Source organism: Coffea eugenioides, chromosome 8 (genome assembly GCF_003713205.1).
Source record: "Coffea eugenioides isolate CCC68of chromosome 8, Ceug_1.0, whole genome shotgun sequence".
Classification (NCBI taxonomy): Eukaryota; Viridiplantae; Streptophyta; class Magnoliopsida; order Gentianales; family Rubiaceae; genus Coffea; species Coffea eugenioides.
Window position 1 is genome coordinate 38,265,811 of NC_040042.1, and position 133,903 is coordinate 38,399,713.

General features: G+C 37.2%; 2 protein-coding genes and 2 pseudogenes across 2 annotated transcripts; all 4 read right to left on the reverse strand.

Annotated features, from left to right (window-relative positions):
• Window positions 1-52,525: 52,525 nt before the first annotated feature.
• LOC113780709 (LRR receptor-like serine/threonine-protein kinase EFR) lies at window positions 52,526-55,832 on the reverse strand. The gene is made up of 2 exons (XM_027326489.1): window positions 53,366-55,832; window positions 52,526-52,932 (listed from the first exon to the last, which is right to left on the reverse strand). Exons 1-2 carry the CDS (start codon window positions 55,830-55,832, stop codon window positions 52,526-52,528), a joined length of 2,874 nt encoding a protein of 957 aa, XP_027182290.1.
• A 9,041-nt stretch (window positions 55,833-64,873) lies between these two features.
• Window positions 64,874-67,645, reverse strand: LOC113780711 (annotated as a pseudogene).
• A 12,215-nt stretch (window positions 67,646-79,860) lies between these two features.
• On the reverse strand, window positions 79,861-82,700 carry LOC113779057 (putative receptor-like protein kinase At3g47110). Its single transcript, XM_027324474.1, has 3 exons — window positions 80,828-82,700; window positions 80,144-80,558; window positions 79,861-79,944 (listed from the first exon to the last, which is right to left on the reverse strand). Exons 1-2 carry the CDS (start codon window positions 82,437-82,439, stop codon window positions 80,152-80,154), a joined length of 2,019 nt encoding a protein of 672 aa, XP_027180275.1. The 5' UTR covers window positions 82,440-82,700; the 3' UTR covers window positions 79,861-79,944; window positions 80,144-80,151.
• A 9,730-nt stretch (window positions 82,701-92,430) lies between these two features.
• On the reverse strand, window positions 92,431-95,195 carry LOC113780712 (annotated as a pseudogene).
• Between the last annotated feature and the right edge of the window lie 38,708 nt (window positions 95,196-133,903).

Here is a 133,903-nt window from a genome sequence, read left to right on the forward strand (position 1 = left end):
ACTAAGCAGTTAATAAGTATTTTTTTTATTAAAAATTCTATACTTTTTTAATAATTTAACACGACCCAAACGGGCCCTTAATTGTCTTGGTATTTATTTTTGGAGAAAAATGAGCTAAACTTCGTCATCAGAACTTAATTCAGAAATGGTCAGTGAGCTTCCAGCAACTTACAATTTAGTAACCTTTACGTATCAACGTCTATCAATTTGGAAAATGGCCTGGACAGAGAATATATAGAAATCAAATGTGCCTCTATTTCTAAATTCTGGTTGCTCTGCTCTAAGTCTACACAAACATACAAAACTGAGCACAAATATTTTATCTGAGCTGAGGTCGGAGAAAATGTATTCCTCTCTCTTGACCTAAACAACAAACGTATTTTCTTCGTCTTACTTAGTTATATTTTTATTCCTTTTTCCTTATCTTCTAATTAACAACCAACCTAATGTCTTCTCTCAACTTACGCTTCTTTGTGTGTTTTACGAGATGTCAACCACAATTTTTGCGATGACTTGTCAGCGGCGGATTTGTATGTAGGAGCCTTCAAATGCTTTTTACTCTAATCATTTAGTTTCCTTGAAATTCATTTTAATTTACCACTCATTAGTTAAATACTTTCTTTGGACTTTTTCCAATAAAATAAATATAGAATTAAGTAATCGTTTGTGCAATGAAAAATAAAGAGAAAGTAATATTTTCCAATACAGCATACTTAACAATATCACAGGCAAACGAGCAGTTTAAAAATGTTTAGCATGCTTTTAAAAAGAAAATGACTATTTTATTAGTAAGTTTTAGCATGTCATTTTGGGTTATATTAATCATGATATGCATGTATTACATTTACTTGTTATACAAATGCTATTGTTATGGCTTTCAGAAAAAATAAGAAGATATTTAATATTAATTTTGCTTCCACTAGAAATTATTTCTGGCTCTGCGCTGTGACCAGTGTAAAGGTTTGCATTAGCATGTTCGTATCTCAGAAAACCTTTTCTATGAGAAACATTATTTCCAAAAGCTAAACAGTAAAATTAATAGAATGGAAAAATCGTCCAACAGATCAAATTTGGTTCAAAGTTTTATGCATGACTAAGTTTCTTTCTTATTTTGCTTCAGTGTTTTATGCATGATTAAGTTTCTTTCTTATTTATTCTTAGGTAAGTTATACTTTATCATCTTGTATATCAAAGCCTTTCCACATAATCCCTTCGTGATTAAACTAAAGTGTCAAGCGATAGGAGATAACGTTCAAACTATAGAATCTCGCCTCAAACAAAGACCCTAGGACGTAATTGGATCTACCATTGTTTTTGGTATAAAAGTTCCTGTAAAATTCGGAAATGCCTATAATGGATTAATTGAAATATCAAGATTATCCTCATTTCAAAGCTAAAATGACTGGAATGGCAAAAATATATACAAACTAGTTTTGTACCCGTTCGTTGAATGGGAATCGTCGAAAAAAATAAATTATTTAGTTAATTTTATAAAAATGTTGATATAAAATACAAATTTAATGTATAATCTATTATAACTTGTCTTAAGTATATTACTATGTGCGCATTGTAATATAAAGTATTCTTATAATATAAATTTAAACATCTAATTCAGTGAATAATAATTCAAAAATGAAAAAAATAACATTCAACAATACCATAACATTCAAAAACTTGAAAATAAATAAAAAAAAATGTAGTAAATAGTATCAAATAATATTCTATTCTTTAGAAACTTATTTTTGTTTTTCTTCTGTTTGAACATTCTCCTCGATTTGTCCGTGCAACTCAGCATTTATTGATTTTCCATTATCACTGCATGATAGCAAAGTAGGATAACTAAGTATGAAAAAAATAAATGATTTATCGCATTCAAGATTGTATATAACAATACGTAAAGATTATAATTTAAGAAAGTAAAATAGTATATTAAATCTACCTTCTCATGGAAATATTTTTATGAGAATTCCCTTCTTCTATGATTTTTGTTGAACCCTCTGATGAATGATTCATATGAAGTGTATTGAAATGCTGTTGATTAGAATCATCTGTTGTACTAATTGGGATCTAGGAAGAAGATGCTTCAGATTGGTATTGATCGTCGGTTCCACCAATCTGATAATAATTTATCAAAATTAAAGGCAAAAATATTATGTGAGATATAATATGTGAAACATAAGACAAATTTATTGCACATTACCTGTGAAAACATGAAATGCATTTCCCTCCCGAAATCACAGTGGTATCATCTAGTCACTGTAAATCTATTACTACCTTGTTCCAGATTGTAATTGTTCAACTTGATTTGGAACACAAAAGGTTTTCACGTAATCTTATTTATAATTGTTGACACGATTTCATTGCTAAATCCTTCCTGGAAATGAAATGCGTAATAGATTTTTTTTGGTTTGAATATTCAACGGCTGAGATAAGTGTCGGATTGTCTAATATTAGTAAAAATATTTTAAAAAATTAGATATAAATTTACCTTGTTAAATTCTTCAAGAACAAAAGAAAGTTTGTATTCTATTACTTTTTCAGCCTCTTGATCAAATATAACAAATCAAGCACTACTGGTTGCATCACTTGTCAAGACTTTTAACATATACCTGTATAAATACACATATTCTAAAAGTTATGTTTATGTAGATATTGTAACAATTAAAATGATAAAAAGGTTAACACCTACGACAAACCTCAATTTAGGATATTCCACATTTTGATTGCAAGCATTACACAGTTTAGGATACTTCATATTTTTCTTACAATACAGGGCCTTCGATGTCGACTACTGACAACATTTGAGAATACTCATGCTAAGAATTGAGATTTTGCTCATATTCGACATTTGTGTGAATCGTAGGTGGTCGGCGTTAAAAGTAATTTTTTGAAGAAAAATTTCAGAAGACTCGTCATTTCAGGGCGTGTCCACGCCAGAACTGAGGAGGCTCACCCAAAAGTCGGACCCGCGGGCTTGGTAGCAGCAAAAGTGGGCAATTAGAAGGTTGGGTTCACGCGGACCAGACGCATGGGATTAAAACTCAAAAAGGATTAGCCTTTGTGGCATGAATTGGGTCAGACGTTTTTCTTGGCTCCTGGCGGCACTACAAAAGAAAGAAAGAAAAAAGCCAAAGGGGGTCTTATCAATCAGAATTAGTTTTAGCCCTTGCTGGGAGAGTCAGACGTCTCTCTTTTCTTTCTTTTCTCTCGTCGGCAGCAATTGGAAAAAAGCCGGATCACGTGGGCTTAGGAGTTTACTTTTCAATTCTTCCCTGTAGACGCTTCGGACGTTCGTTTTTCATTCTGTACGATTTTTCATCAGCTTTTATCCCTTTTCTTGACTCTGCTCCAGTAGGGACACGATATAAGAAAAGATACTAAGGGACTTTCTCGTTTGTTCCTTCGTTAATTCGTCTTGCCTAATTTCTTGACAATTAATTCTTTGGCAATTATGTGGAAGAAATCAATCAACCCACACGAGATTGATACGATAAGGAGCGGCTATATTTCTCCTCTACCCAAAGGTCGACGCGAAGGCGTGATCCATAATATCTGTGAGATCTAATCGAATTTTCATTATTTCTTCCAACTTGTTGCTATTCGTGCGTTTTCTGAATTTATTGTTAATGGGTATTTAATTAATTGAATATCAACAGCCGAATATTTGATTTAATTTAATAACCTACTGTCACATTAACTAAATTGAATCCGTAATTGTTCATTTAGTTGATATCTAGTGACAACCACCATAATTGGCTTTATGTTGGGGAAACGTAAAATCTAATTTAAATAAACCTTCTTAGTGTGTTTATTGGTTAGGGTTGGGTTATTCTCGTTTTAATGCAATTGGATAATTAAATTCCTACGGTCGTACCTAGAGTTGTTTTTTGGCTAGAGAAACAGTCAATGGTCGTACCTTGACTGTCAAAAAAGAAAGGAAGAACTGGCTGTCAGAGTTTGTTGATAGTTATAACCAACCTAGTGACGGATGAATGAAATATCTTTGCATCGATGATCATTTAATAGGACCGTGCCTGAGCAGTTGATCCTTTGGGTAGAATTTTATTAATTGCTATTTTTAGTAAATTGTACGTGTTTTGGATTTTATTTATTTTATTTTCATTTTCATCCCATCAACCACCCCCCAATTTTATTCTATTGACTTGGAAAGAAATAACTTTCTACCCGTTCCCTGTGGAATCGACGTTACTTGCCATTGTATGCAAAATTAATATTTTTTATAGACAAATCTGGTATATCGGATCAATCAAACTCTTCGAGAACAGGGTGCATCAAGTAACCCATTGCACACCTAGGGTTCCTGCTCCAGTACTTGGATTTGTTTTATAATTAATTGTGGTGGTAATTAGGACTTTTTAGTAATTATTATTGTACAGGTTCGGCACCTGTCAATTTTTGGCGTCGTTGCCAAGGAACGGTGTTTTGGTTAATTTTGTTTCTTTCTAAGTTGTTTTATTTGGATTTGTCTGGCATCTTTCTACTTTATGCCTCGTTCTTCTAGTACAGGTAAATTGATTTTTGACCCAGAAGTAGAGAAGACCGCATGCCGAACTAGAAAAGAGACTAGACAACTCAGAGATGAGCAACCTATGCATGCACCGAATAAGGCTCGAGGACGATGCGAAACTGGTAAGACAGGCCCAAAGAAGGTTGAACCTCCTGATGATGTAAGTTGTGAAAAATGAGATACTTAAACTCCTCGAGGTGGGGATCATCTTTGCTATCTCGGATAATCCCTGGGTGAGCTCTGTCCAAGTAGTCCCGAAAAAGGTGGGGGTGACTGTAGAGAAGAACCAGGAGGGTGACATGGTCCCGGTTCGTAAAGCTACTGGCTGACGTCAGTGCATTGACTACCGGAAGTTAAATTCTGTGACGAAAAAGGACCATTTCCCTCTCCCTTTTATCGATCAGATGATAGAAAGATTGGCTGGTCGTGTTTACTATTACTTTTTGGATGATTTTTCAGGATACTTCCAAATCGCGATAGCACCAGAGGACCAGGAAAAGACCACGTTCACCTGCCCATTTGGTACGTTTGCTTATCGTAGGATGCCTTTCGGTCTTTGCAATGTTCCAGCAACTTTTCAAAGGTACATGGTAAGTATTTTCTCAGAATATGTAGAAAAGATAATCGAGATATTTATGGATGATTTTAGCGTATACGGGGATAGTTTTGATGAATGTCTTGACAATCTAACTTTAACCAAAACACCGTTCCCCGGCAACGGCGCAAAAAATTGACAAGTGCCGAACGTGTACAATAATAATTACTAAAAAGTCCTAATTACCACCACAATTAATTATAGAACAAATCCAAGTACTGGAGCAGTGACCCTAGGTGTGCAATGGGTTATTTGATGTACCCTATTCTCGAAGAGTTTGCTTGATCCGATATACCAGATTTGTCTATAAAAATTATTAATTTTGCATACAATGGCAAATAGGGTCGATTCCATAGGGAACGAGTAGGAAGTTGTTTCTTTCCAAGTCAATAGAATAAAATTGAGGGGTGGTTGATGGGATGAAAATGAAAATAAAATAAATAAAATCCAAAAAGCTAACTCCACACGTTCAATTTATTAAAAATAGCAATTAATAAAATGCTACCCAAAGGATCAACTGCTCAGGCACGGTCCTATTAAATGATCATCGATGCAAAGATATTTCATTCATCCGTCACTAGGTTGGTTATAGCTATCAACAAGTTCTGACAGCCAGTTCTTCCTTTCTTTTTCGACAGTCAAGGTACGACCATTGACTGCTTCTCTAGCCAAAAAATAACCCTAGGTACGACCGTAGGAATTTAATTATCCAATTGCATTAAAACTAGAATAACTCAACCCTAACCAATAAACACACTAAGAGGGTTTATTTAAATTAGATTTTACGTTTCCCCAACATAAAGCCAATTATGGTGGTTGTCACTAGATATCAACTAAATGAACAATTACGGATTCAATTTAGTTAATGTGACAGTAGGCTATTAAATTAAATCAAATACCCGGCTGTTGATATTCAATTAATTAAATACCCATTAACAATAAATTCAGGAAACGCACGAATAGCAATAAGTTGGAAGAAATAATGAAAATTCGGTTAGATCTCACAGATATTATGGATCACGCTTTCGCATCGACCTTTGGATAGAGGAGAAATATAGCCGCTCCTTATCGTATCAATCTCGTGTGGGTTGATTGATTTCTTCCACACAATTGTTAAAGAATTAATTGCCAAGGAATTGGGCAAGACGAATTAACGAAGGAACAAACGAGAAAGTCCCTTAGTATCTTTTCTTATATCGTGTCCCTACTGGAGCAGAGTCAAGAAAAGGGATAAAAGCTGATGGAAAATCGTACAGAATGAAAAACGAACGTCCGAAGCCTCTACAGGGAAGAATTAAAAAGTAAACTCCTAAACCCACGTGATCCGGCTTTTTTCCAATTGCTGCCGACGAGAGAAAAGAAAGAAAAGGGAGACGTCTGACTCTCCCCAGCAAAGGCTAAAACTAATTCTGATTGATAAGACCCCCTTTGGCTTTTTTCTTTCTTTCTTTTGTAGCGCCGCCAGGAGCCAAGAAAAAACGTCTGACCCAATTCATCCTACAAAGGCTAATCCTTTTTTAGTTTTAATCCCATGCGTCTGGTCCGCGTGGACCCAACCTTCTAATTGCCCACTTTCGCTGCTACCAAGCCCGCGAGTCTGGCTTTTGGGTGAGCCTCCTCAGTTCTGGTGTAGGCACGCCTTGAAATGACGAGTCTTCTAAAGTTTTGTTTCAAAAGATTACTTTTAACGCCGACCACCTACGATTCACACAAATATCGAATATGAATAAAATTTCAATTCTTAGCACCGTAAGTAGCCAAAATTAAGACAAAATAACAATGTAAAATGTGCCCAATAATTATTCTATCAACTCATTGGATGTCAACTATTGACAGCATTGATAGTGGTAGCTAATATTCTGAATGTAGATAGAATTTGCTTCTAAACTTCTTGATTATGGGAGTAAGGAATTGATGTATTCTGCAAAGCACTTTGATGGCGCTATTTATGAAGCATAGACTATAAGTGTATATAGCCAATAGTTGCCGGAAGTTCATGTTGTTTAAGTGATCAGGTTCCTGACTTCTCTTCTATTTAAACTATGTTGGTAAGACATAAGGCTGGATACTTTTTTAAAAACCTTGTGAAACCATTCTCAAGTGGATGAATATTCTCAAGTGGATTAATTAAGTAAACGGCCAGAGTCTTTTAATTAACTAATGAATTTGCAGATATATCTAATAGAGATATTTAAGTCTCTTGTATTTATATCGCATTACTTTCCAGTATCTTTTGTTTTTTGTTGTTTTTTCTAAAGGTAAATTAACAAACATCTTAGCATATGATCACAAAAATCAATTAACAAACATGTTAGCAAGAATCCTACAAAAATAACGATGAAAGTACTTGTTTAAATCCTATGTTTTCATATAAAACAAACAGAAAATAAAACAAAAAAAAACAAAATTCAAGATATGTTACTAAACACTTACAATTGAAGATCAACATGCATTTTTTTAAAAAAAATGTATTGAAAGAAGATGTACCTGATAATCAAGAGGAATGGAAACCTAGAATCGATGCTTTAATATGCCAACCGCTTGCACTGAAAATACCTAAACATGAATTTGATGTTTGAAATCAATATATTAGAGGCTATATGTAGTGTAGGCATAAGAAATAAGAATTGATAAAGATATAAAGAGATATTGATAAAAGCATTAAAAGTAGGTTTATCTTGATTTAAGTTGCTTAAAGTACATAACTTTGGATAGAAAATAAGAATCTTATAATATTAAGAATTCTTATAGGAAATAAGAATTGATATAAATCCAAACAAAGAAGGAGCAAGTCACGTAGGAAGCTACTTGACGTCTCGTTAAGCCACATAGGAAAGAGAAAGCATGAAGGGATAAGAATGAGGATACAACTTTATATATATATATATATATATATGATGTAGTACGCATTACACTTTAGCCCCTATAATTTCACATTTTTTCAAATAACCCTCTTACGATTTTCTAATCTATGTGTAACCCTCATCATGTGGTTAATAAATAATTTCCATCTTGACATTAGAATAATTCTAATATTTTAATCAACTTTGCCAAAAGGAAAAATATGAGGAAACCATATTTTTAATCAACTCTTAAAACCATAGGAGAGCTAAGTGATAGCTCAATCCCACACGATTAAGTTAAGACATGTCAAACTGGAATATAAATAGGAATTTAAGAGTTCAAATTAAAATTGAGACATTCATTTTGTCCTAATGAGCACGGCACTTAAATAATTAGATTTGACTGCTAACGCTCGGGGTTAGGTCAACTAATTTTCTAGCTAGGGCCTCTTTTTTGGAATGATAACCAATTATAAGGGTCCATTCGGTTCATGGGATGATATATGATTGGATTAATCATACTGTATCATCCCGTGTTTGGTTGCATTTTACACATAAAATGACACATTCCAATTAACCGAATTAATCCCCTATATATGGGATAAAATAATCCTATGGGAGAGGTGATATTAGTCATCTTGGAATGACTAAGAGATAGGATGATGAAATATTAGACTAGCTTATCCTTACAAATAATATAAATTTATACTATCATAATTATATAACCTTACCCTCACACGATAATATAATATGAATAGACTAATTTGCCCCTACAAATTAATTTATAATTTTTGACTAATTAGCCCCTTCCACCAACATAACAATTTTTGAACTAATTTGCTCTTGCAATGATACAAATTCATACTGAATATTATATAACCATATTCTCACATAATTACGTGATAATAAATGGATTAATTTGCCCCTACTAATTATATTAAATAGATTTACTAATTTGCCCCTATTCATTATTTAAAATTTTTGACAAATTCATCTTTATTAATTAATCTAATTTTTTGACTAATTTGCCCCTATTTCATAATAAAAGGACTATATTAACGGTGGACTACATTGCCCTTACAAACCTTATTTTCTCAACCAAATTCTATAGAAATACATAACCTTATTAATTGAGCTTTGCAAATGAGGGTTTCAATAAGCTCCACCTCGCCCCAAAGAAAAATTTTCTATATTGGCTTGAGTTTGGCTGATTTAAAACTTTTAAATGGGTTGGATTTATTCAATTTAACCCTTGTTTAGCCAAAATTTCGCCCCGTTCTTTTATGAAATTTCAAATTTAAATTCAAAAACTAGGTTAAACCTATTTTTAAAGGTACGAATCGACTGAGTTTGAGCGAATGCAAATTTTTATATATCAAAACTCTTGATTTATTTTATAATTCTAAAGTTTCAAATTATTTTATTTTAATAAAAGCTATAAATTATTAAATTATTTTACTAAAATGATCTACAAATTAAGGGGTAATGTGATTATTAAAATAGTAATCTTATCTCATCCAATATCCAATCAAACACAGGATAGAGTTATTTTTCAATATATTATATTCAACCTAGAACCAACCAAACACTGAATAACTTGGATTATTAATTTGAGAATGACTCAACCCAGGATTAATAATCCAAGGATGAGTCTTTCCATTTCATCCGGTCTGTGAACGAAACGAACCCTAAAGCCACGAAAACAAATAAATTGGGTAATAAAGTAGGAGCCTTTATGCTAACAAATCTAATGATTTGGATGTAAAGTGGCTTATCGTCCTCTCAACTGTATATAAATCTGTCTTTTTTTATTTTGAATATGTAAGTTCCGGTGCAACCCAATGAGTACAAACAATTTCACAATGATGCACAAAGATATATCAAATTTAAGCACAATAAAGAAAACTTAATTAAAGAGAAAAGATAAGAAATGCAAACCAAATATCAAACCAATAGCCTCTTCAATTGATGGCGATGCTAACCAAGATGTACAAGTGAAGGCTCACTCCTTCCTCACCCCAAACACACTTTGGTTGAGCCAAGGAGTTTTACAACTATTCTAGTTAACCCTCAACAACCTACACTTGAAAGATCACTCACCCAAATAAGAACTATTTTATACAAATGAGGCAACCTTCACCAAGGTTTTACCACTCCAAGTGATAGGTTCACCTTCACAAAGGTTTTACTCCACCTAGAGAGTAACCTTCACTTGAGCAACCTCACAACCCAACTTTCCCAACCCCTTATACAACCAACAAAGAATCTTTCTACTCAAAAATCTCACTTGTAAGCTTGTATTTTGTGTTGGCAAAAGTCTTGTGTCTTCTTGTGCTTTGGGGTGTTTATAGAAGGTGAGAAATGGCTCCAAAAGGCTCTCCAACGGTCAAATATTAAATGCTGTCAAAACTAGCCGTTGGCCTGTCGGACGTCCGAACCACCTGTCGAACGTCCGAACCCTGCGTCCAAACCACCTGTCGGACGTTCGAACCCTGCGTCCGAACGTCGTCAGAGAGTCATCAAATCTTTGCGAAATTTCTCGGACGTCCGATGCGATCGATGTGCGTCCGAGGCGTGCGTCCGATCTTTCCGGACGTCCGATGCTTCCTCACGAGCGTCCGACAGAGTTTCCTTCTTGATGTTCTTCATCCTTTCGGACGTCCAATAGCTTCCTTTCGGACGTCCGACATGAGTGCCCTGTTTTTGCTTCTTCTTTTGTGCCACAAGAATCTGTTCTAACAAATTGCTCACATAAAAACATTAGCCCAAATCTACATTTTGGTTTGATAATCATCAAAACCAAGGATTGATCGACCAAGGTCAACAATCTCCCCCTTTTTTATGATGACAAACAAAATGAAGATTTCTTTTATCAAATAAGTTCAAATAAAGCTCCTCCTTAGAAAGTGCCAACATTCAAAGAAATTTCAATAAAACCTACTCCCCCTTTTGGCATCAATCAAAAAGCAAACTCCCCCTTTATTTTACAAATCAAGACCATATAGAATGTCAAAACTTTTCATAGGGTTCTTGGGAGTTAGTACAACATGATCTAGCAATCCACATGGATTTCATACCTTTTCTCATAGTTTTCTTTACATAGCAATCATTTTGCATATGTCCAAATTGGCAACAAAAGTGACACATGATAGAAGTATTTTGCACATAAGTGGATTTAATGCAACTAATTTTCTTATTTCTTAACATAGCAAACTTATTTGTGCCTTGAGAAGATTTGCTTTCTTTTGTTTGAGAAAACTTTTGTTTTTCATTTTGGAGAAACTCGTTCAAATCATTAATTCTTTTCTTTAACAAATTTTGTTCCTCCAACATTTTTTCATAAAACTTTGTTTTCTCTTCCAACTTCCTTTTCAAATTATTTTTGCAATCAAAAACACCTTTTTGATTTTTTAAATCATCATTTTCCATTCTCAAACATTTGTTTTCTTGAAAAAGTTTGGAGTTTTCTTCCAACAAATCATTTATTTTTGTTTTCAAATCTTTATTTTTAGCATAAGATTTTCTCAAACTTTTATGCATTTTAATCATAAGAATTTTCACATCATCATCTTCATTATCTTCATCACAAGAAGAGTGATAAGAACTTACCTCATCTTCTCCAACGGCCATTAGTGCCATTTGTGCCAACTCCTCTTTTTCTCTTTTTGAATTGCATTCATCCCATGTAATTTTGCAATCTCCTCTTGAACTTCTCTTGTTGAAGATCTTCTTGAAACTTTTGATGTGAGGAGTTATATCATTGTCCACTTCCATGTTTTCATTACCCATGAAGGATGGGTTATCCCCCACTTGAGATGCTTTAAAAGCTATGCCTCTCTTATACATTCTTGCATTTTCTTCCTCTTGCACTTTGAATTTCAACTTTAATTCATAAGAGGTTAGGGAATTCACAAGAGATTCAATGGACATAGAATTTAAATCCTTTGCCTCTTCTATAGCATTTATTTTGTTTTCCCATTCTTTTGGCAAGGCATTCAAAATCTTTCTATTTTTCTCACCCAAAGAATATTCTTTTCCAAGCAATTAAGATCTTGAATAATGTCACAAAATCTACTACACATCTTATCAACATTTTCAAGAGGATGCATTTTGAAAGATTCATATTGAGAAACAAGCAAAGATTTCTTTTGTTCTTTAAAATCTTGGTTACCTTCATGAAATTCACACAATTTATCCCAAATATCTTTAGCTGATTTACAACCTTTAATCCTACTAGATTCATTTACATCTAATGCATTGTACAATATATTCATGGTCTTGGCATTCAAAGAAAGATATCTCTTGTCTTTTTCATTCAATTCTTGTCTAGTCTTTAATCTACTCAAATTAGTTGTAGAGTCAACTATTCTAGTTTCATAAGGACCATCTTCTACCACATACCATAATTCAATATAAACGGATTGTAAGAAAATCATCATTCTTTGTTTCCACATGCTAAAATGAGAACCATTAAACATAGGTGGTCTATCAATAGATTGCCCTTTTAAAAAGGAAACTTTTATGGTTTCCATGATCTTTACTCTAAACGGTTAAGTTTAATCTCGAGGAAACCTGGCTCTGATACCAATTGTAAGTTCCGGTGCAACCCAATGAGTACAAACAATTTCACAATGATGCACAAAGATATATCAAATTTAAGCACAATAAAGAAAACTTAATTAAAGAGAAAAGATAAGAAATGCAAACCAAATATCAAACCAATAGCCTCTTCAATTGATGGCGATACTAACCAAGATGTACAAGTGAAGGCTCACTCCTTCCTCACCCCAAACACTCTTTGGTTGAGCCAAGGAGTTTTACAACTATTCTAGTTAACCCTCAACAACCTACACTTGAAAGATCACTCACCCAATTAAGAACTATTTTATACAAATGAGGCAACCTTCACCAAGGTTTTACCACTTCAAGTGATAGGTTCACCTTCACCAAGGTTTTACTCCACCTAGAGAGTAACCTTCACTTGAGCAACCTCACAACCCAACTTTCCCAACCCCTTATACAACCAACAAAGAATCTTTCTACTCAAAAATCTCACTTGTAAGCTTGTATTTTGTGTTGGCAAAAGTCTTGTGTCTTCTTGTGCTTTGGGGTGTTTATAGAAGGTGAGAAATGGCTCCAAAAGGCTCTCCAACGGTCAAATATTAAATGCTGTCAAAACTAGCCGTTGGCCTGTCGGACGTCCGAACCACCTGTCGAACGTCCGAACCCTGCGTCCAAACCACCTGTCGGACGTTCGAACCCTGCGTCCGAACGTCGTCAGAGAGTCATCAAATCTTTGCGAAATTTCTCGGACGTCCGATGCGATCGATGTGCGTCCGAGGCGTGCGTCCGATCTTTCCGGACGTCCGATGCTTCCTCACGAGCGTCCGACAGAGTTTCCTTCTTGATGTTCTTCATCCTTTCGGACGTCCAATAGCTTCCTTTCGGACGTCCGACATGAGTGCCCTGTTTTTGCTTCTTCTTTTGTGCCACAAGAATCTGTTCTAACAAATTGCTCACATAAAAACATTAGCCCAAATCTACATTTTGGTTTGATAATCATCAAAACCAAGGATTGATCGACCAAGGTCAACAGAATAATTACCATTATTTTAGTTCAACAGATGGATGGGCTAAATGTAGACGTCTCAATACTAAATGCACACGTTTATTATTCAATTAAACAAAAAGAACAAATGCTTAAAATCGAGATAACGATCCTTTGCAAACTGAATAAAGACTTGGCGTTTTGGCCAACAAAAAAAAAAAAAAAAGAGTTGGCTTCGATAAATCCCAGCAGACCGTAGTTTTTTTTTTTCTCTTTTTTTGGAGCAAAATAGAAAAGAGTTAGATAAATCACCGTTTGTGCTATCACAAAAATTACAGCAAAATGCCACTGTATGGTAATAAAGTGGTTGCACCTATGATAAAGAGAATTCATGCTAGATATAAAATCTGTTTCAATGGAAAAAAAAAGTTTAGTAAAACTTTTAAGTGTATTTATTTCAAATGAATGCAATTATTGCAACTAATTACACATAATAATCACTACAAATGAATATTCAAAAATAGCTCAATAAAAATATATTTACCTGTATGTTCAAACATGAGGGAAGAGGGCAATAAAGGAACGGGGAACAGGGGAATAAGATGAATTATTTTCCCAGATATTGGTGGCTAAAAAACTTCTTTAACCCAATCTTCAAATGCTCAAGCAGAGTTGAGCCGGTTGACTTCAACTATTAAATCAGCATGACTAACACGACAAAACAGGAAAATAAAATGTTTAAAGCATACATTTATTTTCCAAGTAAAAATCCATAAGTATGTATCTCTTCATGAGTGCAGCACCAGCTAGCAATTTCACCTCGGAGCTTCAGATCTGCATACAGCTGCAAATCCAAAGAAAACCACGCGTCATCCCTTCCCACCAAGAAGATATCCATTTCCATGCTAGGGAGTGAATTAAGACTGTCAAATTAAAAGTGCGCCTTGTCTTGTACCCTTCTGGTGCTATATGCTAATGTACCTGTCAAGCCTCAAGATTTTTCTTGATGTACCTTGATACCAAGAAACACATCCATAATGAGATGTAATTTTTGCACAATATCATCATAATCATCATTATCATTAACATTATCATTATCATTACTTTTATAAAAGTATGGTGAATATTGGTGCTTTGGAGTGTAAGTACGATATTGTCTTAATCTTTGCACTTCCCATCACGCCCTCTTTCTTTTATTGTGTAATTTATTATATTTCATTTATGGTAATTATTAATATAAAACCACATTCCATTATATTTCTATTATAATGGTAATAAATATGAAAAACATTCTAACCAAAACTCTTCACCTACTTATGGTTGTTGAGAAATATTAATATTATTTAAATAGAATTATAATTACATGTACCAAGAAAATACACATCAAAATAAAAGAATAAAAACTACAAATCAAATTAAAAAAAGGAAAAAAAAATATGCTACAGACAAGAATAAAAGAAAGGAATAAAAAAGGGTAAACTCATCGTCTTTGCTAATGATATTTTATTTGCTCTACAAAAATCCACAGCAAACTAGGAATAATTATGGTGGAATATTTACATCTTATAATTAACAAACACAACACTTAAAAGAATGCAGAAAGTTTATATTCAAAGAATTGATACTTAATTAAAGAATATGGTATCTCATTTCGTTTTAAACAATTGACTAACAAATTCAATTCATAAAATATGTGAAATAGGCATAGTAGACCATGTATACAATATGGATTCAAAGACTTAGATTTACTTTGCATGAAAATTCATGTCACTGAAATTTTTGAACAAAGGAAACTGGTCCTACATTCGAGTTATAAATAATAAACCAATTAAAATTGTTATAATTTTACTAATAGGTACTATAGTTGTACTAATAATCAACCTATTATGTTTGTACTAAAAAGAAATTGGTCCTACGTTCAAATTACACAACCTATTATAATTGTACTAATACTAGTTTCAAAAACATTGTACTAATATAATTTTTTTAGACAAAGAAAATAAATATACAAGAAGGAATCAAAATTTATTGAAATTATGTCAAAGTATTGAGTTTCTGTTCAAATCTCATCTTTTCAATTGTTAAAATTAGACGACTTCATTAGGATTTCCGCCGTTGATGTTAATTTAGACAAGACATATCTAAATTTGACTGGTAAATAATTTCATCAAGAGATCAAGACTAGAGATGAAGGCACAACATAAAACATATCCTAGAATATTAGAAATAAAAGAAGCCAATTTATTTACTCTAATGCCCTTTTTGAAATTGAAAGTTTTGTTATTTATTTCATAGATGTTTATTAGTTCTATTGACTGCTCCAACTTTTAATATCTTGAGGTATGATCCTTGCTTAACAATATTGTTTTGTTTATAATAGCTTATAATATTATGATTTTATCTAATGACACCATGGGTATCAATATTATCCAAAAAGCTCAGAAAGCATTTTGACAAATATAAGATTCGTGATTTCAATGTAAATGATATTTTCAAAACAATAACTTTCAAAGAAAAAGAAAAAGTTTATGATGTTAACAATTTGAATTTGCCAAAATATTTTAGTATAAAAAAATATCAAATTTTTGAGACAATATAATCAAATGTAAAGCCCGTGAGTTTTTGCTAGTGACTACTAATAAATTTGACAAAACACATTTGAAACAAGGGAAAATGATTATTGGTCCTTTACGTATCACTGTCTACTAATTTGGAGAATGGCCTGTACACTGACTAAAAGAAAGATTTTACGAATGATGACAGACAAGAATTTGGAATTTAGAGAGCAAATCTAATGTGTTTCTATTTCTAGTATGCATTTTTTAGCCAATCTGCTCAAGGGAGACTGTTTGCTTTCTTTGTTTGTTTCTCTTTTACTTCCTTTTTTTTTTGGGCTTTTCTAGCGGGTGCCCATTACCGTTAACACACCTAAATTCTACCTAATCTACCATATATATTCACATTCTAACAAATATTATATTCCCTTGCATTTACATGCTTTACTTAATTAATTTAAACTTTTCAAAAATCCAACTCCTTAAGTATATCTTAACAACAAGTGCCCATTGGGCACACATACCCTTTTTTTTAAAAAAAAAAAAAAAAGAAAAAGAAAAGGGCAAATTCCACTTTACCCCTCTGTGGTTTAGTATTTTTTTACATAATCCCCCTATGATTTCAAAAATTATATATAACCCCCTCATGATTTGAATTAAAGTGTCAAAGTGACGGGAATGATCATTCGTAACGAAGTCACCTAAAATGTAAAAAATACTCTTATGTAAAGTTGAAAATTATTTATTAACCAAGAGGGGTTATGTATATATTTTGAAAACCATAAGGGGGTTATATAGTAAAGTATTAAACCATAAGGAGGTTATATGGTAAAGTATTAAACCATAAAGGAGTTAGTGTGCCATGTATTTATAAGGGTAATTTCGATACTTTTAGAAGTTCCGTTACGAATTACTATTTCCGTCACTTTGACGCTTTAATCCAAACCATGAGGAGGTTATGTATAGCTTTTGAAACCATGGGGGGTTATATAAAAAAATGTTAAACCACAGAGGGATAAAATGTAATTTGCCCAAAAGAAAAAGAGATCCACCTTGAGATGGTGGAAGTTTTGCATCGAATTTTTCTATTTTATTGAGAAATACATCTATACTATATTAAAAGCACAAGCTCGAATTAGTGGATTAGTGCGTTAGATTTCATATTTGATAACATCCTCAATATGTAAGGTCATGTTATTTTTTATCCTTGCCTTATTTGTGATAATTGAAACCATTTATTTATATAGGGAAATAGTATTTGCACTCCTACCATTTGTTTGTCATATAGTCTATAAATGAAAATTATATGATTAGAATGATAGTGGGAGTGTGAGTAACAAAAATGGGAGTGCAAATAATATTTCCCTTTATATAATGTCAACACTAAAATCGTTACTTTAGAAGTTATTTTGATATTGAAACATATTACCTTAATTTTCTTGAGGAATCAAAGTTCGTACAGGAAACCAATTCAAAGTTCGTATTTGTAACTTCATCAGTTAGTTCAGATTAGGCAGCTAAACTTTACTTCACTTGGAGGAGGAAGTCTATCATTAAGTAGGACTCTAGCATCAATGGTGTTTTAGAACTTCAAAAATAAGTGAAGGTATATTAGGTATCACAAAAAAAAGGAAGAAACACTATTATATTATATAGTAATAGAAATAGATAGACAGATGTATACAAATTAAAGTTTGTGATTGATCAAATTACGAAGAACAATATATTACGTAGTAGTGGCAAGACAAAAGGGTAAAAAATAAGGGAAATAATAATAATAATAATAATAATAATAATAATAATAATAATAATAATAATAATCATAATAATAATAATAATCATAATAATAATAATAATAATCATAATAAAGTGAGAGAGAAAAGAAATAAATGGAAAATGGAAATAAGTAAAAGAATAATGGTAATTTCATCCCTAAACATGAATTCGGAAGGTAAATTGAGTAAATTAACAAGTCTTTAGGAAAGCAAATTGCAATATCTGGGGTAAAGTGACACGTTACGTCAGGGGACAATTTTGAGACCAAACTGTTGAGGGACTTAATGCAATTTGCCTTATTCTTTTTCCGGTTTTGTTTTGTGTAGAACATTGACACTATGATTTGATCAGGTCTTCGTGAGTAGGGCTGCAAACGAATCAAACTGCTCACGAGCGGCTCGAGTCAAACTCGATCAATATCGAGTTCAAAATGTTAAGCTCGTTAGGCTTGCAAGCTCGAGTATATATATATATATATAATATTTTTCATTTTTTTATTTTAAGTATATATATATTTTTTATTTTCTTATTTTAATAGTAAAATTACATATATATCCTTAATATTTTATTATTTATTAAGAAAAATATTATTTTATTTATTTTTAAAAAAAAAATAATTATTTTTTATTTTCTTCGAGCTCGAGCTTTAAATTGCCGGCTCGTCGAGGTTGAGCTCGAGTTCGAGCTTGGTAAAATTTAGTCAAAATTCGGCTCGATTAGCCCAAAACTAGACTCGATTCGGCTTGTTTGCAGCCCTATCCGTGAGTTATAGGTGCAAGTAGTTTGGCATTAGTTAATTATCATTTGACGAAATTGGTGGCTGAATTATTAATTAATCTAATCTTTCAAAATTTAGGAAGCTCGAGTTCGAGCTTGGTAAAATTTAGTCAAAACTCGGCTCGATTAGCCCAAAACTCGACTCGATTCGGCTTGTTTGCAGCCCTATCCGTGAGTTATAGGTGCAAGTAGTTTGGCATTAGTTAATTATCATTTGACGAAATTGGTGGCTGAATTATTAATTAATCTAATCTTTCAAAATTTAGGAAAATTTTATGGTTCCTTTTAGATATCATTTCCTCAACTTGTATTTCTCACTAAAGCTAATAGTTTAAATTTTAAATATTTAATAATGTTTAATCTAAGGGCCAATAGCACTTCTTTCACCATCCAACGGTAAATTTTACTAAGTTATAGGTATGATACCCAAAAGGAATAGTAAAATCTCCCCAAATTTTTAATGCTTCCAAAGAGTTGTCTCGTAATGTTTGTTCTTTGAACTTGTCATATAAAATTCAGTGTTTTGTCTCTATTTTCTCATTCTGGTTGTAATTAAGATAGCACATGATAACTAAACAAAATCAATACTCTTAATAGAAAAGAAATGTTTTTGTCACGAGGGTGTTGACATAGTAATTCAGAAGCAGAGAATTGCATGATTCCCCTTGCAGCTTTTGCATGCTTCCAACTTCCAATTTCCAGCAGAAGTATCCATTTAAATGCCAGAGTTCATAAACTGTTACATAATCCTAGTAGATTCAAGCTTCAATGGTAGAATGGAGTAGACTTTGAAACCAGGAAGCGCCTAACTTCTATAACATATTAGTATTCTAATGTCTTTTCCCGTGAGGAGAGGGGAGGGAGGGAAAAAACTAAGAAAGTAACTATGGGCACTGCATTCCACTCTACCTGTTAAGTGCCAAGATTTTCATTTTCAAAAATCCTGACACCAAGAAAGATATCTTTAACGAGTTGTAATTTTCTCACGACTTCATTCATGTGCATCCGGTCATTTGGTAATCTTGCAAAGCACTTTAGTCCAATTTTCACCAGTGAGGTGACAGGGTGTCGAGCCTGTGCAATAATAAATACCTGCTCAAATAAAATACAAATTCTGTATATAGCGGTAAGCAGGGTCGAATCCACAGGGACTGAGGATAATTTAATTTCTTCTCAAGTTCCAGATATGGGGGGTTTTTGAAAATGAGAGTAACTAAATTACTTGGAATAAATTAAGATAAAATAAAATAACTACAACTCAAATAACTAATTATCACAATAAAAATAAAAATGGACGAACTCTAGCCAAGAGACAACTTCGGAGATGGTTCACTTAATTCGATCACAGATGCAAGGATTATTCCAGTTACTATCTGATAAATTAGTTATAGTTGTCATACACGCGATAACACAACCAACTCTTCCTCAATTTGTCGATAGCCAAGGTACGACCGTTGACTATTTCTCTAATCAGGAAACAACCCTAGATACGACCATAGAAGTTCAATTCCCTAATTGCATGAATAATTAGAAGAGCCTAATTCTAACCAATCAACACGCTACGAGGGTCTCTTTAAGTTAGCCTGTCTATCTCTCTGACACAAACCCAATCATGCCAGTTGTCACCAGTTTAGAATAATTAAACAATTACGGATTTAACTACCCTAATTGGTTTCAGGTTATTGAATTAATCTAGAATCCGGGCCCTGGATAATCGAATAATAAAACAACCATATGAACATAAAGCAGAAGATAGACGAATACCAGTGAATAATGGAAATAAATAAAAACTAATTCGATCTCACAAATTTAGTAGAACCAAGTCCTCCGTTGTTCCTCGACTAGATGAGAAACTTAGCCATGCCTCATGAGAAAATCTCCAAGTAATTTAATTGAGGTCCAAGCCATCAAAGGAACTAAGAAAGAAAAAAACTAAACTATGCTAAAAAAAAACTCCCTAGCTTTTCTTACGATTGTCCCTTTTAAAGCCAAGAGAAAACATGACACAATGCTTTCCTTTTCCCGTGGTCCCCGCATCAATTAGGAGTCCAATTCCATTTCACAAGCCTCTGTACGTTTCTTTTCCAAGAGCCCAAATGACTCATGCTTCTTATCTCCGTGGTCCCCACCGAAAACAAGAGTCCCAAGTCCCAAAAGTAGCTCTGTCGAATTCTCTCCTTTTGTTTTCTATTGCTCATCAAAGACTCCCATTAACAACCGAAATTTTTGTTCTCTTGCAGCACCATGTGGGCCCAACTTGTAAATCCGCTGGAGGCTCTAATGTGTGGAGAATTTTTCTCAGTAAAATCTCCTTATTAGCATTTGTCAATTCAACTTCCTGTAGATAGGTCCAAATACCAAATATAAGTATATATTAACAATTTAAAACAATATTTGGTAGGGACATGGGGAAATTAACAATAAAATTACTAACAATTAACACCCTATCATGAGGCAAGGCATTCCATCTGTCTTCCACCATTGTTTACTTCCTCTCCTGCAGCCATTTCTTTGTTTTCTTCTCCTGTTGCAATGAGCACTGGATCCACAACCTTGGAAAGTTGTTCAGGCATAGCCATATTGACATAGTTGTACAAATCCAAGCCATCAGTAAACATATCATCTGTTGGCCTCCGCCCTGTAATCATCTCCAGTAATAGTATCCCATAGCTATAGACATCACCCTGAGTCGATGCTGCGACACCCATTCCATACTCCGGAATTTTGTTACAGAAGTTTAAGTTGTGCAGTTCCGTATTCTAGAATGAAGAAAAACCTCTGATGAAAAATAAACAAAAATGAACAGTTCTGATCAAACATGATATAGAATAGAAATCTGACTCACAAAGTAAAAACTAAGGGTTGAACAAATTAAAAGGCCTCAGTTCTACCTGCATTGAGCCACAGTAAAATTATTAAAATTGCAGTTGAGCTCGTTGAAATCATGTCGACTTCTCCTTTATATTAACATTGCATAAATCTCACTGAATTCCTTTTTTGTCTCGTTTTTAAGAGGATAACTAAGAGCTAAAACAATCTTGTTCACAGAGAAAACCTTGGCTTTTAAGACAAAAACATAAGAGGATATCGTTGAAATTGATTTAACTCAGAAAAGAAAACAAGAAAACTATGACTTATCCTAAATATTTGAGGTCTTCTAACTCATTCTACCATGTGAAGTGCCAATTTTATTTCACCAACCGTCTTTGGTTGTTGACATTCTAACACGTATTCAGCATCTTGATTGTGCATGAACAACCCATCCCTTTTGTATTTGAAAAATTAACAGTCATACATTGTCAAATCTACTGAAGTTTGAAGTTCTGTTGCTGAAGTTAGGGAGTAGTTAGATAACAGAATATTTCAATAAATATGGTACCTGGAGCAGCATATCCGATAGATCCTTTTAATAAAATAGAACTGCTAGTTCCTTCCTCCACAAAAGTAATAGCGGTTCTTGGAAGAAGCCTTGCTAATCCGAAATCGCCCACATGAGCAACAAGATCATTGTCAACAAGAACGTTACTTGGTTTAGATCACAATGAACAACAGTTGTTTCACTTTGGTTGTGAAGATAATGCAATGCTGAAGCAACATCAGTTGCAATATTTAGCCTCTGAGAAAGATCAAGACTCCTTAGTCTTGTTGTTCGATCAGCTTTCTCTGGATGCAACCACAAATCAAGATCTCCATTTTCCATAAACTCATATATGAAAGCCTTGAATTCGTGGCCCTTGGAATCGATGCTTGAGCAATAACTTAAGACAGAAACTAGATTTCTATGGCGGATGTTTCTTAATGCTTGCACTCAGCCTTGAAGCTTTTGGAACTCCCAATTTTCTGAAGGTCAAGAACTTTAATTGCAACAAGCATACCTCCATGTTTATCAAGTCTGCCATTGTAAACAGCACCAAAACTTCAGGAGCAAATTAAGTTTTCTGGAGAAAATCCAGAAGTTGCATGACGGAGTTCTTCATAAGAAACTCTTAAGAGCTTATCAGCCATTGTGACCATTCTTTTGTTTCTTTTCCCGTATACCACAGAACAGAACAACAATGTAGCAAGAACAATACACGTGAAAGCTGGGATTAAAAAGTGTCAGCTCAGTAATGAAGAACTTATACGATCCATGACAATGAACTTCTAAACGAGTCCAGAGACGAAATAGGTTTATGAATATCTATTGTGATCTTCTGCATTATGGGAAGGCACAATTAGCAGTTAAATTCCTAATGTTTTGCATTATGGACTAATTAATTTTCACCTCCACTTCATTAACCAAAAAATTATAATCAAATTAGAAGTTGTCTTCAGCCAATCTATCATTGATACTTTATTGAGCCAAAGTAAGTGTATCTCTGTAAAATTTTATCGAAGTGGATAGTTGCGATTTATAAAAAAAAAAAAAAGGAATTTTGCGAATTATGCGCATTCCAATGGGATTAATCTGAAATGCCGGTTTAAAGGTCTTCTTACCAAGTCAAAAAAGATGTACCCTGCAATGTCTTAAATCTTAACGACTATGGGCCATTGTTTAGACGTGCTTGTACAAGAAGTGAACTCCGTAGTCATCTTCCAGAGATGATTGACAGGAACCCTTCTTTTGTGTGCAATACTTGATCTTCCCAATTAACACAAACCACAAGAATGGTGATATGCTAGAATCTTTCGGTTGGCTTATGCCAGTTCTGTTCAAACCATGTTTCTGGAAGAAGGGAAAATGGTTATTGGTTCTTCACATATCGCCAATTAAAAAAATTGGGTTTTATGAAGGGTTAGCAATTTCAGACACGATTTGAAAACACAACACCAACCTAACATGAAATTAATGAGTTTGGGTTAAAACTTTGCAGGTTCGGATCAGAATCGAATCGAACTCGATAAATTCGAACAGAAAGTAGGTCGAATTCGGATCAAGCGAACTCCGTACTCATTCTGCTGTTTTAATGTTGATGTACCGGACCTGCTTGTACAAGAAGCAAACTCCGTAGTCGTTCTGCTGTTTAATGTGATCATCTACCAGAGATGATGATTAACAGGAAGCATTCTTTTGTGTGCAATACTTGGATCTTCCCAATTAACTCAGAACACAAGAATGTTGATATGCTAGAATCTGTCGGTTGGCTTAGGTGAGTTCTGTTCAAACCATGGTATAGGTAGTTGGGTTGGGGTGGCCAATAGCCCACAATATGACTACTATAAACCTTGACACAACAAACTTGGAAGAAGGGAAAATAGTTATTGGTTCTTTACGTATCACCATCTATCAATTTGGAAAATGACCTATACGCCTATTAAAAAAAATGGGTTTTACGAATGATGACAGACATGAATTTGTAAATCAGATCATAAATCCAACATGTTTCTTTACGAATGGGTTCATTTTTTTTTTTTTTCAAAAAGTCCATCTTGAGATTTTGCATATAATCCTTCCAGTTTGTTGAGAAATAAATGAAATTAAAATGATTGAGCAAACGTAAAAGCCTAATTTTCCAAATTACATTTCAATCTTCTCCGTGACAAGGGGCCTTGGCTTAGCAACGAGACCAAGTCCTGAATCACTTGTTCACGCTGCTATTTCTTCTGCCTATGCATTTACTTCTCTATTTATGTTTTTTTTTGTTCATTTTTTATTTTTTCCTTTTAATTGAACAATAAAGTCCATGATGTTAGGTCTGGCCCCAGGAAATTGACAAAAGGATTTGTAGCAACCCCAAAAGACAAATAACAAAGCAGAAATAAGTAAAACAAGAACACAAGAATTTACGTGGTTCGGTCAAATTGACCTACGTCCACGGGCGGAGGAGGAGCAATATTTTACTATGAAGAAGAGAGTACAAAGGATGCCTTAGGAAAGTGTTCCTAGGCCCAAAACACCTAATACTAAAACACAAGAGAGCCCAAAAGTATTTAACTAAATAAAAGGTTTAATGACCCAAAGGCCCAAATAGCCCACTAATACTCTCTTGATTTTGGTGCACTTAACTCCATCACAGGCCCACTATATTTATAGGCAACCAAGGGAAAGGTTCCCTTATACAAAAGCCGATGTGGGACAACGCCACACTAACAAATCTCCACCTTGGCGTGTCCCCAACATCAACAGTTGCTCCACCTTCTCCACATAAACCCCAATGGGCTCACCAACAACGAATACCAACCCAATTCAAGCATTGTTTGAACTTGTAAACTGGAAGAGGTTTCGTGAACATGTCAGCAGGATTCTCCTTGGTACTGATTTTCTGAACAAGGACTTTTCCCTCAGCAATAGTATCTCGAATGAAATGAAATTTCACATCAATGTGCTTCGTCCTCTCATGATACATCTGGTCTTTAGTCAAATGAATGGCACTTTGACTATCACAGTAAATAGTGGTAACACCTTGATGCAGACTAAGTTCGCCAAACAGACTCTTCAACCACAAGGCTTCTTTGATTGCCTCAGTCATGGCCATATATTCTGCCTCTGTAGTAGATAAAGCTACAACGGGTTGTAAAGTAGCTTTCCAACTAACTGCACAACCGTCAATGCAAAATACGTAACCTGAAAGTGATCTTCTCCTGTCAAGATCCCCAGCATAGTCAGAGTCTACAAAACCAACCAAAGTGTCATTATTTCTTCCAAACTCCAAACTACAATTTGAAGTCCCTTGCAAGTATCTGAGAATCCACTTCACAGCCTGCCAATGTGCTTTTCCAGGACACGACATATACCTGCTAACTACACTGACCGCTTGTGCAATATCTGAACGAGTACAAACCATTGCATACATAATGCTACCAACTGCGTTGGAATAAGGAACCCGTGCCATATACTCTTCCTCTTCAACTGACTGTGGTGACTGAGCAGCAGATAGTCGAATATGACTAGCAAGAGGAGTAGTCACAGGTTTAGCATCTTTCATGCCAAACTTCTCCAAGACCTTCTCAAGATAATTTTCTTAAGTCAAGAATAATTTTCCAGCTCCTCGGTCTCTTTTGATCTCCATGCCAAGAATTTTCTTAGTTGTTCCCAAATGTTTCATGTCAAATTCACTACTTAACTGCAACTTCAAAGTGTGAATATCTGACAAATTCTTGGCAGCAATGAGCATGTCATCAACATAAAGCAGCAAATAAATAAAAGAACCATCATCTAACTTCCGGAAGTAAACGCAACTATCATACATGCTCCTTGAATAACCATGACTCAGCATAAAAGTGTCAAGTCTCTTATACCACTATCTTGGAGACTGTTTCAATCCATATAAGGATTTTTTTAACAAACAAACATGGTCTTCCTTTCCTTCAATTTCAAATTCCTGAGGTTGTTTCATATAAATTTTTTCTCCAAGTTCACCATGTAAAAAAGCTGTCTTAACATCAAGTTGCTCCAAGTCCAAATCATACATGGCAACTAAAGCAAGCAAAACACGAATAGAGCTATGCTTCACAACAGGTGAAAATATTTCATTAAAATCAACACCTTGTACCTGACTATAACCCTTTGCAACCAAACATGCTTTATACCTTGCATCTTCAACTCTTGGAATACCTTCTTTCTTCTTGAAGACCCATTTGCATCCAACAATTTTCTTACCTGGAGGCGGCTTCACAAGAACCCAAGTTCCATTTCGATGGAGAGACTCAATTTCTTCATTCATCGCAACCAACCACTTAGCAGAATCATCACAAGAAATCGCATCTGAATAAGTAGTAGGTTCATCAACTACATCAGTTTCTTCTGCGATAGACAAAGCATATGCAACCAAATTTGCATATCTTTGTGGTGGTCGAATATCCCTCCTTGGTCTATCTCTGGCAATGGAATATTCTTCCTCTTCTGAATTATTTTCATCAGTAGATTCAGATGCATCTACTGGCACTTGTTGAATAGAAGGACCAGAGCTACCAATCTCAAGTTCCACCTGCTTCTGCATACTATCATCTGTTTGACAAGAACTAGAAGACTCCTTCTTGGAAGATAACATAGAGAATTCATCAAAAGTAACATCTCTACTGATTATAAATTTTGGAGATTTAGGATCAGGACACCATAATCTGTATACTTTCACCCCAGAAGCATACCCAAGGAAAATACACTTTTTAGCTCGAGGTTCCAATTTTCCATCATTTACATGCATGTATGCTGGACACCCAAAAATTTTAAAATCAGAATAATCAGCAGGAGTATCTGACCAAATTTCCTCAGGAGTTTTGAAATTAAGAGTAGCAGAAGGAGCACGGTTGACAATATAACAGGCCATAGAAATTGCTTCAGCCCAAAAATCCTTGGCCAACCCTGCGTTAGAGATCATGCATCTCGCTCTCTCCAAAACTGTTCTGTTCATACGTTCGGCCACACCATTTTGCTGAGGCGTCATCCTGACAGTGTGATGCCGAACAATTCCTTCATTCTTGCAAAATTCATCTAATTCTCTTTCACAAAATTCCATACCATTATCTGTTCTAAGCCGCTTGACCTGTTTACCTGTCTGTTTCTCAATCAAAACTTTCCATCGCTTGAAACTGAGGTAAACATCATTCTTATGTTTAAGAAAATAAACCCAAACTTTCCTTGAATAATCATCAATGAAAGTCAACATATACCTGGCACCACCCTTAGACGGAACACGAGATGGACCCCATAAATCTAAATGAATATAATCAAGAGTACCTTTCGTCTTATGGATTGCTTGAGAACTGAAGCTAACTCTTTTTTGCTTCCCAAAGATACAATGTTCACAGAATTCCAGTGACCCAGTACTCTGACCGCAAAGAAGTCCCCTTTTGCTTAGTATGCCCAGGCCTTTCTCGCTCATGTGTCCCAAACGCATATGCCACAATTTAGTGATGTCAGAATCAGACAAAGATGATGATGACGAAACTGTAACCGAGCCTGTGACAGTAGATCCCTGCAAAACATATAAACTACCAACCCTGCAAGCTTTCATTACAACGAGAGCACCTTTAGAAACCTTCATAATGCCATTTTCACCTGTGTATTTGCACCCAAGAGCCTCTAGAGTGCCCAAAGAGATGAGATTCTTTTTCAAATCAGGAACATGTCTAACATTAGTGAGCGTCCTCACAATACCATCATGCATTTTAATTCGAATTGTACCCTTACCAACAACATTACAAGCAGCATTATTACCCATCAAAACAATTCCACCATTGTAAGATTCATAAGTGGAAAATAAATCCCTATTGGGACACATGTGATAAGAGCACCCCGAATCTAAAATCCATTCATTTTTAGACCTTGTCCTGTCATCAGTCACAAAGAAAATACTTCCTTCATTCTCATCAGCTGCAACACCAGCTTCGGCAGTTTCAAAATTTTTCTCACCAGGTTTCCCCTTTTGTTTCAATTTATTTTTCAATTTGAAACAATCTGCCTTAATGTGCCCCATTTTATGACAATAATTGCACTCCACATTTCTATGTCTGGATTTAGATCTAGATTTAGATCTACTTTTATCAAATTCTCTTCTCTCAGTTCTGCCCCTAACAACCAGACCTTCTGCATGGCCCCCACTAAATTCTCAGTAATATCCCTGTCTATCTGCTCCTTAGATTTTAATGCAGATTTAATTTCCCGATACGAAATTGTTTCTTTTCCATAAATCATAGTATCGCGAAAATGTTTAAAAGATTGGGGAAGGGAACACAAAAGTAACAGGGCCTGATCCTCATCATCAATTTTTGAATCTATATTTCCCAAATCCATAATAATGGAATCAAATTTATCAATATGTGAGAGTATAGATGTACCTTCAGTCATGCGAAGCATATACAAACTTTGCTTTAAATAAAGCCGATTCTCAACTGTCTTTTTCATGTACAAGACCTTAAATTTGTCCCACATGGCCTTTGCCGAAATCTCAGTGGCTACCTCCCGCAAAACCTCATCAGAGAGATTTAAGATAATACTGGATCTTGCCTTCTTATCCATCTCAGCAAAATTTGCTTCTGTCACACTCTCTGGCTTTTTTTCAATTCCGTGTATCGTTAGATCAACTCCGTCTTGAACCAAAATGGCCTCCATCTTGAGCTGCCACATCCCGAAGTTGACATTTCTGTCGAATTTCTCAACGACAGTCTTTGTTATTGTCATTGTTGCCACAAAATCCAAAACCTCCGAAGAAACTCTGATACCAGTTTGTTAGGTCTGGCCCCAGGAAATTGACAAAAGGATTTGTAGCAACCCCAAAAGACAAATAACAAAGCAGAAATAAATAAAACAAGAACACAAGAATTTACGTGATTCGGTCAAATTGACCTACGTCCACGGGCGGAGGAGGAGCAATATTTTACTATGAAAAAGAGAGTACAAAAGATGCCTTAAGAAAGTGTTTCTAGGCTCAAAACACATAATACTAAAACACAAGAGAGCCCAAAAATATTTAACTAAACAAAAGGCTTAATGACCCAAAGGCCCAAATAGCCCACTAATGCTCTCTTGGTTTTGGTGCACTTAACTCCATCACAGGCCTGCTATATTTATAGGCAACCAAGAGAAAGGTTTCCTTATACAAAAGCCGATGTGGGACAACGCCATACTAACACATGAAGCCAGTTAAAACTTGGAATTAATAACAAAGTTCTTTTCATTTTCATTTTCATTTTTTTTCATCAATAAAGAGAGGGTCAGTTTGTAGTCAAAATCCTACTGTTTTATTGAAACATGCATTAATTATCCACTAAATCATAAGATCATTCTCATTTAGCAAACAACTCCGCATTCTGCTGTAAATTCCAAGTAACGTATCACTGCTAGACAAGTTAACGTATCACTCCGCATTCTGTCACTAGTAGTAATTGGTTAATCACAAGCTCTAAATTTTATATTTGTATTTAAATATATTTAATATCTAGTAAACTTTACAGTACAATAACATATACGCTGATTGTGTTACGATGCATATATAATTCAAGAATTAAATTATATAAGCACAAGTACATAAGCTAATGTTTTAGATTGAGCAAATAACTAACAACAATATATCACTTTGTAGTGTCAAGACAAAATGGTAAAAACTAATCCAAACAATAAAAAACGAAAAAGCAAGAGAAAAAAGGCACAAAAGAAAATATGAAAAATGAAGATAAGTAAAATATCTTTAGAGGTTAGTTCCTCCTTAAACATGAATTTAGAGGTAAGTTGAGTAAATAAATCTTTAGGAGGGTTAGGTTGCAACCATAATCATAATTAACGATGATAAACTACAATTGATAAACTTAAAGATACGTGCATTGATTTACCGAACGTTACAATCTATGGGGTAAAATGATACGTCAGGGGACAAAGTGATTTTGGGACCAAATTGTTAGGGTGCTTAATGCAATTAATCCTATTGTTTTCCCACTTTTGTTTTTTCGTAGAACACAGGAAACCAATCAGAGTGTTGCCATTCATGATTTGGTAGCAGGCAGATTACTTCATCTGCTCTAAGTCCTCACAAACACAGGAAACTGAGCTGGAGTCACTCTAATGCTTCATTATCTTTGTCAATTTACACGAATACTATATCTGAGATCGGAGAAAATGTATTCTATTCTCTTGACCTAAAATACAAAGTATTCACTTCGTCTTACTTAGTTTTATTTCTATTTTTTTTTTTACCTCATCTTCAAACTAACAACTAACCTCATGTCTTCCATCAACTCACATTTCTTCTTGTGTTTTACGAGTTGCTAGTCACAATTTTAGCAACTTTAAAATCTTGTCATCGTGTTAGACGGCCACCTGCAAAGCAAGCACAATTTTCAATTCTTGTGTCAATTTTCATAAGAATTTTAGTTGCTTTGTCATCTGTTAGTTTTGTTTTTTTAGTTGGCCAGTGTAAAAGGTGTAAATTTACATGTACGTAGCTCAAGACTTTTTCTATGGCATAATTTTTACAAAAGCTAAAGAATAAAATTGATAGAGCTGACAAATCGTACAACAGATCAAATTTGGTTCAAAGTTTTGTGCACAATTAAGCATCTTCTTTATTCTTGGGTAAATTATGTTTTACGCATTTCCACATAATCCTTCTATAGTTATGAAAGTTATACATAACCCCCTTATGGTTGGACCAAAGTATTAAAGTGGCAAAAATTACTTGTGACACAATGGTCCGCAGCTGCTCGATCATCTTTCTTCCTCATGCAAAAATTAATTCTTTCTCATAGACAATTGAAAATTCAAAATTTCATAGAATATTCATTATGGTTGTGATTAGTGCAAATATTCATTGTATACTGTTTATGAATGATTTTTAGGTACAGAAGATCCTGAACCACTGGTTCATGAAGCTTCAATGTTTGATTTTATATTGATCAGCCATTTAATAGTATAGCAATAAAGGCTTTGGCTTTTGACATTTGTAGGAGCTTCTATTCTCCTTTCTGGCGCACTCCATTTGTAAGAGTTAAAGCTACTCAGCTCTTTAGTTGATATTTCATGCACTCGAGTTGATATTTTTGTGGCTAACCATTTCGCATGTACGTAATTTTCTGAGTCCGTTAACTGACTACTTTTCTACTTAAATCATAGAAAAAGATGTCTTAAAAAAAATAGCATCATCTAAATATACCACAAATTTATTTACAACTTACACTCATTTGCTAAGTTATGCATGAATGGTTGTTGTGTGGCATTCAACGACTTCACTATTCTATGAAGTCTTAGAATCTCGCCTTCGCTCTCCATTAGTTTGAGCTCAAATCTAGTAGATAAATAAATGTGAAATGCGAGAGTTTTTCCTCACATATAGAATTTTTCTCGTGAGAGAGAGAATTTTCTCTGTTTTTAAACTTTTCCTTTTCTCAAGAAAGAAAATGGACAAAAATTCAATTGGACTCTATACATTCCCGAACGATGATCGAGTCAGTCGGTGACTGGGCTCATAAGCATGACCTATTGACCTCATAATGATGGCCGTTGAAACTGAAAATTTTCCTCACAATGACGCGGACGTTACGAACCACTTGGAGCCTTGGGCTCTTGGCCAAGGCCCAATCAGTAGACTCGATTAATTGGGCAACCTACCCACAGAGCCTTTTTAAGCGTCCGATTTTGGTCACACAAAAAAAAAAAATTTTTTTTGGGCATTTCGAATTAATTGTTCAGCTAGCCTAAGTACCTCATTTTTCCCATTCGTCTAATTTCTGCCTTTATCCAGAGATTTTTCATCTATTGTCTTCACCCGTATAGCCATTAACGTATAGAAGTGAGACATAGTGACGATACGTGGGCATTTGAGTAGAGGAAACCAACAAAAATGCCTTCAAGTAGATAATGAACTTAGTTGTGGGGCACTAAGCATTGGATTAATTAATAGATAAAATTGAACAAAATGGGTAAAATGAGATATTTACCATTATTGGATAATCCATTGGAGACCCAAAAAATTGGGGTCAATGACTACGAGATTTTCTAATTGCCGTTATTCGCATGTCTTGCGTTTTCTTTGTCAACCTACGAAGTGATTATGTAGGAGACATCCCGCATCGGAAGCTTGGCCCTTGGCTATCTTGAACTTTGGGTCAGTGAATTTTGATTCAAATATTTGGGCCAGACCTTGGATCGAGTTGTAATAATTAGTATCAGAGCGAACATGGCATGGTCTCTGTGCGAGAGATGAGCCTGTGCCAACGGATTATAATTCCAACTACAAAAGGAAGTCCAAGGAATTAAATGTTGTGCGGGTTTAAATGCCATTTCGGTGGGGATCACTTCTAGAACTTGTATGAGTCACTTCTAGAGTCCGAACACAATCAAATGGGCAGTCTGAAGCTAACGGATTTGGATCGTGATGGTATCAGAGAAAACCTCGCCTGTCTCTATGCGGGGTGAGAGTGGACTAACGAGTTATAGTTCCGACTACACAAGGAAGTGCAAGGAATTAATTGCCGTGCATAATTAAGTGCCACGTCTGGCGGGGGCAGTCACCTTTAGAGGTTGAATATGATTAAATGGACAATCTGAATTCTGACGGGTTTTGGGACGATGCAAAGTTCAAAAGGTGGACAGAATGAGACATCCCACATTGAAAAAAGAAAGGAAACGATTTAAAAGCTTGGCCCCTTGGCTACCTTAAATTTGGGTTAATTATTTTGGGTTAATGAATTTCGGTTCAAAAATTGCTTGGGCAGCTCTTAGATTTGGGTCATGACAGCGTAGGTGATGGTGCATATGATACCATGCACTTAAATTTCGATTGAAGTCGTTTACCTTTTTTGTTTTCCTTTGGGTCAGTTAGCATTCGATTTTTCGTTTCCCTTCGTTTTTGGTTGAGAGTGTTGATGAGTTGTAGGATTAACTTGTGCAGAGAATGATAGGAGAATGCATGAAATCGATCTCGAAGAAGGTTCACATGCTGACTTGACTTAAAGATCGGACCAATAATTGGTTGAGTCTGCTTATCACAATTCTGTCAGGATAGAGGAGTTAATGACAGGTTGTCGAAGCCTGTGCAATAATAAAACCTGCTCAAACTAAAAGTGATTTCTGTAGATAGCGGTGAGCAGGGTCGAATCCACAGGGACTGGGAGTAATATTTCTTTTCAAGTTCACAGTGACAAGGGGGGTGTTTTTGTGCAGAAGGTGACAATCAAAGAAATTCAAATAAAATCTAAGAAACTACTAAAAATTAAATAACAAATTACTAAAATCTAATGAGTGATAATTAAGGATCTAGCCAAAGAATAACTTCAGCAATGGTTCACCTAATTGATCATCGATAAGCAAAGGCAATCCCAATTATTTACTAATAAATAGGTTATAACTGCCAAACAAGCGATGACAGTCAACCCCTCCTTACTGTGTCGATGATTAAGATACGCCCGTTAATCACTGCTCTAATTGAGAAATAATCCTAGGTACGCTCGTAGAATTTAATTCCCCAATTGCCTTACGTATTAGAGGAGCCCTATTCTAATCAAATAACGCACTACCAGGGTTATTTTAGATTAGCCCGCGTATTCCCCTGACACAAGTCTAATTATGCCAGTTGCCACTATTTTAGAGCAATTAAACAATTACGGATTTAATGCCCTAATTGACAATAGATTATCCAATCAACTAATTATCTGGATCCAAGACAATCAATTAATTAAATAACCATAAGCATAGCAACCAAGAAATATGCGGATACCAATAAATGAAAGAAAAAGATAAAATTAAATCGATCTCACAAATTTTAGACGACCCAGAGCCTTCGTTGTTCCTTGACTAGAGTGAGGAAATTAGTTCATAATTGATGAACAAAATCCACACAAAATTGTAACAAGAGTCGCGGCCATCAACTCCGAAATTGGGAAATGCAATTCACTCGAAGGAATAAAGCAAAGTAAAGTAACAATGGATGATTTAGTCTTCAGTGCTCCTGACTCACGTAGAGGTAGCCACAAAATATTCCAAGGAAAAGTCAAAAGCTCTCCACTACAAGACGAAGGAGACCAAACGGTCAAAGGAAAAGCTAAACTATAAAAATGGAAGAAACTAAGAAGGAAGCCAGCTCCCTGCTGTGCGGCGGCTCCCCCAGGGGGAAGAAGCCGCTCCCTTCAGCCCTTCGTTCCTCCTTTTAATGCTGCGCTCTGCGAATTACCAAAAAGGCCTTGTATCTCCTTGTTCCAAAAATGCCCTGGATGCTTGCTACTTGAACTCTTTCCCGATGACTGTCAAATTGGCCTTGATTGTGACATTTTTATTCTACTCCCTGAAATAAATACAAATTACGAAAAGTGAGTAGAATCTAATAATTAATTCACATTGGGTTAAGTAATAGAGGAAATTAATTATAAAATAAATGATAAAATTGTAACCTATCAATTTCCCCCACACCTAAATCATGCTTGTCCTCAAGCATAAGAACAAGAAACAAACACCAATATTTGATAGTGGCTATTGCTCTATCCAACAAATTGCCAAGATACCAAGAAAAATAATATTCAAGCATCAATGGTCAAGTCCAAGAAACATCACTCCGGTTAGCTTCTAAACCATAAATTCTTCCAATTTCATGTTAACTAATCTAAGAAAAAGGAATAACGCAGAACATTTATCAGCAAATGGTCCAACTATTAACCAAAATCTCAACATTAAATCCATAATTCGGCAAGCTGACTTTTATTACACACTAACACAACCTTCACTTTTTTTTTCACAATTTTTTTCTACTTTTCTCCTTTTTTTTTCCCTTTTTTTTTTCCAATAGTAACAAAAAACTTAGTCGCTAGCCATTTGAGCCTTTTGACGCGAACTCCAACATTGGCCAGATGAAGGAGCCCGGTTACTCAGCTTCTATCGCCACGTGACCACGTACTCATAGCAATTACTACTTTTTGACGCGAGAATCGACACTTCTGGTGAAGATCCCCGGTTACTCGGTAGTAGATACTAGCGGAGTACAGTCAGCTCTTATTCACAGCCAAATAATACCAAAAATTCAAAATAACACAAAAATCAAAAGGAACTTTGCAGCTGCTAGCCTCATTTTCAAATATGGAGAACTAAGGTTAATAACGGGACCAATTCACATGAAAATGCCAATAATCATTCCCTATGCCTAGAAAAGTTAACCAAAAATTATAAGAGTAAACCAATCATCGATATTCACCAAAGAGATGTTCTTGGATTCAACCACATTAACTTGACACCCTTTTATTATTAAAACTTGGCAAAAGTAGAACTAGAGGCAATAATCCAACCTCAAACCTTGGCATGCACTTACGTGCTAATCACTAAAAAAAAAAGAAAAAACAAATGAACGAAAGACACTAGCACCATAACTGCTCCCCCCACACCTAAATCCTACATTGTCCTCAATGGAGGGAATAAAGTAATGAAAGCGAAGAGAACAATGAAACTTCCCTGTTGAACAGCTAAGGGATAGAAGGGAACAGTGGAGGGAAGCCGAGTTCTGAAACATCCTTGCCACTTGGCGGGTGACGTTCGTCATTCGCTCATCTACGTTGTGAACCTGTGCTTGTAAGTGGCGCCACTCACCATTGACGCCAATTATCACCTCAAACAACAAAAGACAGAATATCTAACAAAGATAGCAACCAACAAATGCAAATCCATAGTCACTGGTGTTCCCCACTCAATAGTCAAATGCAAAAGCAACCACGGGCACCCAAGCCCAAATATGGTCAACAAAGCAACAGTTGCACTCCAAAATCAGCAACCAGAAACTATTATCAACAACTGAAAACTAGCAAAGTCACGTCCGTAAGCATAGGGACTACCTAATTCAGTCAGTCAACAAGCAAACTTGGCCATTCATGATCTCAACAAATGCACTCTAAAATTGCAACAAATGCCCCAATAATATGCTAAATCTAGCAATAGCAACCCTAAAGTTTATCAAGAGCAACACAGCCACAAGGTCCTGGCAGTTTGATCGAATATCTAACCAGCTAGAGTAAACACATTCGGGGGAAAACACTCCAACTAGTACCACTGGCGGAAAATGGAATGCACAACTCAATCAACTGAAATTGTAGCAACAGCCCCAAGAAATAACAATGCAATCAATAATAACTCATAAATTCGACAGTAGCAGAGTAACTCCAAGTGCCCAACCTCCAACAGTCAGCCAAAAGAGTAGAAGTGACCCAGTGAAGCCAAAATACCCAAACAATGGATGAAACAAGTTCAACGGCTACTAACCCACACTAGTGAGATCCCCCAAATAATGTAGCTCAATTCACACAACAAGCAATGTATCCACAGGATTCTCAGTCAAATCTAATAATGAAACCCAGCATTTCAACTAGATGCACTGAACTGGAATAAGCAATGTAAATGGTATAGAGGCCTCCCAATTTAACAAACAAGTGCAATATTTCAACTCACCCAAAGTCCCAACAAATGGCTCCAGTTGGCCAATTAATTGCACAATTTCACCCAACCCAAAAGAAATAGCAATTCCAAGCGAAAATAGTCCGACCAGTACCACTGGTGGAATTCACCAATTGAGAAAATAAACTTCAATCGTCAACAACATTAACTATTGAGCAACCCAGGCAGCACCAATTAGTTATTAAGAGAATGGGGGACAAGTTCCAATTACCTCCACCTTGGATGACAACCAAATGAAATGGGACAGCAGCGGGTGGCGTGCGGCGAAGAGAGAGGAGGTGCAGCGTTTGGTGTCGTGAACAGCAGCGGTCGGAGGTGGAGCTGCGGGCAGCGGAACTCAGATGAGCTGGGCCTTCGCGAAGTGGCGTGCGGGCCCTGTCCGTGGCCTGCGTCGCGTGGCGGAACTTGGCGCGCGGACAGCGAAGGGGGCGGCTGGCAAGCTTCAGCAGCGGCGGCGCTCGATGGGTCCAATCGAGCGAGAGGAAGAAGCAGCGGACAGAAAAAGGAAGCTGCTGCGAGGGACGGCTTGTGGTGGTGGTCGACGCCGGGTGAGCAACATAGCTCAGAGGAGCTGGAGAGAGATGGAGGAGAGCCGTGCAGTTGGAGCCGGCAGCGTGCAGCGGCGTCACTCTCGCGTCGGCAGTGGCGAGCGGTGGGGGCAGATCTGGTGGGCGGCACTGAGCTGGAGGTGCGCGTGTAGCAGGAGCGACGGACCAGCAGGAGAACAGAGTAGAAGAAAGAAAGAAAGAAAAAAGAAAGAAGAAAGAAAGAAAGAAAGAAAGAAGAAAGAAAAAGAAAGGATTTTTTTTTTTTTTTTGCGTTGACAAGTCAAGAACTAGCTACGGTTAAGGAGAAAGAAAATTTTTTCCTTTTGATTCCGTATTACTTCCTCTTTTTTTCTTTTTTCTTTTTTATTTCTTCAAAAATTTTTTAAATTTTTTTTTTATTTTTTATTTTTTATTTTTTATTTTTTTTTCTTTTGTAACAAAAAAGAAAAGAGGTAGCTACGGTAAAAGAATTTTTTTTTTTTTGAATCCTTACCTTTCCCGCGAACGTGACGCGGGCACGTCAAGAGAGCAAGAGAGCTCCCAGAAGTTTCAGAAATTCCTGATCGTGAGCTTCCTGCACGTTATCACGCCGGCGCGTCATGAGGCCAAGAGAGCTCCCAGAAGTTTCAGAAATTCCTGATCGTGAGCTTCCTGCACGTTATCACGCGGGCGCGTCATGAGTGAAGGTCGCTTACAAATCAGCAAAGACGAAAATCAACACCCAAAATCAGTCAAATTAAAGGGAAAACAGATTTAAACTAACAAATAAAATCAAACAAACAACTAAAAGAAATTGGGTTGCCTCCCAATGAGCGCCTTTCTTTAATGTCTTCGGCTAGACATTATCATGTTTTGCTCATGGAGGATAAAATCTTGTGGCTCGCTTCAATGCTTCATCTTCAACGTGATCCTGGTAACCCTCATAGATGGAGTAATTCTTGGGCACACGAGTTACGGGCTTCCATGGACTAATAAATGGCGCTAAACAAGTCAACAATGATCTGCATTCTCCACTCACTCCTCCATCACACGCATTCATTGGTTCAAGATATTTTGCCATCTCCACTCTTAACTTATTCCTGTCATGAAATTTTAAATTCTCTGGCATAATAAAATCAATTTCAGTAACAGGAGTTGAAGAATAGGAGTCAGGAAAATATTGATTAAGGAGTGGAGAAGATGTCACCGCATTTGGAGATTGTTCACTGGATTCATTCACTTGAACGAGTTGATCTTGGAGTCTCATTTCTTGCACTTCAGCTTCCTTTTCAACTGCATCTTTAAATCCGTTTTCTTGAAACTCTTGCAGTTCCATGTCATTTGGCCGGACAATTGCACTCTCATCTTCCTCAAGATTGATATTGGTTTGTGCGGGCAATTCTTCCATTTGAGGAGCTAATCGCTCTATCCTGGATGTCAATTGACGCAGTTGATCTGCCAGGTCGCGAAGGCTCGCTTGTCTCTTCTGATGAAATCGATCTAGGCTCGCTTGTGTCTCCTGATGAAATCGATTTGTATTAGCAATTAGTAATTCCATCATTTCTTCAAGAGACATACCTGACACGGAGGATGATTGCTGAGACTCTTGCTGTTGAAAATCCATTGGCCCGGTTGCATAATCAAAATTGGAATTATCCCACCATTCTTGATCATACCCGTTTGAATAAGGGTCATACTGCGTTTGATATTGGGGTGGAAAATCTCCAAATTTTTTTTTGAGATAGTCACTCAGGTAGTCTTGATATTCGGGGCACATACCGGTTGAATGATCCCTGGCATAACAAATTTCACAGGTTGCAGCAGCCATTCTTTCTCTAACAGAGTTTAGTGCCTCTGCATATGCAGACCTCACAAAAAAACTAGCCTCATTGCCTTCCCCGGAAATAAAATCCAGTATATCACCAAAATACGGAGTGTAAGAAGCCATAAACTAAATAAAAAAAATGTAAACAAGATGAATTGAAAAAGAAACAAATAACTAGCGCCAGTCCCCGGCAACGGCGCCAAAAATTGACAGGTTGTCGAAGCCTGTGCAATAATAAAACCTGCTCAAACTAAAAGTGATTTCTGTAGATAGCGGTGAGCAGGGTCGAATCCACAGGGACTGGGAGTAATTATTTCTTTTCAAGTTCACAGTGACAAGGGGGTGTTTTTGTGCAGAAGGTGACAATCAAAGAAATTCAAATAAAATCTAAGAAACTACTAAAAATTAAATAACAAATTACTAAAATCTAATGAGTGATAATTAAGGATCTAGCCAAGGAATAACTTCAGCAATGGTTCACCTAATTGATCATCGATAAGCAAAGGCAATCCCAATTATTTACTAATAAATAGGTTATAACTGCCAAACAAGCGATGACAGTCAACCCCTCCTTACTGTGTCGATGATTAAGATACGCCCGTTAATCACTGCTCTAATTGAGAAATAATCCTAGGTACGCTCGTAGAATTTAATTCCCCAATTGCCTTACGTATTAGAGGAGCCCTATTCTAATCAAATAACGCACTACCAGGGTTATTTTAGATTAGCCCGCGTATTCCCCTGACACAAGTCTAATTATGCCAGTTGCCACTATTTTAGAGCAATTAAACAATTACGGATTTAATGCCCTAATTGACAATAGATTATCCAATCAACTAATTATCTGGATCCAAGACAATCAATTAATTAAATAACCATAAGCATAGCAACCAAGAAATATGCGGATACCAATAAATGAAAGAAAAAGATAAAATTAAATCGATCTCACAAATTTTAGACGACCCAGAGCCTTCGTTGTTCCTTGACTAGAGTGAGGAAATTAGTTCATAATTGATGAACAAAATCCACACAAAATTGTAACAAGAGTCGCGGCCATCAACTCCGAAATTGGGAAATGCAATTCACTCGAAGGAATAAAGCAAAGTAAAGTAACAATGGATGATTTAGTCTTCAGTGCTCCTGACTCACGTAGAGGTAGCCACAAAATATTCCAAGGAAAAGTCAAAAGCTCTCCACTACAAGACGAAGGAGACCAAACGGTCAAAGGAAAAGCTAAACTATAAAAATGGAAGAAACTAAGAAGGAAGCCAGCTCCCTGCTGTGCGGCGGCTCCCCCAGGGGGAAGAAGCCGCTCCCTTCAGCCCTTCGTTCCTCCTTTTAATGCTGCGCTCTGCGAATTACCAAAAAGGCCTTGTATCTCCTTGTTCCAAAAATGCCCTGGATGCTTGCTACTTGAACTCTTTCCCGATGACTGTCAAATTGGCCTTGATTGTGACATTTTTATTCTACTCCCTGAAATAAATACAAATTACGAAAAGTGAGTAGAATCTAATAATTAATTCACATTGGGTTAAGTAATAGAGGAAATTAATTATAAAATAAATGATAAAATTGTAACCTATCAATTTCCCCCACACCTAAATCATGCTTGTCCTCAAGCATAAGAACAAGAAACAAACACCAATATTTGATAGTGGCTATTGCTCTATCCAACAAATTGCCAAGATACCAAGAAAAATAATATTCAAGCATCAATGGTCAAGTCCAAGAAACATCACTCCGGTTAGCTTCTAAACCATAAATTCTTCCAATTTCATGTTAACTAATCTAAGAAAAAGGAATAACGCAGAACATTTATCAGCAAATGGTCCAACTATTAACCAAAATCTCAACATTAAATCCATAATTCGGCAAGCTGACTTTTATTACACACTAACACAACCTTCACTTTTTTTTTCACAATTTTTTTCTACTTTTCTCCTTTTTTTTTCCCTTTTTTTTTTCCAATAGTAACAAAAAACTTAGTCGCTAGCCATTTGAGCCTTTTGACGCGAACTCCAACATTGGCCAGATGAAGGAGCCCGGTTACTCAGCTTCTATCGCCACGTGACCACGTACTCATAGCAATTACTACTTTTTGACGCGAGAATCGACACTTCTGGTGAAGATCCCCGGTTACTCGGTAGTAGATACTAGCGGAGTACAGTCAGCTCTTATTCACAGCCAAATAATACCAAAAATTCAAAATAACACAAAAATCAAAAGGAACTTTGCAGCTGCTAGCCTCATTTTCAAATATGGAGAACTAAGGTTAATAACGGGACCAATTCACATGAAAATGCCAATAATCATTCCCTATGCCTAGAAAAGTTAACCAAAAATTATAAGAGTAAACCAATCATCGATATTCACCAAAGAGATGTTCTTGGATTCAACCACATTAACTTGACACCCTTTTATTATTAAAACTTGGCAAAAGTAGAACTAGAGGCAATAATCCAACCTCAAACCTTGGCATGCACTTACGTGCTAATCACTAAAAAAAAAAGAAAAAACAAATGAACGAAAGACACTAGCACCATAACTGCTCCCCCCACACCTAAATCCTACATTGTCCTCAATGGAGGGAATAAAGTAATGAAAGCGAAGAGAACAATGAAACTTCCCTGTTGAACAGCTAAGGGATAGAAGGGAACAGTGGAGGGAAGCCGAGTTCTGAAACATCCTTGCCACTTGGCGGGTGACGTTCGTCATTCGCTCATCTACGTTGTGAACCTGTGCTTGTAAGTGGCGCCACTCACCATTGACGCCAATTATCACCTCAAACAACAAAAGACAGAATATCTAACAAAGATAGCAACCAACAAATGCAAATCCATAGTCACTGGTGTTCCCCACTCAATAGTCAAATGCAAAAGCAACCACGGGCACCCAAGCCCAAATATGGTCAACAAAGCAACAGTTGCACTCCAAAATCAGCAACCAGAAACTATTATCAACAACTGAAAACTAGCAAAGTCACGTCCGTAAGCATAGGGACTACCTAATTCAGTCAGTCAACAAGCAAACTTGGCCATTCATGATCTCAACAAATGCACTCTAAAATTGCAACAAATGCCCCAATAATATGCTAAATCTAGCAATAGCAACCCTAAAGTTTATCAAGAGCAACACAGCCACAAGGTCCTGGCAGTTTGATCGAATATCTAACCAGCTAGAGTAAACACATTCGGGGGAAAACACTCCAACTAGTACCACTGGCGGAAAATGGAATGCACAACTCAATCAACTGAAATTGTAGCAACAGCCCCAAGAAATAACAATGCAATCAATAATAACTCATAAATTCGACAGTAGCAGAGTAACTCCAAGTGCCCAACCTCCAACAGTCAGCCAAAAGAGTAGAAGTGACCCAGTGAAGCCAAAATACCCAAACAATGGATGAAACAAGTTCAACGGCTACTAACCCACACTAGTGAGATCCCCCAAATAATGTAGCTCAATTCACACAACAAGCAATGTATCCACAGGATTCTCAGTCAAATCTAATAATGAAACCCAGCATTTCAACTAGATGCACTGAACTGGAATAAGCAATGTAAATGGTATAGAGGCCTCCCAATTTAACAAACAAGTGCAATATTTCAACTCACCCAAAGTCCCAACAAATGGCTCCAGTTGGCCAATTAATTGCACAATTTCACCCAACCCAAAAGAAATAGCAATTCCAAGCGAAAATAGTCCGACCAGTACCACTGGTGGAATTCACCAATTGAGAAAATAAACTTCAATCGTCAACAACATTAACTATTGAGCAACCCAGGCAGCACCAATTAGTTATTAAGAGAATGGGGGACAAGTTCCAATTACCTCCACCTTGGATGACAACCAAATGAAATGGGACAGCAGCGGGTGGCGTGCGGCGAAGAGAGAGGAGGTGCAGCGTTTGGTGTCGTGAACAGCAGCGGTCGGAGGTGGAGCTGCGGGCAGCGGAACTCAGATGAGCTGGGCCTTCGCGAAGTGGCGTGCGGGCCCTGTCCGTGGCCTGCGTCGCGTGGCGGAACTTGGCGCGCGGACAGCGAAGGGGGCGGCTGGCAAGCTTCAGCAGCGGCGGCGCTCGATGGGTCCAATCGAGCGAGAGGAAGAAGCAGCGGACAGAAAAAGGAAGCTGCTGCGAGGGACGGCTTGTGGTGGTGGTCGACGCCGGGTGAGCAACATAGCTCAGAGGAGCTGGAGAGAGATGGAGGAGAGCCGTGCAGTTGGAGCCGGCAGCGTGCAGCGGCGTCACTCTCGCGTCGGCAGTGGCGAGCGGTGGGGGCAGATCTGGTGGGCGGCACTGAGCTGGAGGTGCGCGTGTAGCAGGAGCGACGGACCAGCAGGAGAACAGAGTAGAAGAAAGAAAGAAAGAAAAAAGAAAGAAGAAGAAAGAAATGAAAGAAAGAAGAAAGAAAAAGAAAGGATTTTTTTTTTTTTTTGCGTTGACAAGTCAAGAACTAGCTACGGTTAAGGAGAAAGAAAATTTTTTCCTTTTGATTCCGTATTACTTCCTCTTTTTTTCTTTTTTCTTTTTTATTTCTTCAAAAATTTTTTATTTTTATTTTATTTTTTATTTTTTTTTCTTTTGTAACAAAAAAGAAAAGAGGTAGCTACGGTAAAAGAATTTTTTTTTTTTTGAATCCTTACCTTTCCCGCGAACGTGACGCGGGCACGTCAAGAGAGCAAGAGAGCTCCCAGAAGTTTCAGAAATTCCTGATCGTGAGCTTCCTGCACGTTATCACGCCGGCGCGTCATGAGGCCAAGAGAGCTCCCAGAAGTTTCAGAAATTCCTGATCGTGAGCTTCCTGCACGTTATCACGCGGGCGCGTCATGAGTGAAGGTCGCTTACAAATCAGCAAAGACGAAAATCAACACCCAAAATCAGTCAAATTAAAGGGAAAACAGATTTAAACTAACAAATAAAATCAAACAAACAACTAAAAGAAATTGGGTTGCCTCCCAATGAGCGCCTTTCTTTAATGTCTTCGGCTAGACATTATCATGTTTTGCTCATGGAGGATAAAATCTTGTGGCTCGCTTCAATGCTTCATCTTCAACGTGATCCTGGTAACCCTCATAGATGGAGTAATTCTTGGGCACACGAGTTACGGGCTTCCATGGACTAATAAATGGCGCTAAACAAGTCAACAATGATCTGCATTCTCCACTCACTCCTCCATCACACGCATTCATTGGTTCAAGATATTTTGCCATCTCCACTCTTAACTTATTCCTGTCATGAAATTTTAAATTCTCTGGCATAATAAAATCAATTTCAGTAACAGGAGTTGAAGAATAGGAGTCAGGAAAATATTGATTAAGGAGTGGAGAAGATGTCACCGCATTTGGAGATTGTTCACTGGAATCGTTCACTTGAATGAGTTGATCCTGGAGTCTCATTTCTTGCACTTCAGCTTCCTTTTCAACTGCATCTTTAAATCCGTTTTCTTGAAACTCTTGCAGTTCCATGTCATTTGGCCGGACAATTGCACTCTCATCTTCCTCAAGATTGATATTGGTTTGTGAGGGCAATTCTTCCATTTGAGGAGCTAATCGCTCTATCCTGGATGTCAATTGACGCAGTTGATCTGCCAGGTCGCGAAGGCTCGCTTGTCTCTTCTGATGAAATCGATCTAGGCTCGCTTGTGTCTCCTGATGAAATCGATTTGTATTAGCAATTAGTAATTCCATCATTTCTTCAAGAGACATACCTGACACGGAGGATGATTGCTGAGACTCTTGCTGTTGAAAATCCATTGGCCCGGTTGCATAATCAAAATTGGAATTATCCCACCATTCTTGATCATACCCGTTTGAATAAGGGTCATACTGCGTTTGATATTGGGGTGGAAAATCTCCAAATTTTTTTTTGAGATAGTCACTCAGGTAGTCTTGATATTCGGGGCACATACCGGTTGAATGATCCCTGGCATAACAAATTTCACAGGTTGCAGCAGCCATTCTTTCTCTAACAGAGTTTAGTGCCTCTGCATATGCAGACCTCACAAAAAAACTAGCCTCATTGCCTTCCCCGGAAATAAAATCCAGTATATCACCAAAATACGGAGTGTAAGAAGCCATAAACTAAATAAAAAAAATGTAAACAAGATGAATTGAAAAAGAAACAAATAACTAGCGCCAGTCCCCGGCAACGGCGCCAAAAATTGACAGGTTGTCGAAGCCTGTGCAATAATAAAACCTGCTCAAACTAAAAGTGATTTCTGTAGATAGCGGTGAGCAGGGTCGAATCCACAGGGACTGGGAGTAATTATTTCTTTTCAAGTTCACAGTGACAAGGGGGTGTTTTTGTGCAGAAGGTGACAATCAAAGAAATTCAAATAAAATCTAAGAAACTACTAAAAATTAAATAACAAATTACTAAAATCTAATGAGTGATAATTAAGGATCTAGCCAAGGAATAACTTCAGCAATGGTTCACCTAATTGATCATCGATAAGCAAAGGCAATCCCAATTATTTACTAATAAATAGGTTATAACTGCCAAACAAGCGATGACAGTCAACCCCTCCTTACTGTGTCGATGATTAAGATACGCCCGTTAATCACTGCTCTAATTGAGAAATAATCCTAGGTACGCTCGTAGAATTTAATTCCCCAATTGCCTTACGTATTAGAGGAGCCCTATTCTAATCAAATAACGCACTACCAGGGTTATTTTAGATTAGCCCGCGTATTCCCCTGACACAAGTCTAATTATGCCAGTTGCCACTATTTTAGAGCAATTAAACAATTACGGATTTAATGCCCTAATTGACAATAGATTATCCAATCAACTAATTATCTGGATCCAAGACAATCAATTAATTAAATAACCATAAGCATAGCAACCAAGAAATATGCGGATACCAATAAATGAAAGAAAAAGATAAAATTAAATCGATCTCACAAATTTTAGACGACCCAGAGCCTTCGTTGTTCCTTGACTAGAGTGAGGAAATTAGTTCATAATTGATGAACAAAATCCACACAAAATTGTAACAAGAGTCGCGGCCATCAACTCCGAAATTGGGAAATGCAATTCACTCGAAGGAATAAAGCAAAGTAAAGTAACAATGGATGATTTAGTCTTCAGTGCTCCTGACTCACGTAGAGGTAGCCACAAAATATTCCAAGGAAAAGTCAAAAGCTCTCCACTACAAGACGAAGGAGACCAAACGGTCAAAGGAAAAGCTAAACTATAAAAATGGAAGAAACTAAGAAGGAAGCCAGCTCCCTGCTGTGCGGCGGCTCCCCCAGGGGGAAGAAGCCGCTCCCTTCAGCCCTTCGTTCCTCCTTTTAATGCTGCGCTCTGCGAATTACCAAAAAGGCCTTGTATCTCCTTGTTCCAAAAATGCCCTGGATGCTTGCTACTTGAACTCTTTCCCGATGACTGTCAAATTGGCCTTGATTGTGACATTTTTATTCTACTCCCTGAAATAAATACAAATTACGAAAAGTGAGTAGAATCTAATAATTAATTCACATTGGGTTAAGTAATAGAGGAAATTAATTATAAAATAAATGATAAAATTGTAACCTATCAGTTAAGCCAAAAGTTAACAAATGATTGTAACGATGTCGTTTGAAGAAATGTTAGTAATAAGGAAGAATAAGTAGAACGGTGCCGTATGAATGATTTCATCAGTTGGCATCAGGCGCGTGAGTTGTAACAGAAATTAGTTATAGGTAGTTAGCCTATCCTATTTGTATCAGCACGATTGGTGAGAAAAGCATCAGAGAAATAACAATTGAATTTTCCCTCTTCCTTATTTTCTCTCTCTACTCACTATACTCTCTGTACTTTCTTCCCTCTTCTTCCTTGCTAAGCTCATCTGAGTTCTTCCCCATCTCCAATTTAGGGTTATGATAGTTGAAGCCTGACAAGTGGTATCAGAGCTTGTCGAATCCTCGGAAAATTAGTAACAATGGCGGAAAGTACCAGATTCAAGACTTTGGAGGAACAAATTAAGAAACAAGATTCCAAGCTGCAGGAGGTGATCGAAGAACTACAGGCTTCACACCATCAACAACAGCAGCTTCGCGAGGAGCTGAGAACAGAGTTGGAGGAAAACAACAAGAGAATGGAAGTTCTGGTCACAGGAATCAAACAAGAATTCAGTGCTCTCATGAAGATGATGCTGGACAAGGAGAAGCTGAGTTTTGAACCTGGAAGGGCCATGAGCGATCAACCACCACTGTTGCCAACGCCACCACCTAATCAGAGGTTGCACATAGGATTCGAAGGCGGCAGAACGGGAAGAAGGGAGACAAACAAGCTGCTGATTCCGAATCCACCCAAAATTGATTTGCCCCTATTCTCTGGGGAAAATCCAAGAGAATGGATTCGGAAGTGCAACAAGTACTGCGTAAACTACCAAATTCCTGAGGAACAGAAGGTCGAAGTGATTGAGATGTATCTGGAAGGGAAGGCAGACAGGTGGTTCCAGGGCGTTAAGGTGGAGAAACCTGAGATCACATGGCCAATGTTTGAAGAATTATTGTGTAGAAGGTTCGATAACAGGACAGGGAAAGATGTCGTGGAGGAATTCAACAAACTGCATCAAACAGGGAAGGTCGAGGAGTACCAGGAAAAGTTTGAAGAACTCAAGACTCTCATGGCAGTGAAAAATCCACATTTGAGTGAAGAATATTTCGTATCAAGCTTCATCAGTGGCTTGAAGGACGAAATTAAGACTATGATCCGAATGTTGAGGCCTACATCCCTATTTGAAACTTTTGAATTGGCATTACTGCAGGAGAATGCACTGTACTTGCAGTCCAGGAATCCTAAAGAGAACGTAAAGACTAACTCAGAGAATAGGTTTGGGATTTCAAGAAGTGCATCTCAGCAGATGAGTCACAATTCACATTACAGAGTACCTCCTGTTAGTTCATTCAGGAACACTCATTTCAAAGGCAAACCTGTTGCTACTACTGAAGCAGAACCAAGAAAAATCTCAGCACAAGAAATACAGTACAGAAGGAGTCATGGCCTATGCTTCAAATGTGGAGAGAAATTTGGGCAGGGACACCAGTGCAAACTTGGTCATTTGAACTTTCTGGTCAATGATGAGGAAGAGGACACTGAATTTGAGGATGCACTGGGAGAGCAAGACGAAACCACAGGGAACCCAGGGGAGGTTATGGAGATGTCCCTACACACATTGTCGGAGTCACTTAAGAGGAAAACAATCACACTGGTAGGTGTACTGGATGGGGAGGAAATGCTGATACTGGTGGACACTGGCAGTTCTGATAGCTACATTAGCAGTGAGAAGGTAATCGCCTTTGATATTCCTTATAAATTAGTCAATCCTTTTTCTGTGGTTGTGGGGAATGGGGCCTGTGTAACTAGTAAGGCAATATGTCCTAAGGTGGTATGGGGAATTAATCAGCATAGGTTCTGCTATGATCTCAAAGTAATGGATCTAAGTGGATGGGACATAATACTTGGGGTGGATTGGATGACTCAGTTCAGCCCTATCACTTTTGATTTTCACAAGCTGACCATTTCCCTACAACATCACGGGGAAGCAGTACACTTGCATGGCCAGGCTGAAGACTGTGATTTAGACTTAATTAGGGGAGGTGATCTGAGAACATTCATTGAGTATAAGAGACAGTTATGCATGTCCATGAGATTGGGACAAGGTGATCAAGGGCAGGGAAATGACATCCCTACAGAGATCCAGGGTATTATCGAAGAATTTGTAGATGTATTTGCAGCACCAACTAAGTTACCTCCAGTTAGGAGTTTAGATCATGAGATACCACTAAAACCTGATTCTCAGCCCTTCAAGATGAAGCCTTACAGATACCCTCACTCACAAAAAGGAGAAATTGAGCAGCAGGTTAAGGATATGTTGCAGCATGGAATCATAATTCACAGTAACAATCCCTTTGCTTCTCCAGTTCTACTGGTCAAGAAGAAGGAGGGAACCTGGCGTTTCTGTGTAGACTACAGAAGGTTGAATGAGATGACTATCAAGGATAGATACCCCATACCCAATGTGGATGAACTAATCAATGAGCTAGCAGGATCTAAGTATAAATCAAAGTTGGACCTCACTTCAGGCTACCACCAAATCAGGGTCAAGCCTAAAGATACATACAAAACTGCCTTTCAAACACACTGTGGTCACTACGAGTTCCTAGTAATGCCTTTTGGGCTAACAAACGCCCCGGCCACATTTCAGGCTCTTATGAATCAGATCTTCCAGCCTTACCTGAGAAAATTTGTTCTGGTTTTTTTTGATGATATACTTATCTATAGTCCAACATTAGAGCTACATCAGCAACATCTGAGGACAGTCTTATCAATATTGAGGGAACATAACTTGTTTGCAAAACGTTCTAAGTGCTCATTTGCACAATTAACAGTAGATTACCTGGGCCACACTATAACAGAAGAAGGAGTGTCAATGGACAGTTCCAAGATAGGTAGTATTTTGAAATGGCCAAGTCCAAGGACAGTGAAGGAATTGAGGGGATTCTTGGGGTTGACTGGTTATTATAGAAGGTTTATCAAGCACTATGGCATCATTTGTAAACCCCTGACTGAATTGCTAAGGAAGGATAGCTTCGCATGGAATCCAGAGGCTCAAGAAGCTTTCCTTGCACTGAAAAACATCATGTGTACTGCACCTGTTCTTAGACTACCAGACTTTCAGAAACCATTCACCATTGAGACTGATGCCAGTGGAGGGGGAATTGGCGCAGTGTTAATGCAAGAAGGGCATCCCCTGGCTTTCCTTAGTAAGGCATTGTCCCCTAAAAACCTGGGACTCTCAGCCTATGAAAAGGAATTGCTGGCTTTGGTAATGGCAGTGACTAAGTGGCGCCATTACCTTGTTGGATATCACTTCATTATCAAGACTGATCATCAGTCACTAAGGTATCTGTTAGATCAGAAACTTACAACTGCTCTACAACACAAGTGGTTCACCAAGCTTCTAGGCCTAGATTATGAAATCCAATACAAAAAGGGAGTGGAAAATAAGGTAGCAGATGCCTTGTCTCGATTGCACGAAAGGGGGCAGCCTCACATTACTATCACAGGGTCATGTCTAGCCTTGTCCACAGTTAAGCCAAACTGGATTCTTGAACTACAGGGAAGCTACCTCTCAGATGATCACTGCAAGGATATTATCTCCCAGTTGCTCTTGGATCCTAGCTCACACCCAGGGTATGAATGGAACAGTGACTTGCTGAAATACAATGGGAGAATCTATGTGGGGTCAACTAATGGTCTGAGAGCCAGGATTATACAGACATTACATTCCTCTGCTGTAGGTGGCCACTCGGGTCAAAGGGGGTGTTGGCAAAGGATTAAATCCCTCTTCTATTGGCCAACAATGAGGCAGGAGGTTATTCAGTTTATACAGGCCTGTGATATCTGCCAGAGGAACAAAGCTGAACATGTACACTTGCCAGGCCTGTTACAACCCTTGCCTATCCCTCGTATGGCATGGACACATGTAACAATGGATTTCATAGAAAGCTTACCCAAATCTCAGGGTTATGATACTATCATGGTGGTCATTGATAGATTGACCAAGGTAGGACATTTCATAGCACTATCCCACCCATTTTCTGCTAAGAAAGTGGCTCAACTCTTTCTAGATAGCATTTTCAGATTGCATGGGTTACCAGAGTCTATTGTCACAGACAGAGACAGGATCTTTACCAGCACCTTTTGGCAGGAACTGTTTAGATTGGTGGGAACTGACTTGCATTATAGCTCAGCCTACCACCCCCAATCCGATGGGCAAAGTGAAAGATTGAACCAGTGTGTTGAATCTTACCTCAGGTGTATGACTGGGGAATTTCAAACACGTTGGAGCAGTTGGCTAGCAATGGCAGAATGGTGGTACAATTCTTCTTACCACTCCAGTTTGCAGATGACCCCATTTGAGGCCTTATACGGTTACAAACCTGTTCCCTTGCCACTGGGCCCTTATGTGGATACTATCATACCTGCAGCAGCTCAGCTTCTTCAGGAACGAATGAGAATTGCTAGTAGTCTCAAGGATCACTTAACTAAGGCACAGCACAGAATGAAGTTCTTTGCTGACCAACAGCGTACTGAACGATCTTTTGCGGTAGGAGACTGGGTCTTCCTCAAATTGCAACCCTATAGGCAGCAGACAGTTGCTATCAGAAAATGCCTTAAACTGGCTGCCAGATTCTATGGACCCTTCCAGGTCGAAGCCAAAGTAGGATCAGTAGCATATCGTCTCACGTTACCTGCAGGAGCCAGAATTCACCCTGTTTTCCATGTATCCCTACTGAAGAAAAAGATTGGGCCAGTGCAACAGGTGTCTGAGGCATTGCCGGAGTTTGACAATGCAGATCAGTGTCCCTTGCAACCAGAATCTGTGATGCAGAGGAGAGCCATCATGCGCAATGGCCAGCCAGTTATTCAGTTCTTAATCAAATGGTGTCAGCTGGAACCTGAGGAAGCGTCGTGGGAAGACCAAGATTTCATACACTCTCAGTTTCCTCAATTCCAGTCTTGAGGACAAGACATATTTTTGAGCAGGAGGTAATGTCAGGATAGAGGAGTTAAGCCAAAAGTTAACAAATGATTGTAACGATGTCGTTTGAAGAAATGTTAGTAATAAGGAAGAATAAGTAGAACGGTGCCGTATGAATGATTTCATCAGTTGGCATCAGGCGCGTGAGTTGTAACAGAAATTAGTTATAGGTAGTTAGCCTATCCTATTTGTATCAGCACGATTGGTGAGAAAAGCATCAGAGAAATAACAATTGAATTTTCCCTCTTCCTTATTTTCTCTCTCTACTCACTATACTCTCTGTACTTTCTTCCCTCTTCTTCCTTGCTAAGCTCATCTGAGTTCTTCCCCATCTCCAATTTAGGGTTATGATAGTTGAAGCCTGACATTCATTAAAATCCTTTAAAAGGTGGACTTGGTGTTTTAGTTTCAAAATTGGCATATTTGTTTTCCAATTACACAAAGAATTGGTCAAACGAATGAGTGAATATTACGTCCACAAGCATAAACAAGTATAGAAAATTACTCCTCACTAATCTGAGATGAAATCAAGTATCAGACAGTGCTCGAATTTCATATACTTATGGAGATTGATTTTAGTATCAACAAGAAATGAAATTATGGAGATCCATTTTTTTTTCTCGGAGAAGAGGAATAGATTTGCAAATTAAGCGTTGCCTGAAAGTTTCGTTTTTTTTTTTTTTGAAGGGAAAGTTGACTGAAGTTTCTACATTGTGGGACAATATTAAGCATGGACTAAATACGCTTATTGTATATTATGGAAGCATAGGATCCAAGCATAGTATGGAAGCATAAAGATGCTCAAGCAGAATTGAGCCAATTGACTACCTTTCAAAACATACAATTCTTGTAAAGAAAGACTAGGAATATGTTTGAATCATCCATTCATTTTTTCAAAGAAAAAGCCACGGATGTCTTCTTTATCAGTTCATCGAACTAGCAACTTCTTCATGGTGATTCAGACCAGTAAGCAGCTGCAAATCAAGATTTCAAGCATTAGTACGAGAAGACATCCTTTTCCGTGCTAGTGGGCACAACACATATAGTACAATGGATTCTGAATGATAGAAACAAGTTAGCTTACAAGACTTCGTCCAAAATAAAAGAAATTATCTAAAATAGAAAAAAAAAATGAACTTCAACTTGCGGGCTGTATTAAATTCTCGAGTGTACCTGTGGCTATTAAGCTTGAACATTTTCTTGTTGTGCCCTGACACTAAGGAAAACATCCTTAATAAGATGTAATTTTCTGACAACTTCATTCATATGCATCCGATCATTTGGCAATTTTGCGGAGCACTTCAGTCCGATTTTTAATAGGGAAATAATGCAATCAATCTCTCTTCCACCATTATTAGTTTCCTCTCCACGAGTAATTCTACTGTTTTCATTTCTTCCTTCAGAAAGAAGCGACGGGTCCACGATCTGGGAGACTTGTTCATGCAAAGCCCTGTTAACATAGTTATGTATATCTAGCTCATCCATGAACATATCATCAGTTGGCCTCCTCTTTGTGATCATCTCTAGCAAAAGAATGCCGTAGCTGTAAACATCCCCTGGAGTTGATGCCGCATGACCCATTCCATACTCTGAATTTTTGTTTCTAGATATATTAATGTTATGTTGTAAAGGAGAAACCATATATATATAAATCTTAAGTACTAGTTTGTAAATAAGACTTGATTGAAATTGTTAAAATGAATCACTATACATTTTTTCCTTTTCCATATGGACATCCGACACTTTCTTGCCTTTTGTTTCAATAGTATGTATATTTTTCTTGTTTTTTACTATTATTATTTAATATTAGCTTTAATTTGCATTGCAGAGTTATGTTGACCTCTCCTATAACTGTTTAACAGAATTTTATATTCAAGAGGAAGTATAAAAAGTTTAAAAACTCTGATGGAAATTATGATAAAAAAAGAATAATGATAACCCGTGAAAGTGCCAACTTTTAAGTGCCAAACAGTAGTCTGTGCACAATTAAGTAACATTTTGACTGTAAACATTCGTAATTACCTGGAGCTGCGTAACCGATTGACCCTTTTACGGCTATAGAACTGCTGGTTCCCTGCTCGGAAGATCTGTTGTTGGGTTTTGGGAGGAGCCTTGCCAATCCAAAATCACCCACATCAACAAGATCATTGTCAAGAAGAATGTTACTTGGTTTTATATCACAATGAACAATCTCTGCTTCGCAGTGGTCGTGAAGATATTGCAATGCTGAAGCCACATCAATTACAATATTTAGCTTCTGAAGAAGATTAAGACTTGTTGAGTGATCAGTTGTCTCTGCAGGATGCAACCACAAGTCCAGATTCCCATTTTCCAAAAAACCATAGACTAGAGCTTTGAATTCATCACCCTTGGAATCAATACTGGAGCAATAACTCACGATAGAGATGAGGTTTCTATGGCGAATGTTTCTCAATGTTTTGCACTCGGCCTTAAAACTTTTGGAAGCCCCATTCTTTTGAAGATCAAGAACTTTGACTGCTACAAGCTTATTGCCATGTTTTTCTAGTGTGCCTTTGTAGACAGCTCCAAAATGCCCTGAACCAATTAAGTTTTCTGGAGAAAATCCTGAAGTTGCGCGATGCAGTTCATGGTAAGAAACTCGCAAGAGCTTATCGACTCTTGTAGGCATGCTAGAGAATCCGGCCACCAGTCTTCTTTCTCTTTTTCGATATACCAAGAAATATAACAACACTGTAACAAGAACCAGAAGCGTTGCCGGTAAAACAATGGACAGCAATATGACAACCTTCAGCTTTCCTCTGTTTTTCCCCTTAATCACTGGGCAAGGAGGGAACTCCAATTCTGGAATGCCTCCACAGAGTTTGTTGTTGCCAATCAATGATATTTGACTTGCATTGCTGAAAATCCCCGTGTTTGGTATCTCACCCTCGATGTCGTTGTAGGAAAGGTTTAAGTACCTCAAATATTGAAGCTTCTCAAGTTCTTTTGGTATTGGTCCAGTCAAATTATTACTTGAAAGATCTAATTGCTGGATGCTCTTCCAAGAAGCCAAATTTGGTGGAATTGTTCCTTGGAAAAAATTGGCCTGCATAAAAAGATTCTCCAGATTTGAACAATCAGCAAGTGAGATGGGTATATCTCCAGCAAATTGATTTTGAGAAACATTGAAATCCACCAAATGTATAAGCTTTCCAAATTCAGGAGGCAGAGAACCACTAAATGAATTTTCATCTATTTTGATGTACATCAGTGATGAGTGCGTCTGCAAAAATTGTGGTGATATAATTCCAGTGAAGTTGTTATGAGATATATCCAGATATTGCAAATTTTGACAGTTCATAAGAACGTTGTCAAATATATTACCCCCTTCAAACTGGTTAGTTGATAACTCTAGAAAGTATAGAGCAGTGGCATTGCATAGGGTGGGGACGATCTGTCCTGACAACTCATTTTGGTCTAGACTCAGAAGTTGCAAATTTTGTAATTTGGCAAAATCTCTTGGAATGAGCCCAAAAAGAGAGTTTGCTTCAAGGTTAAGGATATCTAAATTGACAAGATGTCCAAACCCTTCTGGAATAGTTCCTGACAGTTGATTCCACCCCATGTACAATTCAGTGAGTTGATGTGAGAGATTGGCCATGACTTTAGGTACATTACCTCCAAATGTATTGGCACTCAAGGAAAGAATTCTTAGATTGCTGCAGTTGGTCAATGATGCAACAAAGTCCAAGTCTCCGGTAGGATTATTGCCGAAGAAATTAGCAGCAAGATTTAATAATTTAAGTTGTGTCAGATCTCCTAAATTAGTTGGAATTTGGCCTTTAAAATTATTTCTAGGAAGATCGAGTACGTCAAGCCCAGAAGCATTGGTGATTGAAGTCGGAAAGTTTCCATAGAACTTGTTTCCCCCAAGATATAATTTTTGCAGATTTGGTAGGGTGTGACCTACGTTGGTTGGGAGATTGCCATGAAAGGAATTGGCGGCTACTGAAAATGAAATAATGGCTGAACTATTAAAGATGGAGGCAGGGATTATACCAGATAGTTTATTTTCTGCTGCTGAAAAAAAAGATAACCTTTTTAAGAGCCCCATTTCCACGGGCAAATTTCCCTCCAGATTGTTTAAGCTGAATCCAATCCGGATCAATGATGATAAGTTCCCAATTGAGGAGGGAATCTCTCCTGTGAAATTGTTTTTGTAAAGATAAAAATTTTCAAGCTTCTTCAAATTGCTCAGCTGATCAATCGGAATTTTCCCTTCTAGCTTGTTGTCACGTAGGCTAATATTTATCAACTCTGTGCAGTAGCTCAGGTTTGCTGGGATTTCTCCAACGAGTGCATTAATTGACAGGTTCAAGGCTCTTAGCCTGAAGAGGCGACCAAATTCTTGGGGAATCTCACCATGGAATTGATTCCCCGGAAGTTGGATGAACCTCATGAAGCTTAGATTTCCGACATGAGGAGATATGGTTCCAGACAAGTGTTTTTCCCTTAGAGTCAAGGCCATGACCCTTTGATGTCGGGCACTGCATTTGACTCCTTCCCAGTGACAATGGTGTTGTGAATGGTTCCAGGCATAGTTATTAAACCCGGCCCGGAAAGGAGACCGGCGAAGGAGGTGGGTCAACGGGTTACTGGTTCAACCGGTGGGTGAGTGGTTGAACCAGTGGGTCACTAAATATATTTAAATATTATATCTATAATATATGATATAAATTTTAATAAATAATGTCATAACAAATGCTCATTTGATTTAATTTGCTATAGAATAATTAATTTATATAAGAATCATCAAAACATAAATTTAATTAGTGATCCACTAAATTTTAAGTGTAAAATTTTATCTATGTTTAGTGTAATTATCTAGGTTACTTACAAATTTTAAGTGCAAAAAATTATTAAAAACAATATTTGTCTTTAAAATAAATTATGTAATATGTTATTTTTGAAATCTATTTTATAATTTATAGAATTTGGTGGTCATAAGTTTGTATTAAAAGATTCCAAATAAATTTGTTTTGGAGAAATAAAAAAAGATTAAGATAAAATTGATAAAACGTTCATATAGCGTAAGAATGATAACTAATTAACATGTAGCGGAGTAGCCTAGTGGGGAGCTTGTCATAAACCTTACCTAAGGTCATAGGTTCAAATCCAGCCAACAACTTTGTAAAATTTTTTCCACAAAACCGGCTGGGTTTCCGGTTTAATTCGGTTGAACCACTGGGTCGTTGACTAGTCAACGGTTCCAGTGCTTAACCGATCTAATTAGAAACCCGGCCCGGTCTACTGGCGGGTACACCAGGTTGATCGGTTCAACTGCCGGGCCGGATCGGGTTTTATAACTATGGTTCCAGGACTTTAGGACTCCAAACGGATCATCGTATATCTGATATGCTAGAATCTCTCCTGTGAAATTGTTTTTTGTTTAAGCTGGGATTAATGTGATCATCTACCAGAGATGATGATTAACAGGAAGCCTTCATTTGTGTGGAGTACTTGATCTTCCCAATTAACACAAATCACAAGAATCTTGATATGCTAGAATCTGTCGGTTGGCTTGGGTGAGTTTTGTTTAATCTATTCCCCATTTTTCCCTTTTTTATATTGTTTTAATGCCATTTTCTCAAAAAAAATTTTAATTTTTTTTTAAAAAGAAGGGTTTGTTTTTTATGCTATAATTTTTAGTTTTTTCTCTTTTTTATGTTGACTTAATGTAATATGTGCATATCAGGTGTCTGCTAGATTTAGAAAAAAAAAAATTTAAAGTAATGTTCCAATGCTATCCCTAAAATCTATATCAGATTGTCATCCTGAAGCTAATTTTACTTCATTTTAGAATGTGTGATAGACAAGAAAAAGTTTTTTTTTTTTTTTAAACATGAGAGATGAAACAATTTGGTGGTCCCAAGATTTTTAATGAAACGGAAAATTACTTGGTGAAGACTATCATTTAAGGTCACACATGGTCCGCAGCTGCTGGGTCATCTTTCTTCCTCGTCCACAAATTCTTTCTCATTAAACAATTAAAAATTCATTGAATATTCATTATGATCGTGATTAGTGCAATTATTCATTGTGTAATGTTGATGAATCATTTTCAGGTACTGGAGATCCTTAGCCGCGGGAACTTCTATTCATTGTTAATGACAAAGTGATCATGAGTTAAAAGCTACTCAGCCGTTCAGATTAGATAAATTCATCGTATTTCATGCACTCAGATTGATATTTTTGTGGTTAACCATTTTGCGTCCATATAAGTTCCTGAATCCGCTAACTGACTGACTACTTTCGTACTTGAATCATAGAAAAACACTTTGTACTTGCACTTGGTGTGCAACTTGATTTCTGGTTAACGTTCCTCATTTGATTGCTAGATTCTAGATCAGGACCATGGTTTTCAAGCAATATGGTCTGTTGGGGAAATGAGAGAAATATTTTTTGAATAATTATTCTTGACTAACATCTGAAATTGTCGATCATATAATAAAGGGTTAATCACAAAAACTTCCCTCAAGGTTTATCCAGTTTTGCACTTTACGCTCTAACGTTATTTGTTCCTCATTTTATCAGTAAATCGTTAGTCAACTCTAATATTGCGTATCGAAAATGTCAAAAAGATATTGATACCCTTAAGAGTTAATTGTAGTAAATCCCCTTAAGGTATAGTTATTTTGAACTTCACTCTCTGATATCATCTTTCTCTTAATTTGTCTACTTTTCCCTAAAATCATTAGTCAATTCTAATATTTTGTACCACTCAAAAAATAGTCTCACTCAAAAACTTGTTAGAAAGGATCAAATAGTTGCTGTTGACTTAAGTCTATAATTTTAAGCTTGTATTTTAGTACATTGCATGTCTTTTCTGCAAGGATTAGAAGACTTGAGTCTGTTGGTGTAAATACCATGACGATGAATGAAGAAAGAAAAGGTTTCAAATAGAAACAAACTAATGGATAATTCACTCACCTTATTAATTTTAGAAAATTTCATGTTTGTATTTATCGTTTAAAAATGTCGTGATTTGAAGTAACTTTTTTGTAGATGGACGCTATTTCCACAGAGTTGATATTTTTATTAGGGTTATTATCACTTTATTCCCTTAAACTATATCACTACTATCAGTTTACCCCCTAATATTATCTTTTAGTCACTTTACCCCATAAGTAATTCAACGCAACATGTTAAGAAATTTTGGACAAAAATACCCTTTTATTTTATAGCATTACTACATTGTTATTATCACTTTATTCGTTTAGATGATAGTGATACAATCACTTTAGTTCCTATATTTTTTAGGCATTTTACCTCATCATTAATCTAATTCGTATGGCCAAAAAATTTAAATATATTTACCCTTTTTTATAAATAATTAAAAATAAAAAAGTTGGAATGGTTATCTTCCTTTTTTGTTCACTTTAAGAGATAAAAAAAACATAAAAATAAAAGAGTTTTCTCAAATTTCTTTTGTTCACATTTATGAATACTAGGAAAAGAAAAAGAGATAGGAAAGAAGGAGACAACAAATTAGATTTTGCCAAAAAAGAAAATAAAGAAAAATCTAACATTATCGTATTACTTTAAGGTTGTCGATATTAGGATTGAAATTTTGTGGTAAACAAAAAAGTGAAATAATTTTAAAATAATAAAAGTATTTAACTTTTTTTATTTGTAATTTTTAAAAAAAGAATTGAGCTCTCTCTCTCCCTCTCCCCCTTCTCCTCTCCGTCTTTCTATTTTTTTAATAAGACTGTCAAGAAGAAAGCAATTAATACTTTGACTTTTTGTTCTTGATACTAAAAATGAGAAGAGTCACTCTAAATTTTTTATTATTTTTAGGGAAAATAGACAATTTCATCTCTAAACTTTTTATTAGTGTTGATTTAGTCACTAACTTTTATTCCTAGCCAATTTGATATGTGAACTTATTTTGCATTTCCAATTAAGGACTCCTGTGGCGGCTTCACCACCTAAAACTAATCTGCCTCTTAATTGACCAATTAAAGAAGGGTATTTTTGAAACATCACTTATGGGTTATAAAAAATTAAGTATAAATTGTGTAAAAAATCACAATATCAAACTTTAAAAAAGTTTTATCTAGTGATTTTGTTATACCATTTACTTGTTTTATTACATTCTCGTGATAATACTCCTGTTTAATTAGTTAATTAGGAGTCAAATCAATTTTAGGTAGTGGTGCCACCGCGAAGGCCCTTAATTAGAACTACGAAATAAGTTCAAGTATCAAATTAGTCAGAAATAAACGTCAGGAACTAAATCGACACTAATAAAAAATTTAGGGACGAAATTGGCCATTTTTCCTTATTTTTATTATGCAAAGAGGAGGGTATTTTCCTCTAAAGTTTTAAACTTGCTAAATTGGTTTAATGGTAAGATAAATTGTCTAAAAAATAACTCTATGGTGTAAAATGATATTGAAACTATATTTTATGGGGGCAAAGTGATAATAAATTTAATGGTTAAACCTGTCTTTTCACTTAAATTAACAAACTCCGTTAAGTTTGACCGTTAGTTTTGGAGGTAAAGTGACTAAAAGATAACGTTAAGGGGGAAATTGATAGTAGCACCAAACGTTAAGGGGATAAAGTGATAATAACCCTTTTTATTATTTCATTTTACTTTATTTTGTTGTTCCTTGCGTGCCCTGAGCATTATTTCAACAAGGCACTGGATTTTGTTGAAATAAATTACACTCTAACAAGCACTTTGGGATGATTGGATTATTGTCCGTTTTGCTTTGTTTTGGTCTTTCGCCTCTCTTTCTACTACAGTTAAGAATCTCAATGTGTATGGGAGAAGTGACAAAGAAATTTCTCTATCGACGATTTTTGAGCATACAGAAAATATTCAATTAGAGTGACCTTCTTAGACTTTTCTCAAAGTTTTTCTAGCCCCTCATTTACAGAAAATATTGAATGCTCTCACAATTTCTATATTCGTGGCCCACAATTTATTCTTTCATGTCTACTCGACTACTAAATGACTTGTGCACTTCACTCGACTACTTCTTAGGACGGACCAAACAGTGCTGTTGACTTACTTTTTAAGTCTATAATTTTAAGCTTGGATTTTAGTACATTGCATGTCTACTCCGCAAGGACCGGAAGACTTTAGTCTCTTGGTATAAACACTAGGGAGATGGACAAAGATAGAAAAGGTTTCAAATCATAAATTACAGTTCTCAAAAAAAAAAAAAATCATAAATTGCAGTAACCACTTTTCTTTAGGCTATACTTGCTCACTATTAATATCTATTACAAAGGATAAATATCTTTCAAGATAAAACAAAGTTTGTTTATCTATAATATACACTAATATAACAGATCGATTAGAATAATAGAGCGTATTTTAAAATATTTTAAAATGTGAAGAATGATTTTCTGCAATAAATCAATCCTTTACGTGATCTTGCACAGCTAGAATTGTTATGATTCAAGAATTGTATCTTATAGTCAATGATCAACAAAATTTTCAAAGTTTTGTTTCATGTGAATAGGTATTTACATAAGAAGCGCAAGTGATCAGAAACATAATAGTCTAAAGTTGAGGCCTCATTTGGTGGTAAAATTTTAATGAATTGTAACCGTTAACAAGGATCTGACCGTAAGTCCAAACTCCAAAGTCAGATCAAATCAAAAGAAACTTCTCAGTTCTCAAAAGTGAGTTCGGTCCTGGGATCTGGCTCGAAGCAAATCATATCCGGCATCAAATTTAGTAAGGAAAAATTTCCTTACTTCTCAGAATAGGATCCGACCCCGAGATCTGATTTGAAGTAAATGCCAGATCTAATTTTCTTGCTATCTCATTCATAGGCACCCGAATTGGGCTAAAAAGAGATGGTTTGCTGTGAGTTTACAGAGGAACTCTGTTTCTTTGTCTTCCATGGATAATCTATGAAGAGATTAACCGGTATTGATGCATACCTACAGCTCCGGTAAACGTCTAGGTTTCCGTCCAAAAAGGACCGCCGGAGCGGAGTTGAGATCGGTTAATATATAGTTGAAGAAATATGAGGGGGAGAGTTGGATGCTGGGATTATTATGGAAAGCAAGGTGAGTTAAGCTGGGGATGCAGGAAAGCAAGATCGAAGGGGAGCAAGAAGGGTTAATTTCATTTTGCACCCTTTAAACTTCAATTTTAGAAATGAAACACTCTACTCCCTAAATTATAAATTTCGTCCCACTTCAATGCAATTCTTAGACGGAACGCGAAAGAAACAAAATTTTTTGGGGACAAAAATGTAAATTCAAGAGACCCAAAAAAACAAAAAAAATCCTCAGAGTCCACTGAGATTCTTTTGTTGTACCTTCATCTACTGATTCTTATTCATCTTAATTTAATGATCCCTTCTCCTCACCGGCCCACCCAATAATCTAACTCTCTCACCTTTCCAACTCAATTTTTAATCTCCAAAAAATTGGCAAAAATTTCTAATTTGTTGAAATCCAAGCCGCAAGCGGTGTCTTGCCCGTCAATATAGGCCTAAACTCTAAGATAAGGCATTTTAAATTTTAGCAGTGTTTAGAATAGTGATTTCTGGACGAGTTTCTTGACATCCAACTAGCAGAGATGAAAAGTTGTTGTCACTAAGGTTCAAGGGTACTGAGGATTTCAAATAACAACCACGAAACCAATCTAACGGTGCTAGAATTTTCAAACCTAGGTTATCCTTGAAATTGGTTAAACAAAAAAAAATTAGTCTAGAAATTCTAAAAGTCAGATGCAGTTACGAAAAATTGATTTTTTTTTTCATATCACACTCCATTGTCATCAATTTTCACATTGACCGCAAATGTCTCTTGTTCTTCGGCATTGGTACCATCGTTGTTGTTTTGGTTGAGAATAATTCTTTTAGTTGGGATTTTTTTTTTTTTTTGGATATAGGGGTTTAAATATGGGGTGATTAAAGATTGTCTGGTCTAACCATGGTTTTGTGGGGATTCCAGAATATTTGGACTTTCTGCTGTAAATTGAAAGTGGAAATTGGAAGCAGAGGTGCCGCTAGATTTGAAGGTAGGGTTGTATTAATTGTGGGTAATGTTGAGTGTGAGATCGAAGCATTTTGGGAGCATGTATATTGGTTTTCAATGATGGAGAGATATGCATATTATTGATTCTGGTGTTAGACTTGGCTAAACTATTGATTGTATGCTGCTGGCGATGGTGGTACCTTCTGTCTGGTAGTAGAAAAGGAAATAAGAAGAAATGCAAGAACAAAGGAAGAAAAAGAAAATAATGTTTGATTTTTAAGAGGTTTTAAGGGTTTCTGAATTGACATTTAGGTACCAATACATCTGGTTAATTTTAGTTAAAATGATAAGTTAACGGAATATGGGAATTATTCTGTTAATTTTGAGCATTTGGGGAAGAATTGTATTTAAGTTGGACAAAACTTATAGTGTAGAGAGCAAAGCGTAGTTTAAGGATGCAAATGATAGTTGGAGTAAAGAGTGCAAAGTGGAATTAACACAAGTAAGAGCTTAAATAGCAATGTCATTTCAAACAAACTGAAAATGGGATTGTTTAACGAACAGAAAACAAATCATTGTTAGTATATAGGTTAGAAGGTTTTAGATACTTGCAAAGTTTGATATTTTAATTAAAACTGACAAGTTAAAAATGGGATTGTTTAACGAACAAATCATTGTTGGTATATAGGCTAGCAGGTTTTAGATACTTGCAAAGTTTGATATTTAAATTCAAACTGAGATAAATGTGACATACATCTAAACTCGTAAATACATACATTAACAATTAACACTTAATGATATTATCAAAGCAACAAAGTCCACCTTCATATAAGTTGGTATTTCACATTGCTTCATAAACTAATTTTGTCAAAACATTCCCCAAAAAAAAAAAAAGGAAAGTTTTGTCAAAACATTGCAGTTTGCCCCCTATACACTTTTTTTATTTCCTTTTCTCCCTGCTAATGGAGTCTTTTTTTACCACGATGGTAGAATGTTCTCGCAATTGCAATTAGTGCTTCTCGCGAATTTTGACCCTAAGTTGGGCTGGCAGAGCCAGAGGACGCGACTTGCACATGGATAAATTGTTTACTCAAAAATCCTTTTCCCTTCTGATTTTTTTTTCTTGGCAGTTCCTCCAATTATTTAACATTTTATCTTTTCTTTTCATTTCTCCTTCCCCTTCACTTCCTTCTTTAACTTTTCTTTCAACCGGATATTGCCTAGATTACTTACTAGGCCCTGCTAACATTTTACGTTCAAAATCATCAAGATATGGCATAAAAGTACGAGCCCCACCAGGGCTAGATCCTTAGCTTTAAGGGGCAAGGTGACTTAATTGAGCAATATATGGATATGGTAATAAGGGAACATATGAATTTATGGTACAATTGATCCTCACCTTTTATCCCCTTATGTTGTTCCCATTGTAACTGAAATTTCATATGGTAGCAAAATCAAAATTCAAAGAAAGTAGAAGCAAGACTATGCATTGTAAGTATAATGTATTGCATACTATCCAAGCACTAGATCCAAGCATAATATGGAAGCATTAAGATGTTCAAGCAGAATTGAACCAATTGACAGCCTTCAAGAACATCTAATTCTTAGAAAGAAAGACTATAGGAATATGTTTGAATCATCCATTTACTTTTTTGTTCTCAAATAAAAAGCCAAAGGTGTCTTCTTCATTAGCTCACCCCATTAACAACTTCAGCTTGGAGATTCAGACCTGTAAGCAGCTGCAAATCAAGACATCTTTTTCCATGCTTGTAAGCACAACACATAGCTTTTGCCTTTCTTTTTTTTCCATAGCTTGCAAGCACAACAGATTTTGACCGGTAGAACGAGTTTAGCTTGCAAGCCTAGGTCAAGAATAAAATTCTTTACCTAATATAGAAAAAATGGACTTCAACTTGCGGGCTGTGTTAAATTCTTGTGTATACCTGTAGATATTAAGCTTCAAGATTTTCTTGATGCACCCTGACACCAAGGAAAACATCCTTAATGAGATGTAATTTTCTGACAACTTCATTCATATGCATCCTATCATTTGGTAATCTTGCAGAGCACTTGAGTCCAATTTTCAATAGGGAAATAATGCACTCCATCTCTCTTCCACCATTAATAGTTTCCCCTCCAGGAGTCATATTTCTGTTTTCATCTCCTTCAAGAAAAAGCAACGGGTCCACTATCTCAGAAACTCGTTCATGCAAAGCCCCATTAACATAGTTATGTAGATCAAGGTCACCCACGAATATATCATCTGTTGGCCTCCTTCCTGTAATCATCTCTAGCAAAAGAATACCGTAGCTGTAGACATCCCCTGAGTTGATGCCGCAAGACCCATTCCATACTTTGAGATTTTGTTTCTAGACATATTATTATTGGGTAGTAAAAGAAAAACTATAAAAAAAAAACTAAGTGATTAAAATTAATCAAATGTTAGATTGGGGCATAATGGACCTTCTTTTAGAACGAAATGACTTAATTAAAAGTAGCTACTATGCATCGGTGGTTAGAGATCTCATAGTAATTATAATAAAAAATTAAAAAGAATTAAATAACATCTTGACCATAAAAAGGTTGTAAATTATAATTACCTGGAGCTGCATAACCGATTGATCCTTTTATGGCAACGGTACTGCTGGTTCTTTGCTCGGAAGAAGTGTTGACGGGTTTTGGGAGAAGCCTTGCCAATCCAAAATCACCCACATGAGCAACAAGATCATTGTCAAGAAGAATATTACTTGGTTTTAGATCACAGTGAACAATCTCAGCTTCGCAGTGGTCGTGAAGATACTGCAATGCAGAAGCCACATCAATTGCAATATTTAGCTTCGGAGAAAGATTAAGACTTCTTAAGCTTGTTGCCTGATCAGTTGTCTCTGAAGGATGCAGCCACAGGTCCAGATTTCCATTTTCCATGAACTCATAGACTAGAGCTTTGAATTCATCACCCTTGGAATCAATACTGGAGCAATAACTCAGGATAGAAACGAGGTTTCTATGGCGAATATTTCTCAGTGCTTTGCACTCGGCCTTAAAACTTTTCTAAGCTCCGTTCTTTTGAAGATCAAGAACTTTAACTGCTACAAGCTTGTTGCCATGTTTTTCTAGCCTTCCTTTGTAGACAGCTCCAAAATTTCCTGAACCAATTAAGTTTTCTGGAGAAAATCCAGAAGTTGCACGAAGAAGTTCATGGTAAGAAAGCCGTAAGAGCTCATCGATTCTTGGGGGCATGCTAGAGAATCCTGCCACCATTCTTCTTTCTCCTCTATGATATACCAAGAAATATAACAACAATGCACCGAGAACCAGAAGCGTTGCTGGTAAAACAATGGACAGCAATATGACAACCTTCAGCTTTCCTCTGTTTTTCCCCTTAATCACTGGGCAAGGTGGGAACTCCAATTCTGGAATGCCTCCACAGAGTTTGTTGTTGCCGGTCAATGATATTTGACTTGCATTACTGAAAATTCCAGTGTTTGGTATCTCGCCCTCAATGTCGTTGTAGGAAAGGTTTAAGTACCTCAAATATTGAAGCTTCTCAAGTTCTCTGGGTATTGGACCAGTCAAGTTATTACTTGAAAGGTCTAATTGCTGGATGCTCTTCAAAGAAGCCAAATTTGGTGGAATTGTTCCTTGGAAAAAATTGGCATCCATATAAAGATTCTCCAAATCTGAACAGTCAGCAAGTGAGATGGGTATAGCTCCAGCAAGTTGGTTGTGGGAAACCGAGAAATTCACCAAATGTACAAGCTTTCCAACTTCAGGAGGCAGAGAACCAGTGAAAGAATTTTCACTTAATACCATTTCAATCAGTGATGAGTGTGTCTCCAGAAAATGTGGTGATATAATTCCAGTGAAGTTGTTTTGAGATATATCCAGATATTGCAAATTTTGACAGTTTATAAGAACATTGTCAAATATATTGCCCCCTTCAAATTGATTGGTCGACAAATCCAGATCGTATAGAGCTATGGCGTTACATAGGGTGGGGACTATCTGCCCTGACAATTCATTTTGCAAAAGTTGCAAAAGTTGCAAATTCTGTAAATCTCCAAAATCTCTTGGAATGACCCCTGAAAGATAGTTTGATTCAAGGGTAAGGAGATATAGATTGGCAATTTTTCCGAATCCTTCTGGTATGGTTCCTGACAGTTGATTTCCCCCCAGGTACAATTCAGTGAGTTGTTTTGAGAGATTGGCCATGACTTTGGGTATATTACCTCCAAATTTATTGTAACTCAAGCCAAGAATTCTGAGATTACTGCAGTTGGTCAGTGATGCAATAAAATCCAAATCTCCTGTAGAATTATTGCCGAAGAGATTGTGATAAAGATTAACTCTTTTGAGTTGTGTCAGATCTCCTAAATTTGCTGGAACTTGGCCTGCGAACTTATTATAGGGAAGATCAAGTTTCTCAAGCCCAGAAGCATTAGTGATTGAAGATGGAAAGTTTCCATAGAAGTTGTTTCCCCCAACACCTAATGCTTCCAGATTTGGTAGGGTGAGACCTATGTTGGTTGGGAGATTGCCATGAAAGGAATTGCCGGCCACTGAAAAGAGAGTAATGGGTGAACTATTAAAGATGGAGGCCGGGATTATACCAGATAGTTTATTTTCTGCAAGAACTAAATGAACCAACCTTTTCAAGAGCCCCATCTCTAGAGGCAAACTTCCCTCCAGATTGTTGAAGCCAACGATGAGTCCGATCAATGATGATGATAAGTTCCCAATGGAAGAGGGGATGTCTCCCGTCAAATTGTTTTTGCTAAAATCTATTCCTTTAAGCTTCTTCAAATTGCTCAGCTGATCGATCGGAATTTTCCCTTCTAGATTGTTCCCCATTAGGCTAATATTTATCAACTCTAAGCAGTAGCTCAGGTTTGCTGGGATTTCTCCAACGAGTGCATTAATTGACAGGTTCAAGGCTCTTAGCCTGAAGAGGCGACCAAATTCTTGGGGAATCTCACCGTGGAATTGATTCCCCGGAAGTTGGATGAACCTCATGAAGCTTAGATTTCCGACATGAGGAGATATGGTTCCAGACAAGTGCTTATCCCTTAGAGTCAAGGCCATGACCCTTTGATGTCGGGCACTGCATGTGACTCCTTCCCACTGGCAATGGTGTTGTGAGTGGTTCCAGGAATTCAGGACTCCAAACGGATCATCGTATATCTGATTCTTGAATTCAAGCAGAGCAAGACGATCAGTCTCATTTTGAAATTGTTTAGAAGCTGAAACATGGCTTACTGAGAGGTTCATGGCAACTAAGAAAAGGAGAAAAATGTTTGCTAATCTTGTTGATGAGCGAAATCCCCACATGGTATTGGGAACTTCAATGAGCTGTTGGATGCGAAGATGGATTAATTTGCAACAAGCTGATGATTGGATACTAAAAAGTTTCTACGCATTGGGGACGTGGTTGAGCTGTTACGGATTCTTGCGGTTCTGCTTGTATAGCCCAAACAATTGGAAGTAATGGGACTTAGATTTTCAAGAAAAATGAGCAAAACTCCATTATCAGAACTTAATACAGAAATGGTCAGTGAACTTCCACCAACCTATAATCAAAGCAGGAATTATCTTCAGCCAATCTCTGTAAAATCTCGTGGCAGTGGGCTTGGGCTCTTTGCCGAGGGCCCAGTTAGCAGACTTATTAAATTGGGCAAACTATACGAACACCGACTGAACCTTTTGAAAATATTTCTTATTTTGTTCACTTTTTTTTTTTACCCCAATTCGATTTGATCATTTAGCTTAGCTTAGATGCCTCATCTTTCCATTAGTCTAATTTCTGCCTTTATCTCACTGATTAAAAGGTCCCAAATTTAATACGGCATCTTCTCAAGAGACATTTTCATCTATTGTCTTCATCCGTTTAAGCCATTTACAAATAGCAATGTGTTAAATTTTGTGTATTATTCAATTAATAGTTATTGGATTTTAAAAAAAATAAAAAAAATTAAAATGTGATGTTATGAAAGAGAAAAAGTAATATAATAAAAAATGGTACAGAAAGTGGCACAAAAGATATGAGCATTAAGTATCGGATTAATAGATGAAATTGGATAAAATGGGCAATATTCACTATTATTGCATAACCTATTTGAGACACCCCCAACAAAATAAAAATAAAAATAAAAAAAGGTTAGTTCATATGATTATGTAGGTAATGATGCATATGATTATCATATCTTTTAATACTAAATGAAATTTTTTTTTTTATGGCCACCATGGCCATCCATTACTTGATCGGGAAATGTATGGATGTGCTGGCAAGGGAACATATGGGTTTTTTGAACAATTGATTTCCGCCTTCTATCCCTTTATGTCGTTCTCATTGTGACTAAGATTTCATATGGTTGCAAAATCAACATTCAACATTGCAAAATCAATATTTTGGAAACATAAGATTGTATTGTATAATACAGGAGTAGAAAGATGTTCAAGCAGAATTGAGCCAATTGACTATCTTTGAAAACATCCAGTTCCTAGAAAGAAAGCCAAAGGTGTCTTCTTTATCTGCTCACACAACTGGCAACTTCAGCTCGGAGATTCAAACCAACAAACACCTGCAAATTAATCCAGATTTTATGCATTAGTACGTGCAAGAAGACATCATTTTCCACAACACATAACTTTTTTTTTTTTTTGCTAAAATAGATTTTGAATAGTAGAACTGAGTTAGCTTGCAAGACTGGTCAAGAAAAAAAAAATCGTTTATCTAAAATAGAAAAATTGAACCACAATTTGTGACTGTATTAAATTCTCATGCATACCTGTAGCTATTAAACTTCAAGATTTTCTTGATATACCCTAACACCAAGAAAAACATCCTTAATGAGATGTAATTTGCTGACAACTTCATTCATGTGCATCCGATCATTTGGCAATCTTTGTGAGCATTTGAGGCCGAGTTTTAACAGGGAAATAACACACTCCATCTCTCTTCCACCATTGATATTTTCCCTTCCAGGAGTCATTCTTCTGTTTCCATCTTCTTCTTTAGAAAGAATCAAGGGGTCCACAATCTCACAAACTTGTTCAGGCAGAGTCCTAGTAACATAGTTATGCAGATCTAGCTCATTCATAAATATATCATCCGTTGGCCTGCTCCTAGTGATCATCTCTAGCAAAAGAATCCCATAGCTGTAGACATCCCCCAGAGTTGATGCCGCAAGACCTATTCCGTACTCTGAATTTTTGTTTTTAGATAGATTATGTTACTTTGTACAAGAAAAACTTAAGAAAATAGAGAAAATTATCTAAGGGTGATAAACTGAATCAATTGTTTAGATTGGGGTAGATTAAACCACAAGAATGTTGATATGCTAGAATCTATCAGTTGGCTCATGCGAGTTCTGTTCAAACCATGGTACTGGAAGAAGGGAAAATGGTTATCGGTTCATTACACATCGCCAATTTAAAAAAAAAAGGTTTTACGAATGATGACAGACATGAATTTGGAAATCAGATCATAAATCTAACATGTTTCTTTACGAATGGTTTCATTTTTTTTCCTTTCCATTTTTTTTAAAGATATCGATGATGGAGATTAAAAGCCTAATTTTTTCAAATTACATTTCAATCTTCCCGGAGACTAGGAACCTTGGCTTAGTGTTAGGTCTAATCCCAAAAAATTGACCAATAAGAATAATAGGATTTTTGACAACTTAACAATGACAATGACAAAACAAATAAATCAAACAAAAAGAAACAAAATTTTATGTGGTTCAGTCAAATTGATCTACATCCACGGGTGAAGGGGTAGTAAATTTACTAAAACATAAAGAAAGTACAAAAGAGAGAATACAAAATTCTAGAAAATAATTTCTAGACTCAAAAGACACCTAAAACTGAAAACACAAAAGAACCTAACTAACATTAAACTTGGGATCAAAACAAAAGCCTATAACTCTTTTGATTTGATGCTTAGATTGGGTCATGGGGTTTAAACTCATTTAAATCCATTATATTTATAATTAGCAAGAGGAGAGATTTCTTTGTAAAATTTTCTGATATGAGATACAAAAATAAACTCAACAAATCTATATCTTAGCGTGCATTCAACATCGGTAAATTGCAAACAAATAGCAAATAAACTCCACATTCTTCATAAATGTCCTAATGGATTCCAACGAACCACCAAAGTTCCAACAGATCCCAATGAGCCACCAACGAATCAGAATGCAAAAAGTTCAATGGATTCCAACGGGTCAAAACTCACAAAAGGTTCAACAGATCTCAACAAACTTAAAATCACGAACATAGTAATCTTACTCCACCTTCTTCACAAAACCCTCAACGAGTTCCAGTGGGTCAAATAGCTCTTCTTCAAAACCCAATTGAACTCCAATAAAAAAATTTTCTTCACTTTTTTTAGTGATCAAAATCTGTTATTGTCGTCAAGAACCCAAAACCTGAAGCTCTGATACCAATTTATTAAGTCTGATTCCAGAAAATTGACCAACAAGAATAATAGGGTTCAAAAGGATAGCAGATTTACTATAACATAAAAAGAATACAAAAGAGAGAGTATAAAATCCGATAAACTAATTTTTAGGCTCGAAAGGCATCTAAAATTAAAAACACAAAAGAATCTAATTAGCACTTTGTTCATGGCAACTAAGAGTAGGAGAAAAATACTTGCTAATGTTGATGAGCGAAATCCCCACATGGTATTTGGAATTTCGATGAGCTGTGAACGCAAAGATGGATTAATTTGCAACAAATTGATGATTGAATGATAAAAGTTTCTGCGGAATGGGAACAATAATGTTTGAGCTGTTATAGAATCTTGTGTATAGCCCACACAATTGGAACTAATTTTCTTGGTATATTTCTGCGGAAAATGAGCTAAACCTCGTTGTCAGAACTTAATACAGAAACGGTCAGTAAGCTTCATCTAGTCTGATACTGCTACCGTTAAAGCTGGGATTAAAAAGTGTCAGCTCAGTAATGAAGAACTTATACGATCCATGACAATGAACTTATAAACGAGTCTAGAGACAAAATAGGTTTATGAATATCTACTGTGATCTTCTGCATTATGGGAAGGCACAATTAGCAGTTAAATTCCTAATGTTTTGCATTATGGACTAATTAATTTTCACTCCGCTTCATTAACCAAAAAATTATAATCAAATTAAAAGTTGTCTTCAGCCAATCTATCATTGATACTTTGTTGAGCCGAAGTAAGTGCATCTCTGTAAAATTTTATCGAAGTGGATAGTTGCGATTTATAAAAAAAAAAAAAAAGAAAAGGAATTTCGCGAATTATGCGCTTTCCAATGGGATTAATCTGAAATGCCGGTTTAAAGGTCTTCTTACCAAGTCAAAAAAGATGTACTGTGCAATGTCTTAAATCTTAATGACTATGGGCCATTGTTTAGACCTGCTTGTACAAGAAGTGAATTCCGTAGTTGATAGTTGCTGTTTTAATGTTGATGTCTTAAATCTTAATGACTATGGGCCTCCTTGTACAAGAAGTAAACTCCGTAGTCATCCTGTTGTCTTAGATCTTAATGACCATGGTATTTTAAACTTTAGTACTGCTATGGATACACATATTATTTCAAATAAATTTCGCTTGCATCATAAATACATTTCCCAATCCACCTTTTTATATTTCCAACTAACTTTTTATCTCACATACATCACATCACAAAAAGTGTTACAGTAATTATTTCAAATAATATTTCAAATAACACTGATAGGGTGTTAATTGTTAGTAATTTTATTGTTAATTTTCCCTTTTATTCTTGCCAAATATTGTTTTAATTATTAATATTTACTTATATTTGGTATTGGGACTTAATTTCAGGAACAAAGCAGAAAATTACCAAAAAGGAGGGACTTTTATGGGAAAATGGAGACGTCTAAGGACCTTGGACTCTTGAATTGGTGGGGACCACAAGCTAGTGAAAGGCATTTAGTCATTTGGGCCTTTCAAAGAAAGCAACGTAGAGAGACTTGGACCAAGAAGTAATTTGGAGGCTTTGTCCACATGTGTGGGGACCACAGGAAATAGCTTTTAGGCTTCTTTCTTTTGGCTTTTTAAGGGAAGATGTACAGAAGCAAAAGGAGATCTTTTTTTGGACGGCTCTAGTTTAGCTTTTAGGATAGCTTTAGTTTTTCTTTCTTTCTTTTCACTGGCCTCTGACACACGCCAGGTGTTTGACAATATTTCCCAACGGGAAAAACACCATTTATCCTTTGCAATCCATTAATTCGTGTGGTGATTTAATTATGCGGCGTGGCTAAGCCTTCTTTCTAGTCAAGGGGACAACTGACGATTTGGTTCGACAATTACTGTGAGATCGAATCTGTTTTAATTATTTTCTTCATTTATTGGTATTTGTATGTTCCTTGATTTTAATTGCTGTGGCCTTGTGTATGATTGATTAGTGCGCAATAATTAATTATTCATATAGGCTATTTTTGCTAAATAGGGGTAATTGAATCCGTAATTGTTCGTTATCTCTATCTCAGTAGCAACTGGCGTAATTGGGTTTATGTCAGGGGAATATACGATCTAGTTTAAACAAACCCTCGTAGCGTGTTTGTTAGTTAGGATTGGGCCTTTCTAATTATTAATGCAATCTAGAAATTAAATCCTACGGTCGTACCTAGGGTTGTTTTTGGGTTAGAGAAATAGCTAACGGTCGTACCTTAGCTATCGATAAATTAAGGAAAGGTTGGTTGTTTATCGCGTGCATGACAACTATAACCAATCTATTAATAAAAGTTGGAATTATCTGCGAATCAATGATCAGTGCATGAACCATTTCTGAAGTGTACCCTTGGCTAGAGCTTCTCTTAATTATTTCTTTGAATTAATTACTTTCTGCATTTAATTTGCTTAATTGGCATTTAATCTCAAAACCCCCTATACTTTGAACTCTAGAAGAAACGAACTATCCCCAGTCCCTGTGGATTCGACCCTGCTCACCGCTATATACAAAATCTGTATTTTTCTTGAGTAGGTAATTATTATTGCACAGGTTCGGCACCTGCCAATTTTTGGCGCCGTTGCCGGGGACTGGTGCCAGATTAATTTGTTTTTTTTGAATTCATCTTATTTTCATATTTTTTTTTAATTTTATTTTTCTATTTTTTTTATATAGTTTATGGCTGCTAACATTCCATATTTTGATGATAGACTGGACTTTATTCCTGAATGGGGTTATGAGACTCTTGATTTTCCTAATGATCAATGGGCTGTTGCAAATGGTGGAACTTATTTTGCCAACCGACACATGTCCCGCATTTCAAGATCATCTAAATGCTCCAATTGATACTTTTGGAGATTTTCCACCTCAATATCAAACGTGGTATGACCCTTATTCAAACGGGTATGATCAAGGATGGTGGGATGATTCCAATTTTGATTATGGACAAAGGCCAATAGATTTTCAACAGCTAGAGTCTCAAGAACCGTCATCCATGTCAGGTATGTCTCTTGAAGAAATAGTTGAATTAATAGCTACTAACACATATCAAATTCAACAGGAGACACATCAAATTCAACAGGAGATACATCAAATTCAACAGGAAGCATATCAACTTTAACAAGAGACAATGAATTTTCATCAGGCGACAATAGATTTTCATCAGGAGATACAAGCGAGAATGCGTAACCTGCCAGATCAAATGGATCAATTGACATCTAGGATAACGCAATTGACTTATCGAATGAGTGAAGAATTGCCCTCACAGACTATTATCGACCATGAGGAAGATGAGAGTGCAATTATCCTGACGAATGACATGGTGCTGCGAGAATCTCAAGAAGAAGGATCTAAAAATGCAGTTGAAAAGAAAGTTGAAGTGCAAGACATGAGACCCCAACATCAAATGGTTCAAGTGAATGAATCCAGTGAACAATCTCCAAATGCGGTGACATCTCCTCCATTCCTTAATCAATATTTTCCTAACTCATATTCTTTAATTCCTGTTAGTGAGATTGATTTTATCATACCAGACGATTTTGAGTTTCATGACAGGAATAAGTTAAGAGTTGCGAGGGCAAAATATTTCGTACCAGTAAATGCTCATGATGGGGGGGTGAGGGAAGAACTAAGGTCGTCGTTACCTGTTTGTTTGGCGCCATCTACTAATCCATGGAAGACCGTAGCTCGTGTGCTAAAAAATTACTCTATTTACGAGGGTTATCAGGATTACATAGAAGATGAAGCACTGAGGCGAGCTACACGATTTTATCCTCCATGAATAAACAGGACAATGTCTAGCCAAAGACATTAAAGGAAGGCGCTGCTTGGGAGGCAACCCAAGGCTTTTGTTTTAATTTTTTTATGTTTTTGGAGTTTTTATTAAGTGTTAGTTGCATTTAGTGATTTGTTGCTTGGTGGCAGGAAAGTGGCACACGCTTCGTTCAGGATCTGAAGACTCTATAGCAGTTGAGCGTGCCCACGCTAGGTGGTCACGCCTGAGGGGAAGAAATTTTCGTTCAGGATCTGAAGACTCTATAGCAGTTGAGCGTGCCCACGCCAGGTGGTCACGCCTGAGGGGAAGAGATTTTCGTTCAGGATCTGAGGACTCTATAGCAGTTGAGCGTGCCCACGCTAGGTGGTCACGCTAACGGATCGAGAATTTTCGACAGATGGAAAAAACTAGAGGGCGGTTAGGCGTGCCCACGCCTAAAACTGGGTTTCTTTGAATCAAAAAAAAAAAAAAAGTACAAAATTTCCAAGGGATCCGCAGCCCTACTCTTTCTTTCTTTTCTTTCTTCTTCCTTTTCTTTCTTTTTCTCCTTCTTCTTCAGTTTTCTTGCTTTCCGCCGCCGCCCCACACCAGAGCCAGAACTGCCGCCGCCCATCGCGTCGCTGCCCACCGCGGGCCTCGCCCCTGCACCAGCCGCGCGAGACCCCCTCCGCACGCCGGGCGGCTAAGCGATCTGACAGATCGCACACCAGCAGCTGCAGCAACTAGCAGCAGCAGGCACGCGACTCCAGCTCACCTCCAGAGCAGCAAGCGGCCAGAACCCCCAGCGCGTGCGACTCTGCCTGGCAACCCATCGCACGCCGTCCAGTCCAGTCGCGCTCTCGACCAGCAGCCAAGCGCGCAGCTTTTGCGCGCCGTCGTAGGCGCGACCCATCCGCGCGCCTCGCCTTGCGCCAATAGCAGCCCAGACCAACAACAGCGAGCAGCAGCCGCGCTCGAGCGCTCGGGTCGTCAGTGGCCTCCTCGCGCGACCCCCCTCGCAGGCAGCCAGTCCACGCGAGTCAGCCCAGCACCAGGAGCTCCAGTCCACCAGCAGCTTCCCCTTTGTGCGCGCAGCCAGGCAGCGGCCCAGCTCGTGGAGCTCAGCGGGCCTATCCAAGCGCGTGCGACATACGCGCGGTGCTTTTTTCCTCCTCCATGCCGCCCTAACTCTCTTCACTGTCATCCACTGCCTCCTCCAAACCTCTGGTGATTTCGTTCTTTAATTTTGTCACTAAGTAGCTGAGGCCAGATTACTAGCTTTTATTAGCTGATGCCAGAGTTTAATTTCTTAGCTGAGGCCAGATTGTTTACTTGCTAGCTGAGGACAGAAATGTGCTTGTTTGGGTGCTGTGGTATATATCTGTGGTTGATTGCTGACTAATCGTCAAATTTTGTGCGCAATCAGTGATATTTGGGAAAAGTTTTTACTCTAGTTGCCTGTTTAATTAGTCTGGGGGAATTTTGCTGTGTTTGTCTAATTAATTAGTTTTTGGGTTCAATTGGTAGTATTTTGGGAAAAATTTTGCTGTTCACAGGATTAATTAGCTTTTTGGGTAAGTTATTGTCTGTTTTTGCACTTGTCTGTGATTGGGAGTTGTGACTGGGAATCATTTGCTTTGTTGGCTGTTTGTTGACATATTTTTGGACACCATTCCTTAGCCTTTGCCCTGCCCTTTGATCTCAAATAACTAAACCACAAACCAAAGGCAAGAACAAGTCTTCCACCTCCACCCCTCAGCCTACGGTCCCCTTAGGGGGACCTGCCCCCTCGTATGGAGCGGATGGAGCGTCAAATGGGCGGGATGGCTCAGAATTTAGCACAGTATCTCCATCACGTGGGTTTCCGCCCGCCTCTCCCTCCACAGCCGTGGTTTATTTCTGCCCTCCTCCATTTTAAGGGAAGTATAGTTGCCCCAATACCTCTATTTTGATCTTTCTTTGCTTACATTGAGGGCAATGCAAGATTTAGGTGTGGGGGAGGGTTAATTACGCTTTAGCTGTGTTTTTAGTTGTCTGAGTAAATTTTTCCTTGCCTTAGTAGTTCCTTTCTCTAAACTGTGATGAATGCAATTGAGATATAAGTACGAGTAGTAAGTTCATACCATTGGGTGCTCTATTTTCCTCGATGATGAATTAATTGATGAATATGCTGAACTTGAACTTGACATAAATTTGACCACTTGTGCGATTTTTGGGTCTAATTTTTCGTTTGTTTGAGTGGTTATTGCACATGGTTTGTTATTCTAGAACTTGCTCGGTTATGCATATTAAGACCACATTTAAATGAATTTAATGCATTGAAATGATAGGGCACCTAGGAATGAGCCATTTTTGGACTTTCTTAAAACCAGCCCTTGGATTTTTTACCACTAGAGAGCCAAGTTGTGCCTTAACCCTTATTCTTCGCTTGAAACCCTAGTTTTTAGCCGTAAAACCTCCTTTTAGACTTTCTTTTTGAATCTCGTGTGAAGAAGTGCTTTGATTTCATTATACAGAATTTTGGAGTATTATTTGAGAGGCTTGCTAATCGTGTGAAAAATGCTTGCTAATGTTGATGAGCGAAATCCCCACATGGTATTTGGAATTTCGATGAGCTGTGAACGCAAAGATGGATTAATTTGCAACAAATTGATGATTGAATGATAAAAGTTTCTGCGGAATGGGAACAATAATGTTTGAGCTGTTATAGAATCTTGTGTATAGCCCACACAATTGGAACTAATTTTCTTGGTATATTTCTGCGGAAAATGAGCTAAACCTCGTTGTCAGAACTTAATACAGAAACGGTCAGTAAGCTTCATCTAGTCTGATACTGCTACCGTTAAAGCTGGGATTAAAAAGTGTCAGCTCAGTAATGAAGAACTTATACGATCCATGACAATGAACTTATAAACGAGTCTAGAGACAAAATAGGTTTATGAATATCTACTGTGATCTTCTGCATTATGGGAAGGCACAATTAGCAGTTAAATTCCTAATGTTTTGCATTATGGACTAATTAATTTTCACTTCCGCTTCATTAACCAAAAAATTATAATCAAATTAAAAGTTGTCTTCAGCCAATCTATCATTGATACTTTGTTGAGCCGAAGTAAGTGCATCTCTGTAAAATTTTATCGAAGTGGATAGTTGCGATTTATAAAAAAAAAAAAAGAAAAGGAATTTCGCGAATTATGCGCTTTCCAATGGGATTAATCTGAAATGCCGGTTTAAAGGTCTTCTTACCAAGTCAAAAAAGATGTACTATGCAATATCTTAAATCTTAATGACTATGGGCCATTGTTTAGACCTACTTGTACAAGAAGTGAACTCCGTAGTTGATAGTTGATGTTTTAATGTTGATGTCTTAGATCTTAATGACTATGGGCCTGCTTGTACAAGAAGTAAACTCCATAGTCATCTTGTTGTCTTAGATCTTAAAGACTATGGCATTTTAAACTTTATTACTACTATAGAATAGTGTTTTTTCGACGAGTTTTTTGACATCCAACTTGCAGAGATGAGAAATTGCTACCATTAAGCTTTAAGGGTACTAAGGATTTCAAATGACAGCCACGAAACTGATCCAACGATGGTGGAATTTTCAAACCTAGATTACCCATGAAATTCGTTTGTTGAAAAAAAAAAAATTACCCATGAAATTGGTTAAATAAAAAAAATTAATCGAGGAATTCAAAAGTCAAATGTAGTTAGGAAAAATTGTTTTTTTTTTTTCATATCACACCCTTTTTTCATCAATTTTGACATTGACTGCAACATTAGTTGTACCGTCGTTGTTGTTTTGGTTGAGAATAATTCTTTTAGTTGGGATTTTTTTTTTGATATAGGGGTTTGATTTCCTTTGGATACATATTTGTAGCGGATGATTATGTGGATATTGGTCTTCAATGATGGAGATACAAAGACATGCATACTATTGATTCCGGTGTTAGACTTGGCCTAAACTATTGATTGTATGGTGCAGCGATGGTGGTACCTTTTGGTTGGCAGTAGAAAACGAAATGAAAAAATTGTAAGAACAAAGGAAGAAAAAGAAAATACTTTTAATTTTTAAGAGCTTTTAAGGGTTTTTGAATTGACATTTATGTACCAATACATCTGGTTAATTTTAGTTAAAATGATAAGTTAACGGAATATGGGAATTATCTATTAATTTTGAGCATTCCATCAAGAATTGTATTTAAGCGGGACGAAATTTACAGTTTAAAGAGTAAAATGTAGTTTAAGGATGAAAATGGTAGTCGGAGCAAAGAGTGCAAAGTGCAATTAACACAAATAAAAGCTAAAATAATGGTGTTATTTTAAACAAGTTGAAAATGAGATTGTTTAATGAACAAATCATTAATGGTATATAGACAAGCAGGTTTTTAGACGCTTGCAAAGTTTGATATTTAAATTCAAACTGAAATAGCGTGGCATGCATCTAAACTCATAAATATATTCATTAATGGTGCAAAAAAGATTAAGCCTTAATGATATTATCAAAGCAACAAAGTGTACCTTCATATAATTCGGTATTTCACTTTGCTTCATGAACTAATTTTGTAAAAACATTCCCTGAAAAAACAATCTAAGTTTTGTCAAAATATTACACTTTGCCCCCTATACACTTTTTTGCTTTCCTTTTTCCCTGCTAATGGAGAGTCTGTTATTACTACAATTGTACAATGTTCCCAATTGATACTTTGCCCCATTTGTGCTTCTCACGAATTTTGACCCTAAGTTGGGCTGCTAGAGCCAGAGGAAGCGACTTGCACATAGCTAAATTGTTCACTCCTTTTCCCTTCTGATTTTTTTTTTCTTGGCTGTTCCTCCAATTATTTAACATTTTATCTTTTTTTTTTTTAAAAAAAAAATTTCTCCTTCCTCTTCATTTACTTCTTTAACTTTTCTTTCAGCCTGATATTCCCTAGGTTACTTAATAGGCCCTACTAACATTTTACGTTCAAAATCATCAAGATATGACATAAAAGTATGAGCCCCACCATGGCTAAATCCTTAGCTTTAAGAGACAAGGTGACTTAATTGAGCAATATATGGACATGGTAATAAGGGAACATATGTATTTATTGTACAATTGATCCTCACATTTTATCCCCTTATGTTGTTCTCATGTAAATCAAATCAATCATGGGAGCAAGAGTATGCATTGTAAGTATAATGTATTGTATTTTATGCAAGCACTGGATCCAAGCATAATATGGAAGCATTAAAATGTTCAAGCAGAATAGAGCCAATTGACTGCCTCCAAGAACATCTAATTCTTATAAAGAAAGACTATAGGAATATGTTTGAATCATCCATTTATTTATTTTTCAAATAAAAAGCCAAAGGTGTCTTCTTCATTAGCTCACCCCATTAACAACTTCAGCTTGGAGATTCAGACCTGTAAGCAGCTGCAAGTTAAGAATTCATACATTAGTATGAGAAGCCATCTTTTTACATTCTAGTGAGCACGACTTCTCTTTTTTTGGACTGGAATAGATTTTGACTGGTAGGACGAGTTAGCTTGCAAGCCTATGCCTAGAATAAAATTCTTTACCTAATGTAGAAAAAATGTACTTCAACTTGTAGATATTAAATTCTCGAGTATACCTTAGATATTAAGCTTCAACATTTTCTTGATGTACCCTGACACCAAGGAAAACATCTTTAATGAGATGTAATTTTCTGACAACTTCATTCATATGCATCCTATCATTTGGTAATCTTGCAGAGCACTTGAGTCCAATTTTCAGCAGGGAAATAATGCAATCAATCTCTCTTCCACCATTAATAGTTTTCTCTCCATGAGTAATTCGACTGTTTTCATCTCTTCCTTCAGAAAGAAGCAACGGGTCCACGATCTCAGGAACTCGTTCATGCAAAGCCCCATTAACGTAGTTATGCAGATCAAGGTCACCCACAAATATATCATCTGTTGGCCTCCTTCCTGTAATCATTTCTAGCAAAAGAATGCCGTAGCTGTAGACATCCCCTTGAGTTGATGCTGCATGACCCATTCCATACTCTGAGATTTTGTTTCTAGACATATTATTATTGGGTAGTAAAACAAAAACTATATAAAAAAATATAAGTGATTAAAATTAATCAAATGTTAGATTGGGGCATAATGGACCTTCTTTTAGAACAAATTAGCTACTATGCATCGGTGATTAGAGATCTCATGTAAATGTGAAAAAAAAAATTTAAAGAATTAAATGTCCCAAAAGTTCTATATTTCTGTGCACAATTAAGTGACATCTTGACCATAAAAAGGTTGTAAATTATAATAATTACCTGGAGCTGCATAACCGATTGATCCTTTTATGGCAATAGTACTGCTGGTTCTTTGCTCGGAAGAAGTGTTGATGGGTTTTGGGAGAAGCCTTGCCAATCCAAAATCACCCACATGAGCAACAAGATCATTGTCAAGAAGAATGTTACTTGGTTTTAGATCACAGTGAACAATCTCAGCTTCGCAGTGGTCGTGAAGATATTGCAATGCTGAAGCCACATCAATTGCAATATTTAGCTTCTGAAGAAGATTAAGACTTCTTGAGCTTGTTGCCTGATCAGTTGTCTCTGAAGGATGCAGCCACAGGTCCAGATTTCCATTTTCCATGAACTCATAGATTAGAGCTTTGCATTCATCACCCTTGGAATCAATACTGGAGCAATAACTCACGATAGAAACGAGGTTTCTATGGCGAATATTTCTCAATGCTTTGCACTCGGCCTTAAAACTTTTGGAAGCCCCATTCTTTTGAAGATCAAGAACTTTGACTGCTACAAGCTTGTTGCCATGTTTTTCTAGCCTTCCTTTGTAGACAGCTCCAAAATTTCCTGAACCAATTAAGTTTTCTGGAGAAAATCCAGAAGTTGCATGAACAAGTTCATGGTAAGAAAGCCGTAAGAGCTCATCGATTCTTGGGGGCATGCTAGAGAATCCTGCCACCATTCTTCTTTCTCCTTTATGATATACCAAGAAATATAACAACAATGCACCGAGAACCAGAAGCGTTGCTGGTAAAACAATGGACAGCAATATGATAACCTTCAGCTTTCCTCTGTTTTTCCCCTTAATCACTGGGCAAGGTGGGAACTCCAATTCTGGAATGCCTCCACAGAGTTTGTTGTTGCCAGTCAATGATATTTGACTTGCATTCCTGAAAACCCCTGTGTTTGGTATCTCACCCTCAATGTCATTGTAGGAAAGATTTAAGTAGCTCAAAAACTGAAGCTTCTCAAGTTCTCTGGGTATTGGACCAGTCAAGTTATTACTTGAAAGGTCTAATTGCTGGATGCTCTTCAAAGAAGCCAAATTTGGTGGAATTGTTCCTTGGAAAAAATTGGCTTGCATAAAAAGATTCGCCAGATCTGAACAATCAGCAAGTGATATGGGTATGTCTCCAACAAGTTGGTTGTGGGAAACATTGAAATCCACCAAATGTATAAGCTTTCCAACTTCAGGAGGCAGAGAACCACTAAACGAATTTTCACCTATTTTGATGTACATCAGTGATGAGTGCGTCTGCAGAAAATGTGGTGATATAATTCCAGTAAAGTTGTTTTGAGATATATTCAGATATTGCAAATTTTGACAGTTCATAAGAACATTGTCAAATATATTATCCCCTTCAAACTGGTTAAATGATAATTCCAGGTAGTATAGAGCTGTGGCGTTACATAGGGTAGAGACTATTTGTCCTGACAACTCATTATAGTGCAGAGCCAGAAGTTGCAAATTTTGTAATTTGCCAAAATCTCTTGGAATGAGCCCAGAAAGTGAGTTTTCTTCAAGGGCAAGGATATATAAATTGACAAGATGTCCAAACCCTTCTGGAATAGTTCCTGAAAGTTGATTTCCTCCCAAGTAAAATGCAGTGAGTTGATTTGAGAGATTGGCCATGACTCTAGGTATATTGCCTCCAAAATTATTGTAACTCAAGGAAAGAATTCTTAGATTGCTGCAGTTGGTCACTGATGCAATAAAGTCCAAGTCTCCGGTAGAATTATTCCCAAAGAAATTAACAGCAAGATTTAATAATTGAAGATTTGTCAGATCTCCTAAATTAGCTGGAACTTGCCCTGCAACTTTATTCTGGGAAAGATCAAGTATCTCAAGCCCAGAAGCATTGGTGATTGAATTGGGAAAGTTTCCAGAGAAATTGTTTTCCGCAACAGCTAATAGTTTCAGATTTGGTAGGGTGAGACCCATGTTAATTGGGAGATTGCCATGAAAGTAATTGTCGGTTACTGAAATGGAAGTAATGGCTGAACTATTAAAGATAGAGGCAGGGATAATACCTGCTAGTTTATTTGCTGCAAGAAATAATTGCACCAACCTTTTCAAGAGCCCCATCTCTAGAGGCAAACTTCCCTCCAGATTGTTGAAGTCAAGGCCGAGTGCGTTCAATGATGATGATAAGTTCCCAATGGAAGAGGGAATCTCTCCCGTCAAATTGTTTTTGGTGAAATATATTCCTTTAAGCTTCTTCAAATTGCTTAGCTGATCAATTGGAATCTTCCCTTCTAGCTTATTACTGCTTAGGTCAATAGCTATCATCTCTGCACAGTAGCTCAGATTTTCTGGGATTTTTCCACCGAGTGCATTACTTGACAAGTTCAAAACTCTTAGCCTGAGGAGGCGACTGAATTCTTGGGGAATCCCACCATGGAATTGATTCTCCCCAAGTTGGATGAACCTCATGAAGCTTAGATTTCCGACATGAGGAGATATGGTTCCAGACAACTGCTTATCCCTTAGAGTCAAGGCAATGACCCTTTGATGTCGGGTACTGCAGGTGACTCCTTCCCACTGACAATGGTGTTGTGAATGGTTCCAGGATTTCAGACTCCAAACGGGTCATCATATATCTGCTTCTTGAATTCAAGCAGAGCAAGGCGATCTGTTTCATTTTGGAAATGTTTTGCAGCTGAAAAGCTCATGGCAACTGAGAGTAGGAGAAAAATGCTCGCTAATGTTGATGAGCGAAATCCCCACATGGTATTTGGAATTTCGATGAGCTGTGAAGGCAAAGATGGATTAATTTGCAACAAATTGATGATTGAATGATAAAAGTTTCTGCGGAATGGGAAGAATGTTTTGAGCTGTTGCAGAATCTTGTATATAGCCCACACATTTGGAACTAATGGGATTTAATTTTCTTGGTGTATTCTTGGGGCTAAACCTCGTTGTCAGAACTTAATAGAGAAATGGTCAGTAAGCTTCCACCAACTTGCAATTTACGCACATCGACCATGACTAATACTTTTCAAAGCTGGGATTAATGTGATCATCTACCAGATCGAGATGATGATTAACAGGAAGCCTTCATTTATGTAGAGTACTTGATCTTCCCAATTAACACAAATCACAAGAATCTTGATGTTCTTAGGCGATGTTCCCAATTTTTCCCCTTTTTATGTTGTTTTAATGCCATTTTTTCAAAAAAATTTTAATTTTTTTTTAAAAAAGAAGGGTTTGTTTTTTTTTATGCTATAATTTTTTGTTTTTTGTTTTTTTATGTTGACTTAATGTCATATGTGCATATCAGGTGTCTGCTGGATTTAGAAAAAAAAAATTTCAAGTAATGTTCCAATGCTATCCCTAAAATCTATATCAGATTGTCATCCTGAAGCTAATTTGCTTCATTTTAGAATGTGTGATAGACAAGAAAAAGTTTTTTTAAAAAAAAAAAAGAAAAATGAGAGATGAAACAATTTGGTGGTCCCAAGATTTTTAATGAAACGGAAAATTACTTGGTGAAGACTATCATTTAAGGTCACACATGGTCCGCAGCTGCTGGGTCATCTTTCTTCCTCTTGCACAAATTCTTTCTCATTAAACAATTAGAAATTCATTGAGTACTGTTGATGAATCATTCTCAGGTACCGGAGATCCTTAGCCACGGGAACTTCTATTCGTTGTTAATGACAAAGTGATCATGAATTAAAAATTACGCAGCCGTTCAGATTAGATAAATTCATCGTTTTTCATGCATTCAGGTCGATATTTTTGTGGTTAACCATTTTGCGTCCATATAATTTCCTGAATCCGCTGATTGACTGACTACTTTTCGTACTTGAATCATAGAAAACCGTTCCTCATTTGATTGCTAGATGCCAGATCAGGACCATGGTTTTCAAGCAATATGGCCTGTTGGGGAAATGAGAGAAATATTTTTTGAATAATTATTCTTGACTAACATCCAAAATTGTCGATCATATAATAAAGGGTTAATCACAAAAGCTTCCCTCAAGGTTTAACCACTTTTGCACTTTACGCTCTAATGTTATCTGTTCCTCATTTTATCAGTAAATCGTTAGTCAACTCTAATATTGCGTATCGGAAATGTCAAAAAGATATTGATACCCTTAAGAGTTAATTGCAGTAAATCCCTTTCCAGTATACTTATTTTGAACTTCACCCTCTAATATCATCTTTCTCTTAATTTATCTACTTGTCCCTAAAATCATTAGTCAATTCTAATATTTTGTACCGCTCAAAAAAAAAAATTACTCAAAAAATAATCTCCACTTCACTCAAAAACTTGTTAGAAAGGATCAAATAGTTGCTTTTGACTTACTTTTTAAGTCTATAATTTTAAGCTTGTATTTTAGTACATTTGCATGTCTTTTCTGCAAGGATTAGAAGACTTGAGTCTGTTGGTGTAAATACCACGAAGATGAATGAAGTAAGAAAAGGTTTCAAGTAGAAACAAACTAATGGATAATCCACTCACCTTATTAATTTTAGAAATTTTCATATTTGTATTTGTCATTTAAAGAAGTAACTTTTTTGTAGATGGACTCTATTTCCACAAAGTTGATATTTTGATTATTTCATTTTACTTTATTTTGTTGTTCCTTGCGTGCCCTGAGCATTATTTCAACAAGGCACTGGATTTTGTTGAAAGCCTTGTTGAAATAAATTACACTCTAGCAAACACTTTGGGATGACATTAATGTCCATTTTGCTTTGTTTTGGTCTTTCGCCTCTCTTTCTACTACAGTTAAGAATCTCAATGTGTATGGGAGAAGTGACAAAGAAATTTCTGTATCGACGATTTTTGAGCATACAGAAAATATTCAATTAGAGTGACCATCTTAGACTTTTCTCAAAGTTTTTCTAACCCCTCATTTACTCCGTCAATATTAACCAATCTGAATGCTCTCACAATTTCTATATTCGTGGCACACAATTTATTCTTTCATGTCTATGACAGTGAGTCTGCTAAATGACTTGTCCACTTCCCTCAGCTACTTGTTAGGAAGGACCAAACAGTTGCTGTTGACTTCCTTTTTTAAGTCTATAATTTTAAGCTTGGATTTTAGTACACTGCATCTCTACTCTGCAAGGACCCGAAGACTTTAGTCTCTTGGTATAAACACTAGGGAGATGGACAAAGATAGAAAAGGTTTCAAATCATAATTTACAGTTCTCAAAAAAAAATCATAAATTGCAGTAACCACTTTTCTTTAGGCTATACTTGCTCACTATTAATATCTATTACAAAGGATAAATATCTTTCAGGATAAAACAAAGTTTGTTTGTCTATAATATACACTAATATAATAGATCGATTAGAACAATAGAGCGTAGTTTTAAACTATTCTAAAATGTGAAGAATGATTTTCTATAGTAAATCAATCCTTTACATGATCTTGCACAGCTACAATTGTTATGATTCAAGAATTGTATCTTATAGTCAATGATCAAATAAATTTTCAAAGTTTTGTTTCATGTGAATCGGTGTCTACATAAGAAGCGCAAGTGATCAGAAACATTTTGTCTAAAGTTGAGGCATCATTTGGTGGTAAAATTTTAATGAATTTTAACCGTTAACAAGGATCTGACCGTAAGTCCAAACTCTGAAGTCAGATCAAATCAAAAGAAACTTCTCAGTTCTCAAAAGTGAGTTCGGTCCTGGGATCTGGCTCGAAGCAAATCATATCCGGCGTCAAATTTAGTAAGGAAAAATTTCCTTACTTCTCAGAACAGGATCCGACCCCGAGATCTGATTTGAAGTAAATGCCAGATCTTTGAGTAGATCTAATTTTCTTGCTATCTCATTCACAGGCACCCGAATTGGGCTAAAAAGAGATGGTTTGCTGTGAGTTTACAGAGGAACTCTGTTTCTTTGTCTTCCATGGATAATCTATGGAGAGATTAACAGGTATTGATGCATACATACAGCTTCCGTAAACGTCTAGGTTTCCGTCCAAAAAGGACCGCCGGAGCGGAGTTGAGATCGGTTAATATATAGTTGAAGAAATATGAGAGGGAAAGTTGGATGCTGGGATTATTATACTAGCAAGATGAGTTGAGCTGGGGATGCAGGAAAGCAAGAACGAAGGGGAGCAAGAAGGGTTAATTTCATTTTGCACCCTTTAAACTTCAATTTTAGAAATGAAACACTCTACTCCCTAAATTATAACTTTCGTCCCACTTCAATGCAATTCTTAGACGGAACGTGAAAGAAACAAAATTTTTTGGGGACAAAATTGTAAATTCATGAGACCCAAAAAAACAAAAAAAAATCCTCTCAGTCCACTGAGATTCTTTTGGTGTACCTTCATCTACTGCTTCTTATTCATCTTAATTTAATGATCCCTTTTCCTTGTTCTACTCCTCACCAGCCCACCCAATAATCTAACTCTCTCACCTTTCCAACTCAATTTTTAATCTCCAAAAAATTGGCAAAAATTTCTAATTTGTTGAAATCCAAGGTGCAAGCGGTGTCTTGCCCGTCAATATAGGCCTAAACTCTAAGATAAGGCATTTTAAAATTTTAGCAGTGTTTAGAATAGTGATTTCTGGATGAGTTTCTTGACATCCAACTAGCAGAGATGAAAAGTTGCTGTCACTAAGGTTCAAGGGTACTGAGGATTTCAAATAACAACCACGAAACCAATCTAACGGTGCTAGAATTTTCAAACCTAGGTTATCCATGAAATTGGTTAAACCAAAAAAAATTAGTCTAGAAATTCTAAAAGTTAGATGCAGTTACGAAAAATTGATTTTTTTTTTTTTCATATCACACCCCATTGTCATCAATTTTTACATTGACCACAAATGTCTCTTGTTCTTCGGCATTGGTACCATCGTTGTTGTTTTGGTTGAGAACAATTCTTTTAGTTGGGAATTTTTTTTTTTTTTGGATATAGGGGTTTAAATATGGGGTGATTAAAAGATTGTCTGGTCTGACCATGGTTTTGTGGGGATTCCAGAATATTTGGACTTTCTGCTGTAAATTGAAAGTGGAAATTGGAAGCAGAGGTGCTGCTAGATTTGAAGGTAGGGTTGTATTAATTGTGGGTAATGTTGAGTGTGAGATCGAAGCATTTTGGGAGCATGTATATTGGGTTTCAATGATGGAGAGATATGCATATTATTGATTCTGGTGTTAGACTTGGCTAAACTATTGATTGTATGCTGCTGGCGATGGTGGTACCTTCTGTCTGGTAGTAGAAAAGGAAATAAGAAGAAATGCAAGAACAAAGGAAGAAAAAGAAAATAATGTTTGATTTTTAAGAGGTTTTAAGGGTTTCTGAATTGACATTTAGGTACCAATACATCTGGTTAATTTTAGTTAAAATGATAAGTTAACGGAATATGGGAATTATTCTGTTAATTTTGAGCATTTGGGGAAGAATTGTATTTAAGTTGGACAAAATTTATAGTTTAGAGAGCAAAGCGTAGTTTAAGGATGCAAATGATAGTTGGAGTAAAGAGTGCAAAGTGGAATTAACACAAGTAAGAGCTTAAATAGCAATGTCATTTCAAACAAACTGAAAATGGGATTGTTTAACGAACAGAAAACAAATCATTGTTAGTATATAGGTTAGAAGGTTTTAGATACTTGCAAAGTTTGATATTTTAATTCAAACTGACAAGTTAAAAATGGGATTGTTTAACGAACAAATCATTGTTGGTATATAGGCTAGCAGGTTTTAGATACTTGCCAAGTTTGATATTTAAATTCAAACTGAGATAAATGTAACATACATCTAAACTCGTAAATACATACATTAACAGTTAACAATGTAAAAAAGATTAATACTTAATGATATTATCAAAGCAACTAACAAGTTAAAAATGGGATTGTTTAACGAACAAATCATTGTTGGTATATAGGCTAGCAGGTTTTAGATACTTGCCAAGTTTGATATTTAAATTCAAACTAAGATAAATGTAACATACATCTAAACTCGTAAATACATACATTAACAGTTAACAATGTAAAAAAGATTAATATTTAATGATATTATCAAAGCAACAAAGTCCACCTTCATATAAGTTGGTATTTCACTTGAGTAGGAGTAGAGTTGACGATTGACAATATATATATATATATATATATATATATATATATATATAAGTTGGTATTTCACATTGCTTCATAAACTAATTTTGTCAAAACATTCCCTCGAAAAAAAAAGGAAAGTTTTGTCAAAATATTACACTTTGCCCCCTATACACTTTTTTGCTTTCCTTTTTCTCTGCTAATGGAGAGTCTGTTATTACTACGATGGTAGAATGTTCCCAATTGATACTTTACCCAATTTGTGCTTCTCACGAATTTTGACCCTAAGTTCGGTTGCCAGAGCCAGAGGACGCGACTTGCACATGGATAAATTGTTCACTCAAAAATCCTTTTCCCTTCTGATTTTTTTTTTTCTTGGCAGTTCCTCCAATTATTTAACATTTTATCTTTTCTTTTCATTTCTCCTTCCCCTTCACTTCCTTCTTTAACTTTTCTTTCAACCCGATATTGCCTAGATTACTTACTAGGCCCTACTAACATTTTACGTTCAAAATCATCAAGATATGGCATAAAAGTATGAGCCCCACCATGGCTAGATCCATAGCTTTAAGAGGCAAGGTGACTTAATTGAGCAATATATGGATATGCTAATAAGGGAACATATGAATTTATTGTACAATCGATCTTCACCATTTATCCCCTTATGCATTGTAAGTATAATGTATTGCATATTATTCAAGCACAAGATCCAAGCATAATATGGAAGCATTAAGATGTTCAAGCAGAATTGAACCAATTGACAGCCTCCCAGAACATCTAATTCTTATAAAGAAAGACTACAGGAATATGTTTGAAAGCCAAAGGTGTCTTCTTCATTAGCTCACCCCATTAACAGTGATGGAGCCAGGATTTTTTTTTTTGGGGGGCCAAAATTTTTTCCTAATAAAATTATCTTAATATATTATGTTCAAAATAATTTTCTTCTATTTAAATATATGACATCTAAAAATATCAAATATTAAATTTGATTATAAAGGTATGTCTATTCATAAATATGCGGTACAGTCATAACAAAAATTAACAAAAAAGATAACTTTTGATTAAATATCTTATAACATCACAAACCATCCAATTTGCACATTATGAGAAGATGCTCTCCAATATGTCACCTATGCAATATATATATATATATATATATATAACCATGTAATATAAATGTAACTATTTTCAATTGAAAAAAGATAAAAGTTATGTTAACATACTTTGAAATTTCAACATCTTTTCTTTGAAATAAATTGAGCTCTACGCTCTTTCATAGAACTAAATTCATCTATGATTGAATCACTGCTAAAATTTTCAGCAACTTCCTTTTCTATATACACAGTTAGACAAATCATTCAAGAAATTATCTTCCATCATGTTTTGGAGCTTTGTCTTGATTATTTTCATAATTGAAAATGCCCGCTCTGTAGTTGTAGTTGATACAGGAAGAGTAAGAACAAGTCTAATCAATCTATCAATAAGAGGATATATCACTGATTTTCTTGTCTTCACCAAGCCTTGACATAACTCATTAATACCAGATAATTCTTGCAATTCGGGATGATTTGGAATGTCGAGCTCAAAATGTTGAAGTTTTATTCTTAGACGTACTAGTTCTTGCTCCATAAAATCATTCTGATAGAACTTCTCTGCATACAAATATCATCAATCTTGCACAGCATGAATCCATTTCTAGGATCTAAAGTAGTGCTCAAAACAAGCAATTCCACGGTATGATCATTAAACCTGCTATGTAACTCTTGCAATTGATAATCAATTGTTGCAAGAAATATATCCACTCGATAATAATGCTCCACACAAATCTCATCATGATGATTTCGAGATCTACCACGTCTTGCAATATATTGAGCATTCATACATGGGATATCAATTGGATGTTGCTCACAAAATAATTCAACTTTCACCAAGAAATCATCCCATCCCGAATCTCGAAAATTCTTCAGTAGCTTTGTTGTGCTTGAGACAAGATGCATTGCATTCAAAATATCTTGAGATTTACGTTGCAATGCTATACAAAGAAGATGAGTAATTTCCATAATGTCTTTCATAAGATGCAAAGTGAAAACAAACTTAAAGGATAACAACTGATTCAAAGCAAAATTTGCATCTCCACATTGAGAGTATGAACCTCCATCTACTGCAATGTTACTTAAAATCACACAAGTAGCATTGAACATTTTCAGTAAACTAGAAATAGAATCCAAATGAGAACCCCAACGAGTATCTCCAGCTCGTTTTAAAGTGCCAATTTGATTAAGCCCCCTTTCAGTTTCAAGTTCACCATTAGCAATCTTAGTAGCAACTTCAATTGCTTGAGTCTCCTTTAATTCATCATTACGTTTGCTAGATGCAGTAACAATGTTGATAATGAAAATTAAATTGGAGAAGAATTGGTGAACAGAATCTACTTCTCTAGAAGCTGCAACATTAGCAAGTTGAAGCCTATGAGCCAAACAATGAATGTAATAGGCATATGGACATTCATGGCAAATTAAAGCTTGCAAGCCATTCCATTCAAAGATGACTAATTCATATATATATATATATATATATATATATATATCAACTCTCATAATATAAACTAAAATTGTAAAAATTTAGGGAGGGCCAATTTTATTTTACACACATATTTACATATTATGAATTAAAATTCTCAAAACTTAGGGGGGGCCATGGCCCCCCTCTGCCCCTCCTTGGCTCCATCATTGCCCATTAACAACTTCAGCTTGGAGATTCAGACCTGTAAGCAGCTGCAAATCAAGACATCTTTTTCCATGCTTGTAAGCACAACACATAGCTTTTGCCTTTCTTTTTTTTCCATAGCTTGCAAGCACAACAGATTTTGACCGGTAGAACGAGTTTAGCTTGCAAGCCTAGGTCAAGAATAAAATTCTTTACCTAATATAGAAAAAATGGACTTCAACTTGCGGGCTGTGTTAAATTCTTGTGTATACCTGTAGATATTAAGCTTCAAGATTTTCTTGATGCACCCTGACACCAAGGAAAACATCCTTAATGAGATGTAATTTTCTGACAACTTCATTCATATGCATCCTATCATTTGGTAATCTTGCAGAGCACTTGAGTCCAATTTTCAATAGGGAAATAATGCACTCCATCTCTCTTCCACCATTAATAGTTTCCCCTCCAGGAGTCATATTTCTGTTTTCATCTCCTTCAAGAAAAAGCAACGGGTCCACTATCTCAGAAACTCGTTCATGCAAAGCCCCATTAACATAGTTATGTAGATCAAGGTCACCCACGAATATATCATCTGTTGGCCTCCTTCCTGTAATCATCTCTAGCAAAAGAATACCGTAGCTGTAGACATCCCCTGAGTTGATGCCGCAAGACCCATTCCATACTTTGAGATTTTGTTTCTAGACATATTATTATTGGGTAGTAAAAGAAAAACTATAAAAAAAAAACTAAGTGATTAAAATTAATCAAATGTTAGATTGGGGCATAATGGACCTTCTTTTAGAACGAAATGACTTAATTAAAAGTAGCTACTATGCATCGGTGGTTAGAGATCTCATAGTAATTATAATAAAAAATTAAAAAGAATTAAATAACATCTTGACCATAAAAAGGTTGTAAATTATAATTACCTGGAGCTGCATAACCGATTGATCCTTTTATGGCAACGGTACTGCTGGTTCTTTGCTCGGAAGAAGTGTTGACGGGTTTTGGGAGAAGCCTTGCCAATCCAAAATCACCCACATGAGCAACAAGATCATTGTCAAGAAGAATATTACTTGGTTTTAGATCACAGTGAACAATCTCAGCTTCGCAGTGGTCGTGAAGATACTGCAATGCAGAAGCCACATCAATTGCAATATTTAGCTTCGGAGAAAGATTAAGACTTCTTAAGCTTGTTGCCTGATCAGTTGTCTCTGAAGGATGCAGCCACAGGTCCAGATTTCCATTTTCCATGAACTCATAGACTAGAGCTTTGAATTCATCACCCTTGGAATCAATACTGGAGCAATAACTCAGGATAGAAACGAGGTTTCTATGGCGAATATTTCTCAGTGCTTTGCACTCGGCCTTAAAACTTTTCTAAGCTCCGTTCTTTTGAAGATCAAGAACTTTAACTGCTACAAGCTTGTTGCCATGTTTTTCTAGCCTTCCTTTGTAGACAGCTCCAAAATTTCCTGAACCAATTAAGTTTTCTGGAGAAAATCCAGAAGTTGCACGAAGAAGTTCATGGTAAGAAAGCCGTAAGAGCTCATCGATTCTTGGGGGCATGCTAGAGAATCCTGCCACCATTCTTCTTTCTCCTCTATGATATACCAAGAAATATAACAACAATGCACCGAGAACCAGAAGCGTTGCTGGTAAAACAATGGACAGCAATATGACAACCTTCAGCTTTCCTCTGTTTTTCCCCTTAATCACTGGGCAAGGTGGGAACTCCAATTCTGGAATGCCTCCACAGAGTTTGTTGTTGCCGGTCAATGATATTTGACTTGCATTACTGAAAATTCCAGTGTTTGGTATCTCGCCCTCAATGTCGTTGTAGGAAAGGTTTAAGTACCTCAAATATTGAAGCTTCTCAAGTTCTCTGGGTATTGGACCAGTCAAGTTATTACTTGAAAGGTCTAATTGCTGGATGCTCTTCAAAGAAGCCAAATTTGGTGGAATTGTTCCTTGGAAAAAATTGGCATCCATATAAAGATTCTCCAAATCTGAACAGTCAGCAAGTGAGATGGGTATAGCTCCAGCAAGTTGGTTGTGGGAAACCGAGAAATTCACCAAATGTACAAGCTTTCCAACTTCAGGAGGCAGAGAACCAGTGAAAGAATTTTCACTTAATACCATTTCAATCAGTGATGAGTGTGTCTCCAGAAAATGTGGTGGTATAATTCCAGTGAAGTTGTTTTGAGATATATCCAGATATTGCAAATTTTGACAGTTTGTAAGAACATTGTCAAATATATTAGCCCTTTCAAATTGGTTGGTCGACAAATACAGCTCGGATAGACCGGTGGCGTTGCATAGAGTGGAGACTATCTGTCCTGACAACTCATTTTGGTATAGACTTAGAAATTGCAAATTTTGTAATTTGCCAAAATCTCTTGGAATGACCCCTGAAAGATAGTTTGATTCAAGGCCAAGTACATATAGATTGGCAATTTTTCCGAATCCTTCTGGAATGGTTCCTGACAGTTGATTTCCCCCAAGGAGTAGTGTTGTGAGTTGATTTGGAGATTGGCCATGACTCTAGGTATATTACCTCCAAATTTATTGTAACTCAAGGAAAGAATTCTGAGATCACTGCAGTTGGTCAACGATGCAATAAAATCTAAGTCTCCAGTTGAATTACCGCCGAAGAGGTTTTCTTCAAGATTTAAATATTGAAGATTTGTCAGATCTTCTAAATTAGCTGGAACTTGGCCTGCAAACTTATTGCGGTAAAGATCAAGTTTCTCAAGCCCAGAAGCATTGGTGATTGAAGTTGGCAAGCTTCCATAGAACTCGTTCATCCCAAGAAATAATACTCCCAGATTTGGTAGGTTGAGACCTATGTTGGTTGGGAGATTGCCATGAAAGGAATTGGCTGCCACTGAAATGACAGTAATGGCTGAACTATTAAAGATGGAGGCAGGGATTATACCAGATAGTTTATTTCCGGGAAGTCCTATATACTTCAACCTTTTGAAGAGCCCCATCTCCATGGGCAAATTTCCCTCCAGATTGTTGTACTCGAGACCAATTCTGATCAATGAAGATAGGTTCCCAATGGAAGAGGGAATCTCTCCTGTCAAATTGTTCTGGCCAAGATAAAAAATTTCAAGCTTCTTCAAATTGCTCAGCTGATCGATCGGGATTTTCCCTTCTAGATTGTTCCCCGTTAGGCTAATATTTATCATCTCTGCGCTGTAGCTCAAGTTTACTAGGATCTTTCCACTGATTGCGTTACGTGACAGGTTCAAGGCTCTTAGCCTGAAGAGGCGACAGAATTCTTGGGGAATCTCACCATGGAATTGATTCCCCGGAAGTTCCATGAACCTCATGAAGCTTAGATTTCCGACGTGAGGAGATATGGTTCCAGACAACTGCTTATGCCTCAGAATCAAGGCAATGACCCTTTGGTGTCGAGCACCACAAGTGACTCCTTCCCACCGGCAATGGTGCTGTGAGTGGTTCCAGGAATTCAGCGCTCCAAACGGGTCGTCATATATCTGATTCTTGAATTCAAGCAGAGCCAGACGATCGGTCTCATTTTGAAATTGTTTAGCAGCTGAAACATGGCTTCCTGAAAAGTTCATGGCAACTGAGAGTAGGAGAAAAATGTTTGCTAATGTCGATGAGCGAAGTCCCCACATGGCCTTTGTTGGGATGGGCTACAAACTGATGATTGAATGATAAAAGTTTCTGTGGATTGGGAACACGTTTGAGCCGTTAAAGATTCTCGTTGTTCTGCTTTATGGTTGCCCAAACAACCATAAACTTCGTTGTCAAAGCTTAAACAAAGATATGGTCGGTGAGCTTCCGCCAGACTCAGATTTTCAGCATATCGACCATGACCCAATTCCTGGTACTTTTCAAACCCCCAAAATTACTTGTAAAGGAGATCAGAAACAATTAGATGTTGAATTCCTAATGTTTTGCATTATGGATCATTCATTTGACTAATTAATTTTCACCTCAGCTTTGTTAGCCGAGAAGGTCTTATCAAAGCAAGAGTTATCTCCAGCCAATTTTTCATTGATATATATTATTGAGCCAAAGTAAGTGTACCTCTCTAAAATGTCATCCAAGTGGATTCTTGTGATTTAAACAAAGGAAAAATCGATCAAAACGTCTCTCGTACTTTGTTCATAAAATTGAACTTGTTTATCTCTTAAAAAAAAAAAGGATTACGTGTGAGTCACGTGGTATATTTAGATTAAAAAGTGATCAGAAATTTAGGTTGGAACCAAATCTGACCTACTTAATTTTGTAAGGGACGTAAAATCAATATTTTAAAAGTGCATTGAGCCAAGAAATATTGGTGATCGAAACTGGAATGTTCATGGCAACTAAGAGTAGGAGAAAAATGTTTGCTAATGTTGATGTCCAGATTCTAGCCTTAATTGGAACTAATGTTGATGTCCACACAATTGGAACTAATGGGACTTAATTTTCTTGGTATATTCTTGGAGCTAAACGTCGTTGTCAGAACTTAATACAGAAAGGGCCAGTAAGCTTCCACCGACTTGCAATTTTCGCGTATCGACCATGACTAATACTTTTCAAAGCTGGGATTAATGTGATCATCTACCAGAGATGATGATTAACAGGAAGCCTTCATTTGTGTGGAGTACTTGATGTTATAATTTTTAGTTTTTTCTTTTTTTATGTTGACTTAATGTCATATGTGCATATCAGGTGTATGCTAGATTTAGAAAAAAAAAAAAAAATTTTTAAGTAATGTTCCAATGCTATCCCTAAAATCTATATCAGATTGTCATCCTGAAGCTAATTTGCTTCATTTTAGAATGTGTGATAGACAAGAAAAAGTTTTTTTTTTTTTAAAAAAGAAACATGAGAGATGAAACAATTTGGTGGTCCCAAGATTTTTAATGAAACGGAAAATTACTTGGTGAAGACTATCATTTAAGGTCACACATGGTCCGCAGCTGCTGGGTCATCTTTCTTCCTCGTGCACAAATTCTTTCTCATTAAACACTTAGAAATTGATTGAATATTCATTATGATCGTGATTAGTGCAAATATTCATTGTGTACTGTTGATGAATCATTCTCAGGTACCGGAGATCCTTAGCCGCGGGAACTTCTATTCGTTGTTAATGACAAAGTGATCATGAGTTAAAAGTTACTCAGCCGTTCGGATTAGATAAATTCATCGTATTTCATGCACTCAGGTCGATATTTTTGTGGTTAACCATTTTGCGTCCATATAATTTCCAGAATCCGTTAACTGACTACTTTTCGACTAGAATCATAGAAAAACGTGATTAATTAAGGATTCCTTCGAGACCACACTTTGTACTTGCACTTGGTGTGCAACTTGATTTCTGGTTGACGTTCCTCAATTGATTGCTAGATGCTAATATGGTCTGTTGGCAAAATGAGAGAAATATTGTTTCTTTTTTTTTTTTGAATAATTATTCTTGACTAACATCTGAAATTGTCGATCATATAATAAAGGGTTAATCACAAAAACTCCCGTTAAGGTTTAACCAATTTTGCATTTTACCCTCTAACATTATTTTTTTTCTCATTTTACCCCCTAAACCGTTAGTCAACTCTAATATTGCGCAGATGTCAAAAAGATATTGATACCCTTAAGAGTTAATCATAGTAAATCCCCTTAACGTTTAGTCATTTTGCCCTTCACCCTCTAATATCATCTTTCTCTTAATTTGTCTACGTATCCCTAAAATCATTAGTCAATTCCAATATTTTGTATCACTCAAAACAAATAATGCCTAAAAAAAATTAATATCCCTAATATAATAATAAAAATTATTATATATTTATGGATATAGATCTTGTTAAATTTTATCCCCGTAATTACATATATTTTAGAAAAAGAAAAATATCTTGCTCATCTCACATGATAAGGAAAAAACATATTAGTACAAAACTAAATTATAAAAACATTATTAAAGATCTATAGATGGGTTTGCTTGGATTGGAGATTATTTGGAAAACTTTTTAGAATCAAAGCATTTTTGCAATTTGACATTTGTTAGATAAAAAGGTGGTTAAAAATAAAAGTGATTGAAAAAAGGTGTTCAAATGCAAAAAAAAAAAAAAAAAAAAAAAAAAACTTTTAGAAAAATTTAGCAATCCAAATAAATTTTAGGGTAAATTACTTGTAACTCTCTTGTAATTTTACACAATGCCAGGTGACCCCCCTAAGGTTTCAAAATAGCCACATAACTTCCCCATGATTTTATATAAATTGAAAAATGGATAGAATATACAATCAGTTACGGCATTTATCCCAAACGTGCTCTAAAAGTGCGTGTGATAAAATCTAGAAGTACCCATCACAATGATCTTAATGTGGTAATGTGCCTAGGGCGTACTCCAGGGTTTAGCGGACCACCTGTCCAATTCTCACTAGGATTCACTCATTATTTTGGATAATATAATTCACAACTTCGAACGTAAAGAAAACAATAGGTTTCAAGTGGGAAACGTACAAATACATTCAATCCTAATCGAACGACTAGTGTGAGTAGAATTACAAAATTTCCAAAAACTAGACTACGCTAGCCTGTACAAGTCTCACGCCTCGCTCGTACCCCTTGTAAGGAAAACAAAACTAATAGAGTGAGCTAAAAGCCCAGTGAGGTTCCAAATAGCAAATTGACCATTAATTAAAAGTGAAAGTATCACAATAGTGAAATAGCGAGTATAACAAATCAAAAAAATGAGCAATAACACTTCGTATGGCCAAACATTAACTATTCAGCATTTCACGTAAAAGGATACAGTTGCTCTAGTAAACTAGCCCCACCATAGCTTGATCGAGTAGTAGTTGACACTCCATCAACTTTCAAGTAAGGTAACCAATCCAGTAGTACATCACTTAACTCCAATCCCCGTCCACCGACCAAACCCCTTACAGGACCCGAACTATAAGATAAATACTGGTGGTAATACTCGAGTACCGATTAGTCGAGAAGATAATACTCCACTCGACAAACTAGAGACCTAGGGTTCGTTATCTAATCGATCAAACCCTTGCCGGTTCGACTGGATTAACTAGCCACAGTTTTGGAATTCCAAAGAGTGTGCACATCATACACAAGTATATCAAGTCAATTGCAACAATAAACAAGTATATATATCACATTAGGGCAAGTGCGATAAAGTACACCCTTGCCCGACCAAACCAATCAAATATCAAGTATTTAAATCAAGTATTATGTTCAATCATGTACTTGGAAGCACTCACCAAAGATTTAGTGCTTGTCAAAAATCACGTTCAGGTGTAACTCCTTGGTTGGAGTCCAAATCTGAGATGCAATATCATTTAAGAGCTTGAAATCAACTAGGGTTCGAAACATAGGAGTTTCGCTTCAAGAAGATCAAGTAAATGAAACTCATTTAGATAGTATTCATGTTACTTATCAAACTCTAGAAAATTCATGCTCGCTCTTTTGGTGTCGCTAAAGAAACGATTAAAACTTTGGAATTCACATTTGAGTCTAAAAGATGAGAAAAACATATTTCGAGTGATCACTACTTTCATTTTTCCAAGGGTACCAGTTTCGACCAAATTTCAGCTTATATACCTCTATGAAAGAAGACTCGAATACCATAGACAATCCAAGTTCAATTTGACCTCAAATCTTCGCTCAAGTCGCGAGTACGCATGTCTAACCCTCGAATGAAAATTTGGACAGCATGCCCTTTGTATTTCGCTATTTTTCAGCCATTTATGGTTTCATTATTTTCCTCAATTCAGCCTCAAAGTCACACATACGCAATGTTAACACAATAACCCTTCAACTAGGCTCTATGTCATTCAATTACAAGACAAGTCTAACAATGCGATTGGAAACAAGTTTTAAAGACAAATGACTAAACAGCAGGTTTGACGTCTCTTGGCGTTTCAGTCACAATTGAAACTACACTTATCGGATTGGGGTACACTTTATGCCATTTCGAAGCTAAGACAGAGAACTACATTTCCTATAAGACATCAGCACCCAATTCGTGCATTTTCAGGGTCAAAATGTGCAATCTCAGAGGAAACAGAAAACTGCCCGCGAAATAGGACATTTGACAGTCAGGAGTATTTTAGTCATTTCACATGCTACGGTGCTCGGATTGAACTGAAATTATGCAGACAGCTAATTAACTCCATTCCCTACAACTTTCATGTTTTGACCTAGGCTTGATTTGGCCTCTAACATGGATGAATATACAGGTCAGAAACAGGGAAGATTCTACTATAATTTCTGGAGTTTGATGATTCAATGCTTAAAAATCACATTCATGTCTTGAATCACTGCCCCAAGTCCCTATCCAAACTCATCCACATCATATAATATATAAACAACAATAATCACAACTGAAAATTTCAAACCCTACCTAACCATTTCACTTTATCATCCAAAACTAGGAATTTAACCATCAAAATCCAAGATTAAGGACTTCTATCCAAACTTTAGCAAATTTAACAAGAGAAAAGCAAGTTCAAGCATGATACCTTCCCAAAACTCCTTGTAGGTGTGAAACAAACCACTTTCTTCCCAAACATTCAGCACCCCAAGTCTTCCAAGCACTAAAAGGAAAGGTTAATCGGTTTGGATTGGCTGCTTTCTTTCAAACCAAGAAGGATTCAAGGTTGGAGTTGGAGTTTACTCTCTTGTTTTTTCCTCTCCTCAAGCTCGGCCAGAAAATACAGAAATGAAGAAGAAATGAAGTTAATTTGGTGATAAGAGGATAGGAAATTAGTTGGTCAAACAATCCATTGGATGGTTGCCAAGTGTCGCCTCAAGGTTCAATCTCAAAATTTTCTTTTCCTCTCTTTTATTTAGTCAATAATTTCGGCTGTTTGGAGGAGATATTTAGGGCTGATTAACTCAATGAAAAACAAGGAGATTAAGGTAATAAGATAGTGTTCACGTGGTGTATTCAATCGGTAACAACTGGTGTACGTCGGTTCCAACCGTTTTTTCCTAACTCGCGCGTACGAGTATTTTAACTTATGATTCACTAACTTATTATTATCACTTCTAATCATACACTTTCTCTTATCTACAACTCACTCTTAATCACCAAATTTGGTACACACACCTCACCAATTAATCACACTACCGAAATATACAAAAACTCTAATTTACGCTAACAAGAAAACTAAAGGAAAAGCCCTTGATTCCATGATTGATTGCAAGTATTGAGGGAGTAAATAAGTAGTAAAGATATTATAAAGAAATTTAATCTAAATAAGAGGAAATTTTAAGAAAATATGAGCGAATTTTCCAGTCGTCACAGGTAATCCTCGCTAGTATGATCCTAGAATATTCATTAAAGTTCCTGAGATACTGAATATTTTCTGGGCACTTTGTGTCTTGTATTATTTAATAAGTAATAGTTATCAGTGGATGTTTATAAAGCTTTTGGGATAAAACTTTGCCAGAACTTTCATATTAATCTATCATTCCAATTTTGTTCGTAGCATGAGTGGTGAGATTTTGATTCTTCTAGTTAGTTTTCTTGGATTGTTTTCACGCATGATTTTCAATAATTTGCAGAAATTCTACAGCTGCACATCAATTCCTTTACAGGCTCTCCCCTTGCATCAGTGGCTAATGCGTTTAACCATATCATTAACCAACTTTCCACCAATCCTTGTACATTTCACGAATCACGACTTAAACAACCTGGGCAGCATCACGCCTTGTGTGAGACCCACCCACCCGTAGTTGTTATTCTTATGCCGGAGATTGTTATCTTGGTTTATCTGTCACCGTAACTCAAACGATGTTTTATTTTTGTAGCCTTTAGAATTATTGAAATTAACTTCTATATCTTATTATTTGAAATGCAATAAAATGGATTGACTTAACACTTTAAATTATCCAAGACTCATGATATGGCGAGGAGTATAAATTTTTTCATATATTCTATTTTATTATTTTGTTTCTTCCATACCCAAGGCGCTGGATTTTGTTGAAATAAAGTACACTCTAACAAATACTTTGGGATGACATTGTCCGTTTTGCTTTGTTTTGGTCTTTCGCCTTTCTTTCTACTTCAGTTAAGAATCTCAATGTGTATGTATGGGAGAAGTGAGAAAGAAATTTCTCTATCGACAATTTTTGAACATACAGAAAATATTCAATTAGAGTCACCCTCCTAAACTTTTCTCAAAGTTTTTCTAACCCCTCATTTACTTCGTCAATATTAACCAATCCGAATACTCTCACAATTTCTATATTCGTGGCCCACAATTTGTTATTCTTTCATGTCTATGACAGTGAGTCTGCTAAATGACTTGTCCACTTCACTCAACGACTTGTTAGGAAGGACCAAACAATTCCTATTGACCTGAAAAGTAACTAGGCAAGCTAATGAACAAATTTTCGCAAGTTTCTTACACGAGAAGTGATAATCACCTGTTATCGTATCATTGGTCTTTCGCCTCGCCCCTGTAGTATAAGAAATTGTTTTCTATATAAAAGATATGTTAAAAAAATAGGAATTTCTATATAAAAGTCACAATAAAGATTAGGGTGTGAATATTTTTCTTTAGGAAAGATATTACTATCAAAAGTTTTAATTTGATGTTTAAAAGCTAAGGACATGAGTGTCTAACACATGTATAAAGTGTGAATTTAGCATGAAAGGGCTGTGAATTTAAGTTCTTCCTAAAATGAATTGAGTTAATTGAGAGGATAATAGTTTAGACTTGTTAACACTCTACATTATCTAACACTCATGATATATTTAGAGGAAAAATCCAATCCTAAATGACAACGATTTAATCAACAGAAACAAATTAATAGATAACTCATCTCTTTAATTTTAGAAATTTCTGTGTTTGCATCTATTATTTAAAAATGTCATAATTTAGAATCGATTTTTGTAGGTGGACTCTAAAAAATGCAAGAGTTGGTACTTTTGTTATTTCATTTTATATAATTTTGTTGTTCCTTGCATGCCATGAGCATGACTTGAACAAGGCATTGGATTTCGGAGTAAATTCTTAAATTATGATGAAAAAAAAAGTTTTTCTACAAGGAGGGTAATTTTTGAAGTTAGTTCCAGGATTATGATCTTCGCATTTGTGAAATGCGAGCAAATGCAAAGGTCAGTCTCTCAGGAAAAAAGGAAAAATAGCTCGCATTTGGCAAATGCGAGCTGAGTTACCTTGCATTTGTCGAATGCGAGGTACGCAATCTGAACAAAAACCCTCCCAATTACGGCATTCTGTCTCACTCTCTCCATCCAGCTCACTCCTCACTCTCTCTTCTCTTTTGTTGAGCTTCCACCTTTGCCGACAGGCGAAATCCTGGTCACAGCTTTCTCGTCGGAATCTCTCGGCCATTTTCTCGTCGGACCCCTGTTCGAAACCCATCTCTGCTAGCCAGCTGCGCCTCTCTCCCCCCCTCCCAATTTGCCACTTTTAGAACCTCAACAGGACTCCCCAACCAATTTTGTGTCCCATTTACAACCTCGATTTGTGTTAAAGGTGTTTTTGATCCGTCGCAAAGGGGTAGAATGCATGTATTTATCATTTTGCATGTGCGTGTAAGATACAAATTAGTAAATAAATGATTTAAAATGCATTGTGAGTTTTTGGGGTTAATAGTAAAAAAATTGGTTCTGCATGAATTTCTGCAGAAAACTGAAAAACGCGACCACAATATACGACCACAAGGTCGCGTATTGGTGGCCGCATATTACAATCCGCGGCCAACAAGAAGAAAACGCGACACACAATACGCAATCACTAGGTCACGTATTACGAGGTCGCGTATTACAATCCGCAACCCAAGTGAAGAAAGCACGACCCACAATACGCGACCATGAGTTCGCGTATTGTGTGGTCGCGTATTACAACCTGCTGCCGCAAAGAAGAAAACGCGACCAGAAATATGCGACCATGAGGTCGCGTATTGATCCTTGGGCCATAAAAAAACGAATACACGGCCAGTGTCTTCATTCTTCTTCTTCTTCTTCTTCCTCGCGTTTTCTCTCTTCCAAACTCACCCAATTCACAAATCTTCATTTTTGCTCCATAATCTTATTGAAAAACATCAACCCAACACCTTTTGAGCATCATACAGCCTTTCTAACCGATTAAAATCCAGCACAAACACCTAAAAATTCAATTTCAAAGGGATTGAAGGCTAGGGTTTTTAGTTTCTTATTTCTTCAATTGGAGGTCAATTGGAGGATGTTTCATAGGGCTTTTTACATAGCAATATTTCTGATTTTTCTGCTCAAATTCATTGTAAGTCTAAATAATAGAGTAAATAAGGATCTAATACTTGTTTAAATTGCTCCTCGTGGGATCGACTTGATACATATCCAAAGCTACTAATTTGGCTTGTATATTTGCAGTAAAACAGGTATAAATCGGATTTAACTTGCACTTATATCAAAATTCCGTCAGTGGACGTTCTCTAAAGGAACTAATAATGCAAGTAACTTTGAAACAAACTAAGCTATTGCAGAGCTCGTTTGATCGTTCCTCCAAAGAGTGAAATGCGAGCATTTGTTAAGTGTCAAAATATCAATGACCTTGCATTTATCAAATGCGAGGTAACTTGGCATTGTTATTGACCTCGCATTTACCAAATGCGAGGTCTAGATTTCTTTTCTTTTTTTTTTTGGATTTTGTTGGTCACAAAATTCAAGAGACTTCGCATTCAGCAAATGCGAGCTCTGGAAGCTCGTATTTCCTGAATGCGAAGACCCCTTGGACGGAATCTCACACTCAAAATGGCCCCTTTGTAGAATTTTTTTAAAATTCATCATAATTTTAGAAATTTCTCTGGATTTCATTGAAATAAATTACACTCTGACAAATACTTTGAGATGACCTTGTCCGTTTTGCTTTGTTTGGTCTTTCGTCTCCCTTTCTACTTCAGTTAAGAATCTCAATGTGTTTGAGAGAAGCAGCAAAGAAATTTCTCTACCAACAATTTTTGAGCATATCGGGATTATTCAATTTTCAGACCCTCAACGCCTAAAAGATGTTAAAACTCTCGAAACTAGAGACACTGTCTTAGACTTTTCTCAAAGTTTTTCTAACCGCTCATTTATGTCGTCAATATTAACCAATCTGAATGCTCTCACAATTTCTATATTCGTGGCCCACAATATATTATTCTTTCATGTCTATGACAGTAAGTCTACTAAGTGACTTGTCCACTTCACTCAACTACTTTTTAGGAAGGACCAAACAATTCCTATTGACTTACTTTTTAAGTCTATAATTTTAAGCTTGCATTTTAGTACACTACACATGTACTCTGCAAGTACCAGAAGTAGGGATGGCAATTAGGATGGGTGCCCGCGCCCATTGCCATTGGGGCAGGGGCGGGGGCAGGGGGGGAATTTTTTCCCCCCGTTTAGAAACGGGGCGAGGGGCGGGGGAGTAGTTTGAAAAAAAAAGATATATATATGTGTGTACATAATTATATATATAATGATATTATCAATTATGCTACTAATTATACATGTCTATTAATAAAAGTTATTAATTATTTATACTAAATTTATTAATACATTTATATTAAATTCCTAACTACACTTAATACAATAACACTTTTTTCTAAAAAAAACACAATAATAATTTAGTGATTGTATTTGTATCAAAATTCAAAGTGAAAACTTGATTATTTTAATTATATTTGTTTTATCATATTAGATTGTATTCAAATAACTTTTGTTTAATTATTTTTATGAGTTTCAATTGTGAAATTACAATGAATAATAATTTGGTGATGTGTTGATATTTTAGTACTTGATTATTTGCTCAAATTTAATTATAATGAAATTATATAATAAAATTTTTTTTAACCCTGCGGGGGAAGCGGGGCGGGGCGGGGGGTGGGGGAGGGGTCCCCCGCTGCATTGCCACCCCTAACCAAAAGACTTTTGTCTCTTGGTATAAATACTAGGGAGATGGACAAAGATAGAAAAGGTTTCAAACCATAAATTACAGTTCTCGAAGAAAAAAATCATAAATTACGGTAACAACTTTTTTTTAGGCTATATTTGTTCACTATTAATATCTATTACAAAAAATAAATATCTCTCAGAATAAGATAAAGTTTGTTTGTCTATAATATATGCTAATATAATAGATCGATTAGAACAATAGAGCGTAATTTTAAAATATTCTAAAATGTGAAGAGTGATTTTCTGTAGTAAATCAATCCTCTACGTGATCTTGCACAGTTAGAATTATTACGATTCAAGAATTGTATCTTGTAGTCAATGATCAAAAAAATTTTCAAAGTTTTGTTTCATGTGAATAGGTATTTACATAGGAAGCGTAAGTGAACAAAAATATTGTCTAAAGTTGAGGCATCATTTGGTAGTAAAATTTTAAAGAATTTTAACCGTTAACAAGGATCCGACCGTGGATCCAAAGTCAGATCAAATCAAAAGAAACTTCTCAATTCTAGAAAGTGAGCCTAATGTTTCGAAGCAAATCATATCCGGTGTCAAATTTAGCAAGGAAAATTTTCCTTACTTCTCAAAATGGGATCCGACCCCGAGATCTGATTTGAAGCAAATGCCAGATCTTTGAGTAGATCTAATTTTCTTGCTATCTCATTCATAGGCATCCGATCATCTCCTAATGTTTCAGGGTAATTTTCGTACAATTGATTCCCATCTTCTATCCCTTGGTCTCGTTCTCATCATAAGTAAGATTTCATATGGTAGCAAAATCAACATTCAGAGGGATGCAAGAGTAATACGAAACCATAATGTTGTTCAAACAGAAGTGAGCGAAATGGCTGCTTTTGAAAACATCCAATTCCTATATATATGAAAAAAAAAGAGGAGGAGGACAATAGATATATGTTCCTGCCATCCATTTATTTTTCCAAATAAAAAGCCAGAGGTGTCTTCGTTATCAATCCATCAAACTAGCTGCAAATCAAGATTTTATGCATTAGTACCTGCAAGAAGACATCCTTTTCCATGCAACTGAGCACAACACAACTTTTGTTTTGTTTTCCTTTTTTTTTTCTTTTGGCTAAACTTGATGCTGAATAATAGAACGAGTTAGCTTACAAGACTATATCAAGAATAAATTACTTATCTAAAATAGAAGAAACGAACCTCAACTTGTGAACCGTGTTAAATTCTTGTATGTACCTGTGACTATTAAGCTTCAAATTTTTTGGATATAGCCCGACACCAAGAAAAGCATCCTTAATGACATGTAATTTTCCGACAACTTCATTCATGTGCATCCGATCATTTGGCAATTCATGTAATAGTTATTAGTGGATGTTTATAAACCTTTCGGGATAAAACTTTGTTGGAAGTTTCGTGTTAAACTAGAACAAGGAAGTAAATTACACTGGAAAAACTTTGGGATGACTGTAGACAAAGAAAATTTATTTAATTTATTTAGTCAAGATTTATTTAAATTTAATTGATCTTGATTAAATTAAGTTAAATTGTAGAAGTTCGTTATGTTTTCAACTTGCAAATTGGGCCAATATTATATGGACTATTAAATCAAATTAAATTTGTAATGCCCCTTTAAGTGGAAGTGAATTAATTGATTTATTAATTCATAATGGACTATTTGGGTTGACCCATTATTTAAGCCCAAGTTAAATGGATTTCTTGAGTAACAAGTGATCCAAAATGCAGGAAGATTCTGAGGGTTTTCTTGAAAACTTAGCCTACATATTTTTGCTATAAATAAAGGTCTTCCTTCAAGACAAATACACGAGAAAAATGACAGGTTGTCGATGCCTGTGCAATAATAAAAACCTGCTCAAACTAAAAGTTAATTTTTGTAAATAGTGGTAAGCAGGGTCGAATCCACAGGGATTGGGTATAACTGTTTCTTTTCAAATTCACAGTAACAAAGGGGGTGTTTTTGTGCAAAATGTGACAATCAAAGGAATTCAACTAAAATCTAAGAAGCTACTAAAAATTAAATAACAAATTACTAAAATCAAATGAGTGATAATTAAGGATCTAGCCAAGGAATAACTTCAACAATGGTTCACCTAATTGATCATCGATGCACATGCAATTTCAATTATTTATTAATAAATACGTTATAACTGCCAAACAAGTGATGACAGTCAACCCCTCCTTACTGTGTCGGTGATCAAGGTACACCCGTTAATCACTGCTCTAATTGAGAAATAATCCTAGATACGCCCATAAGATTTAATCTCTCAATTGCCTTACGTATTAGAGGGGTTCTATTCTAACCAAATAACACACTACCAGGGTTATTTCAGATTAGCCCGCGTATCCCCCTGACACGAATCTAATCGTACCAGTTGTCACTATTTCAGGACAATTAAACAATTACGGATTTAATGCCTTAATTGACAATAGGTTACCAAATCAATTAATTATCCGGATCCAAGACAATTAATTAATTAATTAACCATAAGCATAGCAATCCAGGAATATGCGAATACCAATAAATAAAAGGAAAAGATTAAATTAAATCGATCTCACAATTTTTAAGTGATCCAAAGCCTCCGTCGTTTCTTGACTAGAAAAGGGGATTTAGTTCATTCCGGATTCGAAAAAATCATACAGATTTGCAGAGAAAGCAACGGCCATCAATTGGGTAAATTCACGTCGTTGCAATACTGTCGAAAAAGTAAAGCTAGAGGAAGTAGTTCATTGCTTTGTTTGGTCTTGACGTCCGAGAGAAGGAAAGCCAATACGAATCCAAAAACAAAGTCAAAGTAAAGCTAACAACTACTAAGTATTGTCTGACATGCGTAAGAATCAAAAGCAAAGGAAAAATCCTAAGGAAAAGTCAAAGGAAAAACTAAACTAAAGGAGACAGAAAAATCCTCTACTCCTAATTCTTCTTTCTATCTAGTAGTCTCCTGTGCGGCGGCTCTCCTTCCGGAGAGAAAGAAGAAGTAGAAGCCCCGTGCGGCGCTCCAGCCCCCCAGTAAAATAGAGGCCTCTGCCCTGCTCTCTTCTTTTGAAATTACCAAAATGGGCAAAAGTCTTCCTTTGCCAATAATGCCCCTGGGATAAGCTCTGTTATTCGGGCTCTTTTCTTGTTAAATTGGCATTTGTTATCATATTTTCATTCTACTCCCTGAAATAAATGCAAAATATCAAAAGTGAGTAGAATCTAGCAATTAATCCACATTAGGTTAGGTAATAGAGGAAATTAATAATAAAATAAATGATAAAATTGCAACCTATCAAAAAATTCCTAACTTTCGGAGAAACTTTGTCAAATTTTCTCAAGAGCTTTCTTCCTCAAATCCAAGTCCAAATCAAGTCAAACAAATCCTCCTGCTATCGGTGTTGAAGACTTGAAGTTCCAAGTGTTTGACACCATCATCAAATCAATCGTTTTCTACGCCGAAATTGTAGGAAACACCCTTTCGATTGGAGAACAAGTCTTTTCGGCCCTTCAATTGAAGCTATTCGAAGAAAAGAATCAGAGGATTAATTTCTTTGATTCAAGAACCTTCAGAGATTGTAACCCGCTTATTATTTGATTTAATCAATTTGATATTTGTGCGAATTTTCTTGTCTTTTATTTTAGGTAATAAAATTTGTGCTTACAAATTTCTGGCACGCCCAGTGGGACAATCTCTGCCTCTCATCTCTTTTCTTCCAACAACTTACCAGTTTCAAAATTCAATGGAGTTCAAGAAGGTGAACTTTTCTCTTGAAGGCTTAGTTGCTGATGTCTCAACCACTAAAGGGACGCAGTATATTGCACCTCTGACAAGGAGTAAGGCCAAGAAGTTAGCAGAGAAGGTTAAGGCGAACGTTGTGACTGAAGAAGCAAATCTCGAGATGCTTACTAACAAGAAAGGAACCCATGATGAATCCATTAATAGTCCAAGTGATTCGGCTGCCTTTGTGGTGATGCCCGTCATGATGACCAATACCACAACTGTGAAAGACCAGATTTCGAATCTAGCCAAAATTATCGAAGGGCTAGTAGTGCATGCGCAAAGTCAAGATGCCAAGATAGTCAAATTAATGGCTATGGTGGAAAATATAGGCAAAAATAACCTTAGTACGTCCAAACAGAAATCCAAAGTACAAGATGAAGGTGACTCATCATCAAGGAAGAAGGAGAAAGAGGATGCGAAGTCACAAGCCACGAAGGAATTTTCAATCTTCCCTGATGGCACTATTCATGTTAATAATTTGAAGGAGTTTATCGAAGGCACAATCAAAGATAAGATTGGTGGAAGTGCCAAATCATATAGTGGTTACACCAAACCTTACACCGCTAGAGTGGAAAGTTTGAAGATGCCTGTGGGGTATCAACCTCCAAAATTTTAACAATTTGATGGCAAGGGTAACCCTAAGCAACATATTGCACACTTCGTGGAAACTTGTAACAATGCGGGCACTGATGGTAACTTGCTCGTTAAGCAGTTTGTTCGCTCGTTGAAGGGAAATGCCTTTGATTGGTATACAGATCTGGAGTCTGGAGCCATTGACAGTTGGGAGCAGTTAGAGCATGAATTTCTCAGTCGCTTCTATAGCACAAAGAGAACTGTCAGCATGACTGAAGTCTCTAATACACGTCAATGGAAAAATGAACCCGTCATTGATTTTATTGACCGCTGGAGGAATCTAAGTTTAAATTGCAAAGATCGAATTTTTGAATCTTCCGCGATCGAAATGTGTATTTAAGGTATGCACTGGGGACTCAGATACATCTTACAAGATGTACAACCAGAAACGTTTGATGAATTGTCCACAAAAGCCCACGAGTTGGAAATTGATCTTGATGGACAAGAACTGCCAGTTCATGACCCTCGCAAGGCTAAAGAGAGACAAGAAGCGAGGAAAGGGGGCAAGCCACCATTCAAAAATGAAAAGAATGAGGCTATGGCTACAAGTATAACACCTTTTAAGGTCGTTCCCAAAACTGCCAGGAGAGAAGACAGGAAGATCAATGCACATCAAGAATAAAGAAAGAGGAAATCGACTCTCAAGGAGATGCAAGATAAGGAGTACCCTTTCCTTGATTCTGATGTCCCTGGTATGTTTCACGATCTGTTAAGTATAAATTTGATCACACTTCCTGAGATGAAGCGACCTGACGAGACCAGGAACACTGAAGATCCCAATTATTGTAAGTATCACCGATTGGTTGGGCATCCCATTCAAAAATATTTTGTCTTCAAAGACAAAGTAATGGAGTTAGCGAGACAAGGGAAAATTCTCCTTGAGGAAGACAAGGCAAGTGTGAATCAAACCTCCATTGATTTTCTGCAATCCATGGAGGTTAAAAAGGTCAGGGTACCTGCATTGCCAACAATTCAATTTGGGTCACTTGATCCCATAGAAATCAAATAAGAAGGTGCTCCTTTAACTTTTCAAGAACATGCATATGAAGATGAGAAGGCATTACAACCCGACGTGGATGATAAAGGGTGGACTTTAGTCACGCGAAGAAGGAGGCGACATTCCTGTCCATCTAGTAAGGCAAACAAAGCCTTAACAAGAAGTCTGGTGATATGGAAGGAAAAAGAGAAGGATGTAAAGAGAAACAATAACTGTCGTAATCTTCAAGGAAGTCGAATCTGCAAGCAAAAGTCACGAACTCTTATCACTCTAAAAGAATTCTTTGATATTGATGTGGTCGCAAGTCACACAACACGGGTAGATCATGTCCAAGAACAAAAGGATAATACTCGCGAATCTCTCTGTGAGATAGCCCGTGTGCCTACCAGCAATGAAAAAGGTCGTGTGCCCACCGGCAATGGAGAGGTGAACGTCACAAGTATCACTTTCACTAGTGAAGACTTGTTGCTTGGGCCAACACCGCATAACCACCATTTGTTTCTGAATGGTTATGCAAATGAGCAAAAAATGAATAGAATTTTGATAGATGGAAATTCCGCAGTCAATATTCTTCCTTGACGTGGTCCTCAGTGACTCCTTGAGGTTTCATTGTGGAGCACACCACATGAAATTCTTTCAAGTGTTTATGTGGGTTTTCACCTGCAATACCACGAAAAGTAGGAAATAAGTGAATAAGACCAGATTTAAGCTCAAATGCCTCTTCCGTGTTAGGAAATGTAATGCATAATGGCTGTTGGTTCACGTTAGGAGTTGCCAACTCCCTCAAAGTCTTTGGGGCTGCCATTGCTACTCGGGGAATATGCACTTCTTCTTCTTCAGATTCACTTGATGAATCATTGGAAACAAACTCTTACTCAGATTCTGAAGGTGACGTTGAATCTTGTTGCTTACGCAATTTTGCCTCCTTGGTCAACCTTCTTGCAGTATTCTCAATCTCTGGATCAAATTCTAATTCTCCTGTACGAGAAGATCGAGGCATAAAATAAAATAAAATAAAAACTAAAGCCTGTGCAATAAGTCACTTAAAACACTAGGTCCCCGGCAATGGCGCCAAAATTTGGTGGGTGTCAAACCTCAAAAAATAAAGTTAAAAATAACAGCCTAATTGCCAACCAACACAATCTCAAATTTAATTTGTAAACAGGGTAAGTATGGTCGTCTCCTCAGGGAACAGGTAGGCAAATCACACAGGAAAATGGGGGAATTTTTAGCAATAGTACCAACTAATTAAAAAGGAATAAAAATTGAAATTCAAAGTTGAGTAAGATAGCAGAAACCAAATTACACAAATAACAATTAATTAAAACAACTTAGTCAAGGAATTAATCTTGGCACCGAAGCACACAACTAATCACAGATACAAGGGATAATTTATATACTCAAGAATAAACTGGTTATAGTGGTCAAGCGACGCGCTCAACCACCAACCTTTCCTTAATTTTATGGTAGTCAAGAGACGCTCATAAACTACCCTCTTGTGACTAGACAATCCCAGAAACGCTCACAAGATTTAATGTAGCCACAGCATTAGGAATTAGAAAGACCCAATTCTAGATGACAAATACACATACGAATTTATTTTGGCTAGATTAATTATCCCCAAGATCCAAATTAGACCGCTTGCGAGGCGGTGAAATTGTCTCGTTTGCCACTAATCAAGATGCTTAAAGGCAACGCGCCAACATCCTAATTGTCTATCAATTATTTAGACAATCGAATAACAGGCCTAATTATCCAATAAATCTAAACAATAATAACTCAGAGAAAAATAGAGAATAATCAAATACCCATGAACATATAAATTAAAAATAAACAATTAAAACGATCTCACAGTTATGGTGCCCCGATCCTTGATTTATTCCTCAACTAGATAAAAGAACTTAGCCTGATCTCATGCTGTTCAAGCGATTCCCATTCTCCATGGAGTTTCGTTAATTGAAGAAGGAGTAAAAAGATTCGGCCGCCACTTACTACTTGCGTTCCAAAGGAAAAAGAAAAACAAAGAGACAAGTCCAAGACCGACAATCCCTAGCCTATTGCTGTCTTTTTTATTTATAGTGTTGCCGCCGCTTCCTTTTGCTTGTTGAATTGGAATTTGTTTCTCACAAGATTGTTTCCTTATTTCTCTCCTCAAATTGTTGCCAAAAGTCTCCTTTGACTCTATTTCCTAATCCAACGCAGGTTCAGACTTTGTCCCTAAAGAATAGCAAAAGCTCCAGCGATAGGACCCGCAATCCGTCTTTTTCACGCAGCTCTACGTTGTCTGGCGTGGGCACGCCAGAGAAGGCCTAGTCTTCTGGAATTTGCCTCCTTTTGCCACTTTTAACACCACTCTCCTGCAAATAACACAAATACCAAATTTGGACAGAAATTCAGTGTCTTGCACAATAAGTAAGTGACCAAAATTAAGATCAAATACCAACGAATAACCATTCAATTATCGCCCTATCAAATTCCCCCACATCAAGACAATACTTGTCCTCAAGCATCTAAAAGCTCAGAGATACAATCACAGTTACGTACATGTAGCAATCCACCATGCGAGCACAAGTATCCTATCCTCCTAACAATGTGATCAAATTTAGAAATTGCAAGACTTAACCCTCTCTTATTGAATGGAGTACGATTACTCACCACACCTATATGAAACACAAAGGGTTACTCTCACCACACAATAAAATGATGTTACCATATGCTTGCTAATATATCACATCGCCACCACTGAAACCAAATCTAATGCAAAAATCAAAGGGTCTTTATGCGGGTTGTAATGGAATTTAGGCACGGGTAGGATCAACAGGTAATTTAGGCTCATTATGTCAAAGAAAATGCCATTGACCCACTGCATGACTTCCAATTTTCTTCTTTATTCCAATGATCTTTCTAAGGCATACCCATAAATTTTCCCAAAAATTAGCAAGTGCAAGCATAACTAAGGACTTCACCCATTTTTCTCAACAGAACACACATAGATAAAAGCACTCTTTTTTTTCTCTTTTGTTTTTTTTTTCCTTTCCTTTTTTATTGTTTTTTTTCTCTCTTTCTTGGTGTGTCTTTCTTAGTGTGCTCCTTTTCTTCTCTTTCTCCCCCTTCTCTGTTTTTTTTCTTTTTCGTTTTTTTCTCTCTCCCTTTTTTTGGTTTCAAATACGTCCAGCTACATAGAGATATAGACACACTTGCTAACTTCAATCATCTCCTTTCAATCCAATTCGAAATCATCATGCACTGAAATCAAGGCATTCCTTTACATGGGTGGAAACAAAGAGGGTTTGAACACAAGAGATTCAGGGGTGACAAAATGAGTGATTAAATAAAGAAAAGGTCCAGGCTTAACAATGGTCAACTAAGGGAGCTCTGATTAAGGTCAGTCTTTAGAAAGCCACAAAATTGGTTAACCTAAGTGCCCTTATCATTTTAATGCATCAAACTCAGGGGTGTGATCTTGACATGCACAACAAAGCAAGTTCTAGAACAATCAAATCATGTGTGATAGCACTCAAAGAAAGAAAATGAAGCAGTTATCAATACAGTGCTCATTAGCTCAACAACTCACAAACTGAATACTAATTGCCAAGTCTTGCAAAATTCATCATTCAATTCCATTATCAAGAAGACAAGACATTTAACCACATAATATCACTGCTCATGCTTGTAGAGTAATTGCAATCATCATCACAGCATCAAGTTCCACAATTTCCAACTGTAGCCCCACGAATTCATATTTTTGAAATTTTTTTTTGTTTTTGTTTTTATTTTTTAATCAAACCAAAAAGAACTAGAACTACTCCCCCCCCACACCAGAAATCTACATTGTCCTCAATGGAGCAAAGAAGAAAAGAAAAAAATAAATAGTAAAGAGAAAGGAACAGAAGCTTCCCTGAGGGCCAATGAGGGGACGAGAGCACTACGGGGGCGGAGGGTGAAGCGGCTGGCATGCGAAGTGGAGATGTAGGAAGACCAGGGAAGACCACAAAAGGAAAAGACAAGAAGAGAATCTGAGAAGAAGAAAAGTAAGAAAAGTCAAAGGGAAGGAGGGACCATCGTCGGTGGGGTATGGGTAAGAAGGCGTGGGCACGCCTTGTGAGCAAAAGTCGTCTGACCAACGCCTAGTACAAGACCGAGGCGAATTGCTGTGTGGCATAGGCACATCTTGGAAGCTAAAGTCAACCAGTCACCAATTTTGCGGAACTGGTCATCTGGCACATCCTTGTAATGTAAAGTCCTTTGCTCATGAATTTGTACTCCCAACCTAAAAGAAAATGATACTGAGCATACCCATGACCTACAATAAAGATCGTTCATCAATAAGAGTCCCAACAACTTGATTTAAACACACAAACAAGAAATAAAAACACAAAAAAAAATGACGAAAAGATGAAACTCTTGGGTTGTCTCCCAAGCAGCGTCTCTATTTAACGTCTATGGCCAGACGACTCCACAGTGAGCAATTAGGCAGAGATAGGATCTATCAAGTGTACCTCTTCCACAGTGCCAATGTCTGAAACATCAACAAATGGTTTTAAACGATGACCATTAACCGTAAAACTCTTATTAGTCTCTAAACTCTGGATTTTAACCACACCATTGGGAAAAACATTGACTACCACATATGGTCCAATCCAACGGGATTTTAACTTACCTGGCATGAATTTCAACCGTGAATTGAACAAGAGTACCTTGTGTCTTGGGGAAAAGTGTTTCGCACTCAATAGGCGGTCATGAAACTGCTTGGCACGCTCTTTGTACAAACGTGCATTGTCATATGCTTCAAGACGAATTTCCTCCAACTCCTGGAGTTGGAGCTTTCTCTCTTTGCCATCTCTATCCGCATGCAAATTGCATTGCTTGACTGCCCAGAATGCACGATGCTCAATAGTCACAGGTAAATGACACATCTTACCAAACACCAACCTATATGGGGACATTCCAATGGGCGTTTTATACGCCATTCGATATGCCCACAAAACATCATCCAATCGCAAGCTCCAATCCTTACAGTTGGGATTAACCGTTTTCTCCAATATACTCTTAATCTCTCGATTGAAGACTTCAACTTGCCCATTGGTCTGAGGACGATATGTTGTACTCACACGATGGTGCACTCCATATTTTCTCATGCGAGCTGCAATGGTGCGATTGCAGAAATAGATACCTTGATCACTGATGATGGCTCTAGGCCCCGAACCTACTAAAAATGTGGGATTTGAGAAATCCTACAACAACTTGAGAATCATTAGTCCGGGTAGCCTTTACTTCTACCCATTTCGATACATAGTCAACTGCTAACAGAATATACAAAAATTCAAAAGAGCTAGGAAAAGATCCCATAAAGTCCATACCCCAAACATCAAACACTTCAAAAAATAACATAGACACTTGAGGCATTTCATCCCTATGAGACAAACTTCCAAATTTTTGACATTTTTCACAGTTTTTACAAAATGCATAAGCATCACGAAACAATGTTTCCCAATAAAAGCCACAATCAAGGATTTTTCTAGCAGTTCTCTTAGGTCCAAAATGGCCACCACATGCATAATTATGACAATGAGCAAGGATAGAAGGAATTTCACTTTCAGGTACACATCTACGAATAATTTGATTAGAGCTTATTTTCCACAGATATGGCTCGTCCCAAATATAGTATCGAGAATCATGGACTATCTTATCCCTCTTACTCTTACCCATGCCAATAGAAAATTTATGACTGACCAAAAAGTTCACAATATCTGCATACCAAGGTTCCTTACCTTTGAGATAGAAAAGATGTTCATCAGGAAATACCTCAGATACGGGAACTGCTTCCTCTTCTCTTATCAACCTACTCAAATGGTCAGCCACTGAATTATCCACCCCTCTCCGATCCTTGATCTCTCAGTCAAATTCTTGCAGCAAGAGCACTCAACAAATGAGTCTTGGCTTGGACTTCTTTTTTGACAGGAGATACTTCAAAGCTGCATGATCAGAGTAAGCCGTTACTTTTGAACTCAATAGATATGATCTAAATTTCTCAAAAGCGAAAACAATGGCTAAAAGCTCCTTCTCCGTAGTGGTTTAGTTGCATTGAGTTGGTGTCAATGTTTTTGATGCATAGTATATCACGTGACTACACTTCCCACTCCGCTGTCCAAGCACAGTTCCTACGGCATACTGATTGGCGTCACACATGAGCTCAAAGGATAGCTTCAAGTCTGGGGGTTGGATGATGGGTGCCGTGGTCAACATACCCTTGAGTGTGTCAAAGGACAATTTGCAATCATCTCCAAAGTTGAATGGTACCTCCTTTTGAAGCAGGCGAGACAACGGTTGAGCAATTTTTGAAAAATCTTTTATGAAACGCTTGTAAAAACCTGCATGATCTAGAAAACTACGAATATCCTTGACATTAGTAGGGTAAGGTAGACTAGTGATCAAATCAATTTTAGCCTTATCTACCTCAATACCCCTTGATGAAACAACATGGCTTAAAACTATGCCTTCCTTAACCATGAAATGACATTTTTCATAATTAAGAACCAAGTTTGTTTCAATACATCTTTTCAAAACCTTTATTAAATGGTCTAGGCACTGATCAAAAGAATCACCGTATACTGTAAAATCATCCATGAAAATTTCAATGCAATTATCAATCATATCAGAGAAAATACTCATCATGCATCTTTGAAATGTTCCAGGAGCATTACACAAACTAAAAGGCATACGGCGATATGCAAAAGTTCCAAAAAGGCAGGTAAAAGTGATTTTATGTTGGTCCTCTTGAGCAACAATAATTTGATAATATCCAGAGTAACCATCTAAAAAGCAAAAGAAACACTTACCTGCCAACCTCTCAATCATTTCATCAATAAATGGGAGTGGAAAGTGGTCTTTCTTAGTTGCGGCATTTAACTTCCTAAAGTCAATATACATTCTCCACCCATTTTGCAATCTTATTGGCACTAACTCATTCTTTTCATTTTTCATCAATGTGATTCTAGTCTTCTTGGGAACAACATGGACTGGACTTACCCACTGGCTGTCAGAAGTAGGAAAAATAATTCCAATTTTAAGAGCTTAAAAATCTCTTTCATCACCATCTCCTTCATTGCGGGATTGAGCTTGCGTTGATGCTCTCTCACAGATTTTGCGTCCAACTCCAAAAGGATGTGATGCATGCAAATTGACGGATTGATGCCTTTGATGTCTGCTAACGTCCATCCAATTGTTGGTTTAAATTTCTGTAAGACCCATAAGAGCCTCTCTTCTTGCAACGCAGTTAAATCATTGGCAATGATTACAGGCAAAGTCTTGTTATCTCCCAAGTAAGCATATTTCAAATGCTCGGGCAGTTCCTTCAATTCCACATTAGGTGCCTGCTGAACAGAAGGTAGAATTCTTTCATTAGAAGTGGGTAATGGTAGAAAAGAATTTTCAAACCTGCCTGAAAACGGATGTAGTGAATGTAAGGACATGATAGCTTCTTTGACTTCCTCCTCCTCCATGTCGTCCACTTCCAAATTGGTCTTACCTTGTTGTAAGACAAAGTCCAACTTGTCCCCCATGAAATTCTGTTCAAAATTCTCTTGCACAATGGTGTTAGTCATGCCAACAAAATTTACAGACTCAATATCCACAGGATGCTTCATTGCATCAAAAATATTGAAAGTGACCTTCTCTCCATCAAATTCCACAGATAAAGTGCCTTCATATACATCTAGGGTCTACCCAAAAGAATCACTGTTGAATTAATAGAGTATTCATCATTCATATCAACAATGTAAAAATTCACAGAAAAAATGAATTCATTGACCTTTACTAGAACATCTTCAACTAGACCCTCAGGGTAGACATTAGACCTATCTGCCAGTTGAATGATTACCCTAGTTTCTTTGAGGGGTCCTAAATTCAAAACTTTAAAAATTGAAAGAGGCATGACATTTATTGAAGCACCTAAGTCAAGCATGCTTTTTTCAATTCTTTGATTGGCAATTATGCATGGTATAGTAAACATACCTGGATCCTTGCATTTTTGGGACAACTTCCTTTGAAAAATTGCTGAGACATTCTCCCCCCCTCCACCTTGTCATCCAAACTCAACTTATTGCGATTAGTGCATAAGCCCTTCAAAAATTTAGCATATTTAGGCAATTGCCTAATAGCATCTAACAAAGGAATATTGATCTCCATTTTCCCGAAGATGTCCAAAATCTCTTTCTCAGATTCTTCCTTTTTAGCTTTTGTAAACCTACCAGGAAAAGGAGGAGGAATGTCAACTTTCTTTGAGACTTCAGAGGATTGTTTCTCGTCTTCCTCTTCCACCTTCCTGGGCACTTCTTCTTCTCTAGCGTGGGCACGCCTAGGAGACTGTACCTCTTTGCCACTCCGTAATTGCATTGCACTGGCATTCTCCTTGGGATTAGGAATTACTTGAGATGGTAACTTCCCTCTATTGCTATTTTCCAGGTTGCTCATGGAAGTTGCCAATTGGGACATTTGTGCTTCCAAATTCCTAATGCTAGCACGAGTCTCTTGTTGAAATCTGTGAGACTCTTGTTGAGATCTTTGAGCCTCTTGCGGTAATTGATTCGTGCTTTGGGCCAGTGACTTCACCATATCTTCAAGAGACATGTTTGAATTGGAAGTGGATGGTTGTTGCACTGGTAGCCATGGTTGGAAATGTTGTTGAAAACCAGGGGGTTTTGAAGCACAGCTAAAGTTAGGATGATTTCACTACCCTGGGTTGTAATTGAGTGCAAAAGGATCATTTCTTCATGGAGGTGGTCCAGAAAAATCTCCTACTATGTTGGCTTGTTCAGGTGAATCATTCTGGAAAGTTGGGCACATGTCGGTCATGTGTCCGGGAGCAACACAGATACACAAGTCTTCACAGATTGTAATTGCCCCCTTGCCATTTGAGGCACTAGAGAGGTAAACTCAGATAGTTTACCCTCTAAGTCAGAGTGATTCACTTCATTGACCCTTCTTATTGCTCCATCAGCTCTCACTCCAAATTATTGAGAATTTTCAGCCATAGTAGAGACCAATAACGTGGCTTCGTCTGTGGTCTTGTTAACCTGAGCAGCGCCACTGGCTGCATCTAACATGCTCCTATCCATGGGTGATAATCCCTCGTAGAAATATTGTATTAAGAGCTGGTCAGGGATTTGATGATGCGGGCAGCTGGCACACAGTTGTTTAAAGCGCTCCCAATACTCATATAGAATTTTCCTATTCGCTTGCCTAACTCCACATATTTCTTTCCTTATATTGGCAGCTCTAGAGGCAGGGAAAAATTTCTCGAGGAATCTCCTCTTCAATTCTTCCCACGTAGTGATGGATCTAAATGGTAGGTAAAATAACCAATCTTTAGCCTTATCTGCCAAAGAGAAAAGGAAGGTTCTCAACTTGATGTGGTCCTCAGTGACTCCTTGAGGTTTCATTGTGGAGCACACCACATGAAATTCTTTCAAGTGTTTATGTGGGTTTTCACCTGCAATACCACGAAAAGTAGGAAATAAGTGAATAAGACCAGATTTAAGCTCAAATGCCTCTTCCGTGTTAGGAAATGTAATGCATAATGGCTGTTGGTTCACGTTAGGAGTTGCCAACTCCCTCAAAGTCTTTGGGGCTGCCATTGCTACTCGGGGAATATGCACTTCTTCTTCTTCAGATTCACTTGATGAATCATTGGAAACAAACTCTTACTCAGATTCTGAAGGTGACGTTGAATCTTGTTGCTTACGCAATTTTGCCTCCTTGGTCAACCTTCTTGCAGTATTCTCAATCTCTGGATCAAATTCTAATTCTCCTGTACGAGAAGATCGAGGCATAAAATAAAATAAAATAAAAACTAAAGCCTGTGCAATAAGTCACTTAAAACACTAGGTCCCCGGCAATGGCGCCAAAATTTGGTGGGTGTCAAACCTCAAAAAATAAAGTTAAAAATAACAGCCTAATTGCCAACCAACACAATCTCAAATTTAATTTGTAAACAGGGTAAGTATGGTCGTCTCCTCAGGGAACAGGTAGGCAAATCACACAGGAAAATGGGGGAATTTTTAGCAATAGTACCAACTAATTAAAAAGGAATAAAAATTGAAATTCAAAGTTGAGTAAGATAGCAGAAACCAAATTACACAAATAACAATTAATTAAAACAACTTAGTCAAGGAATTAATCTTGGCACCGAAGCACACAACTAATCACAGATACAAGGGATAATTTATATACTCAAGAATAAACTGGTTATAGTGGTCAAGCGACGCGCTCAACCACCAACCTTTCCTTAATTTTATGGTAGTCAAGAGACGCTCATAAACTACCCTCTTGTGACTAGACAATCCCAGAAACGCTCACAAGATTTAATGTAGCCACAGCATTAGGAATTAGAAAGACCCAATTCTAGATGACAAATACACATACGAATTTATTTTGGCTAGATTAATTATCCCCAAGATCCAAATTAGACCGCTTGCGAGGCGGTGAAATTGTCTCGTTTGCCACTAATCAAGATGCTTAAAGGCAACGCGCCAACATCCTAATTGTCTATCAATTATTTAGACAATCGAATAACAGGCCTAATTATCCAATAAATCTAAACAATAATAACTCAGAGAAAAATAGAGAATAATCAAATACCCATGAACATATAAATTAAAAATAAACAATTAAAACGATCTCACAGTTATGGTGCCCCGATCCTTGATTTATTCCTCAACTAGATAAAAGAACTTAGCCTGATCTCATGCTGTTCAAGCGATTCCCATTCTCCATGGAGTTTCGTTAATTGAAGAAGGAGTAAAAAGATTCGGCCGCCACTTACTACTTGCGTTCCAAAGGAAAAAGAAAAACAAAGAGACAAGTCCAAGACCGACAATCCCTAGCCTATTGCTGTCTTTTTTATTTATAGTGTTGCCGCCGCTTCCTTTTGCTTGTTGAATTGGAATTTGTTTCTCACAAGATTGTTTCCTTATTTCTCTCCTCAAATTGTTGCCAAAAGTCTCCTTTGACTCTATTTCCTAATCCAACGCAGGTTCAGACTTTGTCCCTAAAGAATAGCAAAAGCTCCAGCGATAGGACCCGCAATCCGTCTTTTTCACGCAGCTCTACGTTGTCTGGCGTGGGCACGCCAGAGAAGGCCTAGTCTTCTGGAATTTGCCTCCTTTTGCCACTTTTAACACCACTCTCCTGCAAATAACACAAATACCAAATTTGGACAGAAATTCAGTGTCTTGCACAATAAGTAAGTGACCAAAATTAAGATCAAATACCAACGAATAACCATTCAATTATCGCCCTATCATCTGGTGATTTGAAAGGAGAAAGAGAAGGATATAAGAGAAACAATGACTGTCGTAATCTTCAAGGAGTCGAATTTGCAAGCAAAAGTCGCGAACTCCTATCACTCTAAAGGAATTCTTTGATGTTGATGTGGTCGCAAGTCACACAACGCGGGTAGATCATATCGAGGAACAAAAAGATAATACTTGCGAATCTCTCTGTGAGATGGCCCGTGCGTCCACCGGCAATGAAGAAGGTCGTGTGCCTACCAGCAATGAAGAGGTGAACGTCACAAGTATCACTTTTACTAGTGAAGACTTGTTGCTTGGGTCAACACCGCATAACCGTCCTTTGTTTGTGACTGGTTATGCAAAAGAGCAAAAAGTGAATAGAATGTTGATAGATGGAGGTTCCGCAGTCAATATTCTCCCTTTAAAAACTCTGAAGGAGCTTGGTATCCCGGTTGATGAACTCTCCAATAGCCGACTGATGATTCAAGGCTTCAATCAAGGAGGGCAAAGAGCTCTTGGGTCACTAAATTTGGAGATAGTCATTGATGACATGACGTCCAGAGCACTGTTGTATGTGATAGATGCTAAAACAACATACAATGTATTGTTGGGAAGGCCCTGGATTCATGAAAATGGAGTTGTACCTTCAACTCTTCATCAATGCTTCAAGTACTGTCAAAACGGGGTGGCAAGAAGTGTGAAAGCTGATGATAATCCTTTCACTGAGGCGGAAGCATATATCGCTGATGCCAAATTTTACATCAAAAGGCACAATGCGAAGGATAAGCCTGAGCAACCTCTATCTGGGATAAAATCCAGAACCCCGAATCTCCAAATGCAAAAGGGGAGAAAGTGATGACTTCGAAATCAAAAGAGGAAGTTCATGAAGAAACTGATGTTTCATTGCCAAACAATGAATCAGTTGTCTTTCGCTGCCCTCCCAAATCAAGAATGGAACAGGGACAGTCACCTGCAATTCAGCATGAAACTCTAAAAGATTTGACTCTTCCGGTAGCTCATCTTGATACAAAAAAGGCGTCATCTTCTCAACTTAAAAGGTCTAACTTTTTAACCAAAGAATCTGAAGTTGAACAAGAGACCATACCAAAGTCAAGAACTAAAGAAGGTTTTGATCCTATCGCTTATAAGCTTCTCGCTAAGGCTGGATACGATCTCAAAGAATCTGCGGTGTTAAATGTTCCATCCCGTCAATCTACCAGTGACATGATTCATGGGTTGAATCCTACCCAAAAGATGTTGAAGGAAAAAGGATACGCCGTTGAAAATCCCAAATTTGGCCTTGGCTACTCCTCTCCTACACCAATCCGCATCAAGATCAATAGAGTTAGTAGCCAATATATTGCTATAGAGGATGAGTCTTCTCAAATAGTTGGTAAATCTCAAGCTTTTCACGAAAAGGAAAATAAAATTCCACGGGTATCTGTTTTTAAGAGATTAGGACCACAAAAAAGACAAAAATCTCAAAAATCTCATAAGAGTAAAGGAAAAATGGCAAAGTCATTGCAAAGTCTTGAAGAACCTTCTGATTGTCCTCATAAATTTGGCAGTATCATTCCTTCGAGAATGAGAAGATGCACAGACCTTGTAATAAAGTGTGGGACTGAATTGAGGGTCAGGGAGTATACCGTGGTGTACACAAGACCAAAAGAGGATGATGAAGAGAGTGTTGCTTCATGCAACCATATAACCATAATTGACGGTGACTCGCCTGAAGAAGAAGAAGATGCTGAAGACGCTCCACCTGAATTGGAGGAAGGTGTTAAGGCTACTGTGGATGATCTAAAGGAGATCAATCTTGGTACTTCAGAGGACCCGCGTCCAATATACATAAGTGCTTCACTGAGTCCTGACGAAGAGAAGGCATATGTTGAACTCTTGCGGGAGTATCAAGATGTTTTTGCATGGACTTATAAAGAAATGCCGGGTTTAAATCCAAAAGTGGCCGTCCACCATTTGGCTGTTAAAAAGGGAGTTCGACCTGTGAAACAAGCACAACGGCGATTTAGACCTGATTTGATTCCGTTGATCGAAATGGAAGTCAATAAACTCATTGAAGCCGGGTTTATTCGTGAAGTTAAATATCCCACATGGATTTCGAGTATCGTGCCTGTGCGAAAGAAAAATGGACAAATCCGCATCTGCGTCGATTTCAGGGATGTTAACAATGCTTGTCCCAAAGATGACTTTCCTTTACCGATCACTGAACTCATGATTGATGCAACTACTGGGCATGAAGTTCTGTCATTTATGGATGGCTCTTCTGGATATAATCAAATTCGATTGGCACCGGAGGATGAGGAGCTCACTGCATTTCGTACTCCTAAGGGTATTTATTGTTATAAAGTGATGCCCTTTGGTCTCAAAAATGCGGGTGCCACATATCAAAGAGCAATGCAAAGTATCTTTGACGACATGCTTCATAAGAATATCGAGTGTTATGTGGATGATTTAGTTGTAAAATCAAAGAAAAGAAGTAATCACTTGGAGGACTTGAGACAAGTATTTGATCGATTGAGAAGGTATCAACTCAAAATGAACCCTCTCAAGTGTGCATTTGGAGTCACGTCGGGGAAATTTCTTGGTTTTGTGGTTCGCCATCGAGGTATTGAAATTGATCAGGCCAAAATTGATGCTATATTGAGGATGCCTGAACCTCGTGACATTCATGAATTGAAAAGTCTTCAAGGGCGATTAGCTTATCTGCGGAGATTTATCTCAAATTTAGCAGGAAGGTGTCAGCCATTTAGTCGCTTGATGAAGAAAGATGTGCCATTTCAATGGGATGAGACATGTAGTAATGCATTCAATAGCATTAAGTCTTATCTTATGAAAGCACCTGTGTTGGCTGCACCTATTCATGGAAAGCCCTTACTCCTTTATATTGCTGCCCAAGAACGATCGATGGGGGCATTGCTCGCTCAAGAAAATAATGAAGGAATTTGCAATACAGAAGTTAAAGCACTACTTTCAAGCGCATAGTGTGAGGCTCATTTCCAGGGCGAATCCCATAAAATATGTGATGAGTAGACCAGTGTTGTCCGACCGTCTAGCTAGATGGTATCTTCAACTACAACAGTTTGAAATTATTTATGTGCCTCAAAAAGCTGTGAAGGGACAAGTTCTGGCAGATTTTCTTGCTGATCACCCGATACCTGCTGAATGGGAACTAAGTGATGACTTACCGGATGAGGATGTACTCCTTATCGAGATTCGTCCACCATGGAAGATGTATTTTGATGGTGCGGCTCATCGTCATGGAGCTGGAGCAGGGATTGTATTCGTGACTCCTGATGGAGGGATATTGCTATACTCTTTTACTCTAAGTCATCATTGTTCAAACAATGTCGCTGAGTATCAAGCTCTCATACTCAGACTTGAAATAGCTGTTGATATGGAACAGTTGGACATTCAAATCTATGGTGACTCTCAATTAGTGGTTAACCAACTCTTGGGAAGTTATGAAGTCAAAAAGTCCGAGTTAATTCCGTATCACAAATATGCAACGCAACTAATGAGGCGGCTTGGAGGTGCAAGTATTAAGCATGTTCCTAGAAGGGAAAATAAGCAAGCTGATGCATTAGCTGCGCTAGCCTCTTCACTTACCATGCCGGATCATGATATACAAGTCCGTGTGTGCCGAAAGTGGGTAGTTCCATCACTGATTGATGATGAAAATATTGAAGGAGGCGACGCTCATGTGGTCTCAACCTATGAAATTGACAAAGAAGATTGGAGACAACCCCTCGTTGATTATCTCAAGTATCAAAAATTACCTGAGGAGCAACGTAGAAGAATTGACATCCGTCGTCGAGCCCCTCGTTTTATCTTGTACAAGGACACGCTGTACCGAAGATCATTTGAAGGTGTACTGTTGCGCTGTCTAAACGAAGACGAGGCATATCGGGCGATGCACGAAGCACTTTCTGGAATATGTGCAGCACATCAATCCGGTCCCAAGTTACATTTTCGGATTAAAAGGATGGGCTACTATTGGCCTACTATGGTCAAAGATTGCATAGAATATGCTCAAAGATGTCAAGCTTGCCAGTTTCATGCAAATTACATTCATCAACCACCTGAGCCGTTACACCCGACCGTTGCTTCTTGGCCTTTTGATGCTTGGGGCCTTGATGTTGTGGGGCCATTACCAAAGTCATCCGGTCAACACTTATATATATTGGCTGCGACCGACTACTTTTCTAAGTGGGCTGAAGCCATACCGCTCAAGCAAGTTAGAAAGGAAGATGTGGTGAATTTTATTCGTGTGAATATTATTTACCGTTATGGAGTTCCCCGGTACATTATCACTGATAATGGAAAATCCTTCTCCAATGGCTTGATGGATAAGTTATGTGAGAAATTTAATCTCAAGCAACGCAAGTCCTCCATGTATAATGCCCCAGCCAATGGTCTCGCAGAGGCATTCAACAAAACTTTATGTAACTTGTTGAAGAAAGTGGTGGCAAAGTCAAAGAAGGATTGGCACGAAAGGATAGGCGAAACTCTTTGGGCCTATCGCATCACATACCGAACTCCGACGCAAGCCACACCATATGCCTTGGTCTATGGTGTAGAAGCTGTTCTGCCCCTTGAGCAACAAATTCCTTCTTTGAGAATTGCTATCCAAGAAGGGCTCACGGAGGAAGAAAATGTTCGCCTGCGCCTTGAAGAGTTGGAAGCTTTGGATGAAAAGAGATTGGAGGCCCAACAAAATCTGGAGTGCTATCAAGCCCGTCTCTCTAGAGCTTTTAATAAGAAAGTTCGACGTCGCTCCTTTCAAGTCGGGGACATGGTACTTGCCGTTCGAAGGCCAATAGTTATGACTCATCGCACTAAAGACAAATTCGTCTCTAAATGGGATGGGCCGTACATTGTTCGAGAAGTCTACACGAATGGTGCGTACAAATTAGTGGACAAAGATGGCGTGAAAGTTGGTCCTATAAATGGAAAATTCGTGAAGTTATACATGCCATAAAAAAAAAAAGTGAAGTACTCCATGACGCATGAGTCTAAACTGCATGTTGCTCCAAACCCGCATGAGCTAAAACTGTGGACAACAACCACCAATAGTGTAGCATGTGGTTAAACTGCTGAAACACTCCACCAAATCTAAGGTGGTAAACAAAAGGATACTCCTGACCCGCAAGAGTTTAAACTGTGAATGGTAGGAACTACGTGTGACTTGATTCCCTGTTGGGATACGTAGGCAGCTTAGAGGGCAACTTCTAAGTTCAGTTACAATTATATAAAACTAAATCCTTTGTCCGGATGATTCTTTTGATAAAAAAAAAAGGAGCGTTCATCTTTAAGACAATTCGAATTATTTTGTGACATATACTTGAAAGTGTATTATTCAGATTACCAAATTATTTGGATAATTATCTTTTCAAGTGTGATCAAAATTATGCAAAGATAGAATTGTTCATACTACAATTGATAGTCTAAAATGGTGGCTATCGAAAAAGCAAATAAAGACGAGGACGTCTGCAAGAATGTGAAAAAGAGAGAGCAAGTTTCATTATGAAATGTTTATGCACATAGCTACACGCTTTGAGCAGGTAACAAAAGATGAAATTTGAAACAAAGTAAAAGATTGCAACTATTTCTAGAATTCAAATAACGACAGCTCCTTTTGGTTGCTTTCAAGTAACGCTTGCATCTTGTCCAAAGTTTGACTCTCCTCAGCAAGTAGGGGCGGGGAATTCTCGATCTTTCGAACTTCATTTTGTAAGTCGACCATCACGCCTTGCACTCGGGTAAGATCATCTTGCTCTTCTCGTAGCAGTGAAAGCGTCTCCTTCCTGTGAGTATCCAAGAACTCAAGTCGCTTCCTCAACTCTACTTCCTCGCGATCAATCTCCTTAAGCTTCAACATGTGTGTTGAGATCTTCTCTGCCTGTTGTCTCTCCTTACTCTGAGCGTCTCTAAGATGTTGGGTAGCCGTAGAAAGCAACTCATCATATGATTCAGCTGGAATTTTATTTGAGAGAGAAGATTTCACTGCAACGTAACGAGCTGCATTTGCAAAGAAAGCCTTTAAAAGGCCTTGCAAATTTGAGATATCCGCGGCATTGAAGCTTTGCATTTCCTCTATGATTTCGTTGGCTTTCATTTCAAGTGCAGGCATGCGCTCTAAGGCTGTTTGAGATATCATCACCCTCAAGTTATTCCACAACATTTGGATATAGTCTCGACGGCATGTTGAGATCACATTTTGGGGGCAAAATTCAGATACTCGAGGTGCCCTTGGCCACGATGGTGGATCGAAAATTTTGAGTTTCTTTTGGGCCGATGGAGTCATATGTTCCACCTTCTGTGGCGTGATTTGCTGAATCACATTTCCATCCTCTACTGCCTTTTTGGAATTCTCACTAGCACCCATTTGTTGGGTAGAACTGATCACTTGTTTGGCCAAAAGTTCAAATGCAGTAGGTCCTTCAACTGATATTTGACTTGGTTCTCCATCATCAATGAAGATCAAGTCTTGATCATCCAACTGTAAGGAAAACGTTATGAGACAAATCATGAATATGAAATTGACAAGTAGATTTCAAATGCTAAATTAAAGAAGGCAAGGGGGGTCCTTACAATATTGACACGGCTTATACCAGGCACAGATATATCCGGAATGTCTTTAAAGAGTTCCTTAGGATCTAAACCAATATCATCCAAAGGGAAAGTCATTACCTTGGACTTCTTGCGCTTCCAATGCTGGTCCGTGCTAGTGGATTGCTCATCCTCCTCATCAAAAGGCTCGCTCCTCTTCTCCTCATGTGAATTGCAAGAATCATGATCAATGGCTTTCACAATTTTTGAGGGAAGACGAACTGAAGTACCCTTCGAAAATTGTTCATTAGGGGTAAGGTCCTCAAGGGTAGCAACCTTGTTGTTTGAACTCTTCAAAATTTCCTTCTCGTTTCTCACAGTCTTTTGCTTCATCTCAAGACTGTTGTCAACCTTGGAGAGATTGTTCAGATTTGCAAGTTCCTTCCCTTTTGACCTCTTCTGCTCCCCACTTGATTGGATACTCTTAATCAAAGTATCACGCCCTTTGAGGAGGTAATCATCATGTACCGTAGACCACCATGTTTGAAAGCCTGAAGATGTGTGCTTGCTAGCATTCAAGGGATAGCTAGGAAAAAGTATCTTTGACTCTGTTTTACTACGAATAGCAGTGCGCCAGAGTATTCGACTCAAGTCATAATTTGTGGAACGCACATCTGCCCCGAGTTCCTGTGGAGGAACTTGATAAAACCCGAATTGTCGCGCGAATCTATATGGACTATATGGCTCAACAAGGAAATCCCCTTCAGCATGCAAAACTAAGTAATTTGAGCAGGCGCTTACAAAATAACTTAGTTCGAGATTTGCTAGTTTGCCATCGTCAATAAAGAGTTCATTGCGATTCTTCACAAGAGAAGTGATTCCCCAAGTTACTTTATCTCCCTGATGAATGAGGTCGCAAGCACTATTTTCATCAAAGTATCGTGCGCCACCCTCTCCAGAATAGTTGGTCATGGTAGGTCCAGGCATGGTATTTGGAGTCGAATAATGGGTAGAGAAATAACTCGCTAACCAAGCATATACGTAGTGCACCGGAAAGGCCGCACGTGCACATCCTGGGGTAGCTGAGTTTGAAATTTTATCAAGCCCACGGTATATGCTTAGCAGGACAGGAACAGCAAGGCAAGTCTTACGACCGGCAGCCATCATACTAGCCATTTTGAAAGTAGATGGTCTAATATAGTGGGGGTCCTCATCTGGTAAAACAAAGACACAGAGCCAGCAAGATATAAATGCTGCAAGATAACTCTCTTCTCGCAAGTGAAGTTTAACTCCGATGGTATTAAATACACCATTGTCTTGACTTGAAAATTTGCGCGGTTGTCCAATTTCGCCATCCGGATTTTGGGTTGCTTGAGCACGAGATGCCCTCTTTATCCTTCTCTGCTTTGGCTTTGAGTACCTGGTTTTGCCTTTAAACCAGAAATTAATCCACTGGTCAGCAGAAACTCCAGCTTTGTTGGATTCCCCACGTTGGAGATGATGTAAGGCTGCGAACAGATACTCACAACTTTGTGGAATATGCCTTAATTTCTTTTCATTAACCCCAGTTAGCTCCTCCGCGCATGGGATTACCTCTTCATAGATACCCCCGATGATTGGAAGTCCCCCCAACTTGTGCAAGTCCCAAAGTGAAAGAGACAGTTCTCCAACAGATGTATGCAAGGTATTAGTGTCCGGACACCACGCCTCGCAGAATGCTCTAAGTACATGGAGGTTCCTATCATATGTGAAAAGCGAAGCATATAAGGCATCAAACAAGCAATTTTCACGGAGTTCTTGTTTGTTCCTGCCGAGAATATCCTCCAACCACTCCCAATAATTCTCGATGTAACTGAATGCACCACTGAGTCTCAAGGAAGGACCCCAATGTGCATCTCCATCTATGATCCGCCTGCCAAGGGTCTGAAAAGGAGTTGTCCTTGGCTCCTTATCATGAATAAGGGATTTCAAGGAGTGAACCTTCGTGCCATCATCTTGAGGAAGGTCGAGTGACCAATTCTTTAACTCTGGGTACTGGTGAGAAGGCCACTTACCTGAGTAACTTCCTTGTATAGGGGGATGCACTAATAATTTCGTTCCTTTGTCACCGGAGTCACCATCGCTGTCAGTGATAAGGAGATACTTTTCGTTTGAAAAAGCGACTTCCTTGAACACCACCATTGCATCAAGATTAACCTGCAGCAAAAGGAAGGAAAAAGAAAGTTTGGTTAAAATGGCATGGTCGAAGATAGTAAAAGCTTCTTGAATTTTTGGGTGAGTTTTATTGAAGTGGGTAGTCGTGTCTTATTCTTCATGTACTCCTCAAGCCATGATATGGCTCTCGTGGGAGTTTGCGGTTGCACCTTCTTCAAATTTCTTGGTTGCACCGTCTTCATGTACTCCTCAAGCCATAATATGGCTCTCGTGGGAGTTTGCGGTTGCACCTTTTTCAAATATTGGTCGCACCTCCTTGGTGTACTCCTCAAGCCATAATATGGCTCTCGTGGGAGTTTGCGGTTGCACCTTCTTCAAATTTCTTGGTCGCACCTCCTTGGTGTATTCTCAAGCCATAATCTGGCTCTCGTGGGAGTTTGCGGTTGCGCCTTCTTCAAATTTCTTGGTTGCACCGTCTTCATGTACTCCTCAAGCCATAATATGGCTCTCGTGGGAGTTTGCGGTTGCACCTTCTTCAAATTGAGTGTCCATCGGGAGATTCTTCCAAAAAAAAAAAAGAAAAAAAAAAGTGCATTGACAAGAAGTAAAAGTCATGGAGTATGCCAATTACCTTGGTGTTGTGAATGCCAAGAGTTTTGGTTCTACAATCGCCGACACAATTGGAGCATCAATTTTGTCTCGGATAAAGGGTGCTTTAAATTTGAAGGATGCCTGAACCTCGTGACATTCATGAATTGAAAAGTCTTCAAGGGCGATTAGCTTATCTGCGGAGATTTATCTCAAATTTAGCAGGAAGGTGTCAGCCATTTAGTCGATTGATGAAGAAAGATGTGCCATTTCAATGGGATGAGGCATGTAGTAATGCATTCAATAGCATTAAGTCTTATCTTATGAAAGCACCTGTGTTGGCTGCACCTATTCATGGAAAGCCCTTACTCCTTTATATTGCCGCCCAAGAACGATCGATGGGGGCATTGCTCGCTCAAGAAAATAATGAAGGAAAGGAGGTTGCCCTTTATTATTTAAGCAGAATGATGACCCCCAACGAACTAAATTACTCGCCAATTGAAAAGTTGTGCTTAGCCCTTATTTTTGCAATACAGAAGTTAAAGCACTACTTTCAAGCGCATAGTGTGAGGCTCATTTCCAGGGCGAATCCCATAAAATATGTGATGAGTAGACCAGTGTTGTCCGACCGTCTAGCTAGATGGTATCTTCAACTACAACAGTTTGAAATTATTTATGTGCCTCAAAAAGCTGTGAAGGGACAAGTTCTGGCAGATTTTCTTGCTGATCACCCGATACCTGCTGAATGGGAACTAAGTGATGACTTACCGGATGAGGATGTACTCCTTATCGAGATTCGTCCACCATGGAAGATGTATTTTGATGGTGCGGCTCATCGTCATGGAGCTGGAGCAGGGATTGTATTCGTGACTCCTGATGGAGGGATATTGCTATACTCTTTTACTCTAAGTCATCATTGTTCAAACAATGTCGCTGAGTATCAAGCTCTCATACTCAGACTTGAAATAGCTGTTGATATGGAACAGTTGGACATTCAAATCTATGGTGACTCTCAATTAGTGGTTAACCAACTCTTGGGAAGTTATGAAGTCAAAAAGTCCGAGTTAATTCCGTATCACAAATATGCAACGCAACTAATGAGGCGGCTTGGAGGTGCAAGTATTAAGCATGTTCCTAGAAGGGAAAATAAGCAAGCTGATGCATTAGCTGCGCTAGCCTCTTCACTTACCATGCCGGATCATGATATACAAGTCCGTGTGTGCCGAAAGTGGGTAGTTCCATCACTGATTGATGATGAAAATATTGAAGGAGGCGACGCTCATGTGGTCTCAACCTATGAAATTGACAAAGAAGATTGGAGACAACCCCTCGTTGATTATCTCAAGTATCAAAAATTACCTGAGGAGCAACGTAGAAGAATTGACATCCGTCGTCGAGCCCCTCGTTTTATCTTGTACAAGGACACGCTGTACCGAAGATCATTTGAAGGTGTACTGTTGCGCTGTCTAAACGAAGACGAGGCATATCGGGCGATGCACGAAGCACTTTCTGGAATATGTGCAGCACATCAATCCGGTCCCAAGTTACATTTTCGGATTAAAAGGATGGGCTACTATTGGCCTACTATGGTCAAAGATTGCATAGAATATGCTCAAAGATGTCAAGCTTGCCAGTTTCATGCAAATTACATTCATCAACCACCTGAGCCGTTACACCCGACCGTTGCTTCTTGGCCTTTTGATGCTTGGGGCCTTGATGTTGTGGGGCCATTACCAAAGTCATCCGGTCAACACTTATATATATTGGCTGCGACCGACTACTTTTCTAAGTGGGCTGAAGCCATACCGCTCAAGCAAGTTAGAAAGGAAGATGTGGTGAATTTTATTCGTGTGAATATTATTTACCGTTATGGAGTTCCCCGGTACATTATCACTGATAATGGAAAATCCTTCTCCAATGGCTTGATGGATAAGTTATGTGAGAAATTTAATCTCAAGCAACGCAAGTCCTCCATGTATAATGCCCCCGCCAATGGTCTCGCAGAGGCATTCAACAAAACTTTATGTAACTTGTTGAAAAAAGTGGTGGCAAAGTCAAAGAAGGATTGGCACGAAAGGATAGGCGAAACTCTTTGGGCCTATCGTACCACATACCGAACTCCGACGCAAGCCACACCATATGCCTTGGTCTATGGTGTAGAAGCTGTTCTCCCCCTTGAGCAACAAATTCCTTCTTTGAGAATTGCTATCCAAGAAGGGCTCACTGAGGAAGAAAATGTTCGCCTGCGCCTTGAAGAATTGGAAGCTTTGGATGAAAAGAGATTGGAGGCCCAACAAAATCTGGAGTACTATCAAGCCCGTCTCTCTAGAGTTTTTAATAAGAAAGTTCGACGTCGCTCCTTTCAAGTCGGGGACATGGTACTTGCCGTTCGAAGGCCAATAGTTATGACTCATCGCACTAAAGACAAATTCGTCTCTAAATGGGATGGGC

Coding starts and splice junctions, on each gene's coding strand:
- LOC113780709 (XM_027326489.1), bottom strand. CDS start 55,832: ATGGCCTTGACTCTAAGGGAAAAACACTTGTCTGGAACCATATCTCCT. Junction 52,933..53,365: donor AATCGGTTACGCAGCTCCAG/GTAATTACGAAT, acceptor ACAAAAATTCAG/AGTATGGAATGGGTCATGCG.
- LOC113779057 (XM_027324474.1), bottom strand. CDS start 82,439: ATGGCCAATCTCTCAAATCAACTCACTGCATTTTACTTGGGAGGAAAT. Junction 80,559..80,827: donor AATCGGTTATGCAGCTCCAG/GTAATTATTATA, acceptor ACAAAATCTCAG/AGTATGGAATGGGTCATGCA.